At 54.4% G+C, this 134,467-nt stretch overlaps 13 protein-coding genes across 19 annotated transcripts in view; 4 read left to right on the plus strand and 9 right to left on the minus strand.

Annotated features, from left to right (window-relative positions):
- Positions 1-2,906: 2,906 nt before the first annotated feature.
- On the minus strand, positions 2,907-13,260 carry EIF3L (eukaryotic translation initiation factor 3 subunit L). The gene is made up of 13 exons (XM_074579356.1): positions 12,919-13,260; positions 12,777-12,825; positions 12,333-12,543; positions 11,678-11,757; positions 11,335-11,396; positions 9,874-9,943; positions 9,092-9,165; positions 7,908-8,079; positions 7,490-7,644; positions 6,481-6,651; positions 4,972-5,469; positions 3,911-3,991; positions 2,907-3,171 (listed from the first exon to the last, which is right to left on the minus strand). Exons 1-13 carry the CDS (start codon positions 12,949-12,951, stop codon positions 3,133-3,135), a joined length of 1,695 nt encoding a protein of 564 aa, XP_074435457.1. The 5' UTR covers positions 12,952-13,260; the 3' UTR covers positions 2,907-3,132.
- Positions 13,261-13,359: 99 nt separating this feature from the next.
- ANKRD54 (ankyrin repeat domain 54) lies at positions 13,360-21,295 on the plus strand. The gene is made up of 8 exons (XM_074579366.1): positions 13,360-13,622; positions 14,070-14,117; positions 16,542-16,640; positions 17,099-17,170; positions 17,578-17,625; positions 17,750-17,874; positions 18,744-18,851; positions 19,528-21,295. Exons 1-8 carry the CDS (start codon positions 13,394-13,396, stop codon positions 19,600-19,602), a joined length of 804 nt encoding a protein of 267 aa, XP_074435467.1. The 5' UTR covers positions 13,360-13,393; the 3' UTR covers positions 19,603-21,295.
- Positions 21,296-28,016: 6,721 nt separating this feature from the next.
- On the minus strand, positions 28,017-33,128 carry GALR3 (galanin receptor 3). Of its 2 annotated transcripts, XM_074572710.1 has the most exons (3): positions 32,933-33,128; positions 31,240-31,611; positions 28,017-30,636 (listed from the first exon to the last, which is right to left on the minus strand). In XM_074572710.1, exons 2-3 carry the CDS (start codon positions 31,587-31,589, stop codon positions 29,739-29,741), a joined length of 1,248 nt encoding a protein of 415 aa, XP_074428811.1. In that variant the 5' UTR covers positions 31,590-31,611; positions 32,933-33,128; the 3' UTR covers positions 28,017-29,738. The 2 variants fall into 2 exon arrangements, with proteins under 2 accessions (XP_074428811.1, XP_074428812.1); XM_074572711.1 differs by lacking the exon at positions 32,933-33,128 and having other exon boundaries at positions 29,716-30,636; positions 31,240-31,645.
- A 1,026-nt stretch (positions 33,129-34,154) lies between these two features.
- LOC141737753 (noggin-like) lies at positions 34,155-35,149 on the plus strand. Its single transcript, XM_074572713.1, has one exon. The coding sequence runs from the start codon at positions 34,155-34,157 to the stop codon at positions 34,971-34,973; it is 819 nt and encodes a 272-aa protein (XP_074428814.1). The 3' UTR covers positions 34,974-35,149.
- Positions 35,150-37,758: 2,609 nt separating this feature from the next.
- Positions 37,759-43,775, minus strand: GCAT (glycine C-acetyltransferase). Its single transcript, XM_074579375.1, has 9 exons — positions 43,536-43,775; positions 43,309-43,439; positions 42,603-42,704; positions 41,924-42,070; positions 41,468-41,622; positions 39,635-39,717; positions 39,072-39,243; positions 38,540-38,661; positions 37,759-38,113 (listed from the first exon to the last, which is right to left on the minus strand). The coding sequence occupies exons 1-9, from the start codon at positions 43,744-43,746 to the stop codon at positions 37,962-37,964; spliced, it is 1,275 nt and encodes a 424-aa protein (XP_074435476.1). The 5' UTR covers positions 43,747-43,775; the 3' UTR covers positions 37,759-37,961.
- Positions 43,776-46,274: 2,499 nt separating this feature from the next.
- On the minus strand, positions 46,275-47,239 carry H1-0 (H1.0 linker histone). The gene has a single exon (XM_074572714.1). The coding sequence runs from the start codon at positions 47,039-47,041 to the stop codon at positions 46,460-46,462; it is 582 nt and encodes a 193-aa protein (XP_074428815.1). The 5' UTR covers positions 47,042-47,239; the 3' UTR covers positions 46,275-46,459.
- Positions 47,240-52,412: 5,173 nt separating this feature from the next.
- On the minus strand, positions 52,413-68,883 carry TRIOBP (TRIO and F-actin binding protein). 4 transcript variants are annotated; one of them, XM_074579400.1, is made up of 15 exons: positions 68,665-68,883; positions 68,297-68,392; positions 62,783-62,839; positions 62,372-62,440; positions 61,702-61,791; positions 60,738-60,847; positions 59,883-60,441; positions 59,125-59,235; positions 56,979-57,126; positions 56,450-56,561; positions 55,823-55,982; positions 55,376-55,489; positions 54,981-55,067; positions 53,950-54,113; positions 52,413-52,794 (listed from the first exon to the last, which is right to left on the minus strand). In XM_074579400.1, the coding sequence occupies exons 1-14, from the start codon at positions 68,866-68,868 to the stop codon at positions 53,952-53,954; spliced, it is 2,079 nt and encodes a 692-aa protein (XP_074435501.1). In that variant the 5' UTR covers positions 68,869-68,883; the 3' UTR covers positions 52,413-52,794; positions 53,950-53,951. The 4 variants fall into 4 exon arrangements, with proteins under 4 accessions (XP_074435501.1, XP_074435490.1, XP_074435512.1 ...); XM_074579389.1 differs by having other exon boundaries at positions 52,413-53,219; XM_074579411.1 differs by lacking the exons at positions 68,297-68,392; positions 68,665-68,883 and adding an exon at positions 66,615-66,768 and having other exon boundaries at positions 52,413-53,219.
- An 11,046-nt stretch (positions 68,884-79,929) lies between these two features.
- On the minus strand, positions 79,930-83,685 carry NOL12 (nucleolar protein 12). The gene is made up of 6 exons (XM_074579438.1): positions 83,422-83,685; positions 83,212-83,317; positions 82,960-83,008; positions 82,308-82,450; positions 81,217-81,317; positions 79,930-80,557 (listed from the first exon to the last, which is right to left on the minus strand). Exons 1-6 carry the CDS (start codon positions 83,499-83,501, stop codon positions 80,389-80,391), a joined length of 648 nt encoding a protein of 215 aa, XP_074435539.1. The 5' UTR covers positions 83,502-83,685; the 3' UTR covers positions 79,930-80,388.
- Positions 83,686-84,708: 1,023 nt separating this feature from the next.
- On the plus strand, positions 84,709-93,208 carry LOC141737755 (arf-GAP with dual PH domain-containing protein 1-like). Of its 2 annotated transcripts, XM_074572715.1 has the most exons (12): positions 84,709-84,755; positions 84,894-85,050; positions 86,043-86,173; positions 87,069-87,160; positions 87,250-87,332; positions 88,068-88,180; positions 88,935-89,081; positions 89,512-89,595; positions 89,938-90,000; positions 90,517-90,588; positions 91,088-91,319; positions 91,407-93,208. In XM_074572715.1, the coding sequence occupies exons 2-12, from the start codon at positions 84,957-84,959 to the stop codon at positions 91,433-91,435; spliced, it is 1,140 nt and encodes a 379-aa protein (XP_074428816.1). In that variant the 5' UTR covers positions 84,709-84,755; positions 84,894-84,956; the 3' UTR covers positions 91,436-93,208. The 2 variants fall into 2 exon arrangements, with proteins under 2 accessions (XP_074428816.1, XP_074428817.1); XM_074572716.1 differs by lacking the exon at positions 84,709-84,755 and having other exon boundaries at positions 84,849-85,050.
- A 1,604-nt stretch (positions 93,209-94,812) lies between these two features.
- Positions 94,813-96,052, plus strand: LOC141737756 (urotensin-2 receptor-like). Its single transcript, XM_074572717.1, is given in 2 exon segments — positions 94,813-94,878; positions 94,880-96,052. Coding segments are annotated over 2 exon segments (1,239 nt in total).
- A 2,494-nt stretch (positions 96,053-98,546) lies between these two features.
- LGALS1 (galectin 1) lies at positions 98,547-102,147 on the minus strand. Its single transcript, XM_074572718.1, has 4 exons — positions 102,017-102,147; positions 100,669-100,748; positions 99,150-99,321; positions 98,547-98,755 (listed from the first exon to the last, which is right to left on the minus strand). Exons 1-4 carry the CDS (start codon positions 102,023-102,025, stop codon positions 98,612-98,614), a joined length of 405 nt encoding a protein of 134 aa, XP_074428819.1. The 5' UTR covers positions 102,026-102,147; the 3' UTR covers positions 98,547-98,611.
- Positions 102,148-126,010: 23,863 nt separating this feature from the next.
- PDXP (pyridoxal phosphatase) lies at positions 126,011-128,474 on the minus strand. The gene is made up of 2 exons (XM_074579469.1): positions 127,857-128,474; positions 126,011-127,563 (listed from the first exon to the last, which is right to left on the minus strand). Exons 1-2 carry the CDS (start codon positions 128,446-128,448, stop codon positions 127,238-127,240), a joined length of 918 nt encoding a protein of 305 aa, XP_074435570.1. The 5' UTR covers positions 128,449-128,474; the 3' UTR covers positions 126,011-127,237.
- A 547-nt stretch (positions 128,475-129,021) lies between these two features.
- SH3BP1 (SH3 domain binding protein 1) overlaps positions 129,022-134,467 on the minus strand; it is a 9,878-nt gene continuing 4,432 nt past the window's right edge. The window contains exons 7-18 of one of the 2 annotated variants that reach the window (XM_074579449.1): positions 134,451-134,467; positions 133,745-133,813; positions 133,255-133,345; positions 132,816-132,958; positions 132,616-132,727; positions 132,439-132,520; positions 131,664-131,744; positions 131,440-131,556; positions 130,941-131,038; positions 130,622-130,751; positions 130,339-130,454; positions 129,022-129,853 (exon numbers count right to left, since the gene is read on the minus strand). The exon at positions 134,451-134,467 is cut by the window's right edge and continues 119 nt beyond it. In XM_074579449.1, the coding sequence (XP_074435550.1) occupies positions 129,495-129,853; positions 130,339-130,454; positions 130,622-130,751; positions 130,941-131,038; positions 131,440-131,556; positions 131,664-131,744; positions 132,439-132,520; positions 132,616-132,727; positions 132,816-132,958; positions 133,255-133,345; positions 133,745-133,813; positions 134,451-134,467 (1,415 nt within the window). In that variant the 3' untranslated portion in view covers positions 129,022-129,494. The remainder of the gene's footprint in view (positions 129,854-130,338; positions 130,455-130,621; positions 130,752-130,940; positions 131,039-131,439; positions 131,557-131,663; positions 131,745-132,438; positions 132,521-132,615; positions 132,728-132,815; positions 132,959-133,254; positions 133,346-133,744; positions 133,814-134,450) is intronic. The other variant, XM_074579457.1, reaches the window with a different exon arrangement.

Here is a 134,467-nt window from a genome sequence, read left to right on the forward strand (position 1 = left end):
GGATGAAGGTGGCTCCCAGGGTAGGCATGGGGCCAGGGAGGGCTTTGAAGATAAGGACACTTGGGAGTCATAGACACACAGCGCAGGAAGCCCTGGAAGAAGCGGAGGAAGGCTGCGATACAATCTCAGGAACCCACGACATGGAGGAGATGGGTTGTCACGAGAGCTGGTGTGCATGCCTAGTGCGATGGTCTGACAGGGAGGGGGTGAAAGCACACTATTAAACGTTAGTTTATTTTGCTTAATATTTCTTTTTAATTGCCAGTTAGGCAAGGGAGAGGCAATAGCTACTTCTGTGGAAGACCGACTCATCACAGAGATGTTGAGCTTATTGCTGCCAGTCCCAAATCACCAGGAGTCCCCTCTATCCATTTTTCATTAATGGGCTCTATCTTCCTTTCTCCGCTCAGATCTCATGCCTAGCACCCTCCTTCCTCTATTCCACTCCTTCATTCTATCGCCCCACGGCCCCAGAGCTGTAACAAGTGAAAAAAAATTCTCCTCAAATGGTTTGCGTAGCCTCCCCCTGCCGTGCCTGAGACAAGCTGCAGTGTAAATCACTGGAAAAGCTGCTATGTAGAAAAAAAGGAAATGAAGTACTGTCTCAGTTTTGTAACGACCAAGCTGGCTGCTCAGCATCCCCCCAAAGTGCCTGACAGCGTCTTCCTGATGTATCTCCTAAGGGAGAGCAGGATCCAGGATGTTTTCTTGACTGCCTTTTCCAGGGTCCACAATGACACTCCTCCCCTTCTCAACTGCAGGTCAGAGAGAGAGACAGAGTCGATAACCCTGAGCTGTGGTTCCCTCTGATAAAAATCATTTTGACCAGAACTGCCCAAGAACACTTACACTAACCCAACCCTGCTGCGGCAGGCAAGGCTCGAGCTGTAACACACCCCTGCCGCCTCCCTGCAGAAGGCCTTTTCCAGCAGCAGCAGGGCTGTTGATGCTGCTGAAGGCCCTGCATTCCTCGAGCTTCAGGCAGTGCCAGGCACCGCGGCTTGCTGAGCCCATCTTTCCGCCCCCTGAGAGAGCTGCAAGCTCTTCCTGGCTGGGTTCCACCAAGTGCCAGTCCCGCTCAGTTAACCTCCAGCGGTCCCTGGGAGAAGACGCGGAGCCAGGCAGACCGGCGGATGGTCTCTGCATCCTCTGGAAGCTGCTCTGACAGACACAAACACAAGCAGCAGCACATTCACATACCTGAGAACAGCCTGTAACCCTTGGAGGGTTTAACACATGTATCTATATCACCTTAAATCTGTAATTCCAAGATGCCGATCACAGATTAAAAATGGACCAAATCCCAGTACCACATTGGATTCCTTTGCTATGCTATCACCTAAAACTGATCACGGAAATACTGCCTTGCCAGAGGTTCTCCTGTTGTATATCACATCTATCTTCACATATGTTCTGTGAAAGATTTAGGCGTTGGATAACAAGAAAGCAGGGAGAGTTGCTGCTGACAGCTATGCTCACTGCGCTGCTGTTGGTAAATACACACAGGCAAAAGTGCCAGCCCTAAAAATAAAAAGGAGCAGATTCTCTTGGTATGAGCCCAGGCCCTGCAGGCTGCTGCAATGCAGTGGCATCTTAGTCCTTTGATTTCTTTAATGATATGGCTGCCTCAAACCCCTTCAGAACTGGAGGTAGTAAACCCTTAGCACACGTAACACTAACAGCAGCAGCTTGAAGGCCGGCAGGAGTTGCCCAGTTAATCTCACTTGGTGCTGCCTGTTCCCTGCCTGCCCGAGTTACACGACTCTGATGGGAAACGCAGTTTACCTTTGAGCAGTACGGAGGACACTAGAAACTTGACCCTCCTTCAAACGGAGCGTCTAATCCAACAAAGGCTAATTATTCCTGAATTCTAAACAGATTCACATACGAAGCCAAGCTGTACCGCCAGGCCCCCTCTCTCAGTGGAAAGGAATGAGAGGGAGGGGTATGAAGAGGCAGATGGTATATATATATATATATATATATATATATATATATATATATATATATATATATATATATATATATATATAAGGCGTGCTTTGTGTAGCTTTCCTATTACACACACAGGTTTTTCAGTTGCACCTGTTTCTACCACTCAAACACCCAACTATTTAAAGACAGTCTGCAAAAGGAGACAGGAGTGAGGGTGTGGAGGGTAGATGAGATGGGATTCATTCTTTGCATTCTCTTCCCCAATATTTACAGGTCCCTCGATTCCCCTTTATAGGGCTAGTTTTCAACTGCTTTTTCCCTTTCAAAGCACTGCAAGTTTGCCTTTAAGAATCCAAAGCGGCTGGACAGCTGAGAAAATTAGCATTTAAAGGGGTTTTTACATATTAAATGCCCTCAGGGAGTTTTCTGGAGAAACTGCACTCCATTAAATTAAGGGCCAGGACTTGGGCATCAGTTGTCCTGAAATAAAACAGAACCTCCAGCAAGGACATCTCATCAGATGACCGAAGTTAATATTGGTGGAATGTTTACAAAAATCCTTCCCCTTCCTTTAAAAACTTGTCAATCCACTTTTGAGCATTTCTGCTTCATAGCAACTTAAAAAAAAAAAAGAGGGGTGGGAAGGCAAAAACGCAACCTTCTAGGAAAGCAGCTACAGCTCAGGTTTATTTAATGTGTGGGGCAAGAGCTAAAAGGAGTAATGTTACTTTGCATCGCTTTCCATATCCTTTGGAAACACTGTGGAACAGCTAGTTTTCCCCCTGTTCACCAGTTCTGCAGCGTTCCCTGTTCACTGTGCACAGTGCCTTTACAGAGCACGGAAAGAGATCTGCTCCCCACTGTTACCTGCAACAGCATGGACCAAAGACAGCACAAACAAAGAGCAGCTGCCCATGTCTCCAGATGCAGCTATATTCTTCCACAGAGGAAAAATAAATGAGTACATCAAATGCTGAATGCTCACCAGGAAAACTCCACTTATTTATTAGTTGTCCTTTGTAGGATAGTTTGAGCCAAACGACTCTGCTTATTTAAGTACAAAAAAAAACCTTCAGAGTCACATGAGATTCCAGAAATGTCAGAATCCTGAGCATTCTGGCACCTCCCTTGCCACAAAGAGAATAATCTCTCCCACCCACTTCTCTGCTCAGGCCGATCACCGCATCCATAGAAATTTTAGGGTCTCTGGCCCATCTTCTTCAGGGTTCGATTCAGCTGTAATTAGAGAAAGCAAAGGTCAGAAAAATACATAGTGATTGATATACACTACTGTTCCCCTCAGCAGCCTTTATCCAATGTCTCTACTCCTTCCTCTCCGACTCTCAGACAAAAAGAGCTCTCATGCCAAGTGCAGGCAGTGTGCAAAGTAGAAGGGGAACTAGTAAAACTGCCTCCTCCTCTCCAAGACAGCAGAGGAAGATGTGGGGAGAAGAAAGGGTGCAAACTTTTAGCAGTGCTATCGCAACCCTGTATTGCTTAAGTCCCCACGTCTCAGGATTTTGCTGCCTAAGCTTCCTGTGTGCAGCAGCCTCTGGAGCAGTGGTAGAATGTCACCTCCTGGCTAACGACAACGCTGAAGTCATCTGTGCTCCAGGAATCTTTGGGGACAGTTTCTAGAGCCATAGTTATGAGGGCAGAGATATAACTTTGGTTGTGTTACTGACAGGATCACCACAATTGCCTAGGGACAAGGGAGTCATTGCCCTTGGACAGTAAAACCTCCCTCTTTTCCCACTGTGGCTCAAATGAGCACTTCTCACACAAAACCATACCATTCTTCAAAGGCCAGCAGCTGCTGCTTAAACCACCTGCTTTTGCCCAGTGCCTCGCAGAGCTGGGACTCACCAGCAAGGCATCACACAACTGTCTCACCAAGAATGCCTCCTCCAGGGCCTGCACAGCCCAATGTTTGCCCCACTTCTCCTACAGAGCTACATAGATCTCCCACCCTCACCTCCTCAAACTTGTGGATCTGGCGGATGAAGAAGTCCCCATAGCGTCGAGCAACCTTTGTGTCTGCGATGTGGATCATGTCCTGCAGAGGGAAGAGCATGAGGTCAGGAAAAGGACTGTGCTAGCAGGGAGACAGCAAGTGCTGACTACTAGGAGGAGCAACCAAAGGGGCTTCACTCCAGCCCCAGTTCAACATCACACATACCTGACCTGTGCGAGTCCCACAGCAACCATTCAGTTCCCTGTGGGTTGCCTTCCCTACACCTTTGCCTGGGATGGGTCCCAAATTTCCAATGCATTCACTTCCCCCATTCTTGCACACCCTGACTGGCTTTGTCTCTCTGTTTTTGTCAGCTTGACAGTCCCAACCCCAATTCATACTCTGCTTCCCTCTACCAGCAGCTAAGAGTCGTGCTATCTACCAGGAGAGCTAGGCTGAGACATAGTATGAGACCTTACAGGAACAGGTCTGCTCTAAAGACCAAGAACAAGGGGCAACCTGTTCTTCCTAGCAAGAAATGTAACGGTTACTGATGTCGTCTTTGAAAATTAAGTCCTAAAAGACTCTTTGCTATGCTTCCTGCTGCCTGGAACTACAGGGGTAGGATGGTGACAGGATCATACCTTGCATTTAGATTCCTCCTAGAGCAGAGCTAAATGCTGCTCCAGTTAAAAATGGACCTGTAACATGACCAAGCAAGATCCCTGCTTTGTCAAGCAAAGGAAAGATGTTGGGGAGACCTACAAAGCTGACAACCCCACCTGACACACTGACAGCACTACCTACCATCACCTCTCAAGAACACTGACAAACAGGGAAGATATTTAGAACCTTTGTTTTCTGGGTACAATGACTGCCCAAGCTGCCTGTGATATCCCATCACCGTTTATCCACTGACACTTCTATTAAGTAGGGCTACAGTTTCACCGTGGACAGCCAAGCCCTTCACATGGCAAAGGAGGAAGGGACGTTTCCCACAGACTGGAGCAAAACCATGTGTTGGCACTTCCAGAATTTCCTGGGTGAAGGAATTTCCTAACCAGCAAGGGGCAGATACCAACCTTGTCAATATAAAAGTCAACCTCAGAGGCAGACTGGAACTCCCCATCCAGGGCAGATATGCCACTGGTCCACACCAGGTTCTTCATCTTGTGCTTGAAGACGAGCAGTTGGATACGAAACTCCTGCTCCGTGAGGTCTAAGAAGCCAGCCAGCTTGGCCACGGGCATGGTGGTGTAGAGCTTGAGGAAGCTACGGATGGTGGAGAGCTGAGCCTGCTGCTGAACCTCATCAGCAAAGACCTTGAGCTGCTGCAGGAAGGGCTCCTTGTGGTAGTTGGGGTGCACGTTGTCATAATTGGGCACCACAGGTGACAGGAACTTGGGGCAGGCGTAACTGAAGAGCTCCTCATAGACTTGTGCGTCACCCTTCTGCATGCGCAGCATCTTATCCCCATATTTCTCTCGCAGCTGCAAGTGGATACTCTCATCTATGCGCATGGGGTACATGGTGAGGGCGATGGCCAGGAGTGCATGCATCTGCTCGTTCTGTTTGTTAATCTGAGACAGAGAGGAGAACCTGTTAGCTTGTCGATATGCTCAGGCCTTATGGTGCAGGAGGGAGCTTGGAGCTGTGTTTTTCAGAAGTAAAGACCCTTTACCCAGAGCACTGATAGTCCTAATGCTCAAGGGGGGCAGCACAAAGCAGCAGTGCCTCTGGGCACAGCAGAGGAACGCCACATCAGGGCTTTCATCAATGAAAAAGAGGTCTGGACAGGAGTAAAGAGTAAAGTAAAGAGTGAATGTATCCAGAGCCATAGAGAACCTGGATGGCCAGAGCAGGTTTGACTGTTTGGTGCAAAAAAGTGTAGAGCAGAAGGGAAGGCAGACAGTTTAATAGCCATCTCCTGACAAGGGACAGTTATCAGGGAGGCCACTGAAGGAAAGACTGAGAAGATTTATCCGAGCGTGGGATGACACAGCCAGCTGTATGGTTGAAACAGGCATACCAAATTTTCGAAGGGTCAAGGAATTAAGAACGTCAGAATCTGGCTACACAAAGAGTTAGAAATTAATCATAAGGATGAAGAGGAGACAGCAGCAGCAGGGGGTAAAACTGGGATGAGAGACAGCTTAGGTGGAAAGAAACATAAGCTTTTTTTTCAGCCGTGCTCAGTTAAATAGCCTATGAACGATTATCTGACAATGGAAATACATCCGATAATGGCACTAGCCTGAAATGCAGGACTGGACTAGGAACAAGACTGAGTGTGAAGAAGTACCAACAAGAATATCATTTGCAGCTGATATTCATTAACAACACTGTCTAGAGAGAGACAGCAGATGGAGCCAGGGCACCTACACAGTGAACAACCAAAGGAACTAGTAACATAGAGAAGAGGAAATATTGGGCAACGGAGATCAAAGGATCGATCCCCAGTCACCACCAGCAGCATAGTCCAGGAAAATAAGGCTGAACTATTAGTGTAGGTTATCAGTTGACAGAGGAGGGGTAGGAAAGAAGACAGCAGCCTTTTCTTTTGGGAAGCCTAGACCTATTCTATCTCTTACCATCTCGTACTTGTAGGTTGTCCTCTGAAACATACTCTTGGTCCTCTGGATGTAGAGGAGGATGTTAGCAAAGACACGGATGGCATCCTGGTAACGCCGCATCATAAGGTATGCGAAGCCCACGTAGTAATAAGTGGTCACCTGGCACTCAGGAACACGGGAGTACATGCTCTTTGAAGGAATGATCAACACACTATGTTAGTAGGGAGACAACCACCTTTGATCCAAACACCTTGTTACTCAGAATCCAGCCACCTCTGCCTTCGCTCCCGTTCCAAATATAAAAAGGAGAGGGCTAATTCAGGATACCCTACCTCCCACCCCTCCCTGCAGCAGCTTCCTCACTGTTTACTAGATCATCCCATTTCCTATGTTTTCCAGTTTCAGCTTCCTGCAAGCAGAGGACTCTTGCATTATGCCTCATATTGCTTTGCTCCGTTCCCTTTCCCCCTATTTCACTCCACACCCTATGCCAGACAGCACACACGTAAATCTGGGCCAAGTCTTGGGCCAAGCCCCTGTTGCAGAGGGACTTCCGTTAGCCACTGTTACCACAAGTAGCACCCAAGTCCAGGGCAAACACATACAAGGTGGGAATGGGCACAGTGAGAACAAGAGTTAAAAATAAAAGAATGAGTCACTGACCAAGGTGGGAACGGTGTGTTCAGCTATCTACCACTGCGCTACCACTTACAGTTCAAGTAATATTCCCTGTAACAACACTGCCTTGCGCAACACGGCAAAATTCCTGAAAAACTAGGCATTTGTGCTGCAACAGCATCAGGCATGGCCATATGGCTTGCTTTAATGCCAAAGCTCCAGATGTGTAACGCACACAAGTGTGGAACTAGACATTTCTGCCAGCTAACCTATAAACAAACTCCTGATGACTACAACAGCTACAAATAGCTCCTCAGATGGAATATTCACTATGGCAATCTTTCACCAGCATGTCTGAACAGAGGCATTTGGAAAACTGCAATGGGGGGTTTAAAACATGTTGTATTACCTTCTTGTTGAGCTCAATGTTCTCCAGAACCTTGATTGCTTGGTAGTAATCCCCCAGCAGAGAGTGCAGACGCAGCAGCCCAACCAGGCTGAAATAGCCCAGCATCTTGTAGAGGGAGTGGCGACCATATTCACCAGCCACGCTTTCGGGATCACCTAGAAAAAAAAGGAACTGACATGCTTTCCTCCAAGGAAACAGGCTCTGCTTTCAACTTCTCCATGTTTAGAGGCAAAAGGAGCAAAACCTCAACTGCAATCACTAGCATTTCTCACATAAGGCCAACAGCACCTTTCCCCAAACAATCTGTCCAATGACTAAAGGTTTGATCCAGCTCCCAAACAAAGCTAAGTGAGATCGGTCAAATCAAAGCAAGGCAGCACAGACATCAGTATTGCCTGGCATCACCCAGCTAGCTCACCTCCACTTGTGTAGACCTCCAGCTGTCGATTGATGTTGGATTTGTCCACCAGAGAGTGCAGCACATTAAGGACACTGTGGACGTTCCAGATCTTGGGGTTGGAACGAAGGAAATCAATTTCCTCTTCAGACTTCTTGGCTGTCTTGCAGCGGTACTGGCTGAAAGACTGGAACTACAGGAAAAAGTAGAGATTCAATGATGAAAAGCTAGTTTGGAGATGTTAGCTGAGTGCATTGAGCTCACAAGTTGATCACAAATGCATTACAATAAGCTACAAGTCGCATGAAAAAAAGTCTCATCTGAGATCACCTGGCAATCAAAACAACAAATTAAACCACCAGTAAAGCACCTAAGGAAAATCTGATACAATGCTGAGACAATCTGAAGGCAAAGGCTAGAAAACAGAACAAAGAACAGAAGTATCTCTTAAGACAATTAGGACAGGCAACTGAACAGAAATTTGCTGTCTGAACAGGTAGCAAAGAGAACGACCGAGTCATAACATGTATCTGCATGCACACACATCTTCTTCTACAAATGCACACATCCTTTTTCACTGAAGCCTGACAAGACTGTGCTTGAGGAATTCCAGGCAGCTCTATAATGAAAAGTTACAGAAAAAAGAATCTATACAGAAAAACCGGTAGCATTTGAGATCTGTATTACTGCACTCAGAACAATAAGGGGAAAAATATTTTCTAACATCAAGATCCTAGACCATAGATTTCAAATCAGGTCAGCAATCTGTCAGTGGAAGCATAAAGGCCCTACTGACTAAGAAACACAAAACTAAAGTAAGACCATAGAACACAATCAACCTAGTTTGAACAAGTATCTTAATAAGGTCTTAGTGCTTACAGCAGATTTCAGTCAGGCTGCTTTGCACAAACCAGGCAGAAATGAAGGTGAGTTTTTAAAAAAAAAAAAATCCCCTAAGCAGCAGCTGAAACAGAAATATCAACAGAAGTCCAGGACTGTCCAAAAAGCTCCCTGTAAGTTAAAAATCTGTATATTTACAACGAGTTCATCTACCTGGTGACCCAGGAATAACAGTGCTCACCCAAGCTTTTTGACCTACAATGGTATCCTATCTATGAAAATTGCAGAGAGGGAGGAGATGGAAAATTTATAGCGCTAATAGAGGCAAGGTCACCTCAAAATGGCCCAGTCTTATAGTCATATACCTGGTATATGAATTCGTCAATGATATCCCAGAGCCACTGGTTGGGCAGCTCCAGAGGAGCAGGGCCATCAGCATCTGCAGAAGAACAGAAGTAATAGATTAAAGGCTTAATACCTTGAGCAAGAAGAGTGGCAGAACTGGAGGAGCAAACGAATTAAAGAACACAGTAACTTCCCTGAAGTGGGAGAGGCAGCAGCAGATGAATAAAGCTTCCAGTAGGGCCGTGATATGTAGCTTTGGCTACCTCAACTGCCTTCGCTTTTAAAGAATATGAGTGCGTATGGGGTAATCTCCAGAGCATGACTGTCCGGCAGCAGGGATTCTCAAAAGCTGCGCAGATTGTAGGTATTTATCCAAAATGATCTATTCTCCACAAGAAATCTGGCAGGGAGTCACAAACACTAAGATTTGTTCCAAGGGGAGTCAAGAACAGTAAACAGCTGCGAAACACTGCAAGTTCTCTCTAGCTTACAGCTTCGTTTTGCTTTTTAATAAGGATAGGTAAAGCAGTTCTCAGCAAGGCAGAAAGATAAATAAGTTTTGCTCTTTACAGTATTTCAGAAAGCACTGGAAGCTGTTTGCGCTTTTTGTGGGTTTATACACATGGATGTAAAGTGCTCTTCATTCAACAAACTCAAATATATGGAAAACTCATAGACTACTTCTCCCTATGAGCTATAAGCAAACATGTTCCAGTTCTCCTGACCCTTTTTCAGCTCTGTCCTCTACATCCACTCTTCCTCGCCAAAATTTACAAATCAGAAACGAATGGCAGCAACTCACTGAGGATGTAGTTGAAGAGATTGCAGTAGTTGTAATAGGATTCAAATCTCTGCTCCAGCGTGGGCCCCCCCTGCAATGAGAAGTCAGTACAGTCTGTTTAGTTTCAAACACAGCAGGAGCGAGTTTATGGGCAGCAGCGTATGAAGGACAGTCAATAGTCACAGCGGTAGAGGGTCTATTTCCGAAATGTTAGAGCCAATATTCAACCACAACGCCCACCAGCACCATCCAGAAAACCTGAAATTGTATCGCTATTGCCCCACAGAATAGGGATGACTTTTCCTGTACGGGTAGCTTCTCCCAGGACGACTGAGCGTTCAAACCTTCTGTGATCAGGATGCATTAACCTTCCTTGTCCTCCTCTCTGCTGTCCAGACTTATGTGCTTCCCATTACCTTCAACAGCTTTCCTTCCTTCTCCCCTCATGAGAGGCCCTAATAGACTGACAATTCTGCTCCCAGACAATATTTCTAAATGCTTTGAAAGACCAGCAAACACAGTAGGGCATCAATTCTTCCTACAATCATCTTCCTTGTTTCACCTGGAGACACCCAAGGGCAGACTGAGAACCACAAACAGCACAACTCAAGAAACCGGTCTCTCCTGTTAAAGCCTGATTCAGATTAATACAGCAGCCTTTTTAAAGTCTCCATTTCTCCACCCTCTGGTCCACACCAAAACTGCAGTTATTACTCATTTACCCCATACATCACATGCTTGTTCAGCTTCTTTCGTGAAATAACCAAGTACTACTGTGATTTTCTCATTGCCTTCAAATTAGCTTAAGAAAAAAAGTGATGTTTGTTTTGGTTTACAGACCATTAATCATTTTGTTTCCTTCTCCTGTATCCTTTATAGTGCCCATGTTTCCCTCTCTGCAAGGCATTCTGACCCCATGTGTTTCTTTAATCACAAATAATGCACCCTCATCTTTTAACACTTCCTCTTACCCACCTGCTAATCTGAAGAACAAAGAGCCACAAACACACTAAACCAACTGATCTGTAAGTCTTGCAACTACAGCTCTATTAAGACGAAAATTCAGTCCCCTCCCAATACCTCCTTCTTCCCCTAACGCACTCACCACAACATTTGGTGTCAGTAACAAACTTTTACAAAATAGCCACCTGAAAACTCAGACCAGGTTTTCTTATTCATAAATGTGCCAGGGAAGCCTGCACACTCATTACAACCCAGCTTGAGGAGACAGCTAATGAGCCTCAGAAATGTAATCAAGTCTTTCTCGCTTTTCAGCAATTCACGAATACTTACTAAACTATCAAAAGGCAAGAATAAAGCTTCCCTAAAAGCAACTTGACTTACAGCTCATAAACCTATCCAATCCCGTCTTGCAAAAGTTATGGAACCACTGATGCTGGGAGAAGCAGCAAAATTTGGTAAGTTTTATGATACGGAGAAGCCAGCATGCAATCAACAGGAAGGCACAGGACAAACACTCACGCTGACTTTGGCGTAGATGTGCCTATAATACAGCTCCTTGTAAAGGATGAGGAAAACGGCATCTGGAAAAGATGGCATAACTCGACATTAGCAAGCCACAGGGGCTAGGCAACTGAAACTCTCAGATATGCCGGTGGTGCTCCTCCTGTCACAGTAATAAAGGGAGACACAAAGAGATACTTCCTTCAGTCTGGACTTCTTGCCAGGCATCTACTGAAGACATTGCCAGAGTGAACAACGATGACTGACTCAGGCGGCAGCAACACTGTGCACCTGCTCATTCATGCATCAAAAGTAATTTAGTTCCTTCTTTCTCTGACAAGCAAAGAAGTAAAAGACTTACCATTTCCAACCTGAGGGGCGATGGCCTCAGCCTCTGGCCATGGGGTATTCTTAAAAAACCTTTCAGTCAGCTTTGTCCAGCTGAAAGAGATGCACACATGTGGTATTATAAAACATTTCTCAGCATGACAGTGTTGGAGTTAGAGATCACAATATAGAGGACTTGGCCTTCACCACCATCCCCTTTTAGTAAGTCCAGTGTTGAAGCAAAGAATGAGAATGGCAACCTAATCAGTAAAAGTCTTTAATTTATCCCTGAAACATGGAACAGTTTTGTACGTTACTTTCACATTCCCCTTATGGTAAACTAGCACAGCTACAAGCGGGAGTGGGACTATCTGTAGGGAACAGACACAACAATAACACCTCACAGCCTTCTGCAAACTGCCTAACTAGCACTACTAAGGTCACTTTTTGCTGCCTCCATACCTGTTAGGCACGAGCTTGGTACCTTCTTTCCGACAGGTGACAACTCACTTAGACTTCTGTTAAATTAATAGCCCAAAAATATCTGTTTTTTCCCCCCAGTGATCAAATCAAACCTCATGCTGTATTTTGGAAAAAGGTCAGGTTGGGAACAAAACAGCTAGTCAGCCTTTCCTTTTAAGAGCAGGGTGCATTTTCATCGCAGTTTAAACAGTGAACCCCCTTGGCACCTGTTTTCATAGATGTCCTGGATCTCATACACCTTCTGGTCAATAACATCGCTGGAAACACGGCTGGCCTGGAGCTCGTACACCTTCTGGTCAATGAGATCCGACACAGTCTTGTGAAAATACTGAATGAAGTTTTTGATCACTTCGGGGATCACCTGGTAGGTCTGCTGCTCGTACTGCCGCTCATAGGCCAGGTCTTGCTTCGGGTCTCCTGAGGCGGAAAACAGGAGCGGTGAGGTGGTAAGCAGACCCCGGCCCGGGTCTACAAGACCCAGCCGGCCGCAAGGAGGCCCCAGTCCCGGGCCGACAGACCCAGCAGGCCGCGGCCCGGGCCGACAAGACCCAGCCGGGCACCAGCAGGCCCCGGGCTGGGCCGACAAGACCCAGCCGGGCACCAGCAGGCCTTTCCGCACCCGGGGGCCCACCGCCGAGGCCCGCACTCACCCGTGTGCATATCGTAGTCGTTGGAGTAGGCGTAGGGGTCGTAGGCGGCCTGTGGAAAGAGGGCGGCAGCCAGTCACCCCCGAACAGCCCGGCCCCGGCCCCCCCGACTCCCCCCCGCCACCCCGAGACCCCCACCTCGCACCTCATTGTCGTAGTCCTCCCCCGGGTAGGCCATGGCGGCGGGGCCGGGAAAGGGCTCCAGAAGGCAACGCGGGCCCAGCGAGGTGCGGACCGGAAGAGGCAGGGTGGGACCAAGGGCGGAAAGGGCTGCGGCGACAGAGCCGGGTGGGGAGGAGAGACTGCGCCCTTTCACTGGTTGAAATAACTGTCTGTCTTCAGCGGGCAGAGCTGTGATGGGCCTGGTGCGGCCCTCCCTTCATTCTGATTGGGGAGCATGCTTGCCTGTCAGCCCTGCCTGGGCACCGCCTCCGCCGCCCGCCTCGCCTCTCTCCTCGCCTTTCTTCTCCCCGCTCCCTCGAACTCCCCATTGGCTGTGCCCACGGGGGCGCGGCGCCTACGATTGGTCGAGAAGATACGGCCCGCCCCGTTGCTATAGCGACGACCCTCCCCTCCCTCTCTCCCCCCGCCCCGCCCGGCCCGGCCCGGACCGTGAGGGGATGGAGGGCAGTGGCGGGGCCGCCGCAGCGCCCGGTGCGGAGCTGGGACCGGAGCTGGAGCCAGAGCCGGAGGCCGGGCTGGCGCTGGGGCCGGCGGCGGACGCCCCGCTCGGCTACCTGCACGTCGTGTGGCAGCGGGAGGAGCCCGCGGGCAAGATCCCGGCCCGCCGCCTGCGCAGGGCCGCCCGCCTACATCGCCGGCTGGGGCCTACGGGGAAGGAGAGCCACGGTGAGCGGAGAGGGGGACCGCGGGGAGCGTCCCTCCCCGGGACGGCCCATCCCTCGCACGGGGAGCAGCAGTACTGCCGGCCAGGCCTCGGTGGGGTGGAGAGGCTGCGATCTGGGGAGCCGGTACAGCTTCGGCTTTCCCTGTGCGAGGCCTCTGCTTGGATCCGAGTCGGATCTGCTCGGTGGACGGCTTGGGGAGGCACCTTTGCCCCTGCCAGGGAAGGGTGTCCGTCAGGAGTGGGAGAGCCCGTGGCCGGCCTCAGGAGGAGGCAAAGAGAGCACTTCTTACCCGGTATCTTGATGTCCTGCTTCCCCTTCTCTGGGCTGAGCCAGCACCAGCATGGTTTGGGCCCTGCACCCGAACTTGAGCGCCGAGGTGGGATGTTTCGGTAGGGAAACACTCCTTTTTCCTCTGTGCTTTCCAGTGATTGCTTTCTTTTCTCCATAGCTCTGAAAAGGCTGCGTGAAGCTGCCAATAGCAACGACTTGGACACAGGTAAGACTTCTGCCAATCCTACTCAAGACCTCTTTCTGGAAGGGCAGTTTTGTCGAGGACATTTATTTTAGGAGAGGAGGAAGAGGAAGGTGCAGATAGTTTGCAGGCATAGTGCTTTAAATGTTGCAAATCTAGAAACTGCTTTTCTGGAGCCTTGTTTCATGCTCTGAGCAGAGTGAGGCTGTTATAATATTTGCTTTTTCACTTCATCTGGTTCATAGTGTTAGTTTTCCAGATGCCTCAAGCTAAATCAGCACTGTACTATTGCAGCTTTTTTTGGTATGTAACTTTGTCCCAATTGTAAGCAGCAAGAGAGTAGTGTTGCGGTAAGGTGGAAAAGTTATGATTATCTAAGTCATGCCCTGTGTGATGAGACAATGTGACCCAGTAGATCAAACCAGGACCAGTGCTGGACTCTGCCTCTCACAGCGACTTCAGAGAAGGCTTATGGCCTATTTGTGACTCCCTTTACCTCTCTGTACTGTAGATTAGGTGGCGTTTGATATGAAGTGTTCAGCAGCAATATTGGCATATATTATCTGCCCCTTATCATTGTCCCTCCTTAGACTATATCGTCCCCTCAGCTGTGCTGGCTTAACTGTTCATTGGGCCATTCTTTGAACAGAGTTGAAAAATTCTGTTGTAGAATTGTACAAACTCCCAGTATATCAGGATGGAAGGTTGTCTGGCGTGCTTCACCCTTCAGCTCCACAACACAGCTGTTTTTGTGGACTGATGGATAAAGTTAATCTTTGAGCTCTATCAGTACAGAAAGGCCCGGCTTCAGTTCATCAAGTCAAGAGTAAGAATGAAAGAATCAGGGTTTATGAAAGTCTTGATTTCAGTCTATCTTAGAGTTTTACACCTGTATTTGATACAGAGGTTCCCCTGTTTAGTGTCCTGCTGTGTTTTGTGTACTCTGCAACTTGAGGAAGTGTTTGATGATGAATTTATTCTTCATCAAAAGTAAAAACGTTTGCTGCTTCCTGTGGTGGCACTGGGTGGGAGAGGTTATGTTATTTCCTACTTACTTCAGGAAAGGACTAGGTAAAACCTTCCCCATTAATGGTTCTCACTATCAGTCTCCCTGTCTTTCTTGTGGAGTATCAAACGTCCCCCATTAATGCCACTTCCATCTTTTCAGGTGTTCCTTTCACTTCTGTACCACACTTAAAGCAGCAGGTATACAGGAAGAAATTCAAATGTGCCTATAATTTGATCTCTGGAAGCTGAGACGAATGGTGACTTTCAGTGGTCCAAGCTATCTAGTTTCTTATCTCCAATATTGGTCAGTCTTGACTGTTGCAGGATGTGCTATTAAAGATCTCAAAATATAGCAAATCTGTCAGTATTTTTAACAGCTACGGAACGAGCTTTATTTTACACACCAATTACTATATCAGGATAATCTCTAAACAACAGGAGTAATAGCCCGTACAGGTGCCCTTATATGTGTTGCTGTAGGTGCTACTTTTATGCCCCTAATCTTTTCAGCCTTTACTGGTCTCTTTGCCTTTGTTATACCCAGTATTGGAGAGTCATACTAGTTTCTCTGTCTTTCTGTGTGAGCAGGTTTTTCCTTCTTATCTGACAAAAGGAGGTAGTTCAGGTTACAAGAAGTGCTAGTGGTGACATTGAAGAAGTAGCCGGGTGGAAAAGCAGGGGGAACAAGTGCAAGTAGATGATGGTATGGCTACTTGGGCTGTTCACTACTTCGCTTCAGTACATCATCTCCTCAGGGTACGTTTGCACTGCTGTTGGCAGCAGTTGTTGGTGCACTCGCCTCCCTGCTTCCCAATCAATAGCCACCATTAGTATGGTGAAAACTAGGTGTTTGAGATGAATCTAGGAAGTGGCGTATTCAAAACAGGTGTGAAGAGGAGGCTTTTCTCACTGCATGTGGTTACACTGTGAAACTTCTCACCATGGATCCATGTTGATGAGAAAAGTTTACACAGATGCAGAAAATGACCGTGCAAATCTACAGAGAAAGCCCATGGAGGGCTAGTAAGCACAGGATGCTAATTCTAGCTTGGGAAGTGCCTGAGATGCAGCTGACTAAAGGCTGTGAGAATTAGCCCCACATCCTTGCCGTCTTTTTATACTCTTCTGTAGGCGTTTGCTGCTGATTGTCCTAGGAGCTTGAATATTTGGCTAGATAGATCCTTAGCCTTAGCCATTACAGCTGTTGGCTTATCTTTTATGCAGTACATGGAAGCTGCTGCAGGCTGTAACAGAAGGTGGAGGGAATGTTGCCTAGGCTGGTTCTGCTGAGCCAGGATACTCACTGGAGCTGGTTCAAGTCCAGTTGATTTGACAGCTGACAGAGTGTGTATCTAACCGCAGAAGAGCAGGTAACATTACCCCTTTCTGATCAGGTGCCTCTTCAGCTTACCTGCTTTCTTCTTTCCTTGGCACTGTCAGTGCAGCAACTCTTGGAGGATGGAGCTGACCCCTGTGCTGCAGACGACAAAGGCCGGACAGCCCTGCACTTTGCCTCCTGCAATGGCAACGATCACATCGGTGAGTAGGGAGGGGGAGTTTTGTCATCCGAATTCTCTGTGGCAGAGATTTCAAAGGATACTCTTTCTTTTGGTTCAGCGTGTGACAGAGGTTGCTGTTTTCCATGTGTTTTGTGGCAACCTTGCCAGCTGAGCTCTGTCTCCAGGGCTTGCCATGTCCCCCTGCTGAAGGGAGAGCAGCAGCTCCCAGCTCTCGGGCTGTACTGGTGCAGAAGGATGTTCTTAATCCCAGTTCTTCCCCTCAGGGAGCACAGGGTAGTGACGCTGCCTGGGTTTGTGCTGGGTCCTTCTGCATTGCTGCACAAATCTCTGTCCCCTGTTTCTGGGAGGAAGTTGATGAGCTGAACAGAGGCATCCCTAAGGCAGCCTGATGGCTGCCGCGTGGACCTGTGGCCTGTGTGGGCCTGACCTGTGGGACAAAGGGATGGGACTGACGTGGCTGTGTTTCCTTGTTTCCAGTGCAACTACTTCTGGACCACGGGGCTGACCCGAACCAGAGAGATGGGCTGGGAAACACCCCCTTACACTTGGGTAAGTGCCACACAGATGAGCTTTGCATACAGAGAGGTGAGGTGAACGCTGCCTTGCTGCTTCTTTCCTCTTCACCTTTCTCTTTCCTGTGCATCACAGTATGCATTCTCAGCTTTAAGAACCTAGGAGGGACTCTTTGCATTTCATTAGCTTCACTCCTTGTGGAGGTTTAAGGGTCAGAGGTAGAGAAAATCCACTTCCCTCCTTCTGCCAGCCCCAAGAAGCATGCCATCTGTTCCAGAGAGAGTACCTAGGCGTGAGCGTGAGGTTACCCTTAACAGTTGGGCTGTTCCACTTTCTCATGGCAGAGAGCCATTTGGGAAGCGGCAAGCTCCATGCTTGAGCAGAAACTCCTTTGTTGTTTGCTAGTACCTCTGAGTTGTGTGTCCTGTGTTTTCCCTCCCCAGCTGCCTGCACGAACCACGTTCCTGTCATCACCACACTGCTGCGCGGAGGTAACATTTCCTCTATAACAATTACAGCCTGTCCCTTTCCTGCCCTGCCCCTGTTGATACTCCCCAGGGACACCAAGTCTTGAAGACAGACCTCACTTTCTGTCCTTGCTCATCCGTCTTGCAGGGGCCAGAGTTGATGCCTTGGATCGAGCTGGCAGAACCCCGCTGCATCTCGCTAAATCAAAGCTAAACATCCTTCAGGAAGGACTGTCCCACAGCCTGGAGGCCGTACGCCTTGAAGTGAAACAGGTAAAAGAAACAGTCCCATGATCTGGTAAGGCGGTGCAGCCCCTGGCAGTCTCCTGCACCCTTTATTTAAACACCTCTCTGTAGGCTCTTAGCTCTTCTGGGGAGAGTTTGACTTTTCCCTTCTATTTTCAGAGACCTTCCTTTTTCCCATCCACTACTCTGAATTTTTGCAGGACCTCTCTTGGCTCTGGTAGGCCAAGGATGCATTGAATGTCTTAATTCTCAGGCTGTATGGAGCACTCTCTTTTCTTCAACCACCGTGTAAGACAGATGCCTTCTGGCAGGAGAGGGACCGCAGCCTGGGGCTGTAGCCATGGCGTATGCATTCCAGCAGGGACTCTGCATTCCTAGCGCAGTCTGCCCTGCTCCAGTACGTGGAGGCATGGGGTAGGAAAGCAGTCACAGGGCTGCATCACAAATGCACGAGGCGTGGGCCTCGCTTCAGGAGCCGTATAGGAGCCACAAGAATTTTCATCCTTGGTGCACAAGCACATCCTGCTGGAGCGGGAAGTCCCTACTCCTCACAGTGAGGGAAGCTAGCTAGCCATAAAGAAAAGCTTGGTGCTTTCAGGGCTAGACCTTGTGCTGCTTCAGCTGGACCTACCTCTCTTCCCTATTCTTCAACAAGGCACAGGGATCACAAATGGTCTGTGGCTGATCAACACCTCTGGTGACGCGCTGGGCTATGATGCTGCCATTAGTGCTCTCTGGTTGTTTTGCATGTGTTCTTTGTGTGTCACGTACTCTGCCACGTACCACAGTGTCAAGGCTGTGCTTGGCAACTTAACTGCAATTTAATTTTTCCTGTAAAAAAAGTCCCAGCCTGGTGCAGCTGTCTGATGTTTGTTTCTTATGCCTGTTGGTTTCAGATTATCCAGATGTTGCGGGAATACCTGGAGCGTCTGGGGAGGCACGAGCAAAAGGAACAGCTGGATGACCTCTGCTCCAGGTTACAGATGACTAGCACAAAGGAGGAGGTAGGCAGCATTGAGCTACTGTGACTCACCTTCTTGTGTCGTGACTTCTGCGTTTAGGAGAACGCAACTGCATGAGCAAAGTGACATTGAAGGCATGGTTATGGAAGTGTTCTTGCTCACATTGGGTAAAGTGGGCAAGTTACGTGATGACTCGTGGTACTCCTTTGGGTGGGAATTCAAAATGCAGAAAACATCACTTTGCTTGGCAGCTCAGCAGAAAAGCCAAAGATCAGATGGGCTGAGAGCACAGGCATTTTAAAACCAGCATCAGCACAACTACACAGGGTTGCAGGGCCTATTTGGTTTTTTTCTACAAAAGATTGGCCCTTAGAAACAGGCTTAGAGGAAACAGCCCTGATACCATTGTTGAATTCTTGGTAATGCAGCAACATGCTTCTGTTTTAAGGACTGGTTAAATCGCATGAGGTGGAGGTCAAGCATCGACCTCCTGAGGAATGGGCAGAAGCTTTAGATTAGGACTTGTTTGATCGTGAGAACAGGAGCCCTTCTCCACAGTTGTGGGACCAAAGGGATCATGTCCTAGTATAAGCTCAGGGCAGGTGTTACTGGCAGTCCTGGTGCAGGGGTGGTCCTTGCTGTGTGGGGTTTTCTTCTGTGGTGGTGGGCGACTGCACAACTGCATTCTTCTGCCTAATGGCCAACTGTATTCTGTCAGGTGGACGAGGTTACAGACCTCCTGGCCAGCTTCACGTCACTCAGCCTGCAGATGCAGAAGATGGAGAAGAGGTAAAGGGCTTTCAAATCATCTTCCTGATGCAGCAGAAGAAGCCTAAGAGAGAAAAAGAGGAAGCTGAAGCTTGCTTCCCAAATCGCTGAATAAACATTGCTGCCAGCGGCTGTTCCTGACAGATCCACTCTCCGGTGGTGCTCAGACTGTCCCCATGGGTGCTGCCACACCTGCCTCATGGGGAGGCAGCAGGCTTTGGACAACAGAATGCTGCAGCTGAGACTTTTGGAAAAAAAAGAGCTGCTCTTCTTTTTATCAGATGAGCTGGCACTGAATAGGATACCCCTTCTGGAGATATTCTGCCTTCTCCTGAGCACTTCAGCTCGATGTAGGTGGTGGCTGATGCCATGTGCAATCACCAGCCCTGACTAGTGCACTCAGCAGCTGGCCAACGTCACCGAAACGCTTGGAACAGGCACCTTTAGCCACCTCTGCAGTACTTAATTGCAAGGGGAAGAAAGCGGATGCCTTGGACAACAGAAGGCTTTGTGCTGTGAGAAGAACACACGCTTAATTCTGCATGTTAGCAGCTGCGCAAACACTGCCTTGAGACACACGCACCGAGGCTTAATCCTAACCTTCCCCAGAGCTTGTGGTCAGAGGGCAGAGAATCTGTCTGATTACAAATTGGATACAAAGCTTTTAATCACTAGACTAACAGCTTTCACTGGCCCCAGTTTTTAAATCTGCTGCAAGTTAGTGCTTAAATATTACAGTGAAACACTTGCAAAAAATACCCAGTTAGACAGCTAGTGGGTCAGGGCTACCTGATGCAAGAATAAGGTTTGGGGGGTGATTTAATCCTAGCACAGTTTTAAGCAGACATCTACATCTTGCAGAAATACCCACCGTAACTGACTCTTGTGTTTCCTGTTACTGGCGCTCTCGGGCAAGACGTCCAGTTGCAAAAGGAGGTGGTGTGTACTCAGCCGTATTACTGGGCTGGGATGGAGGTGGATTTACGGCTGCCTCAGCAGCACCAAACCCAGAGCTGACCCATACTGTGTTTCTTGCTTGTCGTGGAGAGATGCTGCTCCAGGACCTTAAGTGCGGCCTGAGGAACGAGTTATGACCTCTGCTGGGAGCCTGAAGTGATGCAGGATGAAGGATGCAGGGAATTGCCCTTGCTAATCTCTTGCTTCTGCACCGCTGTGGTTAGTAATGAAGATGTAGATAGCTTTGGGAGCAAGGATCCATAAAATCTTGTTGGTAGGGTGCAAATAGCAGCAGGGTGACAATAATATGCCCAGTAGCAATCCGAGTTCCCACCTGTGTACCACACAGTATGCTGATAGCGATACCCATCCCACAGCTTGGGAATCGCCCGTTTGGAAGTGCCCATTCTTAGGATTCAGCTTAACCATGAAACGAACACAGTTTGGAGCATTCTTCAGAGACCTTCAGGTCAGCATGTTCTCTAATATCTGGCCTCTTGTACAGGAAAAGGCTAAGCGGACCTCCGTGTTCAAAGCTGAGATACCAGAAATACACATGGCTTCTAGAAGGGTTCCTCGGTGGGGTTCTGGTGGCCGTGGCTGGCACTAATGGCCTTGTGGTTTGGCTGGAGCTGTCACTGAATACCAATACGATATGGTTGGGTGGGAAGGATACTGAGGGGGTGGGAGACAATCTGACCTTTTTGTATTTCGAACTTCAATAAAATCCTGTCAGCCTTTTCAGACTCCTCAGCCAAGTTCTCTCTTTGTTTCAGAGTGGCTCATTCTTCTTTACGTATGTTCTAGGCCTCAGGCACAGCACCGGACTCGGTAACTGCTGCTCTCATACCCGGTACTGAAATTAGAAGTGACAACACAACGTCGCTTAAATTCAAACACCGGTCTGTTTGCAGATCGAAGTACGCGGTTGCTGACTCACCTTCTGATCTTGGATCCCGCAGCCAAGAAATCCAAACTTTAAATATAGTTAGTTGCTGTGAAACCATAGAAATAGAGGAAAGAGAATCTCAGGGGGATTGATTCAAGCTGGAAGATGGGCTGTTTTGCAAAGAGGAAAAGCAGCCTTGCCCAGCCTGCTCTCCTGCGTTAAGTATGGAGCTGGTGGGGAGAAGGCGGCTGAACTCGTGCCTTGCCCCATGCCAGATAAAATGGCTGTGCTGTGACGAGACAGCCAGGGGATGAGGGGCTGGGGAGAGACATCTGGGCAGGGCGGGGAATTTCCAGGGTGGTCCCTGTGTGAGGAGTGGGTGATCTTCTTGTGCAGTCTTTACTTACCTTGTTTCTTCACAGCCAAGTCTTGGTGTCCACATACACCCAGCTCTCAACGCTTCTGCACTCAACAGCCTTGTTGCTGAGGAGACCATTAAGATGCTCAAAGAGCAGGCGGCTGAAATGCTCTCTATCGCTGCAGTTACCTTAGTTGCTGATGTTGTCCACAAACCGTGCGCAGCTTGGAAGCTTCCCTCAAAACCAGGAATACGTCTAGCTGGGACTCAGAGCGAAGCTTTTAGCCTGAGCGCATGTGATGAAGTTGTCCACAGCTCTCCAGGTCTTTGGCTTGCCTGGTGCTGGAGTTTTTCGTAACTGCTCCTGAGTGTACGTTTGGAGGGGAAAGGCGGGGGGGTGCTGCAGCAACAGCTTGCTTCTTTTGGAGCACTGCTCCATCCATGGGAGATGAGACATCCCTGGCAGTCCCAGGGAGACTGGCACGGTGAGCTGAGGCAAATAAAACGAGCAGGCTTATAGAAAATTTTGCCGCCGCTTTAGCGATAACACCGGATAAGAAAGAGAAAAGGGGGATCTGGTTTTCAGGGGGAGAAAAAAGCAGCATGGAGGAATCACTGCAGTCAGTTCTGCTTTCCCGCCTTGGGGCTGGAGCGCTGGGCTGCTGAAAGCCATGTCACATGTTTGGCGCTGGACTGAGAAAAATTTTAGGTTTCTTTGTGCCGGCTGGTCATGCCAAAGCCTTGGCTGCCCTGCCACGCTCAGCAGCTTTATCTCAAAAGAGAGTTAGGTGCTGGGGAGGGAAAGAAGGAAAGAAAAGGTTCCAGGGGAGGAGGAGAGTGTGGGTGGCTTCACGCTGTGCCAAGAACAGTTCACTGGCGCTGTTTGCTTTTTCTGCTGCTCCTCACCTAGAGACTTTGGCCTCTCCCAGAAGCTTTTCCCACTGCCTTTGCATCCCAGGCCACAGATTTCCCTGTACAACCCATAGGTGGGAGGCTGGTGGCAGCTTTCTGCCTATCCCAGAGGTGTCTGCTGCAGTAACGGAGAATGGAAACAACAGCACGGGTTTCCCTCTGCTATTTATTTTGCCATTAAACTCAGTCCAACCTCCTCAATTCCCATGTGCTACATGATCAAACACACCTCCCAGGTCCCTTTCCTGAGCGGAGGTACATCCCTCTCCTCAGGGCCGTGATGTCAACCAGGACTTGATCCAGGGCCCTGCTTCCCCCTCGTCACTGCCTGGCCTCCAAACACACTCCATTTCCCCTCCTCATTCAGAGCACGGCTCTGCAGTGATGTGCTGAATCCCCAGCCGCTGAACCCAGCAGCAACCTCCCTGGCTCTGCAGCCGCCGCTGTGCTGTAAGACGCAACCAAAACCAGCCAGGTTGAGGATCTGGCTCACCCAAGCAAGCCAAGACGGCAGAAGCAACAGCCCTGAACAAAGCCTCCCCACCAAGGCTGCATGGGTGTTAAGCAAAAAGCCTTTCTCTGAAGTGGCCACTCACCCATGCACGCGAGCGCAGAGTGCACGCTGCAGTATGTGCAAACACCAAGAATCTCTTCCACTCTTCAGCAGCTGAAATAATTAAACTCCAGGGTATTGAGCCAGCATCTGAACTCCATTACTTCTTCCACCTTTGCCTTTCTAGCAGACTCCAAATCCATCACCGTAATTATCTGCGCTGCTAAAGAAGCCCCACAAAGCATCTCTGGCAAACCTCCCACACTTTCATCTGCTTCCTCCGCTCATTCCGTGAGCAAGGCAGATCTCCTCTGTCATGGAAAGGTACTTGAGGAAAAAATGCCTTCTTCGTGCACTGTGCCTGGCCAGTGTGGGAAGGCAGCTCAGGGCCCACAGGGCGACTAGGTGGAAGAGCCAGCAGTTTTGATTAGGAAGCTGATAAAGGTGATATGGCAAATAGCGTTCCTCTGGGATTTTCTGAAAGCTCTGAGAGGGGAAGAGAGCACGTGGTTGTCAGAAGAATTAAAATAATCAGCTAGCACCCTGCTAAGGCTGGCCATGAATTAGGAACCAGCAGCTAAACCCAAAAGCAAATAAGCAGAATTCCCTATAGCTAATAGTGCTATGTGCCCTGACCCACCCCTGTCACACCGTTCCCTCTCTGCTCTTGCCATGAGGTGCATTTGCAGTGCCGTCCTGGCTGTTTGCAGAGTGTCTGTACAAGGTCCTGTTCCCGAGAGCGCAGGGGCAACGCTTGAGCTGCCTCCTTGCTCTGCCGGGGAATTAGGAGCTGTCCCTGTAACAGCTTACCCTACCCACACCCCACGTGTCTGCAGAGAGGGAAACCCCCACCAGCGCTGCCAGATTTATCATAGAATCACAGAATGGTTCGGGTTGGAAGGGACCTTAAAGATCACCTAGTTCCAACCCCCCTGCCATGGGCAGGGACACCTCCCACTGGACCAGGCTGCTCAAAGCCCCATCCAGCCTGGCCTTGAACACCTCCAGGGGTGGGGCATCCGCAGCCTCTCTGGGCAACTTGTTCCAGTGTCTCACCACCCTCACAGTAAAGAATTTCTTCCTAATTTGCATGTGAGTTTCTTGGTACCTGGGTCTGATACCTCCCAGCAGCATCAGGCTCATGGCAGGCACTCTGGGGAGGTGCCCGGCCACCAGAGCTGGCACACAACTGGCAGGACTAAGCTGGTCTGCATATGCCTGGCTTGCAGGGGAGCTGGTGCTGGCCACTAGCTGCAAAGCCCCAACCTGCCCTCGCCTCTCCTGTCCCCTCTGCCCCGTGCCAGCTCCCAGTGTGGCCAACTGGCCTCTGCAGGGTTAAAGCCAAGCTCATCAGCCCAAGTGATGACAACTGAAAAAGAAAATACAAGCAAGGAGTCATTAATTAAGGCAAGAAGCTGGGAGCGGAGACCACAGAATGCTAATCAGTCTGGAGAGGAGGCTGTTTGGAAAGCAGCAATCAAGCTCCTTCAGCTTTAATAATTAAACTCTGCTCTATATCAAGGACATGACACCTTTTCTTCACCTCTGCCTTCAAGCTGTGAAACTGGTTGGAGTCTGTACGCTGTTACTGAGCAGACAGGAATTCCCTTCTGGCTCCGGAGCCTCTCCAAGCCAGGCTCAAGACCTGCCTTTTCCACTCACATGTTCTCCAAAACTGGGACTTAGCACCAGACAGAGCTTAGGGATGGGAGCCGGGGCTTGCAGATGCTTGCCGTGCTAAATACATCTTCTCCCACAGGTTTTCTCCCTGTCTTCTCTGTCTTCACCCCAATGTGCAGCAGTCAGTCCTGGCGTGATCCACTCCTTTTGCAAGCCAGGACGAGGAGGAGCAGGATCAAGAGGGAGCAACAGCCTGGCCACAATCGGGCAAGAACAGGCAGCGTCCGGCTGTGCCACATCACTGCTCCCGACCGCCATTCCCTTCTCCCTCTGATGTTTTGGGCTGTGAAGTGGGGCCTCACTGCCAGAAATGATGCAGATACTCATATTACCTGGAGGCTGCTGGTGGCCACGCGAGCTGGCCACCAGCCACAGCATTGCGTGCAAAGGGCGGCTGCAGGACTCGCCATCCCTGGGAAGGTAGGCAAAGCACGCTGGGCACGTTGCCAAAAGTCATCGGCTGCAGAGGAGCAGCAGCCACTACAGAGGAAGGGAGACGGAGAAATCAGAAACAGGGATAGGAGACGGGGGAGGCTCAAGGTGCAGAGAGCAACATCAAACACTTGGATGGAAAAACAAAAATAATTCCCAGTGCAGCTCTTTGTCTGGCCTCAGCATGGGGAAAGCGATGTCCTCGGAGCCGAGCTCTGGCGAGGTGCGCAGCAGCTTCAGCGAGGGTTAGAAATACCACATCGCCTGGGAATTTTAAGAGCGGGCAGGTCAAAGCAATAAGGGAAGATTTACCCAAGCAGAAGCAAGGGATGGAAAGAGAAGAGAAATAAGCGGGGGGGCGCTCGTGGCTCTGCTCACACACACCACAGCTCTGCAAGCCCCTTGCTGCCTGATGTCCCCCATCCCCGCTGTACAACGCCTACAGCGCTGAGAGCGTCAAAGGGCAAGGACGGGGCCAAAACCCCTTTGCTTTGGATGCAGCCTCCAGCTGCCTTGCTGAGGTCCCACCGTGCATGGGGATGGCAACACCGGCGGCTTCCACAGCCCCTGTGGGGCTCAGGACATCACCAACGGGGCTGTGCAGCCTCCAACAACTCCACGTTTGCTGCAGGCTCATGTTGGCAATCGGCTCCCGACAATGAGAGGGCTGGCAGTAAATAGCTCCTCTCTGCTGGCTGGGGCTCCCCCACGTTGGGTCCCTGGCTGTTTTAATTAGCTAGAAAGCCAGCAGTGTGGTCCCTGCAGATTTCCAGCTTACAGAGTCTGCCGTGGCACCCAGTCCTCATGCCTCTGCCTGGAAAATCAGCCTGTAGGGCTTTGCCGGGAGGGAAATCTTCATGCACACACTGGCTGTGGGCAGTGAAGCCAGGGAAAGAGAACTGCCATGGAAGGAGAACCATCTGCCTTGTTGAGGGCAAGCACGTTCACTCTGAAACCTACTGCCACCATGATGATCTGTAACTGTTTCCCAGCTTCATCACGAGAGTCTGGAGTGTCCCATAATGTCACCGCTTTCACTGAACACTTTCTGCCAAGCTTTCCCTTTCTTCTGCTCTTAAGACACTATGGGTGAAGATCTGCTTCACTTTAAGAGTTACACACTCAGGAGCCACACAGCACTAATTAAATGCCATATGTAATTAAGAGAAAAGGAAGGTTGTTGCATTCATGTAAAGTTTACTGTAAATATTGAGCCGGGACAGTGGCAGGTCTAATGATTTTGTGGCCGAGGCATCCCAGGCCTGGCTGCAGGATTACAGAGGAGGTTGCTGAGGAACTCTGTGGGGCTTGAGCTCAGTTTAACGGGTCTGAATGAGCGAGCTCATCTCTTTTGCTGCCAACAGAAAACCATCTTGGTGGGGATAAGGTATGGGCCTGATGATCCTGGCCTCTCCTGGAGGAAAGCAAAGCCCCTGGGATGTGGCCAGCATGTGTGATGCTAATGGAGATTTCTCCCTTGCCTCTCACCATGGAGGTCCTTCCACGGGCCGGTGTCTTTCCCTTCCTCAGGGTTTGCCTGGCCAGTAAAAGCCCTTTCCCCGCTCCCGGTCTCTCAGATGACTTGTCTTTGTCCCCTTCCTAGGGCTTCTTCCTGGGCTTGTCCTACAGCATCACCAAAAGCTCCCAAGCCACGGGACTGATGCTCAGGGTCTGCGCAGGTGCTAGCAAACAAAGCAGGATCTGTCCTGCTTTCACGCACAAGCCAAGTGGCATCACAGAGTTTAATGTCTCCAGGGCAAAGCTGTCTCATCCCCGCAGAGGATGGCCTCAAGTGGCTGTGATTACCTGTGGCACGGGGACTTGGCACACTGGGGAAGCCGAGTACCCTGCGCAGTCCCTCTCCCCTCATGTCACAACTACGTGAGAAAATCGGAGCTGTGTGAAGTCAGCCACCTTCCCCGGGCTGAGCTCTGCCAGGCACTGTGGCAAATCACGGCATTGCAGCAATGCAAATCCCACCGGCTCCCTCCCTCCCATGCGTGCTGGGCTGATTAAAGACCTTACTTGGATGATGTTTTTCTGGGCTTCTCCGGCAGCCTGATGTTGCAGAAAAATGCTGTAGAAAGCTGCCATGGGGCTGGGGTCTCCAACGCGGCCAAGTGATGCTCATCCCAGCTCTGAAGCAGCGTGACGCTGCTGGGCAGGGGAGAAGGTGAGAAGGCTCCAGCCAAAACATGGGTGCTCTCCCAGCACATTTCTTCCCACCTCCCTCATGCCTCCTCATCCTCCCTTTACCCCTCTGCTTCTAACCCCTCACTTCGCCCTGATTTCTCACCGCCACTTTCTGCCCCTGTGGGTGGCTCCCACCCAGCCCCACACATTTATCATTTATATTGCCCCTTCCACCTGTCCTCTCACCGTCCCTCCTTTTCCCTCTCTCGGCTTCTGTCTCCCTCTCCCACGACTTTCTCTTGAACACCAGCAGTGCGGGATCCATCTTAAAACCCTCAGCTTTGCTTCTTCCGTACACTTCTGCAGTGTCTGCAAAGTCAAATAAAACAAATGACGCCCTCTTAGTGACTTGGGAGCACCAGGCTGTGGTCAGGCGGCTGATACAGCCTCCACTGCCTCCCGCCCGAGCTGCCGAGCCCCATGCTGGGCAGAGGTTGTATCCAGCACACAACAAACATGGCAGGTGAAGGTAATTACTGGGGTTTATTCAGGTCAAGTGGGGAGAAATTCCAGCACCTTCTGGTGAATGGGATTTTTGTCCCACCACGCCACCCCCATGGCACTTCCCATCCTTCCCACGGTCATGCCAAGCAGACGGTTGGTCCTGCTGCGAGGTGTCGTTGAGCTGCCACCACAGCCAAAGTCTCCTCCGTGGCTGCTCGGTGCAGCAGGGGACAAAACAGGGGGAAGTTTTGCTCCGAGGCAGACATGGATCCCACAGCAATCCCACAGCAGCAGCTGTCTTAGAAGATGTTCCAACCCACTGAGCGGTGTTAGCCTCACACTCTCCTAGAAACCCTCTCCTTCAGGTAGAAAGGGGCACCGAGGAGATAGGACTGAACTAAGTGCACGTGGGTCTGTTTCTTTCGCCGCCTCGCCACAACTGTCACCTGGCTCCGCCGCTCGTTGTGCGGCTTAGCTACTTTCTTCTGCTTTGGTGACAGCCATCAATTCACTCACAATCATCACCATCACATGGAAAACATTGCCTGGCCAAGTCAGTAAACCACACACACGGGGCTAATATCAATGAACAACGTCACTGCCCAGAGAGCAACAGGTCCTTCAGCCCCAGAAGGAAGGGACGAAACTCCACATAGCAAGGAAAAATCAAAGAGGAGGCAGCAATCCCTCCAGAATCCTCAAAAGGCAAAGAGAAAGTAAGCAGAGGGGCAAATCAGGTGGAACAACGATGTGGTGGAAGGAGGAGTTGTCAGGTTTGTTTAGGAAGAATTTGGGATGGCTATCAGAAAGTATTTCTGAACTGCAAGCGGCATTAGGAAGTAGGACAGTGTCCTGCGGGATCTGCTTGCAAGAGCTCAAGCCAGGTGAGACAGAGCTCTAGGAAACATCTTCCAGAGAGTAATTCCGGTGGGGCAGGGTTGAGGGAAGAAACTGGATAGACGGTCCTTTCCTCCTTGACCTTCAGAGATGCCACAGCTGCGGAGGGGAGGCACGCAGAGGTGTCGGCACACAAGCCTTTCCTTTCTCCACTTGCTGTGGCATAAATCACTTGAGTATGACTAGTGACTGCCACAGAGGTTGCGTCACTGAGCTGTTGGCACAGAGGGCTGTCTTCCTTGCACACGAGCCAGTGTGGCAAAGGCCCTCTGATCTGGATGAGGGGGCTAGGGAAAGGGACGGAGGTGGACTAGGGCTGCCCCTGGACCATGGGCAAAGGACCTGTGGGCAGGGGACAGTGCTCGGGGGTGGGCACAGCACCCCAGCCCTGCCAGGGAGAGAGGCTGCCAGCTACCCTGTTGACACTCAGGTCCCCAATACACTCTCTCCACCCTTCCCACCCATGCTCTGATACGCTCTTAACAGCCTGCATTTCCTACCAGGATATTTTCATTTTGCTTGCCTCCCTCTTAGGCTTTCAAGGTGCCGCACAAAATTAGCAATTTAGGAAGTTGGGAAATAGAGGAATTAAAACCTGTTGCAGGACTGCCACCCAGATCACTTGGCATCACATTAACACACCCCTCCACTCTGTGTTTCTATGGGTGGATTGTGCCATTCCCATATGAATACTGTGGGCCAGGGAGTGAAGGTGCGTGGGGACAACGGGTTAACCTTTGCCACAGGAGGTTTTGGTGGCTCTATTGTGTCCATTCCCCTCTGTTCCACATTATCCTGCCCGTTTGGGAATGGAGTGGTTACTCGCAGGCTGGAACACAGGCTTCTTCACTTTGCACATCTGTAATGAACAGTCAGAAACTCCTCAGTTCCTCTTGTAGGGGTCATGCCTAGGGGATGGCCAGCTGTTGCCAAACTTTCCTCCTCCAGCAGCTCCTTCTGCACAGAGACCATGGCATCTTGCAGCTGGTGAGTCCATGCTCTGGCATCATGACTGGCACCTTCAGGGTCCCTCTTCCTGGTGTTATCCTCTGGGACCTGGGTCACCTCAGTGTTGCCTCCATAGAAACCTCTGGTGCTATTGGTGAAACCTTTGCCCACATGGACCATGTGGACTTTCTTTCCAACTCTCTTCTTTTTCTTCCTGGTCGTGTTCTGGAAGAAGAGGCAGGTGAAGACCTGCTTGAAACGCTTGCGAAAATGCTTGGAGATGAGGGCGTAGACGATGGGGTTGAGGCAGGAGTTGGCATACGAAAGGCAGTGGGAAGCCAGGCGGCAAGCATAAGTGGCTCGGTTGAAGGGGAAGTGGCCAAACCAGAAGCACAGGATGACCAGGTGGTGGGGCAGCCAGCAGAGGCAGAACAGGATGGCCACAGCCACAATCATCTTGGTGACCTTACACTTGGCCTTCCGGGACTCTGCGATCCTTTCTATGGGGTCTATGGAGGTCCACAGGAACTTGATGGTCCTGGCGTACGCCAGGCTCACCACGATCACAGGCAGGAGATATCCAAAGACAAATGTGAGGATGTCCAGAATCTTTCGGCGCTGGTCCTCCCAGATGGGGACACAGATGGGCACCTTGTGGTAATGGACAATCTGGTAGTAACTGAGGTAAGGCCCTGCGAAGAGCAGCGACAGCAACCAGATTGCTGCAATGGCCACTCCTGCATTTCGTGAGGTGCGGAGATCCCGGGACTTCAGAGGATAGCGAATGGCCAGGTACCTGGTGGGAAGGGGAAGGAGAGATGAAACACAACATAGGTTGTGTGAGATATCTCTCCTGCCCTATGGAACTGCCATCTGTGCAACCCTGCCCATGCAGCCACCCATCTCTCCCTCTCCTCACCTCATGGGATGGAAGGTTACAGTTAATTCACACGGGGTCATCCCAACAGTGGGTCTGGGATCTCCACTCACTACCCATGCTGCTGTGCTAGCTCAGGAAGGGCAAGCAGCGTGCCACTTGATCCAGGGAAGAGAAGGACAGGAGCAGGACCCAGAGGGCTCCCTCTTCTCTGGTGCATTGCTGCCCTGAGGCTTTGCTATTCTTGGTTTCACATGGTGGACACCAAGCCTCAGTGTATGCCTGCACTCCTCCTTCCCAAGCGAGGGCTGAGTAACCAGGCCGAGAGCTTGGCTCGGTTCTGGGAGAGGGCACAGCAAGACGGGGAGACTGGCTTTGTTGGCTGTGCCTCTGGGAAGACTCTACATGCTTCTTACAGGACTTTCAACAGGGTAAGGACTGGCCTTTCTCCCACCACTTAGCTCAAGGGTAGAAAACACATTGTCCCTGAGCTGAGGGACTCAGAGGGGAGGGGACGCTTACCTGTCAATGGAGACGGTGGCCAGGGTGAAGCTGCTGGCGTACATGGTGAGGTAGATCAGGAAATGCACAGCCTTGCAGGCAAAGGCCCCAAACAGCCACCCATCCAGGGTGTAAATGGTGGCCTGGAAGGGGACGCAGCAGACGATGAAGCACAAATCAGCCATGGCCAGATTAAGGATGAAGAGGTTGGTGGTATTGTACTTGATTTGTCTGTTCCGCAGCAGCACGGCCAGCACCAGTCCATTCCCCACAGTGCCCAGGAGGAAGATGAGGGAGAAGATGACGGGCACGATAATCCCCACGGCTCGCAGTTCCAGGCTGTCAGAGGAGGCGTTCCAGTCTCCCGGCATCTCCTCGTCTGACTGTGGGAACCTGTGTGGGGACAAACGGAGACACAGCACCTGTGCATGGCCATAGGCAAGTGGGTGCTGCTCAGTGTTGGCCACAGTGGTCACCAGAGATCTGGCCCTAAAGTGCCTGATCCCAGCCTTTGTCTGATGCCCACATTTCTCCCAGAGATGCCAATCCCAACCAGCTGGTTAAATGATGACATCAAGATCCTCATGACGGCGCTGGCAAGAATGCTGTTGGGATCAGTCAGCCCACATCTGCCTGGCTCGAGTGGAGAAGAAGCCCCTTTCTCCTGCCTGTATTCACAGCCCCACCATGGCACCGCCTGTGCTCCCAGCCCCCTGAAGGAACCCCCCTGCCCTGCCACCTGCTCTCCCCTACATTCCTCCTACAATCCCAAAGCCGCTAAACCTCTTGGGATTGCTTGCTTTGGCATGTCTAGATCCTGGCCAGTGTTCAAAAGGGGGAGGCCATGGGGAGGGGGGCTCCCGTGGGCTGCGAGTGGTCCTGGCACCCTCATCCCAGGCCTGAGCTTCCTCCAGGAGCAGGGACCCTGACGCCTGGATGACACCCCACAGCAGCAGCCCCCACCAAACTCCCGCCCCAAGGGAGCTCCTTAAACTGGGACCACCTCCACCCCGGAGCTGGCTGCCCCTTGCTCCCTTTGCTGTAGTTATTACTCCACAGAGGAGAGGTGACTCAGGGCAGGTCTTCCTGATGCTGAGAGGTGGTCATGGGCTGGACGGTGGTGGCTAGGAGAGGATGGGGGGAGACCTTGGGGCTGCCTGAAACACAACACGATTATCACTGTGAAGGAGTGTAATTATTACTGCAGCTCAAGGTATTATAATTTGCAGCAAAAGTTCCTCCAGCCTGGAGTAACGCCGTGCTCAGGCGGGGAGCACCAACAGCCTATCTCCTAATGAGCCTTTTCTGTGTTGTGCTATCATTAGAACAAATTGTCCTTCGCTGAGCAGCAACCAAGACGGAAAGACACTGTTATCTAGCAACTGTTGACATGCAATTAACTCTTTTTTGGGTCATGCAAGCTCCTTCGCCCCACGCTCCCCCATCCCTCAGCTCACGCCACTTCTTCCCAGCAGCCTCTCTGTATTGCACTGAAAGGTTGTCCCTTCCTCCCTGGCTCTGTGGTCCCCTCTGTCCTACTGGAAACTATCTGATTCCTCCATCCTGACCCCATGGGATCTCCTCACTTGAGCAGAGGACCCTGGTTGTCCTGTGGGCACACACTCACAGAGAGGCAGTGTGGCATCTCTGGGCACTGTTGTGTCCCTGCTCAGGTAGCCCAAGGCCACCTCTTCCTTGGGAAGCCGACACTCACCTCTGCGAGGAAGGGCCTGCAGCTTCACCGCTTGCTCAGTGGAGGCCTCCAATGCAGCCTGGGAAAGCAGCGTTGAGGAAGATGTGGGCCACCGAAGAGTTTGTCCAAGCAGTCACCCCTGCCCGGTGCTCCACTGCCAACCCCTGCCCGCTTCCAGCTCTGCTCTCTCTTCTTCTGTCTCCCACACTCGTCTCTCCCCTCCTGGAGCTCCTCTCTCGCTGTCTCCCCCTTTTCCCTCCCTCTGCTCTAGCTGCTGATCCATTGATCTCTGTTGTGTTTTTTTTTTTTCCCCTCTCTCTGCGGTTGGGTTTGGAGTTAACTCCTCTCTGCCCAGCCTTCCCAAAGGCTCAGAGGCTCCCTGCTCCAGCGAGGAGAGGGCAGCCAAGAAAAAGTCTGCTGCTATGTAGTGGGAGGATGGAGGGGGACAGGGTCCCACGGACCCCGGCAGGCCCCCCTTAAGGCTGGGTGTTCAGGATGCGTTGCCCAGCACCTCCGGGGAACATGAATATCCCACCATGGTGAGTCTGGACGCGGCCTCATCCTTGGGATATGGGTCTAAACCCTCTGGAGCACGAGCAATTAATTGCTATTACTAGCTGTTATTAATTAATTGTTAGTAGCATGGCACAGAGCAGATTGAGTCTCTCCCACAATGTCTGACACAGAGAAGAAGGGGAAAAACAGGTTTTGGTTTCCATCCAGCCCGGGTCTGCTTTCCACCAGCATTGCCAGGGCACTGCAGTGTGGGGAGGGAGGACAAGCCACGAAGGGAGGCCATCGCCAGAGGTTCAGCTCCCTCACTGCTGCCTGGGACAGCATGTGTGATGGCTGATGTGCTGAGAGGCGACAGTGACCCACGCAGCCCTCCTGCCCCCACCGCCCTGCCACCATGTCCATCCCCGTGAGTGATGGGACCGGTCCCCTGCAGACTTCCAGGTGCGCTGAGGCCAAGCGCAGCTAGACCTGAAGGCCACCAGCTTCCCTTGGCTGGGAAGGTCCTGGGCGCCTCTTCCAACGACGGGGCAAGATGCGGAGGAGGAGGAGGAGGCGCCGGCCCCTTCCCCTCCATGGAAACCCCGACGTCCCCGTCGGCGGCCTGGCGGGAGGGACGCTGCGTCCTCCCCTCCGGCGGGAGGGAGCGGGGTGTCCCCGCCGGCTATCAGCCGCGGTATCCAGGGAAAAGGGGAAGGCCGCGCCTCGGGACGCGGCGATAACCCGGGGGATGCGGCGGAGCCAGAGCCCGCAGTGCCGCTTCGCCATGGAGGGACCCCGCCGTGCCTGCCTCCTCCTCCTCTTCCTCCTCCTCCTCTGCCTGCTGCCGCCACCGGGCACCCCGGGCCCGCCGCCCCCGGAGAAGCCCCGGGAGCCGCCGCCGCCGCCCTCCGGCACCGCTGACCCCGCCGCCCACCTGCTCCGCGGCCGCCCCTCGGCCCCGGTGCGGCCCTACAGCCTCTCCCTCTCCCCCGAGGACTACCGCTACTCCCCCAAGCCCCGCCACCTCCGGCCCGGCCGGCTGCGGCGGCTGCTGGGCTCGGCTTTCGACCCTTTCTGGATGGCGACCGAAGAGCCCCGCGGCCGCAACGGCAGCGTCCCCGAGGCGGAGGAGGAGAACCTGGAGGCGCTGAGCCGGGACCTGGCGGAGGGGGCCGGGCGGTACCGCCGCAAGTTGTGGCGGGAGGCGGAAGGGCTGGAACTGCCCCCGCTGCTGCCCCCCGGCCCGGGGCTTTCCCCCGAGCTGCCGGGGGTGCTGGCCCGCCGCCTGCGGCAGTGGCTGGTGGAGCGGGCCGCCTGCCGCCTCACCTCCGCCTGGGTCGACCTGGGACCCGTCTTCTGGCCCCGCTGGGTGCGCCACACAGCCTGCGACACCGCACCCCCCGGCTGCTCCTGGCCCCCCGGCATGACCTGCCGCCCTGCGCAGCTCACCCACATCAAGCTGCTGGCCTGGCACTGCTGGGCGCCCCGGAGCCCCGGACCCCAGCACTGCGCCTGGCGGCAGATCCCCTACCCCGTCGTGGCCGCCTGCAAGTGCTCCTGCCGTTGAGGGGCCCGTGGAAGGACCCCCGACCTGGCGCCTTTTCCTGCAGCCAAATGGACCGAAGAAGCGAGGGGCTGCCTGGATGCACCCACGAGGCTGGGAAGACGAGGTGGAGGCGGGGGGGGGGGGTCCCAACTGGAGAAATAAACCACCAGAAGGAAGCGGGGACTGGCTGCTGCCATTGCTGTTTCTCGTCATAGTCCGTGGATGGGTGGAGGGGAACACGGCTGCTTCGCCCCTCACCCCTCACCTGCCAGCGCAGGGAGGTTGCACCGGTGAGGGCCCTTGTATGGCATTTATCTCTGGCGAAGGACGCGGGATGGGAAAATCACGGCACCCGATGGCAGGTTCAGACCCCATTTGCATCGGCCCCAGTGGGCTCAGTTTGAGCCAGGGCATCCCTGCGGGCAGAGAGAAAGGACAGAGGGACACCGGCTGGGAAGGGTCAGGGGGAGGTGGGTCACACACAGCCTGGAGAGGGGATGAAGGGTGTCAGTGGGAAGTGGGGGCGGGTTTGGGGCTGTGAAGGGACAGCCCGGTGAGGGTTATTTGGCCAGGCAGGTGGAAGAACTTGTGGGGGGCAGCAGGGATTCAGGGCTGGAAGAATCCGTGGGGGTGGGTGTCTGTGGAAACAGGATGGGACAGCACATTTCCCTACTTGGAGGTATAACGGGAGAGATATGGGGCTCCCATACACACCCCACTTGGTGGTGAAGGTAGCGTCTGGGCACCAGGGGGTTCTGGCAGATCAGCATAGGGATCTGGGGTGGGTGGTCAAGCCCAGGGTGGGAAATGGGTCCACAAAAAGTGGTGTTTGCCTCTACATTTCACCCAGCAAAAGGTCCTCTGCTTTTTGGGCTAAAAGCTGCAAACAGCTGCAGATCAGACCTAGGTCGGGAAGCCTTGAAGAAATAAAAGAGCTGGAGGCTTTGCCTGGGAATGCAATGTTAACACAGCGCCTGCATTATTCATTTCCAGCCTGCCATCGTCTGACCCTCCTGCCTTCCCCTGCGCCCCGGCACTCGCTCTGCCGCCCTGCAAACCGCAGTCTGCTGCAGAGCTCGGCCTTGAAGCAGGCAGAGAGGCAACCGGAGCCAGGGGTCGGCTGCCGAGGGGCCTGGGAGAGACGGAGGGGAAAGGGAGGTCAGGGCGCCTGGGGAGGAGAGGAGAAGGAGGAGGAGCTGGGGGGAAGCACACATGTGCACGCAAGAGCAAGCGTGTGGATTGCAGGGGAGGGAGGCTGCTGCTGCCCTTGCTTGCGGCTGAGCAGCGAGAGCTCTATATGACTGAAGAAAGACTTCAAAGACGGAGCAGGGTTAAACTGCTTGTGGTGGCTGCCCTGAGCGCAGCAGAGACACGGGCAGGATGGTAGGGGTGGGCAATGGAGGTGGGCAAGTAGTGGGGAGCAAGGGGTGAAGGAACATCGGGCTCCAACAGCAGTGATTTGGTAGAGGGACCCAAACCCCCCCCCCCCGCAGAAGCGCCCATCAGGCTGAAGCTTCATCCCCTCCAGGTTGCAAGAGGGGCCTGAGCGCGACCCCTTGCCATTTCCCCATTACATTCCCCATTCCCAAAATACTGCCCGTTGACAAGGGGGGAGGGTTTGCAGCACCCTGAGGGCCTGGCACCACACAGAGGGAACTCCACATCATACTTTATCAGCAGGCTGAGCTCAGGACCCTGTGGAAATGGAAAATTAAATAAAATTGGCACACAGTTACACTACCAGGTGCTCTGACAAGGTCTGGTGGCAGACCCATGGAAAACGCATTTGTCCCCTGCCCTCTGTAGCACGGAAAGCGCTGCAACCCCGCATTAACTTCTCTATGCCCCAGCAGTTGCTCTCGTTCGGGTCAGACGCATTATTGCCCTCATAGCTTGCTCCCTAATGGCAGGTAGCATTTTTCAGAGCAGGTCTTTGCTGGTGCGACCCAGTGCTCCGGCACCCAAGCTCAGCACAGCCGCATTTCGGCTGGAGTGTGTCTGTCCCCGGCTGCAGGCAGCTGGGACTCAGTTCAGCACGTGGGCAGGTGGCAGGAGACACATGATTTCTCATCTAGAGCAGAAGCGATGCAAACAAAGCAATCCTGAGAGATGCCCACGACCCACTTGTTCCCGCTTAAGTGCTAAATTGCTACCCCAGCACGGCTCGGGGGAACAAATCCAGAGATCCCAGCCTGCTGTGTGTTCTCCGCTGTGCGAAAATTGCAGCTGACAGAGGAAAATTACAGGTTTCTGTCACCTGCTCTGCCCCCAGCCTCAGCCCCAGGCAGACACAGGCCCTCTTGCCACACTACTGGCCTCTGCCACCTCGTCTTTCCCGATGCCCGATGGCCTCTCTGGAGTGAGATGCAGCTCCCAAGGCAGGTTTGGGAATGCCGCAGCGATGGACAAAGCCTTGGAGCCAGCCCTGGGGACCGAGCGAGCCTCACGCCCAACACCCCAGAGTGGGAAGGGGAGAAAGGAGGACCAGAGCTTTGCCCAGCCCATGCCCTCTTTCCCAAACCAGCTGCTGGTGGCACAGGTTGCCAAGGGACTGGGAAACCCTCCCTGCCTTGGTGGGGAATTTCAGCAGGCAGATCTGCCACTGTGATGCTGCTGGACCCACAGGAGATGTGGAGGAAGCAGGAGACCTCACGCATACCGGCAAGGAGACAGCAGGAGCTGCGGCACTTCAGTGCCTGGACTGAAGCTTCGAGGAAGACACAGCAGAGTGTCCGGTCACAGCAAGAGAGGATGGGGATGAGCTGCAGCTCCCGGATGAGAAAACAAGAGCCGGACGAATACCCACTGCACTGCAGGACACCTTTAATGACACAAAAGCTGGTTGCCAGCACCGCTGCCAGGATGCTGCAAGAGCCACAGCCTCCCACAGGCTGCGACGTCTCGAGGACCGGTCCTGATTTCGGCAGCGTGCTGCTCAAGCCCTTTCCCCCGGCACAGGCACTTGGATCACGGGCAAGGAAGGTGCCGGAGGAGGCGTTTGCTGACCCCTCAAGGCAGCGCTCCGTGTTTCCGTCCCACCTCAGTGAAAGCTTCCACACAGCGATCAATGTCTTCATCGCTGTGCACGGCTGATATCTGGACCCGGATGCGGGCCTTTCCCTTGGGGACCACGGGGTAGCTAAAGCCAATGACATAAATGCCTGGGGAGGAAACGTATCGGGAGTCAGAGCTGGCTGGAGGGAAGGAGGCTGAGGTGGCACTGGGTGACAGAAAGGCTTCTGGATCCTCCCTCCCCTCTCAGTAACCGTTTCCAAGCTTCAGGGTTTTCAAGTGGCATCTGCTCCCAAGCATGGAAATGAGAGTTAGGGACAGTGATGGGGATGGAGTCCAGCATGGCAGGGCAAGAGGGCTAATGTAAACCCCCCCACACCCCACCCCTCAAAGAGAAAGGAGGTGAAGCCTGCAACGTCTGCAGGAGACCACAAGGAAATTTGCAGCTGGAGAGTACAGGAAAAACAGATTTCATGCAGGAACATCCTCTGGAGGAGGGATGGTGGTGGCACCGCCACCGGCTGTTCCTTCCCTCAAGGCATGTGTCTGCATCCAGAGCTCCCTCCCCAGTTCACCTCTGTTCAGCATGTCCTCAGCCATCACTGCAGCCAGCCGAGCGTCCCCAAGCATGACAGGACAGATGGGGTGGTCTTTCCCTGAGATGGTGAAGCCAGCTGCCGTCATCTTGCTTCTGAACCTGGTGGAGAGAACAAGAGGATGAGTGAAGCCTCATCACCCCTGTCCTTGGGGACTGCTGCCCCGCTTTCCCCTGGGAGTCCCTGCATCTCCTGTGCAGGGGAAAAGATCTCTCTTTTTGGAGTGACCTTTTGCCGTTTCCTGCTCAATGGCAGGGAGGCAGCAGCTGCTTGAGAGGCAGATGTGTCCCAGCTCATAGAGCATCCAGCCGTGATGCATCTGCCCCCACATCTGTCTGACACAGAGGCATATCCTGCAATTTCCCCTGAGACCTCCTTGGCCATGACTTGCAAATTGCCTTCACGGCTGTCACTGGGGGGGGCGGGTGGGGATGGTGAACAAACACACGTGGACAATTCATTCCAAATGAACCTCTCCCCCTGTTCCCACACCCCAGTACGACCCCCTCACCGTTGGGTCTTGGCAGCCATGGACTGTGCAATAGCATTGCTCTCCATGAGGAGGTCCAGGGCCTTGGACGCACAGCCCACCACGGCAGGGGGCAGGCTGTTGGAGAAGAGGTACGGGCGGGAACGCTGGCGGAGCAAATCGATGAGGGGTTTGGGGCCAGTTGTGTACCCGCCTGCAGATGGAGGACAGAGAAATGGACAAGGCACCACAGGGTGACCTGTTCAGAGTGGAGCCCCTCAAAGCCAACCTGTCACCTACAACAAGAATTTCAGTACAAACCAAGCCTAAAAAAAAAAAAAAAAAAAAATCACAGCTGATGCCTTTTACCCAGAGTTTCCACCTTGACCCCGAAGGCAAATGAATAGGGAAGATGAAAGCAGAAGGAGCACACAGCAGGACCTCCCTTGGCCCTGCAGCAGGGTCTCAAACTGAGCCTCATGCAACCAGCAGAAGAGGACAACATGCATTTGTTGCTCTGTCATTAGACAGAGGAAGGAAACATCAAAGCGATGCTGTGGAGCTCTTTAGCATGTGGAGGTCCTTCAACAGGGAAATGCCTTCACCTGCAGCTCCTCCAAGAGCTTTCCCCAGGGTGGAGTTGATGATGGTGACTTTGTCCATCACTCCCAGGAGCTCATCGGTACCCCTGCAGAAAAAGGAATACCACATTACCAGCTGTGCCAGCACGCACCAGGGAAGCTGCTCTACACCTGATGTCTCAAGGGAAACAAAGCGCCACCAGACAGGTCTCTGGTGTACCCCCTTCTGGTAAAGGAAGAACACTCCCTGTGCTAGTTCAGCCCAAGTGTTGACCTTCCCTTCTCCTGCAGAAGGGCTAAGCTGGGATCTCCCGAGATAAGGGATGAAGAAACCCATGCTCTTACGAATGGGAGAGCACTCAAACTTCCCACACAAAAGTTTAATAGTCCAGAGAATTGGACATCGACGTAGGTCTTGTACATGCCTCAGACATGCCACACCATTAGCATACTCCAGGGAAAAACAGTTGCCTGGCTAGAGTAGACAATATCCTCCGAGGTGGGCTGTGCACATCACTGATGTGCTGCCCTAGATGTACACAGGCCTAAAGCACCCGTGTCCAGGTCTACACTAGTGGAACCAACCAGACATAGCCAACGTGCTCTGCAACTTCATGTCCTCCAGCCCAAAAAAGCAGGACTGGGCATGGCCACCCACCTGTTGGATCTCTTGAAACAGTGTTGTAGACAGTGTTCACACTGAAACACAGTGTTGCACCAGGTTCACACTGAAACTGGCACAAGTCACCAAGCGCTCAGTGACCATTCCCTCTTCCTCAAGCCACTATGCGCTTAGATACCTCAGTGCAGTCAAACAGTTGGTTTTGCAGCTGGTGGGACCACAGAGCCCACTGGGACAGAGCAACATGGTCTACCTCAACTCATGGGATGGCTAGCATGCCCCAAGGAAGGAAGATTACAAGACTAAAAGACCATCCTAATATTTCTTCCTTATGAAGACTTAAACTTGAGAAAGCTCAGTACTACAAGGTCTGGAATATACTAAAGCTCAGCACGACCATCTCTCTTGTTAGTGATGAAGTGCCACCAGGAGTGGCATCCCTTCTCTTAAAAGGTCCCTCTTGCACCATCATTTTGATCCACAATGAAAGATTTGCCACAGCCTCAGTGAGAAAACGAGGCAAGTTTTCTTGCTTAGTTCCCACTTCTCACCCATTTCACACCTTAATGTGGACTTGCCAGCTTCCCACACGAGATCTGCCTAGAGAGGGGAGAGCTAGAAGGGAGCTCTTCATAGAGCAACTTTTGGCTTTTTCAGAGATGCCTTTTTCCTCTTGTCATCTCCTGCACTATCCTTCCATCTGAGGAGGGTCCCATTGTTCATTCCTACAGGTGTTGTCTCACACAGGTCTCTACCTTCCAATAGAGAGACAGCAGGAAGGACCACCCAAACAAAACAAGCATGGGAAGCGTCCATTCTCAGCAAACACCTGCACAAGTGCATTACTTGGCACCTGGAGGATCTCCAGGGATGGAGGAAAAAGCTGCCCCGAGGGAACTAATCAAAGCTAACTCCACAAAACCCCCAAGAACCAAGCATTTGAAAGTGATGACTGAGAGAAGAAGGATTTGGAAGTCAGGAAGTCCAACTGCTTGCCAAGAGAGGCAGATGAGATGATCGCACCATCCCTTACGCACACAGAAGTGGCTGTCACGTTGGGATGGGTCATTGCTAAAGTACCTCCCTTCAATCCCCTCAGGTGCCCCAAAGATAGGGTGTGAAGCCTTCAAGAAATGGTGGCATCAGAAATCCCTACACAAAAATACGTTGGTTATCAGCGCCTTTGGCCTTGCTTCAGAGGTAGTCAGGGTCACAGGGGAGAAACAGCCACTTACCGGCCATTGGGTCCCAGGAAGCCTGTGGCATGGCATTCGTCAATGAAGACCAGGGCATCATACTTCTGGGCCAGCTGGCAGATCTCCCTCAAGGGTGCAATGTCACCATCCATGGAGAAGGCACCGTCAGTGGCCACCAGCCGCAGACGATGTTTCTGTGGGAGGGAGAGCGGCATCCCCAGGGGTGAAGATGTCACCCTGAGGAGAGAGGCTGGCGGAGGAGACCAGAACATGGTCCAACTCTGGTAGGTAATGGATATACCTAACCAAGATGGGGGGTTTGCACTGCAATCAGCTGCTTCCCCACCTTGCCTATCCATGCCTACCCGTGCCTATTGGCAAAACCGATGCCTATTGCACGGGAAAAGGCAGAGCTCACCCTTCGGGGCTGGTTACTGCACAGGTAGCACAGCCAAGCGAGCACCCTCACGTTGGGGTGGGAGCAGACCTCCGTACCTGCGCCTCCTGCAGCTTCGCCTCCAGGTCCTGCATGTCCATGTGCTTGTAGCGGTACTTGTTAGCCTTGCACAGGCGGATCCCGTCGATGATGGAGGCATGGTTCAGCTCATCCGACAGCACTGCATCCTCCGGGGTCAGCAGGGCCTGGCCGTGCCAAACAAAATGATCATCCTTTGCTCCGGGGCAACACATCACTGAGATCTTCCAGCGTCTCTCAGAGCAGAGGACAGGGCTGTGTTTCATTGCAGCTGCCACGTCTCTCCTGGCACCGCTAAACTTTCCATTTTCCTTACCAGCCACCTTATAGCTTGATCTCCTTAGGCCAGGCTCTTGTCTGTGGCTTCTGAGCTCAAAACCTCCCTCCCCTTCCCCTCCCTAGGAGTCCTGGGGGATCACCCCTTCCCCTCACCTACACTTCAAGGGGGAGTACACACGACCCAGGAAATGGGAGCCCTCCCAAAAAGCTGGAGCCGTCTGGGAAAGGAGGAGGCGAGGGCTGTTTAAACAGCTCTATGTGGCAACCCCAGTCCAAGGACACCAAGTCAGGGTTCTCCACCACCGGTCACTGCCATCTTCTCTGTAGCACAGAGCTCACATCAGAGCCTCTGGAAGGCACGGCAGGCACATCATCATCGCCTCCCTCCTCCACGTGCAGCACAAGGAAAGCCCTACAAACCTCAAAGATACCAGCGTTGGCATCAAAGCAGCTGGCGTAGAGAATGGCATCTTCCCGCTGGTGGAAACGCGCGATCTTCTCCTCCAGGTCCTTGTGTATGCTCTAAAGAGAAGAGAGAAGCGAGCGTCACCGGTGGGGCAGCGCAAGTTCTCGCTTGCCCGCTGCTGTTAGACGCTGTCTGCAAGGGAGGGAACAGCCAAGTTTTATCCTTAGAAAAGGTGTGTGTGTGTGCGTGGGAGAAGTTAACTGTGCTCAGAAAGCACTTGCAAACGCCGCCCTAAAATGCGGTTATGGGTTTAGGGGCCAAAAGCGCAGCAGGGAGACACCAAGCTCCCCACCCACAGGGGAGCATCTCTGAGTTTTCTCTGCGCTTCACCAGCCAGGGCTCTGAGAGGCCTCTGGCAGGGATAAACCGGGGTGGGTTAGACAGAGACGTTTCAAGTCAGGCTTGCTATAATTACGACCCTTAAGGGGAGGGGGAAAAGACATTCATTTTCTGAATCTGGAGGGGTGTTACGTTTCTTTGCTCTCTGAGGGGTTGTGAATGGTTTAAGTAGGGGTATTTCCAGATCTTTGGCGAGCGGGGAATTCATTATTTTTTTTTCCCCGCCTGGCCACGTGTACCTTAGCCCTGTGCCCGGCGGGGAGGCTGAGCGGAGAGGGAAATCTCAGAGGGGAGGCCGAGCAGGGGATGCTGCCCCGGTACCTGGGTACCGCAGATGAAGCGGACAGAGCTGAGCCCGGCACCGAACTTCTCCAGGGCCTCCACGGCCGCCCGGATCACCTCGGGGTGGCTGGAGAGCCCCAGATAGTTGTTGGCGCAGAAGTTGAGGATCCCTGGAAGAGAGAAAGAGAGAGAGAGAGAGAAACGCGGGCGTCGCAAAGGAGGATGAAGCCCGGAGCCCTCCCCGCCCCCCCCTCCCCGGTACGCACCGGCTCCGCCGCCGGCCAAACGGAGGTGGGGACCCTGTCGGGAAGCGATGACCCGCTCGTTTTTCCAAGTGCCGGCCCCTCGGATGTCTTCCAGCTCCTTTTCCAACCGCTGGCGGAGATGAACCGCCGCCGCCGTTCCCGAAGCGGCCCGGGGGCTGCCGGCCCCGCCGCCCCGCAGCAGCCCCCACGCCGCAGTCCCACCGCGCCACATCCCCGCTTGGCCACGCCCACGCCGGCGAGGGGGGCGGAGCCCCGGCGGCCAATGGCCATTGGCCGCCGGGGCTCCGCCCCCCTCGCCGGCCAATGACCATGGACTCCCGCGGCTCCGCCCCCTCGCTGGCGTCGGGGGCGTGGTTTCGATATGGCTCCGCCCCCTCGCCGGAGCTGCTCGTGGCTTGAATGGAGTCGGGCACCTTCCAGGTGTTGTTCAAGCCTTGGGTTGTTTTTGTTTTTGGGAAACCTCTTTTATTCCAAGGGGTTTAGGCACACGCGCACACACACACACACACACACACCCCAGGTGATCCCTGGGAGGGATTTGCGGCAAGCGCATCCACGGGGATTTAGGAACCGTTCGGGGAGACAGGGGAGGGGGAGGTGTCGTGTAGAATCATGGAATCGTAGAATAATTTAGGTTGATAGGGAACTTGAAAGGTCATCCCACCTCGCCCTGCAATGAACAGGGACACCTTCAACTACATCAGGTTGCTCAGAGCCCCGTCCAACCTGACCTCGAATGTTTCCAGGGATGGAGCATCTACCACCTCCCCGGGCAATCTGTGTCAGTGTTTTGCCACCCTCATTGTAAAAAATTTCTTCCTTATATTTAGTCTAAATCTACCCTCTTTAGCTCAAAACCATTAGCTCTCCTATTGCTACACTCCCTGATAAAGAGTCCCTCCCCGTCTTTCCTGTAGGCCCCCTCTAAGTACTAAAAAGGCCACAATAAGGTTTCCTCGGAGCCTTCTCTTCTCCAGGCTGAACAGCCCCAACCCAGCCTTTCTTCATAGGAGAGGTGTTCCATCCCTCTGATCATTTCTGTGGCCCTCCTCTGGACCTGCTACAACAGGTCCATGTTTTTCCTGTGCTGAGGACTCCAGAGCTTAACACAATAGTGCAGGTGGGGTCTCACGAGAGCACAGTAGAGGGCCCGAGGGATTTGGGAGCAACAGGCCGTCATGGACCTTGATGATCGAGAATCCCTGGAGCATTAGGTATCCCGACCTAAAGGATTTCAAGTCCTCAGCACAGGTGACTTGGACCCTCGTGTCTAGCTGGTTTATGGGTGCCCACTACAGAGTGTATTATAGGATTTGGGTACATCAAGCTGAATTGACCAAGAATCCTTTGGTTTGAGAGGTTTAGGACTTACCAGCTGAAGGAGACTAGGTACCTGAGCCTCAGGAATTTAAGCACCTTTGGCTGAAGGGGTTTATGACCCACAGGCCCACCAGGTTTGGACACAAAGAGCCCAGCTGGATCAGGCATCTCCATCCTCCCCTATAGCTGATTAGGGATACTGTGGCCAGGGTGGTTTAGACCCCTCCTGTCCAGCGTGTCCAGGAGGATTAGGCACCAGACTCTTGAAAGGGGTTTAGGGTTTTCAGCCTGGGTGGTCTGGGAGCCTTCCATCCAAGGGTCTCAGGAACAAGAGCCCAAAGGGATTAGGTGCCTCCAGGCCAAGGATTTGAGTACCCTGAACTACACAATTTGGGATCCTTGACGCTAAAAGGCTCAGGCATCATCTGCCCAAGTGATTTAGGATCATCAGTCCAGTGGATCTGGGAGATACCATGCAGGAGGGTGAGGACCCTGGGCCCATGAGATTTAGGCACAGCAAGCCTGAGGGGATTGGGAACCCACAGCCCCTGGGATTTCAGAGCTGCTGGACCAGGTGGTTGGGGATCTTGACATCCAAGGACCTTAGATGTCTCTAGCCAAGGGGGATTAGGCACCTCCTGCCTGAGGCTCAGACCCTGCTGAGCAGTAGGGCAGGCCAGGCCATCAGGACCGCCCAGCCCTGCCTGGGGAGGGGCGCTGGCAGGGGACAGGCAGGCCCTGGAGCTGTGCCAGCCCCCACTGGGCACAAAGCCAGAGCACTGAGATGACAGTGGGGCCGCCCTGGCTGCCCACCCCAGCCTTGCCCACGGAGCTGCCCACTGCCGTGCTCCGGCTGTTCCTCCCCGGGGAGCAAAGCTGCTCACGGCCGTGTTTGTCTCTCCTCCCCAGGGATCAGCTCCTTGAAAGCAAACGTGGACAGACCCTGGCCCCACTCCACCTCCTCCTCCATCCTGTTCCTGCCCCAAGAGTCCCCTCGGCAGCTCCACAGGCAGGTGGGCAGCCCCATCGCCCAGCCGGATGGGTGGTTATCTCCAGCACCAGGCAGACCTCACACCCAGCAGCCCAGTACCTCGCCTCGTCCCCATGGTGGGGACCCGGGGTGGCGGAGGAGGGAGTGGGGAGCCCCTCTTCCTCCTCCTGGGAAGGCTGTGGCTCTCACAGCTGTATGTCCCCGCTTCCCCTCCAAGACACGCAGAGCCTTTCCCTGGCCCCAGCGAATACACAACCCCCCCGGGAGCTGGGGCAGGATCAGGAATTGAAATCCTGTACGGCCTCAACAGACACGCAGGGTCACCATCACCCCCAACACAGAACAAGCAGCCCAGTATTAAAAAAAGAAAACAACAGACACACACAAGGAATTTCTGAGACATCGAAATAAAAACCCAGACCAGTAACTCTTAAAAATTGGAACTCTCCGTACCAAAGATGTTCCTTTTTTCTTTCATTAACTGCCTTGTTTTAGCTATTTCCAGACAGGAATAGATTGATTCTTTATAAAACACAATAGAAAGGGGTAAAAATAAAGGCAAAAGCTATTTACAGAAACCAAAGGGGAGAGTACCGAAACGCCCCTAGACTTCTCACTTCTTCTTGGGTGATTTCCGGGCGCTGGATTTGGCTTTGGGTTTCGACCGCTTTGCCTTCTTGGGCTTGGACGCCTTCAGCGACTTGACCTTAAAAGTCTTTGTCGTCTTGGCTTTCTTTGGGCTGGCCCTCGACTTCTTCCTGGCTTTCCTGGCGGCAGATTTGGGCTTCTTCGCTGGCGACTTGGCTTTCCTGGCCCTCACTGCTTTCCGGGGCGATGTGGATTTCCTGGCCACCTTCTTCCTCCTCTTCTTGGCCGGGGACTTCTTCGCCTTGCTGGCCTTGGCCAAGCGGAAAGAGCCGGAGGCGCCGATGCCTTTGGTCTGCTTGAGGATGCCGGCGGCGAGGAGGCGCCGTATGGCGAGCCTGATCTGGACGTCGGCGTTCTGGCCCACCTTGTAGTGGCTCTTCACGTACTTCTGGATGGACTGGCGGGAGGAGCCGCCGCGGCTCTTCTCGGCCCGGATGGCCGCCGCGATCATGTCCGAGTAGGTGGGGTGGGCCGCCGGCCGCCGTGCCGACCTGGCCCGCTTGGGTTTGGCGGCCGGAGCCGGGGCTGGGATCGGGCTGTCCGTCATGGTCGGTGCTTCGTTCCCGGGATGTTCCGCTATCCCCTTACGGTGGGAAGCCTGGCCCGGTCCGGTCCGGCCCGGGACCCCCGCCCCTGGGCGGGGAGAGGCTGAGGAGAGGAGCGGTGGGGAACGACCGCCGCGGACCCGGTGCCGGTGCCGGTGCCGGTGCCGCTCCCGACGCCGCCGCTGCGGCCGCGCCCGCCGCCGCCGGCATTTAAAGGCGCGGCGCGGACCGCGGGGAGGACTGCCCCGAGCGCGCCACCCCGCCCGCCCGCCGCCGGCGGTGTCCCCGTGTGTCCCCCGCCACGCCCCGACCCGCCCCGGCGGCCCGGCCGGCTGGGACAGTGAGGGACATCAGGGGACGAGGGGGGACACCTCGGGGGCGATAACGGTGGGACAAGGAGGGACAATGGGTGGGGACAAGGAGGGGCACTTGGGGGACACTGGGTAGGGACAAGGAAGGACACTGGAGGGGACAACAGCAGGACAAGGAGAAGCACTTGGGGGACACTGGGTGTGGACAACAAGTGACACTGGGGGGGTCACTGGGGAACAAGGAGGAGCACTTGGGGGACACTGGGTGTGGACAAGGAAGGACACTGGAGGGGTCAACAGCAGGACAAGGAGGAGCATTTGGGTGGAACATTGGGTGGGAACAAAGAGCCACACTGGGGGTGGCATGGAGGAGACAAGGAGAAGCACTTGGGGACATTGGGGAGACAGGGAGGGACAGCACAGGGACACTTGGAGCGACATCAGGACACACGGAGGGACACTTGGGGACGGTGCTGGGGGTCAGGGAGGGATGTTCAGGGGGACATAAGGAGGGACATAGGGAGAAACGTCAGGGGATAAGGAAGGACATGGGGGAGGACACTGGGGACACTGGGAGGGACACCAAGGGAAAAGGGGGAGCACTGGAGTCGAAACAGGCTCACAGCAGTACCCCACAGCCCAACGCCTCTGCCCCGCTTCTCTGCCCTCTTTGCTCCCCAGCAGGTGCTTTGGGGACATCAGCTCAGCCCTGGCGCGTGTGTGGCAGGGGTCACAAATAACAGGCTGTCCCCTTTTTGAGGGGGGGGACACGTAAGTCTTTGTGAAGGGACAGAGTGGGGATGTGTAACAGTGACAATCGGTCGTCCTTCCCCAGCTGTGTAAGTGGTCGGCTGTTCCTGGGAGATTAAACGTAGCCACTATCATCACCTTGCCCGTAGGATTTTGATGATGTTTTCCCCCTTATTTCTTAAAAACACGCGGGCGCAGCTGCCTGGTGCCCACTGAGACGCTGTGGGGTGCTCGGAGGTGAACCCCGGCACCTCCAAACCCCTCGGCTCTTCAGCAGGGAGGTAAAATACGCAGTGAGCACCTTCCTGTAACCTCCAGGCACCCTGGATGCCCGGGGGCGTGAAAACCCCCAGGCAGGGGCACCCAGAAGCATATATAAAAATAGATACAGCTGTAGAAATAAATCTAAATATATAAATATAAATATAAATATAGAAATAATAGAAGAAATAGAGTAATAGAAGAAACGGAAAAAATAGAAATAATAGGAATAAATAGAAATAGAAGTGAAATAGAAATAGAAATGAAATAGGAATAGAAATAGAAATAGGAATAGAAATAATTTGATGCCCCCTCCCCGACACACACACATATTATGTGAGGGTCCAGCGCGCCCTGCCCTGGGAGGAGGCACTCGTCCCCCTGATGCTTTTCCAGGGGTGGCAGGAATGCATCCCATTGAGGGTATCCCTTTCGGTCCCCCTCCCCACGGCCACTATTTCACTTGCCCTGCTCCACGTGGGGAGCGGGACACGTTTGCCCCACCTGCAAACCACTCGGTTTTATTAAAAGCAAAGAGCCAACTGCGGAGGGGAATAACCACCCTTTCACCTCCCCTGGGGTTGTGTTTTTGTTTTTTTTTTTTCCCTGAAGACCTGATGAATGCATGGCTTTCCATCCCATACGGAGCGGGGGGGCAGCGAGATCTGGTGGCCTCTGCACAGCGCTTATCCCGGCCGAAGGGATCGCTCGTTTTTTCTAGCCGGGAATAAACGGCCGTGGCTGGCTGCCTGCACGTAGGCAAGTTGGGTGCGGGCAGATAAGGCACCATCTGCTTTTATTTGCATCCAAGTTTTTAACGGTCAGACGCGGCTGGCCCGCAGGCCGGGCTCCGAGGGTAGAGGAGGCGCGGGGGTGTCAGCATCGTCCCCGAGCCCCCGGGGTTGGCATGGTGCCGGGGGCTGACCGCGGAGCCTCCAGCCTTAAAAACCATTATCGGGGCAGCGCAGCGATGGAGAGGCAAGGGATGGCGGGGTGGGGGGAGGCAGGGAGGGAGGAGGGCAGATGCTTCAGCTAACTTTAGCCAGATGAAAATTCGGGGTCTAATCTCAGCCGGTCACCTGGGCAGCTCCTGCAGCCGACCAGGGCTATTCAGCCTCCTCCGGAGGGTGCCGCTGCCGGCGGGCAAACACCCTCGTCCCCTATACGTAGGGGTCCCGACCCTTTCATCCAGACCAGCTCCCTAATTTTTAGCCAGTCAAAATAAGGGGAACACCCCATGGCGCCAAGGGGCTTGGCGGAGGGAAGGTGTACGGGTGGTCACAGCTCATCAGGATGCTGCTGACCTTGCACATGGTGGGGGGGATCCCGGTCAAGGTAACCCCTTAAGTGCCCCACTTGATACTGGAAACCCCCCCCTTGAACCCTGCACTGTTGTACTGATGCATCCTTCATATTAGTCGTGCAGGATCGAGAGGGGTTTTCCGGCTCCTGGTGGGATGCCGGGGCTGGAGGTGGGATGCAGATGCTGCAGGGCAATGAGGGCCCCACTGCCTCTGGGAAGCGGGGTCTGGTGCTGCCAGCACCCCACTGCAGGAAGCATGGCCGGGGGGGGCTCATCCAGAAGGAAAAATTGTTCCCATGGGCCACCCGCTCCCCCATGCCTGGCTTAGGCTCATGTTTCTATTTTTGGCCTCTGGAACCTGCCACCGTGCCCAGAGTAGGGTGGATTACTCCCTGCACACCGTTTTCTCCTTGAGGAGAGCTACCCAACTGCTCCAAGTCTCCTGTGCTTCCCGTTTCTGGCATTAGTCGGCAGAGATTGGGAAATCCCGCTTCTCCGATGTACCCCAGAGGACAGAGCCTGGCAGAGGAATCCTCTCCGTAATCCCATTTACCTTCTCCTCCCTCCCCACACTGCGTTCAACCAGACCCCGTGGGGATTTACGCACTTCCAGCTGCGGATTTCATCTTAAATGGTCAAACTGCATCCATCGTGGATGTGCTACGGATCCGCTGGGTAACAGCTCCTGCCTTGTAGGGGTAGGACGGCTCTTCATTGGTATCCAAGTGCACGGGGGCCCTTCTAGTGACTAATGCCAGTGACAACATTTTATTTTACCTGGTTTCCATTTCCAAAGAGGCTCAAAACACCCAGCAGTGGAATTTGGCTTGGCTGGCGCTCAGTTCCAAGTGCTTCAGTGCTTTCTTAGTGGCAAACCAGGGAAATTGGCTGATTTTCCTCCCGTGCTCATCAGAGCTTCAGCCCTGAGCCCCCAGTTGTGCAACGCACTGTGGCCAGCCCAGCACGAAGCTGCTCAGCCAGGCAGAGCGGGATTTAATGATGCCAATAAAAGGCAAAAGAGTATTGCCTCTGCCTGCCGGACCAATTGCCACTGTTTTAAAAGATTTACAAGCTTTTTTTTTTAAGGGCAAGCTCCTTATGCGAGCTGGGATGCTGGCTCTCATGCAACCAGTGTGCCGCACGGGCTGCGGGTTTTCCCCGTGTGTGAGGTTGGGACATTTCTCGCAGCCACAACTTGTCCGAAAGCAAGTGGACGGGGTACACGCACCTGCTTTGGGATGCTTTTTGGGCTCTGCTGGCCATCACGCCTGTCACCCAGGCACGATGTCAGTCGCCTCCCACCCCCGCTGCCCTCCCCCCACCCAGCTTCCCTGCACCCGGGAGATAGGGATTGCAGAGACGATGGGGCGACCGTATCGCCCCACCGCAGGCGAGACGGGGGCTGCCCGATTAACGCCGTGCCGGTTTGAGAGACGGCGGTCCCCCGTCATCCCAGGGATGACGGGATGCTCCTGCCCAGCCGGCGGCTGATCTGCAGCCGCAGAGCCTCGAGGAGGGGCGGCTCGGCGGCATGTCAGGCACCCACACATTTCGCCCGCGCTCATGCGACGCGTTTATCGGGGTCAGCAGCCCCCAGTCAGGAAGGGAAAAAAAAAAAACAACAAACCAACCCCATGCCAACAAACCAACCCAAACAAACAGGAGATACCGAGGCCCTCAGGGAAGGGGCTGGCAAGCCGCACGCACCGGGAGTCTGCGGTTCACCCCTTGCTCACCCTCTGCTTGCCCCCAGTGCCCCACTTTTGGGGGTTTCCTCCCCAGGGGTAGGTACGACCATACAGACTGTTGTTTCAGTGGCTGTTTTTTCTAAAAATCATTCATGCACCCCCCAGCCTTTGACATCGTGCCCTGAACCTGGCTTTTTTCCCTCCTCTCTTGGTCCCCAAGGCGACACCATCCACTGCAGCCTGGAAGACCTGAACTGCTCTATCCCCTCTTCCCTTCCCGTCTCCAGCCCCCAGCATGACAAATGCTTGCCCCATCCTAAACTCAATGGCAACAGCCATGTCCTGCTGGGAAGTGGAGGGAAAAGCCTGGACCTTGGTCAGTGAGGGGATGGGAGGGTTTGTAGCCCGGAGGCAGGAGGCCAAGCACCAGCATGCGCAAACCCTGGCTCCGCACGGGCGCAGTGGGGAGGCGGCGGCTGCTGAGCTCAGTGCCTGGCCTCTTGCACCATCCACCGGGTTGCCCAAGGGCCTCACGCGCGTGACAAAAGCCTGCACAAGGGCTGAACAAGGAGCAATCACCCCAAAGTACTTTATCCTGCCAAAAAACCAATGTGCTTCACCCAAAAACAGGAGAATGAAGGCATTTGAGATCCCTCTGGTCTCCCCCAGAATCTATATATACTGTTTACTCTGCCAGTAATTTGCAGAGCCATCTTCCCCCCGACCTCCCCGCCAGCAAATACTGGATTTACTAACACAGCCCAGGCTCAGCTCTTCCTCCGGAGGGGCTGAGGGTCCACGTGTGATTTTTGGAGCAGTGTGATGAAGCAGATTATTTCATCCTCAAACCCAAAAGCAGAGCTGGATAATGGCAGTGCAGGGCTCCCCTTGCTCTCTGGCCAGGGAGGGGGTGCTCCCGCTGCTTCCCCTCCCCAAATCCAGAGGGAGAAAAGGGACAGCTCGGGATACCCCAAAATCACACAGGATCCTGGGAAAATGACACTTCCCCCCCACCACACTGGGCTAGGGACGTGTTCACATGTTCCCCTTGACAACCACGTTTTTTCTCAGCGAAAGGGGAAGATTTTATTAAGTTAAAAGTTGAAGGGCGCAGCAGAGCAGCAGCAGCTGCCACCTTGAGGGAGGTTGGCTCCGGCGGGTGCAGTAGCAGCCTCACAGCTCCTCTTCCCCGGAAAGGAGAGACCCTGTGGCTCTGGGCTCCTGCCAATTTGGGTTCTTGAAGGAGCCAAAGGACAGTCACGGAGAGAGCTCGATCATGCAGACTCTTGCCAAGGTCTCCTCTTTCAAAAGTCCCAGGCAAGCACATCCATGGCAGACTGCCCCGGCGGCTCCCTCCTATGGCTTGCATGTCTTCTCCACAGGTTCCCTGGGGGTGGCACAGGGAGGGGGGAGCGTGCTCCTCACCGTACATCCCAGGAGGGCTGTGGAGACATTCGGAAGAGAGGGAACATGTGCCGAAGGTGGCGGTGTGGCCGGGAGCAACAGGGCTGGGGAAGGGGTGAAAAACAGCTTCTCTTTTTCAGGTTAGAAAACGCTGGTGACGTAGTAAAAGTTTTCCCCCTCCTCTCCCCCTTCTTCCCAGGGGGGAAAAATTCCTCTATAAAATATAATTTTCACATATAAAATCCTGAAGAAGGTGCATGTAAGGAGCCAGTCCAAACAATGTGCTCAGGTACGCAGGCAAAAGGGGTTCATCAAAAAAGCTTTGGGTGGGGAGTGAGGAGGCTGGGGGGTGGGTGGGATTCCTCGCCGAGGTGATAACGGATGGGATTCCGTCTCCCCCTCCCCGCAAGTGAGGAATGGAGCAAATACAAAACAAGAACAGATAAACAAGTGAAGAGCAGACCTAGAGAGAGACAAAACCAGAAATGGTTTAGGAAAGACTCCACTGAGCGCAGAAATGCCGTCGCTTCTGCTCCCCCAGGAGATGGCTCTCTGCCTCCTTGCTATAGACCCGCTCATCTTGGAACCCATCAGCGAGTGCTGGCAGAGCGAGGTGACCCCAATCCTGATGGCCACGGCATCCAAGCAAGGAGCAGAAACGGTCCGGACAATGGGATGCCCTTGTTCCTTTTAGCCTGCTTCCCTCCCCAGCCGCAGCAGGGATGCCTGCAGGCGAGCGTGGGAGGAGGGCTAGGACTAGTCAGGGCTGCTTTGATGCAGACCTAAGACTTCTGTGCTGCAACAGAGGAACCACTTCAAAGGTGAACGCAGCAGAAACATCACCTATGTGGGTAGTGCATAACTGTCCCCACACTGTCACCCAAGCCACAGGGCGAAGGCCAGCGTGCGGCCAGCCTGGTTGAGCAGCGCTTGGTGGTGCTGTCTGCAGAAGCATCAAGGGCAGCACGGCGAGAAGGGGGCTGGGGACCTTGTGAGAACATCAGGGACAACAGGAGGGCCCGGGGTGCAGGGCAAGAGGATGCAAGAAGCAGAGAAGGAAGACTGTAAGCCTAAATTTTCGGCACTGAGTGGAGCAGGAGGAACTGGCAGCTTACAACCCCCTGTTCAAAGCAGGGCAGCCGGTCTTAGCCACCTGCCCCTGCAGGGGACATCACGGCATCCCCAGTGCTCACCGTTACTCGCCAACGCTGTTGCACAGCGACTCCTTCTCCTGCAGAGCCGCCATGGCCAGGCGCAGGTGCTCCTTCAGCTGCTCGATCTCTCGCTCGGAGCGCACCTTAATGTGATTCAGCTCTGCATAGACGTCTTGGTATTTCCCTGAGGCAAATCTCTTATCCTGCCAGGGAAGGGAGAGGGGTCAGCAGTTTTTAGGGATGATATTAGGGAGGGGGGCAGCAAGGTGAGTCCAGCAGGAGAAGGGCAAGCAGGTGAGGAAGGGAGAGGCAGCCCTGGGTTTGAAGTCCATCCCAATCTGGGCCACACAGAAACCATTCAGAAGAGCCTGGAGGTAGCGCTTCCCAAACCCTGGGCCAGGGAGGAAGGCAGAGTCGCTGGTCCCGCAGTAGCGAGGATCTGCAGCATCAGATTGAGGGGGCGATGTGGGCTTTACCATGACTCGTGTGAGTTGGGACAGGTGTATAGGAAAAATAAACCCCACCAGAGATGCACGCTGCTGAAAGGGCTGGTCCCAGTCACTTATATGGCAAAAAGCTTAAGTGAGAAAGATATGAACTCCTGGAGCATCACTGAATCTCAAAGCCTCTTTCAGGTTCCCCTTTGGCAGGGGTCTTTGACAGGAGTTTCAAAGGAGCTGCCGCCAGCGGAGGGAGCAGCACACCCAGCAATGGTGCCCAAGGAAACATCCTCCCAGCGAGGGGACAGAGGTGGCTGGGGAAGTGGAGTGCCAGGCAGGCTTCATCTGGGCTTCCCACCTGGGAAAGAAGGGTTCCTGGCTTGTCCATGCTTATATGTAAATACATGTTCCTGTAACATTTCTCTTGTCCAGGGTGAGTCCATGCCAGCCTGCACTGTTCGCAGCACGTGGCTGCTATGTGCTCGGGAGCGAGCAGGGACGAAGAGCACAGGTGACAAGAGGGTTTGGCCTGAGCATCCCATCAAACCCAGCCGAACCCTGCTGACATACAGCCCTGGTGCTCCCCTCCCTCCCCTGCTGCTTTCCCAACGGCTCCCAGAAAACACTGACCTTTTGCATCATCTGCAGCTCCTCCCGGAGGCACTGCACCTCTTTCTTTACGTAGTGAAGTTCGTTCTCTTTCACCCGCAGCATCACCTGGGTCGGGGAGAGGAACCAGAGGTGACTCAAGAGCCACCGCCTAGAAAAGGCCGGCGGGCTCCAGCGCAAGCGCGGTGGTAGAAAAGGAAGGAAGGGCCAGGAGGGCCGGGGCAGGAAGCGGCGTGAGCGCCCCGGGAGAGTGGCAGAGGGGAAGCTTGCGTACCTCCTTCCTGCACCGGCCTCCCTGTTCCATCCGGCACCCCCCTCCCACCCGCTCCAAGCCAAAACCGCTGTGAGGAGAAGACCCCCGGCATGGGGGCGGGGAATGGAGGCAGTGGGGCAGCCCCGGGGGGGGACTCTCATACCTCTAGCTCACAGGAGCTCCGCTCGTTGTTGTGCGGAGAGCGGTCCCCAGAGCCCCGCGATGAAATAAAGCTTCGCAGCTTCCCAATCTCATCTGACAGGCGGGTCTGCAGCTCCTGCAGGAAAAGATGAAAGAAGTCAGGGTGTAGCCATGGCACGGGCCCTTCTTCTGTCCTGACCTCTCCATCTTCATGCCAGCCCTGCCCCAGCTTAGAAACCTCCTTGTAACCCCCTGCCCATAGGCAACGGTGGCACCTACAACCAGCCGCAAAGAACACACTCACCGTATTTAACTCCATAGTTAAGACAGGGCCTTAATTTTTTTTCATTCTGATAAAATCTCAGGGAAGAAATACGAACGATTAGGGGAATTTTAACAGAGGGGGTGTGTCACGCGATGGAGGAACACGCTCCATGGTCTCTGCTGGCAGGGAAAGCCATTCTCTTGCCTGGTTTTTCCGGAGGAGATCCTTCCCCTCCTGCTGACAGCGCAGCAGTGTCTGCTCCCGCTCCTCTGCCTTCTGGGTGAGCTCCCCGATTTCCAGGCACTTTTGGGAGTACTGCTCAGAAAGCACCTGCAGCTCCCGCTTCAGGGAATCCACATCCAACCTGTCAAAGAGGCACCAGCTCATTGCTGCCCTGCAATCCTCACTGGCCCTTGACCACGGCATTTCCTTCACTCCTGCCACGGGCAGCCTCTGCCCACATCAGTCATTGGCACAAAATAATGTCCCCTGTGGACCAAGGCTTCAGTTCCTACCCTCCTGCACACAAGTGTAGTGCTTCTAGGGGCTTCAAGCCATGCAGGAAGAACTTTCCGTAAAGAAAATAGAGGGAGGAAGCTATAGAGAAAACAGAAATGCTATAGAGAAAATAATAGCCAAGCAGGGGATAAACCTCCTTCTCCTACAGCTTCAGCAGCCCTGGCAGTCACCACTGGGCACCTACTGCCCCCAGGGAGGGAGCTAAGGAGATGGCAGGGGGGACAGCTGGGGGCTACGGCCACAGATGGGGCACAGTGACGCCAGCATAAGGCAGAAGCATTGGGCAAGGGGAGCGGGAGAGGCGGATCTTACTGGTGCTGCTTCTGGAGGGCATCTGAGATTGAGCCACACTGCTGGAAGCTTCGTGTCCTACCCAGCTCCTTGTTCATCTCCTCCCGGTGGGCTTTCTTCAGTGCCTCAATGGCTGCAGAGGGGGACAATGTGAGATGGGGGATCAGACTGTGCCAGCTCTGGCATGTCTTGGGGAAACCAAGCCAGGGAACCACCCAAGCTCTTGCTGCTACAGGCTCCTAGACCTGTCTTTGCAGGTTCCCCCTCCATCCCTTCTGCTCTTGGGGCATCCCCCACCTTCTCCACGCCCCAGGATCATCCTGATGCAGCACCAAGCGCTGCCAAGGAGACTAACACAGGGCAGTGTGGGAGCTCCCTGCCACCTCTGCCAGTCCTGTCTGCCTACAAGAAAGTGCTGAGCATCAGCATCACACCAGTAGGGTAAGCAGTGTGGCTCTAGGCTAGGATGACTGGTTTTTTTATAAGAGACATTTGAGAGAGGTGGGAGGGACCCAACCGAGCAGGGGCATGGCTTGCTGTCCACTCCTACCTGCTGCCGTCGCTGCAGCCTCCTCTGCCAGGAGCCGCTCCTTCTCCTGCCGCAGCCGCTCCAGCTCCCGCTGGTGGTGCCGCTGGAGCTCCTCCATCACTTGCTGGTGGGATGACTCCATCTCAGCCAGGCTGCGCTCGCAGGCCTCCTGCCGAGCCAGGGAAAGGAGGGATGAGGGACTCAAAGGTCTAGGCACGCAGGGGCTCGGGCCACGACAGGCACCCAGCCAAGCTAACATTTGCCTTTGCGAACCTCACCCAAGTCCAGGGCCATTTTGAGAGAAGCAAGACCACTTCAGAAGGAAAAGACCATCCCGGGAAAGTGACGTGGCACTTTTGTCACTGAGCACAACCATTTGACAGGGCCATACATCTTGCAACATACCTGTGCTTTGCAGAGGACGAAATACTCCTCCTGCTCTTCTTAAAACTGAAGCAGCAAGACAGGAATGTCCCTTTTCAGCCAAGAGCTGTGAATAACATGCCCAACACCCCAGCCCAAACCCTTCCACCTGGCTGCAGGAGATCAACAGCGGGAACTGCATCCCGGTATCTGCCTTTTAAATGAAGCGGCATCCCCTGGAATCAATGAAAACTGAGCCTCTTCTCCTGAGAAGTGACACCCTGTACTGCCCTGCAGCCTGACGGAGGCTGCCAAAGTACCCTCCAGAAAGCCTAATGATTAGGGATCCTCCTCACACAGCTTGCCCTCCTTTCTGACAGCTGAGACCAGGGGGATGGTTCTTTCAACGACAAACGCTGTGGTTAACCGGTGTTACAGCAAAGCAAAGCGGTTCCCACCTGAGAGCTACGCCTCCGCTCTCCCTCTATGTGCTGGCAGCACCGCCACAAGACCCTCAGGAAGGATTTTTTCCACCACCAAATCATGCCAGAGTATTATTTTAAAAGGCCAGGGCATCTAAGCCATCAGCAGAGAGCCATGAAGCCATCGTACCCCCTGACAGCCCCTTGCTGTCCCTTTCCTTCCCCCAGTACTAACGCGAAGGCCGATATAAAGTGCGCTGCAACATGTTGGAATGCAAGTGCTTGCTGGCTGCTCCTCCCCACTGAGATGAGAGAAGTTGGGAAGCTTCACAGATCAACCAAAGGAGAGGAAAAGGCGAGAGATAAATTTGGTGATCTGCCCACAGGCTGGCTGCAAACCTCAGCAGACTGAGAGAGAACAAGCCCTTTTGGGAAAGGCCAAATTTGGCCTCAGATGTGAAACGCTGACCTTTTGAGCTGAGTTATTAGGCAGATAAGGTACCATTCCTCCCTAGTCCTTTTGCTTTTTTTGACCATAAAGAGGACTGTGAGCTGTAAATACTAAATCAAGATGACAGAGTGACTGCTAACTGGCCGGGTGCCACAGGACTCGTGGGTTTCTTTGTCTGGGCTAGGTATGGCCAACCCGCTGCAACAGGTTTCGCCAGCCCCAGTTTCCTTCCCCCCGGTATCTTTCAACACGTACAGCACATCCTGAAATCCCCACAGCATGGTGGATTGGCAGCTTCCCCCCAGGAAATCCCTGGGGGATGTGACCTCGCTTGCTTTGGATGAGTCCACAGCGGGGGAAATAAATAAACAAAGAGAAGAGAGAGGCTGAAGCGTGAGCAAACTCTGCTTCGCAGGCTTTCCCACGTGCTGTCCCAGGAAACGAACGCGCTGTGCTGTCAAAGTGACCTTCGGTGCTCAGGCAGCTCTGGCAGGGACGCAAGCTCCCCAGGGCCTGACGGACTGTTTTTAACGAGGGATGTGGGAGTCCCTGTTAGCAAGAACCACGTGTGGCGAGCTGCAAATTGCCAGAGAACACGTGGGTGGCTTGTCAGAAAGCTGCTGACCCACTCCCATGCCGAGGTACGGCTCATCCCCCCTGCCCAGGCCAGCACCATGCCCACACATAAAGCAGGGCACAAATCCTGCAACTCTCCCCTAACACTCCTCCCCATTTATAGTGTGGCCCCTTTAAGGCCAGGCAATACACACCAGCCTTTATGTAATTAACATTGATTACAAGTGAGCCCAGTTAGGGTCACCATGGGAACCCAATGATTAGCAATATGTGCTCAGCAATGAGCTGAGTCCCAGCATTTCCCAGTTTGGGACTGGGAGTGACCCCAGGGTCCCGTGTCCAGCGCCTTGCTCACCTGTGAGATGTACCCCCGGGGCACATGGCTGTCTCCCTGGGATTTTGATGCCTCCCGAAGGCTCTCATTTCGGGCCCGGCAGGACTCCAGCTGCGCCCGCAGCGACTGGACCTGTGCCACAGAGGAGAGAGAGATGCTCAGCCAGGGGTGGAAAAGTGCCGCAACCTGACTGACGTGCCACATCTGAACCTCGGGCTTAGGGATGGGGAGGACCATGCATGGCCAACGGGGATGTCTGCTTCCCACAGGAATGGCAGCCTGCCAAGGGACCAAACCAGCAGAGCCAGCACCAGCCTGGTAAGCGCTAGCAAGGAAGGGACAAGATATCCCAACTTCCAGAGGTGGATCCGTGCTGGAGGAAACCACTGCTGCACATGTAGCTGGTATTGACAGACAAATGCATGGGTCCTTTCGAAGTCTGGTAGGTGAAATGCTTGCAGGCTTGGGAACAGCCAGAGAAGACAGATGACAGATGTACTCCTGGGAAACACGGACTCCACGCAAGCAGTGCCACCAACTAACTTATCCTGGACCAAAATGTGGCCTGGGGAACTTCCCCAGGCATGCAAGAGCAGGCCTCCAGCCTCGCATTACCTGGTTGCAAAAACTCCCATGCATTGGAGGAGTGGCAAATGGAACCAGAAATAATGAACATCTCCCTGCACCTCCGTCTTGCTCTTCTGCAGAGCCTCCTGCTGCCAGGGACCACATTAAGAAGCCACTAGAATCCCAGTTTCAGGCAGGAGGGATGCTCTTACCTCCTTTTTCAGCGCTTCATTGGTTTCTCCATGGCCTGCCTTGCTCTGGTTCAGCAGTGCTGTCAAGGGCACCCTCCGCGAGTCCTTCAAGGGCAGGCGTTCCAGCTCCAGCCACTTCTTCTCTATCTCCTCATTCAGCCGCATCCGCTGGTCCTCTGAAAGTGGGGGAGCAGGGGGGTCCAGCTCCCCCGTCTTGCGGGAAGAGTCCCCCACCAGGCCATCACTATTTGGGACCCTGCCATCAGGGGTCTCAAACCATTTCCGCCTCTCCTCCGAACGGACAGCCAGATCCCGCTCCAGCTCCTCATGCTTGGGAGGACGGTCAGAGATCCTCGAGCTCCCTCTTGTCCTCTGTGGGGACCCCTGGTTCCCAGGGTCCTGCGGCAAGGGAGACAGCTCCACGTAGTCAAAGGCATGGCGCTGCCCGTCCGCCTTCCAGTGACTGCCCTTCGAGTTCCCCTCGGAGCCTGAGCCCGGCCGCTGCTGCTCCTCTGTCCGGAGCGAGCCCTTCTGTGGGACGCAGTTACGGAAGGAGTTCTCCTTATCGCAGTCGGAGAGCCTGAAAGCAGAGCAGCAGTGGTGACCGGTGAAGGAGAGGAACTGCACAAGAAACTGGGATAAACTGATGTGGCAAGGCAAAATGCAGGCGCAAGGGTGGGAGCCATCAGGCTCTCCACCCCTGCCACTGGCTGGTGTCTCCAGGCCATGTTCAGGAAGAGCGGAGGGCAGGGGGAGTGGTGGGTGGGCAGGATTGATCTGTGAGTGGCCAGATTTCCAGAGGGACCTTCCTGGTCCCTGCCTGCTAGCGTAGAAGGGCAGTGAGACTGGGAGGAGGAGAAGCGGGGCAGCTCTTACTTGGTGACGTCCGGAGCACTGACCGGGCGCACATTCTTCCTCAGGGCCTCGATCCAGTTGCGTCGGATGCCTGAGGTCATTGCTGACAGGGTGAAGACAGCATCCTTTGTCTGCAATGGAGAAGTGATGTGGCTCTGTCAGCGCCTGGTGGAGGTGCAGGCAGCTCCCACTCACTCCCTGAGACCCCCAGGCACCCACTTGCATGAGTGGCAGACAGTGCTAGAGAGGCAACCCACTGTCAAAGGCTCTTGGGGCCAGGTGGAGGGGTGGGAGTGGAGACACGCTCTTTGCGGGGAAGCCCATAACATGTCCTTCGTAAGACTCTCTCCAAGCAAAGCCAAAAGAAACTTTGCTGGCACATTGGCCAAATGTGAGCTGGTGCAATACAGCCGTTCACGTGCTGGGAGCTGGGCACCAGCGGTGGGGTACAGCAGCAGGCCACTGGGACACCCAGACCATGAAGTTCCCAACCTTGCACGCCCACAGAAATATAATTTCTTTGTGCTGCTTTTGTGCTGCGGTCTCCTGCTGCTACACCAAGTAGACAAGGACAGGATTGTTCTGGGGCTGGATCCAGGGTACAGGTTGTTACTCTGAGCACGGTCAGCCAGGCTACATCGAGATCTGCAGCGCTCACCACTCCCTCCCCGCAGCTCTAGAGAAGCTGCCTTGGCCAACGGGTCAAGTAACTCCTGGCATTTAGCTTGGCTCCTGCGTAGCCTCCAGCACAGCCTTCGGCCAGCCCTGCAAAGCCTCCTCCTCCTCCTTCCTTTGCAGGTGGGCAGCACTTGTGTCCCTAAGCACTGCCACCCACGTGTCACCAACGAGCCTTGCTGGGCCACCGTCCTGGCACAAGGTTTGCATGGCTTGCGTCTCAGCATCTTGGCACTGGGAGGGAGCACGCATTTCCAGACAGTGTCCCTTGGTGCCACGTCTTCATGTCCACACGGTGCTGGACACTCACGTGTATCTGGAAGCCATAGTTGCGCTGCACTGCAAACTCTGTCACGTCCGTACAGGAGCGGAGGTCGATTTCTCCATCGAGGTCATCAGCCTGCAAGTACAGCCACCCACTAGGATGTCAGTGCAAGCCCAGCTTTGAAAAAGCCCGTCATCTGCTGGCACTTTAACCAAAGCACAGGCCACCTCTGCCTTCACCCCACAGCTCTCTGGGAGGAGGAGGAGTCCCAGCACAGCTCATGTCTTTGCAGGCTCAAAGCACTCACACAGCCTGCATGGACTGGGGACAGAAGAGGCCAAACATGCCACAGCTGAGACCACCGGCACATGCTCCAGCCTCAGCTCTCTGGCACAGCGTGGCCTCTGTTAAGCCAAGGGGCAGCCAGCAGTGTGGACAGAGAGCATCAGAGATGCCCAGGCATGGGGCCACCCTTTCTCCTCACCTCCCACCACTGACAGCCCTCCCAGGGTTTGCCACCTTCAGACACCCATCCTCTTTGTCACCCCTCGGCAAAGAGGAGCTTGCCACCTCCACTGCTCTTCAGGAGGAGAGGACGCTACCGCTTCTCCCGGGAGCCCACTGGTCATGCCAGGGCTGCGTTCCCCTCCCCCCTGGCCACGTGCGCAGGGTGGGGAAGGACACCTGGGGAAGGAGAAAGGCTGGCTGTGCTTACCTCCTCCGCGTTCGAGTCCCGGTAATACCTCAGGCTCGAGTCGGTCAGCACGAACCAATGTTTCTTCCACTGCAGCCGGATAAGGCAGGGGGAGGGAAGGGAAAAGACAGGAGGGAAATGGATAGGAAGTTACCGGGGGAAGTGTAGGAACAGGGAGGGACGCTCTGCACCGCGACCTCTTCCCCCTTCTCTTCCCCCTCCTTCATGTCCCTTCCAGCTCCCCCTCGTGTCCCTCGGCTGGGAGAACCTCTGTGCTCGCACACAGAGTGAGGCACCTCCACCAAAGGCTTTCTGCTGCCTTTCCCAGTGGAGGCGACCTCAGCGAGGGAGGGGGAAGGAAATCGGCTGCTCGCCGGGGGATCTCTAGCAGCAGGGGCTGGGGGAAGAGGCAGACCCCCGCCTAGGGCTTACCTCTCCTGGCTCGTCCAGGATGGACATCCATCCCTTCTTGAAATTGAGGAGATCCGGCTGGAGAGGAAAGGACAAAACAGAAGGTTACTGTGTGGGAGCAACCCACAAAAGGGCTTTTCGTGCCAGGGGGTGGAAGGCGAGTCCCCAGTAGCAGAACAAGTGGGAATAGCCTGGCATCGCTTTTAGGAAACTCATGGGGGTGTAGGACCCGGTGGTGAAGGAGGATTGGCTTTAGCTCTGAGCAGCAGGCAGTCATTCCTGTAAGAGGAAGCAGGAGATAAGGAAAGAGGTTTAAAAAAAATTAAAGGAAAACATGCAACAGGGAGGTTTCCACAAGGTGCCTCGGAGGTATTTATTCAGAGAGGGGGAAGGCAAGGGCAAGGAGAGCAGGCAGAAGGGAGTGCTGCACTGCTTGGCTTGGACATGGAGGCAAAGTCACAAAGAACCAGACACGCCTTGTCCAAACCCTGGCCATCTGTGCCTCAGAGCTTCACCACCGATCATTTATTAAAGACTCGAGCAGCTCTGTACGAAACGGCCCTCACCGCAAACATACAGGAGGCAATTTAACAGCTGTGAAAACACATTGCCTTTAAATGATGTGCCCCAGGGTAGAGATGAAATCAAGAGTCACAACCAGTGCTTGATCCTCTCTGAGACTCGACCCTCTCCGAGATGCTGAGGGCTCCTCTCTTACCACTCAGCTCTTTCTGCTCCCTCCTGCTGCAGAGCCTGCCCCCTGCCCAGCCACCAAAGGTGAGGATGAGCACAGTTTCACCCAGATCACCCCGTGCTAGAAAGAAGCTTCCCCCCGCTCCCCGCCTCCTCCTAACCTCACGCCACTGGTGCGGCATCCCAACCAGTTTATCTCCTTCCCAAGGTGGAGCGCTGGAGAGCTGACTCAGGGGAACTGCTTTCCCTGGCTTTGCCCTCAGCCAAACAGGCTTGAGCCGGTCCCTCCTCCCACCCCTGCTGGCTCCGGAGAAGTTGCACCACCAAATAATTCAGCCCAACGCCTCTTCTCCCCTGGAAGCCCCTTATTCCACAGCTGAACCAGGTGGGGCAGTGCCGGAGAGGTGACAGTGCCAGAGCTGGACCTCCCAGCAGTCTGCACCAGACCTGTCAGCCCCAGGGAAGCCACCAGCAGTCCCCACGTACCACAATCACCACTCAAGACTGAGCTGGCAAGAAGGGGTGGCTCAGCAAGCTGACAGCCACTCTGCACCCCGCGAACGAGTCCGCTGGCTGGCTGCAGCTGCCCTGCAAGCCCAGCTCCCTGGACGCCCAGCTGAGTCGAGCCTTCCCCTGCTTTCATCTCACCGTGCTGCCGCTCTTGGGTTACACCCAAGGTTACAGGGCGGCGAGAGCCCAGTACGTGCCGGCCCATCCTGGCGCTCCGGCTATTGGTTCAAGCAGGCACGGGGAAGCCCGCCAAGGGGAGGGTCACCGGCTGCTACAGCTTCAGGCCCAGCCAGAAGTGTCCGACAGTGGCCCTGAGCTGCCTGGGAAGGGAGGGAACCCACGCCTCACCTCCCGCCAAGGTGACAGGCACTGCCGGCAGTTGAGAGATGAGGGGGACATGCGCATCCCCATCCCTACGGACCCGGATGTCCCGTCGGCCCCGCTGCCGCCCTGAAAAAGCACCCTGAAAATTAATTCCTTCCCCGTGGCAGCAGCTCCACCCTTTTTCCCGTTATCCCTTCCAATCCGGTGACTTCAGCTCCGGCTCCAAACTGGGAGCGGCGGGAGGGAAGGAAAGGAGGCAAAACGTCAAAGCACAACCTTCCCCCTCTCCTGGGACACACGTGCGCTCGGCAGAAGAGAGCTGGGCAGGGTCTGTGGCGGTGGAAAAACAACATAGGGACAGAGGGAGTGAAGGGACTGTGGCGGTTGTATGGATCAGATGGGTCTTGTCTTATTGAGGATTTACAATCCCAAAGCATTAGGTGCGAAAACGATTAACACTAATTACGCTGCTGGGACAACTGGCACAAAGTCCTGCCAGAACTGTTGCCCCCGATGCAGTACTGGGGCCAGAAAATCCCCCTGGAGGGCTCCTCCCAAGCGGGCGAATTGCACAGGGCTCCTGTTTTCCCTGCCACCCCCAGACACAGAGCCACAGCTCTGGAATTGGCTTGGAACTGTTCTTGTCATCGTGTGGCCGGTACCACAGGATGAGGCATGAGTTGATGCACAAAATGCTTAATGCCACTTTTCTCCCCCTCCCCACAACCAAATCCAGCTTCCTCATCCGACATAAAGAGTTCAGGATACCAGCAGAAGACAGCGGGGTTCAAATCGAACCGCCCATCCAAAGGAAACGGCCCGGCAGTGGGAGGAGGAAACATGCAGGAAAGCTGAACCGCTGCGAGAGATCCGGGTGACGAAGATGCAAGGATGCGGCAGGATGCGCCCCCGGCAAAACACAAGGCCCCGCAGCACAGCTCGGGGCTGCGGATGGCGAGGCTTCGGCTCAGGATGGGGCAGCAGCAATTTTGCCTGACTGCATCCATACCCACCAGAGTCATACGTAGAGCCCTGCAGCTGGCCAGGTAGAGACACCAGAGGGGGTCCCAAGCAGCTGGGGACATAGGTGATGTCTGGAAGGGCTGGCTTACAAGAACAGGTTAAGGAGAGGCAGCTGCCTGCTCTGGCTGAAGAAGGGCTACAGGGAAGGTGATAACAGCCTGCAAGTATCTGAAGAATGTAAACACCAAAGAAGGAAAGGGGACGGGGTGGGAGCGAAAGAATGGCTCCTGGGTGGTACAGAGGCGCCGGGACGGAGAAGTGGCTGCGGCAGGCTGAGAAAGCTCAGTGTCTGAGGGGAGGGGTGTGCTCCTTCCATTGCCAGCCTCTGCCATCACTGTGCCTCCCGCTCTTCCCGCTCCCAAAAGCTCCTCAGGGCCGGAGGTCCTGGAGTGCTGCTTCCTCTCACCTCCGAGAGATGATGCAAGGGGCTCTCAGCCTCCCGGAAAGCGCAATATCTCCTCTCCTCCAAAAAGGGAACCCGCTCCACAAGGCGCGGGCCTCAGGCCAAAACACAAAGCAAAACCACTCCATTTCAGCTTGGTGGAAGCAAAACCGCTGCCAGGCTGGAGCACAAATGCAGCTCCCGAATCCATACATGCATGCGAAAGCAAGCGACTGACAGGCTCTCCCTTTCCCTGTGCCCCCATGTGAAATGCCGGCGGGCACAGCCCGGCCTGTCACCTCCATTACCCTACTCTGCTCAACAGCCTTCCCCTCCGGGCCGGCAGACATCCCTAGCCAGGAAGGTTTGCCCCAGGGGTGGGATGCTCCCTACCCCGAAACCGCATCTGGTTCCCACGGGGAGAAAGAGCTCCCCACGCCCGGGGGGGGGAGGGGGATGTGGATTTCGCATCCGATTGCGGTCATCCATGCAGCGAGCTCAGCAGGCCTCAGCCCGGTGCCCGCTGACACACAGCATTAGCGCTGACTGTGCGGGTGGGGTGGTGCCCACCGCTAACGAAGCGACGCTAACGAAGGGACTCCGCCGAGTGGCCGGGGAGAGCCCAGGAGGGGAGCCCGGCGGCGGTGGGGAAGGGAGGCAAAGAGGCACCGAGCCTCAGCCGCAGCCCTGAGTGCCCGGCGGGGCCAGAGTCCCCCGGGGACCAGCCGTGCCAGGGAGCGGGGGGGACCCCGGGCAGGCGGCGGCTGACAGCCCCGCCGACCCCTCGCCCCTTCCCAGCCCCGCGGGGTCCCGCCGGGCACCTCCGAGGCCCGGCAGAGGGGGATGAGAGCGGCCGGGTGGAGGACCCCCCCACGTCCCTTCCCCAAACCCTGCACCCCCCGCGGGCCGGTCCCGACTCACCGTCATGGCGGGGGCGCCGCGGCCGGCGGCGGGGCCGGGGCCGGGGCCGGGGTCGCGGCGGGGCCGGGCGCTGGCAGCCAGGGCGGCGGGGCGGCTTCAGCGGCCGGGCGGCTTCCGCGGCCCCACCATGCCCGCTCCGCCGCCCGCCCCACGCTCCCCGGGGCTCGCCTTTTCCCTTTTTTTTTTTTTTTTTTTAAATTAAAAAAAAGGAAAGAAGAGGAGGAGGAGGGAAAAAAAAAAAAAAACCAACAAAACCCAACCCAAAAAAACTTTTCTTTCCTCCCCCCAAACTTCCTGGGAGGGCCCGGGCAGGCCAATGGCAACCGGCCGCCGCCGCCCCGGCCGCCCGCAGCCAATGGAGCCACCGGGGCGGGCGAGGCCGCCGGGCCGGACGGAAAGCGGGGGCCGGCCCCGGGGTGAGGGGCGGCTGGCGGGACGGGACGGGACGGGACGGGACGGGACGGGACGGGACGGGACGGGACGGGACGGGGGCGATGCTGGGGCTCAGCCGCGCCCCCTTCCCTCCCCGCCGGCCCGGGCAAAGTTGAAGCCCAGGGAGGGACGGGCTGAGCCGCTGCTGCCCCAGGAAGGGACCGCCGGGAGCCCAGCCCTTCCCCGGGAAGGGTTTTCTTTCAGGCAGGGATTTTTTTTTTTTTTTTTTTTTTTTTTTTTTTTTTTTTACGAACAGGGATTTTTCAGCAGTCCCGTCCTGTGTGTGCACACGGCGGGGTTCTCACCTTCGCTCCTGAAGCTCTTTGGTTTTAGCTCCTTCCCACCCACCCCAGATGAACCCCTAAAGCAGCGATTTGCAGTTTTGGCAGAGGTGTCTCCGGTGCCCCCAGAAAACCAGCTGGCACCGTGAGGGGAATTGCTAGAGGGGGTCCCAAAGGAAAGGGGGCAGGGGACTGCACACCACAAAATGCTAGGCTCCACAAGGCAAAGTGAAGGCCCCTGGCCCAGAGCTCAGCGCTGAAGAAACACGGAATAGGTGGGGTGAACCAGCCCCAGTTGTGCAGGGGGATCTCAGGGCGTTGGGCTCCTCTGTGGCCCAGGGCAGGGAAACTGAGGCAAGGGATGTCACCCATTTTGAGTTTTGGAGGCCTTTGGGAACCTGCTGTCTGGCTGCAGTTTGTCCTTGTATGAAGCAGAAAGCCAGGCCCCAGCAGGAGACAACCTGGCCAAGACAACTGACACATACGGATGGGGACAGAGGCAGGGACTCGGGCACAGCTGCCAGCGACATGGGCTCCCAGGACACTTTCTGCAGCCCTCCAAAGCTGCTCTCGCACCATTTTTGGTATCCCAGGAACGCCAACACAATTGACGGTATCTTCTTTCATGCCACTAAAGCCCACTTCATCCCCATGAAATCCTCGGTGCCATCATAGCACCGGGCAGTAATAAAGGGAAAGAAAGCAGCTACGCTGAGATTTTAGTCCCAGGTCTACTGCTCGCCCCTCTCTGACTTTAAAAAGACTCTGTGCCTCAGTTTCCCCACTGAGAAATGGGCAAAAGATGAAGGGAAGGGGTGTGTTAGTGAGCGTGGTGCGCAGGAGGTCACAGGAAGGCAGCACCACGCTGAGCCTGCTCAGATCAAGTGCTGGAGACCCAGGTGCTGCCCGCAGTGACCTCCAGGGAAGAGCAGCTGCCCTTCCTCACCATTCCCAGGGCCTGGCCCCTACCTTGTTGTGCTTCTCACTGGCATTCGAATGTGGCTGTGAGCTTCCTGAGGAGCCAGCGCTGCTTTGCAGTGGGAAGGCACCTCCACCCAGCTGGGGCTGCAGGGGGAGAAAGCAGAAACTGAAGCTATGGGGGTTTAGTTCTTGCCTTGGTATCCCAGATCTGAGCATCTGTCTGCTGGTGTGGGCCAGGGGGGGAAGCATCTTCCCTCCTCCCAGTGCCAGACAGGCAGTGCTGCTTCCCTGGAGAAGCAGAGGATCCAGGGAGCGTGGGTGTGCCAGAATTGCAACCCAGGGGACCCACCCACTCTGTCCTTGCCAGTTTTACACCTGGCAGGGTCCCCATCACCTCTGGTTCCTGCCATACTCACGTGGTAAATGAGAAGCCTCTTGTTCCCCCAGTCACTTTCTAATGGCCTCTCTGGGTTGTTTGTGTCTCGGGTGTGCTCAGGAGCCTTCCACTTGTCCTCCAGCCGCTGTGCTGGACTCTCAGGCCTTTTCCAGCTGTCATCTGGCCGTAGTACTATGTCCAGACATCTAGCAGGGCTTTTCCAGTCCCTTTCCAGCTGGCGCATCAAGTCTGCATGGCACACGGGCTTCTCTTGGTGCTTCCAGCCCTTCTCCCACGCCTGCACTTGGTGGGCATCCCCCTGGCCCCTCCAGTCCTGCTCCAGTGGTCGTGTTGAGCTTGTGGGGCGCAGGGGCTTGCCTCTGCCTTTCCAGTCACTGCTGGCACCTTTCCCAGGGTGGGAGGGTGGCAGTTTTTCCCGGAGGCTCTGCCAGCCGCATTCAGATGGCTTCCTGGCCCCCCCGAGGTGTGGTGGCTCCCCCGGCTTCACCCGTTGCCTCTCTGCCCCCCGCGCCGGGCCGGAAGGGGAGATCTCCTTTTGGTTTCTCCATGTGCTCTCTGTACGCCTCCCGGGACTGAGGGACCGTGGTGGCGGCCCTGCCCGGCTCAGCCCGCTGTTATCTGAGCCCTTCCTGAGGCCTGCAGGGTGCAGGGAGTCCCCTCGGGTCTTCCTCTCTGAGGCTTGCCCCATACCCCCTGCCTGCCAAGAGGCTCGGACCCTCTCCGAGCTTGAGGGACGGACGGGATCCCCTTGGCTCCTCCAGCTTTTCTCTGAGCACCAGGGAGGGCTCACGGGCTCCCCTGCCCTCCTCTCTGACCGGCGGGCTGGGCTTGCAGAGCGCGGGCTCTGGTTGCCTCTCTCCAGCAGCCAGCCAGGGCTGGCAGGGCGCGAGGGATCCCCCTGGCTCCTGCTGGCCTTCTCAGGCTGCCGAGCCGGGCTGGGGGAACGCAGGGTCTCCTTGGGGTCTCTGTTGCGCTGCTTGAGGTGCCAGGAGAGCCGCTGACCCTAGGGACATGGGGGAGAGAGAGCAGAGAGTCCTCTTAAAAAAAATAAATGCCAGTGTGTGAGAACAAGATGGGATTAGGGCCAGGAGACAGTTTAGTTAAATAATTCCACAGACAGCAATGGGATCCCTGTGCATGGAGCCAGCCTGTACTGAAGAGAAGCCCTTGCACCCAAAGGGTGAAAGGGCTGCTGCCATTTAAGAGCCAAGAGTCCCAGTCCACTGCCAGAGGAGGGCCGGGAATACAGGGAAGAGGGAGCAAGGCAACAGAAGAGAGAAGCACGTGGCAGAAACAGAGGAAAATGCGGCAGGGAAAAGCAACCCAGCTTGGGGAGTTGGGATGGGGTCCTGCTGCACAGCCAAGCCTCACCTCCTTGGGCAGGCTGGGGCTGGACTGCCTGCGAACTACACGGCCTTTGCTGGGTGGCACTGGGGTCTTGCCATCGAGCCGGTCCACGCGGCCCTCCTCCAGTGCCTGGAAAGCCTCCAGGGTCTCTGATTTCCTGCAGAAACACTCAGTTTGTCCAGCTGCCACCAGGCTCAGCTCAGCGGCAGAGTCCCTGCAGATCCTGCTCCACCTAAGCCTGATCCTGCAGACCTCTGCCTGCCCCAGACACTGTGTGTACTGTAGCCTCTCCCTTTCCCCATCGCTTCAACCACATCAGCTTTTGTGTCCTGCTACCTCACCCATCACGCTATTCCTTAAGCTTCCCTCTGTCTGGTCCTTCGCATCCCATCCACCTGCCCAGGACACTTCCCTGGTCCCCATTTACATCCCCTCCTTCCCTGTGCCACTGACACTGGTGCCTCTCTTGCTTCTCCAGCCAAAACCCAACCAGCACTGGATACTTCTTTGTATCCCCTGTCCCGTCCTGTCCTTCTACAGTGGATCCTGGATCTCTGCGGAGACACTGAGGCTGGGAGTGGGGACCACCTCTTTCCTTCCCCCTTTCTGTGTCTTGCCCTGCTCCAGAGCACATCCTGCAGCTTCCAGGAGGTGGCCATGAGGATGAGGAGGCTGGACTGCTCCCTCCACTTCCAGCAGCGCAGCTTTGCTCCACCTTTCCAATGGCCTCAGGTGCCTGCATGGCACAATGGGGGAGCTCCCCCAGCCAGCAGCCACCGAGCCTAAACCCAACCTTTGCTTTAAGGGAAATTTAAACACAGCTGAAAGCTGAGCTTTGCCATCAGGGCTAGATGGCATGGTGATTCTGGAGATGGGGAGCCCCCCAACAGCACAGGGGGTCTATCCCCCACCTCTGGCCACTGTGGAGACCTGTCATTTCTCACCTGCGCTCGCAGCCAAATATCCTCTCCACCTCCACCCGGCCGGGGCTGAGTGTGCGGGAGCCGCAGCGGTCAACAGCATCCCGCTGGCCGAGGCGCTTGGGCTTGGGCAGGTCTGCCAGCACCGTGTACTCCTGCCTCTCCAGCCCGTGCCGCCCCTCCGTGCCCACACTGCTGGGGTGCCCACGGGGCTCCCGAACCTGGGAGCCAGCAAGGCGCCCGCCGCTGCCCACCGGGTCACTGCGGGCCAGCGAGGAGCCAGCAGGGGCACGTGGTGGGGCGGATGCCCAGGGAGGGTCGGTTTTCCGATGCTCCAGGGAGAAATAGCCACTCTCTATGCGGTGCTTCGGCCAGCTCTCCTCGGGCTTCTGGCTGGCAGGACGGCGCTCTGGGACGGGGAGAAGGCCGTTACTGGGGGAGGCATGAGCAGCGCGGGATGCCACCACGTCCACGGCAAAGCAGGTCTTCAGAGGAGAGCTAGAAACGGTCCAGGAGGGCAGAGATAAAACCCAGACTCCCTCTAGGAAGGGTGGGAGTGCTGGGACACAGCACTGTGAGCCAAGGCCATGCCAAACCATGCAGACAGAGAATACCCGTGAGACCCACGATTCATGATCAGCACACACAGAGATGCCATCTCATGGACTCTGGGATTCATCCCTTTGCCTGGTGCCCGCAGGGGTGTTGAATGCCTCCTGGGACCAGAACTGGGTAAAGAGATGCTAAATCTAGACAGAGATCTGCTGTGAACTTCAGAGACCCCCAAATGAAAAGCAAACCAGAGGCAGGATCTCACACAGGAGCAAACCAAGTGTACCTGCTTTCAGCGGGCAGATTTCTTTCCTAAAGCCCTGGGCCTCAGTTCTCACCCAGGATGCAGAGGGAACGGGCTGAGCCCACCTGGGTCTGTCTGCCTGCGGGGCTCGCAGCCACACCTCCTCTTTGTGGCCCGTGTAGCTCATCACATCCCGTTTGCCTGATCCCAAAGTGTTGTCCCACAACCGGGTCATTTCCCTGTCCTGGGAGACAAGATAGGGCAGATCTCTGCAATGGGGACCAGTAGCTTTTGTGGGCTGGAAGGAGGTAAGAGCATATATGAGAAGTTACAGCCTGTTCAGCCCAAAGCTCCTGGTAAAAAGGAACGAGGAGAAGAGCTGGGTGAGCATAAGATGACCCCAGCCCAACACCAATGGGCATGGCAAGAAACAACATAGGAAAGTCTGCATGGGGGATCCAAGAGCGAATCTCACATGCTCTTTAGGGAGAGAGCCTCCTTTGTGGAGACTAAGGGTCTCAGCTGATCCCCCCTTACATCTCAAGACTTTCTGAATGTGCCCAGCAGAAGTGGCAGTGAAGGGCTGAGGGGACGGGGAGACCAAAATAACCCAAACCACAAGAGATCCCCATCTCACCCTGGCAAGCGAGGAGTTGGCTTCGGCACAGGCGCTGGGGTCGGTGCCGGTTTCTCTGTGCTCACCCTCAGCTCCGGGGCTAAGCGGGGGATATCCCCTGCTCTCGTGCCAGCTGTGGGGCAGGGAGAGAGGACAGCTGGTAGTCAGCACAGCCTGCAGAGCTCAGGGACGGGTGGCAGCGCCAGCAGTCCAAGCCACACTGGTTCTCTCTCCACTGGATGGACAGAGGCTGACAGAGCCCATCCTGGGACCACCAGCCTTGCTGTAGAGGCAGTGAGGAGGAAAGAGACTCTTTTGGTGGCCCCCGACCTCTCCTACGACAGCCAAGAGGAACCTAGTTAGAGGGCGCGGTGTGGGGGTTGTTCAGCCCTTTTTCCCCAGACACCGGTCTGCAGAGCATCAGGGACAAGGCATCTGATTTCTCCTTGCTTGGCTTCCCGCTCCCCCTCCTCCACTCTTCCCATCGAGGGGGCCCGTTGGAGCAGAGTGGCTCCCGGTTGGTACTCACCGCTCCGTCCCCTCCGCTGGGCCCACGCACACGTATACCTCACACTGAGGGGCTAAAATGTGGAGGGCATCCCAGGGCCCACCTGGGTCTGCGTTGCTGCCGGCATTGCGCCCTGAGACCTCCACAGCATGCTCCTGCGAGGAAGAAGGGGATGCAATGGTCCTGTCAGTGTGTCGAGGATGAGGAGGAAGGCTGCCTTTCGGAAATGCCTGCTGCTTCTACCTTCTCTGAGAGCAGACTGACCTCTGGGGCTCTTGATACCTCTCCCAGCCCACCACTGAGATTTTTCTTCTACTTCAGGAGGCCAGATAGGCCCAGCATGCTTCTATTTGATGCTGAATGCTGCAGGCATCCCAGAGACAGCGCGTGTGGATGAGGGCTCAGGGAAACTGTCCCCCCCTGCTCATGTCGGCATTGATGCTGCTGGCAGCCACTCTCCTTCACCAGCCTGGGGAGAGGCAATGGAGCCAAGAGGGAGGGCGATTTTTGCAGAGAAGGCTGTAGCCCCAGCCCCTGCCTCTCTCTGTCAGGGCTTGTAGATGTCTCAGCATCCTCCCCAGCCTCGTTACCTGCAGGGCTTATGAGCAGCAGGGGGGTAGGCTCCGGGGAGCTGGCTGTCCGCACCGCCTTCCCTCCAGCTCTCGCCCATGCCGGGATTCGCTCAGAGGCAATGGCTCTGAGTGAGGCAATGGCTCTGAGCAGATCGCGGGTGAAGGGCTGAGGTAACCTTAGAGGGCTTGGGGCCAGGGGGAGAGAGGGAGAGGGCGAGAAAGAGAGAGGGAGGCTCATTACTATTTCATCATCCCAGGCCAGTCGCTCCTGGAGGACGGCGAACAACACGAAACCCTCTGGGAACATGAAACCGGCTGTTGCCCGGTCAAAGGCAACCAAGCAGCTTGTGCGTCCAGCCCTGTGCCAAAGGACCATGTTGGATCGAGGCATCCAGAGCCCAACATCCCATGAGATTTATCCCCCTTCTTCCTTCCTCAGCGAGAACAGGTCACTGCAGCAGCCCAGGGACAGGACTCAGCCCCAGCCCTAAGATGACAGCCAGGGGCCACAGGGACATCCACTGGGACCACATATTAGGTGAGGCAGGCTGTAAATGCCAGGAGGCATGAAGCAGAAATTAATCCAGGGTGCGTTCCTGCCCTGCCAGTGCCCCCGTTCCTTCCTCGTAGCTTTGCATCTGCGACACCCCTGCTTTCCCTTCCAGGATCTATTGAGCCCCTTGTACCTGGTGTCCAGCCCTTTCTGGCTAAGGTGGCTCCCAGTTCAGGTCTGGGCACAGCTAAATGGTAGATTCCCATGCCTGGGAAGATTCAGCCCCCATGCAGCCTTCCCCCAGCGACATCTAGAAAACCCGGCTGAGCCTTTGTGTTAGGGATTTCCATCTCTACAAAGGCACACGGAGTCCCAACGTGGAACAAAGGAACCCTTAATGAAGTATTCATAGCCTCCAGGTGGGATGGAGGAGCTCACCTGGATAGCGTGCTGGTGAGCCCCTGCGGCTCGGAAACAGTGCTGGCACAGGCTCTTTGCAAATATGTTGGCTTCAAAGTTCATGCAGGGAACATCATCTACCGAACCAGACATTGTCCACAGCAGGGACAAAGCTCTTTGGCTGACAGGCTGCTGGCAGCGGGCAGTCAGAACGAAAAGGAGGAAGGAACAGCAGCAGCCCAGAGCTTTTAGTTCCCCAGCCTCAGGCTCCTGTGGAAGCAGGAATGTTATTCCCAGACTGAAGTTTGCTGCTCTCAGCTGGCAATACTGGAATCAAAGGGCATCCAGGTGCAAAGCCATCAGTATGATCCATGTAATTATAGATAATAAAAGGGTATGCTCTGGCAGAGACCTCTTTTAGAAGGGGGCACTGCACTGCACCCTCGAATGACTGCTGACACTGCCCCAGTTTGTGAGTCCCTGTGAACAGAGGGATAGCATCCTGCTATTTTGTTTGATGGAAGTTTTCTTCCTTCAAACTCTCTTAAAAGGCATAAAAAGGAAACCTTTCTTCTTGACCATGTTGCTTATAAAGCTTAGGAAATTTGGAAACCCACTGAGAGTTTTCCTAAACTTGTTGATCCCACCAAAATTTCTGAGACCTGTAGGACAGTTGATTGCAAAACTGAAAGGCAACAGGCATTGCTAGCACAACAGCTGGGCTCCACACTTCTGTCCTGGCTTTCTGCAAGCATCCTGCCCACCATCAGCTCCTCTGTTCCTTGGGGTTTGAAAGCAAGTCCTTGGATCTGAGGATGTGATCTGTGCTGGGAGGACTCCACTTAATTCATCTGGAGGAGGCACCAACAGAAGGACAGGAAATCAGTGTGGGATGAGCCCAGTATCCCTGATGTGAATATGCCACTGCTCCCCAGGGAATATGCCACTGCTCCCCTAAACATGGACACTTGAGCCACAGCAGCTGATCAAGGCTATGGCTGCTCCTCAAAACAACCAGGGCCAACTGTCAATGCCAAAACCAAGCTATAATTTTTGTTTGTCAGTGCACTCATTTGCAATATGCTGTATTGCTAAGTTGCACTAGTGCCAACCATGCATCCTCCATCCTCACATTGGGGCACATTTTCTTGACTCTTTCATGCCAAAAGCCAGACAAGAGCCTAAGCACTCACCTGCCAGGGACACAGTAAAAAACACCCCAACATCGCTGCCCACCCCTACCCACAGAGTGCCACCTGTGGCTGCAGCCCATGGCACCCCACTGCCTGATGGACAAATCATTGCTCCCCACATCCCTGGGGGCCTACTGCCAGGATAACGCTGTGATCCCCAGGGCCTCTGGCATGCATGCACGCACGCATGCACGCATACATACGTACATACATACATGCATTCATACATACATACATACATACAGCCAGCCAGCCAGCCAGCCAGCCATGCCCAGTGCTCCCAGTGCCTCCCAGTACACCCAGTACCTCAGCTTCCCTATGGCTCCCAGCACCTCGCCGCCCGCCGAGCTCCCCACTCAATGAAGCTGGCCGTGGGAACTGCGGGCAGCCAGCCCCCGCCCCTTCCTCTCCCATTGGCTGCCACCCAGCAGTAATTTGAATACCGCCCTCTGAGTGGCTGGCGGAGGCGCGAGGCTATGGCACCCACGTGCCGGTATCAGCCGGCGGGCGATCGATCCGGCCGGGCCAGGCCGGTGTTGGTGGCCCCGGGGCTGGGGAGGGGACAGCGGGCAGCGGCTCATCCCCCCCGCCTTGCCCCCCGCATACCTGGGCCTCTTCCCTGTCCTTCCCCCCCGGGATCCCCTCACCGCCTGCCGAGGGTCTGCCCCAGCGCTCCCGCCGCGCGCGTCACCCCAGGAATTAATTAACTTGAACCCTCAGCAGCGGACTCATCTGCAAGCGCTGAGACAGCCCAATGTCACCGTGTCCCCAGCAGGGCTCCAACCGGAGGCCATCCCTACCCGCAGCATGCCCCAGAGAGGTTTGTCTCGCCTGGGCTTTTACCTGCCCAGCACGAGCCCTGCCTGAGCATCGCTGTTCCTGGTGAAACGTGCTTAACATCTGTCCTCCATTGCTCCTGCTACAACTCATCCTCCTCCTCTTCCCACTCCTGGGGAGCGTTAAAATAAGTTTAAATTCACTTTTTGTTTACCCACTGAAGTCAGTTTGCAATCCTCTCTTCAAACCTGTCTTTCCCAGCAAACCTCAGTTATTCAGCTCTCTTAGTTCCCAACAGTTCTTGTCGCTCTACCAGTAACATTTTTCCCCCTGGTTCATTTCTGGAATACACTGCTGGAACAAGCAGTGGGACCGTACTGGGAACAGCCTTGAGCTTGATACACTGCTGCAGTGCGATAAATACGGTTTACGGATTACCACACCACTCATGGACCCGCTGCAGCTATGTCTCCTTTGCACCACGCTCCTATTTCCGCCCCCCCACCAAAATGTCTGACCTTTCGGGCTCCCGGTCTGGTTTTGATCCTCTGTAATCCCAATTACATTTCTGGGCGCGCACATGTGCGGAATTGCAGTCTAGCCAGCGAAAGCCATCATGCATGGAAAACCCCAGCGTGGCAGCCCACGTCAAGAAGCCTCGCATCTCTCTCCCTTGCGAGCCCTCGGGCAGGCGAGGCGAGCAGGAGGAAGGCGCAGGTGGCCGAGGTGGCCTCGCTGTGGAGCCAAGCGTGGGAAGCCCCCCCACAGGCCGCGGAAAGGGGGAGCAGAGGGGGAGCGGCTGGTCTCCGCTTTTCCTTCTCAGAGCAGCAGCCGCGCCAGCACCTTGATTTTTGCAGGTACTTTCTACTCCGAAGCGGCTTCCTCCTGAACAGCTGGAACTTGTTTGTGAGCAGCCAGGGGGAGAGAAAAAAACCCAAACACCAAAAATGCTCAAATCCATCTTGAAAACGAGGGGAAGCAGCGAACCAGAAAAATTTTAAGCCACGGCCTGGTATGAACTGTGATGTGTCTGGCAAGTGCTTAACGCACTAACTTGTGTCTGGGAGCTCATATCCTTGATTCAATATATCCTGGGGTAGCCCGACTGCACACCCCGTGAGTAACAAAGACAGCAGGCTAGGGCTGAGTCAGTAATTTATATTACAACATAAAGCTTTAATCGATCAGACAGAGAAATCAATAGTGCAGCCAACAATCCTGATGGTTAACACCCTATAGGGTTTAACAGTTCTGTTCTCAGTTTTTCCATATGCTTTTTTATTTTTTTGTTTTTAATGTGAAAACACAACTTCCAGCAGGAACTGGAAGTCTTTGGAGCACAGCAGAGGCCGTTGCAGATTTCAGCTGACACTTGAGAAAGGCTCAGAAGTTATTAGGGCCAGGGAAACAAACTAAAAAAAGAGATTATTCTAAATCACTTGGCAGCAAAATAACAAACAGGGCCTACAGGAGAGATGGGGAGGGACTCTTTATGAGGGAGTCTAGTGACAGGACGAGGGGCAACGGTTTTAAGCTGAAAGAGGAGAGATTTAGATTAGATATTAGGAAGAAATTCTTTACTGTGAGAGTGGTGAGACACTGGAACAGGTTGCCCAGAGAAGTTGTGGATGCCCCATCCCTGGAAGTGTTCAAGGCCAGGCTGGATGGGGCTTTGAGCAGCCTGGTCTGATGGGAGGTGTCCCTGCCCATGGCAGGGGGGTTGGAACTAGATGATCTTTAAGGTCCCTTCCAACCCAAACCATTCCATGATTCTATGAAACACTAAAGAGCTAATGAGGTCACTCTTAACATCCCAGCAGGATTATAAAAAGGTAATCCAGCACTGTCCCAGCCACCATGCCAGGCTGTCTATAGGCTGGAGAAGGCAACCCAACCCACAGCTCACACTCCACACTTGAGCAATTTCACAAACACATGAACTGTACATTTCCTTAACAGCAGCCGTTCCAGCTCCAGAGCAAACTCCTGGGGCTGGGGCAAGCACAAGTCACCTGCCACCCAGACCAAAGGTGTCACACACTGTCCTCCAGCTTTGAGCCACAATCCCCTTGGTGTGGTGCACCACTCTAAACAGAACTTCCCTCTCCTTCCCTCCTACATCCCCTTCAAACCCAACCACCGCAGAACAGCTCTAGAGCATGGAACTCCCAAACCAGAAGAAAAAACAATTTGTGCTCTGCACATGGCACCACTTGGATGCTTTGGATGTGACTTTTGGCCTTGCCACCAAGTTGTGCTTCTGCAGCTCTGAAACACCCACCACCCCAAGTTGAGACAGGAAGACGGGCAAGGTCATGCATTAAACCCTGTGAGCTTTCTGGAGTGGCCTTTAAGGCAGCGCAACAGAAGATCACCAAGGCTTTTTTGGAGTGAGGAAACCAGACACACTTTCATGATGTGGACAGTGTTACTAAGATTTTATGCTTGAGAGTGCCAGGTCTCAGCTCAGGGTGGGACTCAGAGTCCAAGCACACAAGGCACTGGTAGTACGGGGGTAACAGTATCCACTTCCCTGCCATTTACCTTCTCTGGAGGAGAAAGGGAGGTGCAAAAGGACCCCCGCTCCTCACCACTAGCATGTGTCACACAGCTCCCTCCAAAGGAACACGCTCTAGCAGAAATTGTGTAGCTGCTCTCAGTGTTGAGATCAAACATCCCTCCCCAACACGCTCTGAAGAATTTCTGTGTGTTTGCATGCGCACGCTCCAAGAAACAGTGAGATATGCATCAGGCTGGTGCCCTTAGCTTTAGCAGCTGGTGGCCATCAGCTTTGCTCTGATGTTCCTCCACAAAGCCTCAGGCACTGGTTTACTCTTCCCCCTCCCATTTTTGGCATGAGGAATCTACACACTTGCCCATTGCGGGGTTGCCAATTTTCTGGTGTGGGTTTTGGCCACACAGGCCTGTTCTCCCTTTGTCATTTCTTCACCAGTAGACATGTGGCAAGGGAGGGGGCCTGGCTGCCAGAGGCTGAACAGCCACCATCTCCTACAGATACTGGAGGACAGAGCCCAGCACGCCGCCTTAGGCTCTCTCTCCTCCTCAGAGGATTCACTGCCAGTTTAGCCACCAGCACTCCTCAACCATGCAAACCTTCCCACTCCACTGAAGGCATCCATGCTAAAGAAACATATACAGAGGTCCCAAGAAGAAAGGCAATTAACTGCTGATGACTGCAGCAGCCCTGAGGTAAAGGGCAGCCTCTGCCGCTCCCATCCCAGAAAGGGCCACACACATGCAAGCAAGGGCATTAGGGCATTTTGTACTCCTCTGAGCTATCACAATTAACATCGGCACATTCAGCAGACAATGGAATGAGCCATTCCTGCTCTGGCTGGTTCTGTGTTACCACAGAAATAGCTCCTAGCTATTCCCTTTTCTAAGCACCAGCAGATTTCAATATCCTTTAAGCAACAGGAATCATCTCCCCTCTTCCCAGCTGGTACTGGCATTAGCACAGTTGCTGTTATGCTTCAAATAAGTCACAAATGTGTTGGTTTTTTTTTTTCTTAGCAAAATGACTTCATAAAGATTTATTCACAAAGTTACCAAATTTCACCCGCAACAGGTACCAGACAAAAAGTACCCCGGCATTCAGGTGTGGCACTGGAGAAGAAACACATGAAACAAGATGACGCCATGTCTCCACAGAAAAGGGATTTACTGCACAGCAGAGATACGCGGGCACTGATGGACGAGTGGAAGCAGAGCTCTTCCTAGTCACACAAATTGCCCTGATGACATGCCTGTCGCACTCAGCCCCAGATCCTCTCCTTTGATAAAGCCAAGTATCAGCTCTGGAAGGGGAGGCCCAAGAACAGAAGGATTACATTGAATAGAGAATCCCATCCCCAGCAGAAGTTTTTAAGAGAGTCCGTGGCACACAGACACTTAGTTGGAGATCACCGCAGAAATAAACGGATAGAGCGTCTAGTGATCCTGGCCAGTGCTCAGGAGGTGAGAGAATGGCTGAACCACGCTCACTGCTGGTCAGAGAGCCAAGTGAACAAGGCCCTTGCCCACAGTGAAGAGGTCCCAAAGAGCTGCAGTCCAGATATGGAGTGCTGTCCCAGCTGCTGGTCCAAGCACTAGTTTTCTCCATTAATCTTGGTCACGGCCCATCTTTCCTGTCAGCCTCCGTCGCTGAGTCTTAGTGGTTCGCCCCGTGCTGGATTTCTGTGTTTTCTTGCGTGGGCCTTGCCCACGTTGGGGTCGCTTTCCTTTCTTTTTCTGGCTATGCATGTGCAGCGTGGCAGTAAGAGAAGAGATCCTGTGCAGGGCAGGAAGAGAGAAGTGTTTGAGGACCAAAGTCTGCAGGAACAAGGTGACACCACAGCAACAGGAGAAGAGCCCTGTGTGGCCCACCAGGAACGTACGCCCACTGCAGCAAGCCACAGGAACGCCACTGTGCCGGGCATCATCCTGACAGGGGGCAGAAAACTTGCAAATCTACAATGAGCAGTAACAACCAAAATGAATTTTGAGCAGCGGGCTGTCCCATCTCCACGGAGTTAAGCAATTCTCTGTACCCTCAAAGCAGCTGCAAATCCTAGATACTGAAAAATGTAGGGAATGCCAAAGCTTTAAGCTTTAGGGTCTTTTGACCTTCATCCTAGAGACAAACTCTGCACCCTGCAATACATCCTTCCTTGCAATATCTGCCAAGAAGGACTAGGCAAACAGTTCAGTACAAAGCCCGCCCAGCACCAGGTCCTCCTCCTCCAGCTGTCACCAGGGATCAATGCGATGAGAACGGAGCATTTGGGGCAGGCTTGTGCTCTGCCAGTGCCCTCTGCTGGCTCCTGCCCACCGTCACCCAGGCAGCACAGCATCCCCTCCCTGCAACCACATGGTGGATCTGGGAACCCAAGATCCTCCTGATCAGCTTCTAGAGCTTAACAGCAAAGAGGTGAATGAATTTATACATACTTTTCAGACAGAAAGGGGTTTCTGGACTTCTTTGGCATTGTTCTTACAGGCTTGTTCACCACTTCTTCCCCTTTCTCTTCTTCTGATCCATCACTTTTTCCCTTAAAGAGGGAGGCAAAAGATAAAAAAAATCCCTATAGACACATTAAAACAGGTAGTCTTGTGATTCTGGTGTTTCTGCTGCCTTCTTGGTTTCATCCTCTTTTGTGACCCATCTAGTCATGGATGAAGCCTTTTTAATTCTCCACATCCCTAGCTGTCCAAATCTCAAGGTTTCTTATCGCAGCCCCTCAGAAAGGGACAACCAATGAGAAGTCTACAGTAATCCACCCTAAGATCCAAAAACTTCAGCATGATCTTAATGGCCATGCTACTGAAGCCTTAACTATGAATTAAAGGTTTCAGCTTTTTTCTTACATTACTATTAAAACATCTTCTAATCAGAAAGGCCACTTAAAGAGGACCTTAGAATGTAAAAGGCTAACTGCCAAACACAGGCATTTCCCCAAAGAGCTCAAATCCAGCTATAAGTCATGAAGATCAAAAGGATCAAGTCAACCAGTGCCTGAAAATCTCTACGAAACAAAGATGAGATCTCAGTTACAATATGTTTTGAGAATAAAAGCAACCATAACCAGAACTGAGTGGTTTCCTTGTTGTGGTCCAAGCACAGGATCATGGAGACAAAAATCCCTCCTCATGCTAACAGTAATTTTTCCTGGACAGGACACAGGAGGTTGACGACAGTCCATGCAGTAGTCTGAAATCTTCCTGCTTGTGTTGTATCTGCTTTTAAAACACTACATTCTCCCCATCCAGCCCTGTGGTATCTTTCACTTAAACAAGGTCAGCTGAGACTAGCAAAGGATTCCAGGGAGGTTTGGAGCGAGCTGTTCACATAGGACATTTCTTCCTCTTTAGAGGACCAACATAAGTTGTGGAGGAATGTAAAGTTATGAGTTTCCCTTTTCATCCCTGCTCCCAGACAGCTGCACATCTCTTTGGGCATACTGAGGGAGTACCAGGCCTACCTAGTCAGTCCCAAGAATGTTTACAGCTGATACAATCAGAGAAGCAGCAAGAGGCTTTACCACAGGGGTGGTCAGTCCCAGCTGGCGTGCCCCTGAGAGGTCCAGGTCACTGATGGTGGTCACTGTTACAATGTGGTTTGGGTGGTCGATGTTCACAGACTCTGTCCGCGATGTCACCAAGTGCTCCAGTTCATCAGCCTCATCTGGGGAGACAAGAAATCCTGCACTGCAAAGTGCCCAACTTTTTCCAAGATACGCTTGCTTCTTCCTGCAGTGCCATGCTTGGGGGAAAGACCCAGCCTTTGCATGCAGGGTTAACAAGTGGAGGGGCACCACAAGCATGAAGGGCAAGCTCCTTCTGCCAGCAGAAGGGACCAGGTAACACCTTGGATATGTCCTCCTCCTTGTTCCTTTCTGTACGACCTACCTGACCCTCTGTCCCACCAGGGCCAGAGGGCTGCAAGGGTCACTGGTCACTGCTCAGATCCCAGGGGAACATGAGAGGAGCAAGGAACTGACATTGTGGGGCAGTGTGTGAGCACCTGCTCAGATCACTGCCCAGCTTCCCAGGGGGACACGAGAAGAGCCAGAAGCTGACTCTGTGGGACAGTGTGTGAACACCCCCGACCCAGCTCTTAACACCCAGCCGAGGGTGTCAGACCACGGGTGCCCAGCTCCCACTGCCCAGCGCCTGCAACCGGCCAGCACGTACCCAGCGCCTCCTCCCTCTCGCTCAGCATCTTCAGGTACTCCTGGTGCCGCTGAGGGATGGAAACAGGTCACCGCGGCGCCTCTGCCCCTCCAGCCGCCCGTCCCCCTGCAAGCGGGGCAGGGGAAGCCCGAAGACGCCTCCTGCCCCACGGCCTGGTCCCCGCGGCCTACCCCACTCCTCGCCCGCCATGGCGGGAGCGGGGAGGCACCCTTCTCCCACGGAGGTCCGGGGGGGAGATGTGTGCGTGGGTACCTCCTCCTTCATCTTCCTCTGCTCCTCCTTCAGCTTTCGCTTGATCTCCTCCAGCGCCGCCTTCCTCCGCTCCACCTTCCGCTTGTGGAAGCCGGTCAGGTACTCCCTGCCGCCGCCAACATAGACACCGGGGCCCCCCCCGGCTTTTAGCGACCCCCTGACCAGGGGATGCCTCCTTTCCCCTCCTCCCCGGGGCCCGCCCGGCCTCACCTCCGCCTCTCCTCGTCAAAAGTCACCACCAGCCGGCCCTCACGGCCGCCGGGACCCTTCTTCTTCTTCTTGCGACCCATGGCGGTACCACGCTGCCGCCGCTGCCGCCCGCCCCTTCCGCCGCCGCCGGCCCTGAGGGGCGGCCCCTGCCCCGCCCGCCATTTTGTGCGGCCGCGCCTGGCGGGGAGGAGGTGACCGGGGGGATCCGGTTTCCTCACGAAGTCCTAAGCGGGCGGCCCTTATCGGCTGAGCCGCTGTTGGGCTGAGGGCGGAGCGGCCCCGGGGTGCGGGGGGTGGACCCCGAGCATCACCGGCGGTGGGCTGTGAGAGGAAGGGCACACCAGGGCCACTGTCTTGGTTGCGGGGCCGGCGTCGGGTCCTCCTGTCCCAGTGGTGTGTGGGACCTGTGTGTGTGTCCCCTCACCCGCTCCAGCTGCGCTTTTTTCCCCCGCAAGCTGGGACCGGGAGAGAGAAGCTGCTGTTGTCGGCTGTCAACCGTGGCATCCAGCCTGGGGCAGGCAGGGGGTTCCTCCAGGCTTGGGTGCCTCCGGCTCCTCTTCAACTCCTTCCTGGAAAAAGGCTCTTACGGTGCTGCCTGGTGCTGCCAGCCCAGCACCCAGTCTCTCTCCCCAAGACCTACTCTGCCCCTCCTCCGGGTATTTTATTAAGTAAAGGTTGTTACACCAAATATTTAACGTCTGTGTTTCTTCAATAAAGGTCTGAGAGCTTATGGCAAGCTATCATAGCTGCTAGGTGTTAGTAGCACCTGCGCTGCCCTTAGCCCAGGGAGGCAAGTACGGGGGCAGGTCTCGGCTCTGACACTGAGTCTCCAAGATGCAGGACCTCGCAGAACAGCCATGGTTTCTGCAGTTGATGGTAGAGAGAAGTACCAGCATGAGTAGGTGGGGGCATCAGGACTGCTTTGTTCTTGGCTGCTGGCTTGAGTGACTTCGGCTGAATTCTTGAACCTTCCTTGCCCTCCAGTCCTCGCCCTAAAAACGGGTGTAATGTTTGCGTGGCGGCCAGCTGACTTTGGTGGAAGCTCCCGAAGCACTGTGGGGGCAGCCAAAGCCACCCCCACCAGCCCACAAGTACTGACGCTGCCTAGTGGCCGCTGGTCCACAGCTGCCTCGCCTTTATCAGCTCTCTCACTGCTTGTGCTCTTTTCCTGGCCTGTCCTTTCACCAGTAGAAATGCGGAAAAACCAGTTCTGTGGTTAATTACTGCACTTCCCTCCACGCCCATGGGCCAGGCCTCCTCCTCCTCCTCACTCACAGTCTGGGTGCACTTCAGCCTCCAGCCTCTTCGTCCCTGCCTGCGCTCAGCCAGCTCAGGTGCGCAGTCAGGCCTCCACGCTCCTTCCATTAACCTTTCAGCTTCTCCTGCCTTCCCGTTTTTTCTCTTGTCTGCAAGAGTTTCTGGCTCTCTGGTGGTTCCTTCTTCCTTGGCCAACCAAGAGGGTTGTCCCACAGGTGCACAAGGCGCAGGCAGCTGCCCTCCTGGCTCTGCCCTGCCCAGAGGGATAGCATTTGGACATGATGGCTGGAGGCAACGAGAGGAGCATGAAGGCCCTGAAGGAGGTGTGGAGAAGAGCAGAAAACTCTTTGTGCGCAGACTGTGGGAAGCCAGGTGAGTCCCCGAGGGCTGCTGGAGGAAGAGTCAGAAGCAGGGAGCTGGGGCTGGTCTCAAGCAGCAGTTTGGTGGCGGCCATCTGACTGCCCAGGAGCCTGGGGCAGAGAGGGAAGAGAGGCATTACTCTGGATATTCGCTTCCTCTCTCTGGAGGTGAGTTGGCCAGGCAGGAGGAAGGAGATGCTGCCACAGTGCTGGTGGGAAGAAGAACAGGGACATGGTAGTGCCAGATGAGTGGGGGCGGTGTAGCTGCAGCGCTGTGGGTTGCAGTTGTGTCAGATCTCAAATACAAATCAAGGTCATGCCCAGTCAGGACCTGACAGGAAAGCTCCTGGTGAAATCCTAACTGCTTCAGAAAGAAGGCATGATTCAGGAGGGCATTGTCTCCACTGTGACTCAGCTATGAACCGACAACCTGCCAGAGGCACCTCAGAGATTTCTTTTACTGAAAGGCTTGCCCTCTTGAAAGGGTCTCCAGTTTGAGGTCCTATAGGCGCTGCTAAAAGCAGCCATCATACTACTCCCAAAAGGGGCATGTGGAGTGTACCACCCAAGCCAAATTAAGACTGGGCTAATTAGTACCTTTTACCTTCTTAAATTCTGGAGAATTTTGTATTCAAGGCTGCTTTCCACTTCCTGAGCTAAATGCTGCTGGGGGTTTGCTGTGTTGTGCTAAGCAGCTCCTGGAGTCTTTTCCCAGAGGTGGTTTCAGTTTCATCTTGGGTGACCCTTTACGCAGAAGGAGTTCGCAGAGTGCTCCTTAGTTTTTCGACATTCAGGTCAACAGAGACTCAGATGAGGTGGTTGAAGCAGGGGAAATGAGGGACTAATAGCTATGCTTTTTCCCGCCTGTACCTTGGGTGTTAATTAACCAGCTCAGATGAAACTGGGGTCACCCAGCTCTCTGTTTCTCTGGACTATGTTCTCAGTTGAGGCATGTCTTCCAGGGGAATTTACCACCTCTAGTCATGCCCTTTTTTATACCCTCAGATCCTGACTGGGCATCCTCTACTTTGGGTGTCTTTATATGCCTCAGCTGCTCGGGAATTCACCGCAACATCCCTAGCATCAGCAAAGTCAAATCCCTGAAGATGGACCACTGGGATGATGCTCAGGTGCAGGTGAGACCTTTATCCCCGCTTGCATGTCAGGTGGGTTGGGTCTAGGCCATACACTAAGTGTCCTGGGAAAATCAGCCCTTTGCCATCACATAGTTGCAGATTTAATCTGATACATAGTCCCTTTGCTACTCATGCTCTGGATACTTAAGTGATACCCACTGGGAGAGGGATGATGCACTTGCCTTATGTGTCTTCCCATCTCCTGTTACTTTATGGCAAATGCACAGCTCTTGCAATGTATCCTGCCAAGGCTCAGGGGCTTTGTCTCTCCAGATTATTCATTTCCCGCTCACTAGCACCATCCAGCTTCAGTGTCTCGTCTTGGTTTCAGCAGTCCAAGGGGAAAATCTTGGGCAAATCCATGCTCCGACAAGAGTTTCCAGATATAATGTGATCTCTTGAGAAAAATGGCATTTATGGGAACTTGGCTTCTGCCTGTTACACCCCCCTCAACCCGTTAATCTTAAGGGGACTGAAAAATTTTTCCAGAGATCCAAAGAAAATAATCTGGATCTCGCTGCTTTTTGGAGAGGAGTGATGAGGTTTGGAATGTCCTCCCAGACAGCATTGCAGAGCTGTCATTGAACTTGGTCTCTCCGGAGATGCGGGGCATGGCAGCAAATCCACTGAATGTGTGTGCATCCAGCCCCACGGAAGTGACATTTATGGCATTCTCTTGATGTAGGTGCAATCAGTGTAACTTCTGAGAGCAGACAAGACCTTTGAGACCCACCTTTCTGTAGTCATACTTTGCTGGGATGTTGCAATGGGCAGGAAAGAGAATGCTCCATTAGAGCCCAATGTGCATCTAGCCTTGTAGTGGGTCAGGAAAGAAAAAAGCCCAACATGAGTCTGCATGAAAGGGAAGGCGCTAACTCTCTGTCTAACTCTGCAGTTTCTGGCCAAGCATGGAAATGCTGTGACTAAAGCCACATACGAAGCTCACATCCCTATTTACTATTACCAGCCAACCTACAATGACTGCCAGTAAGTTGCTGCATACAGAAGAAAAGGGGGAGGGGCAGTTCTGGGTTCCTTTAGTTTGTTTTTGAGCTACCTGCCACCTCTCTCCCCAGAGTGCTGAGAGAACAGTGGATACGGGCCAAATATGAACGCAAAGAGTTCACCGAGCCGGGAAAACAGCTGCCATATTCTGATGGTAAGAGCAGAGCACGGCATCAAAATATCCTGCCTGTTGCCGTCGCTGGAAGCTTTTGAGCACCATGATGAGAAAGCTCATAGTGTCAGTGTTGCAAATCCCGCATGTACTCCTGAGAACTCAGCTGGTCCTTTGAGGGCATTGTTTTGTGGGAGTTTAAATTGTGGGCAGTGTAGGTTAGCACTGCCATGGGTTGCTTCCAAGCTTGGTATTACCAGCTGGCATTTTTCAAAGACATTTGCTGTCCTGGTGGAGCCAGACCTCTGCAGTAAGGAATTTCTGTCCTGCTGCATGCCACCCCCTCCAACCACAGCAGCTGTCTTTGAAATGTCACTTCCAGTGCTGTGTGACACATGGCGCTGGAGCCCAAGGGCCTGCAGAGTCAAGTGGGAAGAGTTCTGGTCCCATGCCAGGGTCTGTGTGGACCAGGACTCTGATGTTCACCGGAGAGACGGCTCTCAGGCTGTCAGACGCAGTAGTGGGAGCCAGACTAGGAGGTGGGAAGCATCTGGGAATGTTTTTTGGTGACCATTTATCTGGGCTGCAAACCCAGGAACACCACTATCAGTTGTAAGTCAGAGATGAGACCTCCCCTTCTCAGGTGTTTGTTCTCAGCAATAGTCCATCACATGCTTTATCCCAGAGGTGTGGCTGGGACCCCAGGCTGCATGCAGCTCTCTAATGTCTACTGTGCCTGTTGTGGAATGCTCTAAGAAGTGGCCTTTCTGCTCCTAGGGGTGAAGGAAGGCATCCTCTGGAAGCGAGGCCGAGACAACGGACAGTTCTTACCCCGCAAGTTCCTCTTGTCTGAGAGAGAGGGATGTCTGAAGTATTTCACCAAGCAGGATGTGAGTTATGGTGGTCAGCTCCCACCTCAGTGCATACTCCACCCAGGGCAGTAGGGTCATGGAGATGTTTCTATTTCCTACGCATGTTTCTGAGGTTGCCTTACTCACCCCAGGCCAGGGATGATAACAGAAACATGTCACTGAGGAGAAGGGTCCCTCTCCTACTGTCAGGGTGACATTTTCCATGCGTCCTTCCCTTGTCCTTCTCTATGCCTTTCCCTCACTGCTGATAAAAGGGCTGATCTTTCACTTCATCCCTATCCATTTGCCTGTCGTGTAATCCTGCACCATCCCTGGAAACAGCCTCACTCCACTGTGAGCAAAGTCGGCAAAAGCCTGTTGTTTGGTTTGTTTTGAGGAGGGCTACTCTTCTGCTAGTTCATCTCCCTGGAATGAATGGGGCAAGTGCTAGTATACCGTTGCAAGGGAGGGAATGGATTGGAGTAGGGAGGAGCAGGAGTGGGGTCTTTCCTTTTGAGGTCGGTTAGCCTTTAGACTGGCTCAGCTGTAAAGTCAGATGTCCCACTGGCAGTTCCATAGTAGCCACAGCTCAAATCTAAATTGGAGGGGCTGGGCCGCTGTTCAGGCTTGAGCACGCCACCCAGTGAAGGGAGCGTGTGCTGCAACAGTTTTGCTGGGAAGGAGCAGTTATTACCTTTTAACAGCCTCTCACCCTGCCTTACCTCACTAAGTCAGCTCAGGTCTCTTTCCCACTAGGATTGCTCATGCATGACCAATACCATTCTGTTCTCAGGCCAAAGAACCCAAAATCAACGTTAAAATAGATGTCATCAATGCTACATTCCAGCCAGTGAAGATTGGGAACCCCAATGGCCTGCAGATCACCTATCTCAAAGACAACAAGACCCGGAATATATTTGTCTACCATGAAAGTGGAAAGGTATCTTGCTTTAGTATCAAATACTGCAAAGAAATTTAGGCGATTTGAGAAGCTGCTGCTATTAAATAATCTGAAGCATGGCTAGGATGGGGTGTGCGTGTGTGAGTTGCTGTAGGTAACAGGGTGGAGGTTCTGTCTCTGTGTTTGTGTGTCTGTGAGAGAGAGTTTTGCTGCAGGGAGCAGGGCAGGAGCACTGGCTGAGTTGGTTTGTGTGGGAGGAGCTGCCGTAGATGTGCAGATGTGCTGCCTGTGCATGTGGGGCATGGGGCAGCCGTGCTGGCTGTGTGCGTGTGTGGAGATGCTGTAGGTGCTGGGGCAGGGAGAGCTGGCTGTGTTTGTGGTTAACACAGGGTTGGGTGCAATTGGGTGAATTCAGAGGGCCCGCTGTTGCTCTGGCTAAGCTTTCTGTCCTGTCCTTTTCCGTTCTCAGGAGGTAGTGGACTGGTTCAATGCCATTCGCTCTGTGCAGTTCCATTATCTGAAGGTAGCATTTCCCATTGCCAGCGATAATGAGGTAAGGCAGCACTAGAGCGCAGTGCTGAGTCTCCTGCTGGTACTCGGTTATGTGATAAAAGAGCCCATTAGATACTATTAGATCCCCGGGTACAGAAGTAGAAATTGCAGTGTTTAGATAGAGGGATGAAAAAGTGTGTAAAAGGGCCTGTGATGGCCAGAGAACAACCACTGTCTGCTGTTTCTGGGCACTTTGAAGACAGAAGTGACTCCTGGCTAGGCAGTTCCAGAAACGTTAATTGAAAAGGTGGCTGAATTTGAGGGAATAGAAAGAAGGGTCAGGGGTGAAAGGGAATAGCAAAGAAACATGGCTAAGTGAATGTTACTCTTGCCTTTTTGTCAGATTAAAAATCGTCTGACAAGAAACTTCCTGAAGGAAGGATACATGGAGAAGACTGGTCCCAAGGTGAGCTGCCGTGGGAGAAAAAAAAATCTAACAGGGACCTCACAGAGAGCCGCTGAACTTCCCTACTTCAACGTTTTTCTCCTGCTGTTTCCCCATTCCCCCCTGAATCTTTAGACACCCGTGGGAACAGTGTGTGTGCACCAAGGGAGGGGAGAATAAAAGGAAGGGGAAGGACACATGTGAAAGTAGATGAAGCCAGAGTCCCTGCTTTCTCCCAGAACAACAGATCTCTCTGCATGTGTCTGTGTGTGCGTGACCTTACAGGTATTTAGCGTCTAGATTTCTCCTGTCTCAAGTCTGGGGTCCTTCACAGAAGCCCAAGAGCTGGGGACAGCAGTTGGGACTGAAAAACCCGATACTGATCCCCGCTCTCATCAGTTCAGAAAGGGTGAGGAGGAGGTTGCTGTTCAGGCAGGGGCTTGGTTCAAGTGGTGGGGATGAATTTTGGGTATCCATTCGCACGTCTCGCGGCAGAGGGCACTGTCCCCTTACATATGTCACCTCTTCCCTCCACAGCAGAGAGAGGCTTTTAAGAAGCGCTGGTTCACGCTGGATCACCGCAGGCTCATGTACTTCAAGGACCCTTTGGTGAGGGGGAGATCTGACCTCTGGCAGCTGCGGGCAACAGTGCTGAGGGCAGGGTCAAAGAGCCTTTGCTCTGCAGTAAGGGAGGCTTGCAGGTTCCCCAGCTGCTCTGAACGGACTCTAGGTCTTCCCCTTTATATCCCTCTTAGATCATCCTGTGCTTTATATGTTTGTTTCACTGCCTGCAGATAATCTGAACAGGGAGGGCAGCGGTGTAAAGGTGGTGATGGGGAGAAGAGTGACATGGGGCGTGACATGGAGAGACAGGAGCAGCAGTTCCTCTCTCAGACCTCTCGAGATCTACGCTCTTAAATTTTCCTGTCCACCAATGCCTTTGAGCATAGCCTCCCTGCTCTTCTGAATCTCGTGACCACCTTCAAATCTTTTTTGCTGCTTCATCCTTGGTCCTCACTCACTCTCCTTCTGCCCTTAGGTGCACTGTTATTATTTCGTGGTTCTTCTGGCATTCCGTAAACCCCTCTCTTTCCCTCCTGATGTGCAGGATGCATTTGCTAAGGGTGAGGTGTTTGTGGGCAGCAGAGAGAATGGCTATAGCGTCCAGAAGGGATTGCCTTCAGGGACACAGGGCAACTTCTCTTGGCACTATGGACTCACCATTGTCACCCCCGACCGGGAATACCTCTTCACCTGTGAGACAGAGACTGACCAGCTGGACTGGATCACCGCCTTCACTAGTGTCATCAACCAGGCCATGACACCACAGGAATATGCAAGTAAGTGCCTGGATCCTATTTCTTTCCTCTCCTGCCACTCTGTTTCAGGGTATTGCCCTAATGGACCACCTTTTTCCTTCACTACAGTTGAAGCCTACTTCAAGTTTAAATCCTAGGAAGCCATGCAGGAACCTCGCTATGAATCGACTCTACCTGGTCCTGTTGGGTGGGCTGTCAGGAGAGGAGAGGAGATCGACATCAGAGAAACACAGTGCTCTTGAAGCACTCTTTGAAGCACTTTTTTTCCCCATAGATGGTCCACTTTATTCTGGGGGCCAAATTAAGCTGCTTCCTTTCAAGTCCAAGATTTTGTGAGTCTGAATCCTCAGTGCAAACTGTCACTGTTGAATTGTTGTGATCTGACTGGATGCTGGCAGGCCTTGCCTGTCAACTGGGCCTTGAAAACTTAGCACTTGCTACGTTGGACATGGGACCTAGTGTCACTCCTGCGTGGAGCTGCAGACAGCCACCAACCTTATGCAAGAAAACAGCTGCCTGCCTGGAGCTACGCCCCAGTGGGTTGCAGGGGCTGCTGGACTAGCAGAGACAAGAAATGGCTTCTCTGCTGGTGACAGAGATGTGAAACACCTAGATATTTGATCAGTTAGAGCTGTAGTTGAGAAAGGTCACTTAAAAGATGTAATCTAACAACTAAATATGAGGCCTGTTTCCTCCTGCTGTGTGTGGGCTTGAAAGCTTCTTTGGACCACATTTGTGTATAGACCTTCCTCCATTTGCTACAGAGAATGTTAAGAGTTTTGCTCAAAACCAATGTGTGTGTACGTTTGTGTGTATGTGGATAATGTGTGTATGCACGTAACAAAAAGTGGTGGGAGGTGGAATACTACCCTAGGGAAGATACTGTGCGGGATATTCATGCCATTGAAGTTAAGCTGTCAAATCTGAGTCTCTAATCAAACCAATGGAGAGAGGCTGGGTCCAGCAGAGAGCAGTCTATGGCGTGTCTGATGCAGACTTTGGACCCTCTATTGACTTTACTAGAGTGTAGGGGTTGATGTCTGAAGTTAGTAGCACATGGATCTCTGCTCCCTCACTCTCTGTATGTCGAAGGCCTGGCACTTTCATTCTGCCCTATACATTACATGTGTATATATTGTGTATTACATACACATACAATTTTATGCAGTAGTAGGAAGCCCGTATGTTCGTGTCCTTCTAGTAACAGTTAGCTCTAACCACTAAATCAACACATGATTCATATCTAAAAGATCAAAGCTCTCTTGGAAGAGCTGTGTTTCACATGCTGGAAGGACCAGCTGAGTTCTGCTGATGACTGTATAATCTGATGTGTCTGCAGTTTTACACAGGCAGTGTGAGAGTAGGCATCTAGTGCGTTAAGAGGAGATAACTGGAATTAATGAGGCAACCAGTATTTTAATTAGCTCCTAAAGAAATGAGTAAAAAAATCTCATTGTAATTTATTTTAACTTCCTAAAAGAGCTGAGCTGCTAACTGCTAAGGCACGAGGTTGTTTCTTGAAAAAAAGCACAGACAATCAGAGTAAGGATACACAGCTATTCATGGCATTTCCTGGGATACGTGGACTATGAATCTTCCCATCAGAGCCAAAAAAGCAAAGTCATCGTCCTCCACTGGGGACCCCTCTCCATGCTGAGACCACCACAACCTTTTGGGAGCATCAGCTTCTGGGACGAGAAGCAGCATCACTCATCCTGCTGCCATGGCACAATGGAGCTTTCCACCCAAAAGTACATTTTCACTGCAGTTTGCTGATCTCTCCCAGTTTGGAGCGTGACTGTCCTAAAAACTGAAGGCCATTGCAAAGCTTGTGTTCCAAAATGAAGTGCCTTTCGGTTCTGACAATGTGAAAATGGGCAGTCAATTAAAAAATAGCTCAAGCCCCACCCAAACAACCTGCACATTCAGTTCTCTGGGAAGAAGAGTAGAGAGCGTGATCCAGCCGTGCTAAGATTTCATACCGATAACCCAGAGGTTATCTCTGAACTCTGAAGTTCCCTCCATCAATGCTGTATGTGCCATACGCCCACTCCTGTGGCACTGCCATGCTGAAGCTGTTGCTGTTGCATGCAGCACATTGCTCGGGAAGGTGCTTGGGTCCTCCTGCAGTGAGGGCAGTACGGGTGGGATGCTCCCTTCTCCTGTTTGCTGCCGAGTTATTGCTGCTGGAGATGAGTGGAGGCATTTAACTCGGCCACAATGAAGCCAAATACACTGAGAATGCAAAAGAGCGTGGCTGGAGCTGCCCAAAAACCCCTGAGAACTAACAGCAGGGTGTGTTTGGTAATGGCTCTGCTCTGAGAATTCTGCGCCACTGTGTCTCTTCCCTGTGACGAATGAAGCTCAGATGTGGGCGAAGAGCAGGGTAGCGTTGGGCGCAGAAGTCTGGGGGCATGGGTGTCATGCAGTGATGTCCCACTAGAAGGCAACGATGCCTACCTAACACACTTCTGCTCCCTGCTCTGAGGTGAGGCAGCAGACCTTGGGGGTTTGAGTGAAGGAGGAGGAAGACTTAGAGGAGGAGGATGCTCTGTGGGGAGAGGGGGGAAAGAGTGGGTCTAAAATATCCAGCCCTTTGGGGCTCTAGAAGCTTGCCGCTGACTGAGGGACAAGGGTGGAATAGAGCCAGGTCATAGTAAATGTGAGACGTCCTAGTATCTTGTGGGCTTGCTTGCAAAACTGGGGTCTACATCCGTTGCCTACACCTCAAAGGTTACTGATATCCTTGGAAAGGAATGGGGGACAGGCCCTCTCAGCCTCGCTTGGCTAAGGGCCAAGGACAGCACTGCGGCAGCTCCCTGCCTATTGCATTTTCAGGGCTGGCCCTTGTCTCCCTTCTAAAGCCATGGTGCGATGCTTCCCCCTCCACCATATTAGGGAGTTTTGTCTTTTTTTTTTTTATCTCCTCTTTCAAATGATGAATACTGTGCAAGGGGAAATGGGAAAAAGAAAAAAGAACAAGAAGGAAGAGGGAGCTGGAGGAAGGCACTGGGGAAGAAGGAGCATGTCTGCAAGAAAGAGGAGGGAGCCAGCATGGCTCCTCAGCTAGTGGCTAAGAGCCTAGTATAAATTGGGACTGTGTTCACACTGGTGTGTGAAGCTGTGAGTCAGACACATTCCTCAGTGCAGTGGGCAAAGCAAGTCTCCAGGGGCTGGTTCAGGGGGGCAGAGCCCACGTCTCCAGAGTCTATCTGAGCAGAGAGGACACAGACCTGGGAGAAGGAGAAATCCACTTGTCCGCTGAGTCTGCTGGTTTCCGTGGTCCCAGTGAATACTGGAAAAGCAACAAGTGAGGAGCTGGTGAAGACCAGAGACATTTCCTCCTGGCTGGCAGGGGTTATTTTTCACCTATCTGTCTTGAAGGGGAGGGAGGTGTCGCCTTCACAGCCCTTTGGTGGTTAAGGGAAACTGCCGGACGGAGATTGCAATGGACAACATCAGCAAAATGGACTGGGCAGCTGGAGGTGAGGAATAGACATCTCTGGAGTACCCTATGTCTGCTGAACTCTTGCCATTCTTCCCTCTCGTGTTAAGGCTAGACGTGTCCCATACCGCGAGGTGGGGAAGGCAGAGGGAAGGAGCAGGTCTCTGAGAGCCTGACTTGCTTTTGCTTGCCGTACCCAAAGATGTCTTGTGATCCTTCCCCCATCAGCACAAAGCCTGGAGAGGATCCCGAGGGTGGCGGCTTCTTGGAGGAAAGCAGTGGTGGGGGTGACAGCAGTAGTGTCCTGGGAGGGGACAGCCCAGTCACAGGGCCACTGGGTGCAGTGCTGCTGGTCATGTGCATCACTGGGGTGGTGGGGAACATCTACACGGTGGTGGTGGCCTCTGGCAGGGTAGCGGGTCGCTCAGCGGGCTCCTTGGGTGTCTACGTGATCAACCTTGCCCTGGCTGACCTCCTGTACCTCTCCACCATCCCCTTCGTGGTCTGCACCTATTTCGCCCATGACTGGTTCTTTGGGGACGTGGGCTGCAAGCTTTTGCTCAGCCTGGACCTCCTCACCATGCACGCTAGCATCTTCCTGCTGACCGCCATGAGCCTGGAGAGGTACTGGGCAGTGGCTCGGCCGCTGCGGGCTAGGCGGGCCGGCAACGCTTACCGCAAGCTGGCCAGCGCCGTCCTCTGGCTCCTCTCGCTCCTGCTTACGGCTCCCATGATGGCGATGACCCAGCTGCGGGAGGGGAGTGGCCCCCACAAGCGCATCTGCATCCCCACCTGGACGCTGGCGGCCTTCCGGCTCTACCTGACGGTGCTCTTCGCCACCAGCGTCCTGGCACCCGGCGTGGTGCTGGGTGTCGTCTACGCCCGCCTGGCCCGGGCATACCGCTCCTCCTCCTGGGGCCTGGGCCTGCCGGTGGCTGGTCGGACCCCCTCCCGGCGGCTCTTCTCCAGGATCTCTGCCATCGTGGTGGCCTACTGGGCCTGCTTCCTCCCCTTCTGGGCCTGGCAGCTGGCCGGGCTGTACCAGGGTGAGGGGCTGGGCATCGGCCCCACCGCCCAGGCCTACCTCAACTTTGGTGTCACCTGCCTGGCATACAGCAACAGCTGCATCAACCCCTTCCTCTACACCCTGCTCGCCGGCAGCTACCGCCAGCGGCCCGGCCGCGGCCGCATGGGCACGGCACAGCCTCCGGCTCCCTGCCAGGAGGCCACAGCGGGCCCAGTGGGAGGCCACAGCATCCCCTCAGCTTTCAGAGAGTCATCGGGGTGTATGGGGGAAGGCGAGGGGTGAGCAACGCCCCAGGTTGGGAACATCTCCCAGCCTTTGGCTGGGGTCAAGTCGAGAAATAAAAGTGTGTCGCCTTCCATGACAGCCTGCGGTATCTTCTGTCGCCGTTGCGGTGCGTTCCCCTTCATGCCTTCCCCTTTGCAAGGCTGCTTACCCTCCTTATCTGTGGGGAGGATGCTTGTCTCGAGGATCCTGACTCCATCCTCGGGTCCTGCAGACCTCACATGCCAGCCTCCGCCTTGCGCAAGGTGGGGAGTGGGTGGAAGGGAGCAGTCAGCCTCGATATATCTAAATTATACATCTGGGGAACCCTCGCCACCCCTCACCTCCTCACTAGCAACGGGCTGAGCCATAACAAAGTCAGGACAACAGTGAGTCACAGATTTCACAGGACCAGTGAGTCACTTCAAGAAGCAGCCACGTTAGCTGAATAAGACGTTAGACCTGAATAAGGTTCAGCCTCTTGTGGTAAAGCTCACACTCAGCTTTCTTCCCTCACCCTCCACCAAAAAATCTTTGAAGGGTCTTTCTGAAAGAATACTTCCATGTGCACTTAAGAAACATTGTGAGATTTCTCCAAAATACAGCCCAGGGAGGTGAGCGCATTTGCTCAGCTTTCAAGATCAGCCCAGCAGAGGAAGCTGCAAGGAAAAAGCTCCTCTACAGGTCCATCATCACCGTTCACGGAGGGGGCCCTCACCAGCACCATGTCCCTCCTGTGGTTGAGGAAATCCACAACTTTCTGGCCTACCAAACGTACCCCAGTCCGCCAGACTGTGTTAACACCACTGCCTAAACTGGGCCAGGTCTCTCACCTTGAAGCCATCTAGCCTAGCTTGGCTCACTTCCACACAGCTAAACTCTCCTCTCGTCCCCAGAAAGGATGGCCTCATCCATATCACTCTGTGGGAAGAGTTCCCAAGCTATGTTGTCCCCCAGCCATGCCTGTGCGCAGGCTGGCAATGTTAGATGTTGTGTTCACAATTATAGATGTAGACCTAAAGAGCAGGATGTGATCATCCAGAGCAGACTGGCTTTGGGCAACATGGGGCTTGAATAGAGATCCAGCTGCAGAGCCTCATGTTGCTCGTACACCCTAAATGTTCCTGCCTCCCACCTCAAAATCCCATCTTGACCGCTTGTCTCCAACTCATATCCCTCTTCCTCCTTAGCCCCCCAGTCCCTAGCAGCCAAGCCTCCCTCTGCTTGGGTACCTGAGACACAGGACCTGGCAGAGCCTCATTAATTATGGAGCAAAACCAGGAGGTCCTGCTGGCATAGGAGCAAGTTCCTGTGCTCCAGCTGCTCTGCAACTGCTTAATGGGAGGAATCGGCCCAGCCAGGCCTGCAGAGAGTCCTTGTAGGACTCCAAATGTTTTGTGCTTTGTGTTGCTCATGGCCAAGCCTGGAAGTGAGGACACAAAGATCGGATCCTTCCATCCCAGGCCTACCTGGTAACTGCCATGTACTGTGGAAAGGGCAGCTCCCACCTTTCCTAGGCCCACCAGGCACATCCTGTTCAACAGCAGCAGTCACTGCTGCCAAAGTTGCATCAGGCTGGGAGAGCCTCCAAGGCAGCTGCTGGCTGACACCTTGGGTAAAATCCTACAGCCCAGTGAGAACTATGCTGTAACATCAAACATGCCTCATCATCTTCAGTCTCCTCAGAGGCTAGCCTCAGATTAGACTGAAAAGTGCTCAGGCTTATTTGGACTAACATAAGTGAAGTGGTAAAAAAAAAAAAAAAAGGCATCATGGGCAAATCCTCAGCATCCCACACCCCAGATGGGCATTGCTACTTCTCCCAGCTTTGTGTGGAGCAGGCAAGACACATGGGCCAGAATAAAACTAGACCCCTCCAGGTTACTGCTTTCGTGTGCCACACAAGCTATGGCCCAACAGTACTTGGGCTTCTGCAGTTATTGGAAGAAAGGATTTGTATGAAGAGCCCACTGCACCCTCCACCACACCCAGCATGCCATCCTTTTCTACTGCTCTCCCCACGCAGCAGCAAGAGGTCCTAAGACAACATAGGAGATCTAGGCCAGCCTCTACATCAAGGGTGCAGGTCAAAGCTAGCACAACTGATAACTTGCTCCTCACCTCACACACCACTAGGCTTACCTAGCACAGCAACTCAAGGCTGTCCAAGGCCAGCCAGGGATGCTTAGGTTTTTTTTTGTTTACTCAGGCAGGCTAAGGTGTCAGTCTAGACTTCAAAAGCAAGTGACTTTGCCTAAGGGACTCTTCTACTCTCCCCACTAGTCACATCTAGCCCCAGCGTTTCCTCTGAGACTCTCCTTGAGCTTTTTACTTTCTGCCTTCTCAGGCTTTTGACCCTCCTCTCCATCCATGACTTTAAGGGCCAAGGCTGGCACAATCCCATCCACATACAGTAATCGAGCACCATTGGCTACCCTCCTCCCCCCACCCCTCCAGCAAGGTGACCAACCCATGTGGACTTGCAGTATAGTATGAAACAGATTTTGAGACTAGGTAGACCAAAACTCTTGTTTATTGATTGCTTTTTCTGTATCTTTGAGATGGAGGTGTCAGGGGAAGTTATTCCCAGCTGAGGGACTGGAGTGTGAAGTCCCCTTGTGTATCAAAGTAGTCAAAGACAGCAAGACCAAGCCGGTTCGGGAACGTGAACTGGTGGCCTGGCAGGTGAACTGTCACATCATTTTGGTTGACGCCAAATGTGACCTGCAAGACAAATGGAAGAGTCAGAGAAAGTTTCTGACAAGATACCCTCAAGCCTTTCCCTTCTGCAGCATTGCTGTGCCACCCTCCACTTTGCAGGGTGAACGTGCTCAGCAGCATAACCTGCTTTTCAACAGCAGGAGTGGTATTCTGGTCTCTCAAGAGATGCCTGTTCCCTGCTCGGTTCAATAGCAACATTCCTTTGAGCCAGATGGAGTTTGCACATTTGACCCCAACCCTCCATCACTGCTCTGATCCCTGGATGGTGGCACCGGCCAAGCAGAAGCCAGCCACCTCCTGTACTGACAGTCCCAGGACAGCCCCTGCTGCTGGGTGCCCTGGGCCAAACACCTTCCCTTCACCAGGGCATGTACAGAGAGTGTGTCCCGGGCCTCACCTCCACTGGGCTTCCCTTCTGGAAAGGGAAGACAGACTCTCTGTGCTCTGCACCCCACTCTTCCACCTTCTTTGAGTTGCAAACGATGGTGTTCACATCACCATGAGCATCAAAACGGGGGTTGAAGTGAAGCCCGAGGTGGGAAGCATCCTTCCCCAGATTCATCACGAAGCTGCAGAGAAAGATGACATCAGTAGTGTTTTAATCAATACTATGGTAGCACGTAGCTCCTTACTGCTGACATCTCTGGTTCTGTTGCTTCAAGCCCAGCTGAGAGTAACCCTTTCCTAAACTGCACAGCTTCCCCAGAAAGATGGTGCTGTGTCAGTAAGGGGTACTGTCCTCTGCTGGGGGGATAGGGCCACACAGTGCCATCCCTGGGAGAGACCCCACTTAGCTTCCACAAAGCTTTTAACAAGAGGAAGGTTCAGCGCTTACAGCCCTGAACAGGGACTTATCCTGCACCCAAACCAGCTCCCAAGGAGTCAGTTGCTTTTCAGAGTTCCTTTCAGCCCTGAACAGTTAGCTGGTGCTGCACCCTGCCTGACAGCCACTGCCTTCTCCCCACCCTGTAGGCAGCTGAAATAATTACCATGTCATTAGCTATCCCAAAGCATCTGCAATGGCAGTGGGAGGAAGCAGCTTCCTAGCCCAGTGTCCACCTTGCCTCCAGGCCTCTTACTCAGATGAGAAGAGAAGAGAGGAGGTATATTATTTGGCAAGAGAAAGCCCAGGAGGCTTCACTGACACTATCAAACTTCAAAGGCACTGGGAAGAGGTGGGACATTTTCTGGAACACTGTTAATGCTGGTACAGCAGCTACAGGCTCCACCTTGCCCACCAAGAGGCTCCACCAGCCATAGACCTGCAAAAGGGCTGGGGGCTGCTGCAGAGGCTTCCCTGGGTGCCCCAGCCACCCTGATGCACATTTAGGAGCATATTTCCACTTAAGCCCACCTGCCCTCTCACTACCTTTCTTCTTTCCTTCCCCACCAGCAGATGAGGGGCATCTCCACTGTGTGAAAGCAAACTTCCACACCATGAGACCTCCCGCTGCAACATGGAGCTTTTCCATTTGCACCATCAGCTGGAGCTGTGGCACAGAGCATCCATGACCTCCCAGCTGCTTGAGCCTTAATCTCCTCTTGCCCAGTGGAGCAAGGGACTGTAACAGTGTCCCTACTCCTGGGCTATCTTCATGCAGGGGAGAGGATGTGGCCATGAGGATGGTCTCAAACCAAATCTCAGTGTAGGCACAGCTTCCGTTTCCTTCATGCTGCACTAGAGAGGATGTGGTCACTGCCAGTGCACGCAGCTGGAGCTTCACATCTGCTTTGGCTTAGCCCCTTGGCAGTAGAGTTTGTCTGCAATATGCATTAAGCAGTGACTCACTGGGAAGCGCTGCTGGTGTTAACCCCTTCCAAAGCTCCTCCTCTCCTACCCAAGGGAAGAACTCCTGTTGTCCCCCACCAGCAGAAGACAACTCAGTGTGGTGCCTTGGCAGCACAGCACAACTTACCTCTTGGCGTTCGGTGCAACTGTCCCCTTGACAGTGAGGCGCTGGCCAGGCTTGAGACCCAAGTTGGTGCATACTGGTCCCTGTGGAAATGTGGAGGTGGAGACATTAGCACAGTACCTGCTGGCTCGCTTGCTCTGACTTGGCAGCTCTCCCTGCTGCCTTGCAAGCCAGTGCATTGCTTTGGACCACTGGAGAAACAGGGAAGCTCCCTTCCCCCAGGGCATTGCACCAGGGACATCCCAGAGAAGCTACCCCAGTCACATGGGACATGTGCCCGATTTCCCAACCTTTCTCCTGCTGCTCTCATCAACATATCTGTATTTCATAGTAGTGAAGCGTAAGCACCTGCAAGCTCCCATCACACCCACCCTGTCCCAAACACACCCATGTGCCTTGTGGGTCCCATGTCATCCCACACAAGCCTGGCTGCGCAGGGATGGAACCTCCACTCCCTTCCCCTAGCTTGGTTTTGAACTTCAAGCCTTGCCTAGGTCCAGGAACTCAGACACTTCGCTCCCCAGCTCCCAGGTGCTTGGTTTTTGTTGTAGGCTCAGCATTTGCAAGAACATTTTCCTGTTCTACATACACACCTTCCCCCACCTTCTCTCTAGGAGGACTAAAATAGCCTGGGAAACCTGTATGTACTCATTTTCTATCACAGCAAAAGCAAGAGCCAAAGAATATGCAGAATCTTTTCCCCATTCTACTTTAATACATAAGTTTGCACTTGGGATACTCTCTGACTAAGCATCCTCAGCCTAATGAAAGATAAATTAATCAAAGTGCAACCACTCTTCTGACACAAGCATCTCCCCAGCAGTCCTTGATGCTCACAGAAGGACACTTCTGTATAGCGCATTTCCTTACAAGAAAGGGAGAGAACTATTCAGTGACTCATGAAAACTTCAGCCAGGAAGCAAGCAGCAAGGCTGCCCAGAAAAGATGCTCAAAGAGCAATACAAATTACCACAGTTGCTTCCCCAGAGCAGAGCTACTGTAAAACAGGTTACCCCAGATTGGGAGCCAAGCCAACAAGGACCACCCCTGTACCTCCCCACAGGGATCCTGCAGGAGGAGAAAAAAAAACCCAAACAAAAACCAACAAGCCCACTCCTACCAGAACAAGAAATAGCAGCCACCCCTCTGTAATGGATGCAGCAGGGATCCTTCCTCCCCAGCAGCAGACACCCAGCTCTAGCAGACCCTCTGACACAGAGGCTGACAAACAAGCGGAGGAGGACAGTGCAAGTACCCTCACACCAAGCCAACGCGCTCCCCACAGTCCCACACCACCAAGCACCACCTCCAGCAAAGCTGCCCCTGCAGCCACATCCCTTTCTCTACTCACGCAAGACATGCTGCTGCTCTGCAGGATAACGCTCCTCTCCACCAAGGTACAACAGTCCCAGGCAAGTAGCTGAAAAGGGGCCCCACCCTTGCCTTTAAATAGATGGAGAGCTGTTGTTGTCCCAGCCCTTCTCCACCTCACCCACCAATCAGACCGAGGAAAGGGTGGGAGGGGTTGGATCTGGGGGGGAGGGAGGTCCTATCGAGCAGAGCTGCCTCCTCCCACCCTCACCCAGGCGTCTCTCCAGGATGCTAACCTAACCCTTCCAAGCAGGCTGACGGCCGCTCCAGGAGGAGATCCAGCTGTGTGTGGCCATGAAGCCAATGGAAAATAGTTTTACAATGAGTGTTCTACTATCCAAGGCTTTTATCCCATGTGGAAAATGGTCAGATGGATTGAGACTTGGCGGGAAGGGTCTGGGAGGGGGGCTGGGCTCTTCAGCTCTGGCTAAATCAGGAGCAGAAGAAATATCAGAGTGCACACAGTACCTCAGAAACTCTTTGTGGTCCAGGCGAAACCCCAGGAGCGGATGACTTAAGCTGAGTCCAGGGTCACCCAGCTGCACTATCAAGCCTTGCTGTCCCCAGAGGCTGCCCAGTTGCTGATCCAGCCCTTACTATCCTCTCTTGTAGGTACAGGAACCAAAGGAGGGGAAATAGTTCTTATTCTGCAGACCCCCTGGACGCCCTCAAAACCATGGAGCTCATCTTGGCTGTTAGGGCACAGCAAGCCAGGAGGAAGCTGTTTTGGAGGGGTGGGGAGGGATTAACCAGGAAAGCTTAGTGCCTAGTTCTCGCACCTACCCTGGACGCACCTGGGGGATTGAGGAACAAGGGGATGGGGGCAAAACGCTCTATTACAATAAGCCATAGGATCTATATGCCTTTTATCTGCCTCCATGTTCTCTCTGTGGCAAGTATGATTCACTCTGGGTGAAAGGATTCCTTTGGAAAAAGTTACCCAATTACTACATGGCTCAACTGTAATTACAGTGAAAGAGAAGGGAAAAATTCAGGCAGTGGGCCAAGCTTGTGGCTTAAAGCTCTCCTTGTCTTGCATATTTGTCTCTAAATCACAAGACGCTCTGTGATTTCCTCAAGAGGCCCAGAACTGAAACACACTGAAATACTTGCTTCTTCCCTTTCTATGAGGCCCAACAGTTCCGCCTCTGCTGAGGACGTGATAGTCCTCATCCCTCTTACCTCTGTCAAGCACAACCCCAGAGGCTGTCACTCCTAGATGTTCCCAGTTGGTGCCATCAATGCCAGCAGAGGTAGCAGGGAGACCCTCCTGCCTGCTGGAGCTGGGGAGGGCATGGACGGTGTCCTGGTTTCAGATGGGATGGAGTTAATTTTCTTTCTAGTGGCTGCTGTGTTTTGAATTTGGTATGAAAGGAATGTTGAAAACACATATTGATTTAGTCGTTGCCAAGTGATATTTACATTGATCAAGGACTTCTTCAGCTTTCCGTAGAAGCTGAGAGGGAGCATAGACAGAACAAGCTAGCCAAAGGAATATTCGATACCATAGACATCATGCTCAGTATATAAACAGGGGTTGGCCAGGGGGCAGGGATCTGCTATCACCGCTCTGGACGGGCTGGGCAACAGATCCTTGGGTGGTGAGAGCGACTTGTGTTGTATTACTTCATTTTGTATATTCTTTTACCATTATTATTATTATTATTATCCATTATTGTTCTATTAAACTGTCTTTATCTCAACCCATAAGGTCTTTTTCCCTTTCCCCCTCGCTTTCTCCCTCTTCTCCCTACTCTTTTGAAGGGAGAGGGGGAGTGACTGAGTGTCTGTGTGGTCCTAGTTGCCAGCTGGGGTTAAACCATGACACACAGGCTCCAGCCTTTGGCCAGGTCACTGATCACCCCATGACAAAAGGGGGCTGGTGTAAAAGCCAAAGTGGGCTTCTCTGCTCTGACATACCTGCTCTTCCTTTCCCGCCTCTGGAAACCTGCATCACGGTTCAGCCCTTGAGCCTGATCCCTTCCATGTGGTGCAGGATGAGAAGTTCTTCATACCAGAAAAAGTAACTAGGGCCAGCTTCCCTCTGCCTGGGATGTGTGTGTAATTAAATCAGTTCCTTTCAAATCCAAGATTTTGTGAGACTGAACCCCTGCAAAAGACCCCAGACACCTCTACAAGGAGATGAGCTGCTGCTTGAGCCAGTCTAGCCGGTTGCAGGGACTGGACTAGGAGGACCTGTTCCCTTGCAAGAAATGTTGGATGGGGAAGGGAAATGTGTAGATATTTGCTCACTTAGAGCTGGAGATGGGCAAGGTCAGAGGTAGGTTCTGTGTTTCCTGCAGTGTTTCTGGCAGCTGGGCACTATAACTGAGCCTTAGCAGCCACCAGCTCCTTGAGTCATACCTGTCCAGGGACCTTCCTCCAGATGCTGCTGTGAAGATTAGAGACGAGCTCATAGATAACAGGTGATAACGAGGGAGGGGATACCATCCCAGAGGAGACATCGGAAGGGCTATTCACATCAAGGAAATTCAGCCTTCAGACTTCGGTCTACCTTGGGCAGCCTGTGTTTGTCTGGTGAAACTCCATGTGTCTCCGCTGGCTTTCAAGGAGCCTTGAATTAAATGGCATTAGCATGACAGGCTAATACCACAGGCAAGGGAGCCATTGAGTGCCCCATTGCCTGTAGGCCACGGGCTACCTCCACCAGTACAATGCCATGTCTCCCTTCCTACCTCTGGGTTGGAGCCACCATGATGAGGTGACAAAACTCAAAGCTCCATGATCAGCGTCCTCACAATGTATGGCTGAATTCAGGGCAGGGAAGGGCCTTGCTCACCCTGATGGCACACTAGACAGGGATGGTGTCCCCAGATCCACTGCCACCTGCTCCACCACACTGAAGACGCAGAGGTGTTTGCCCATTATTTTCAGGAGCAATGTGGTGTAGGAAGAGCCACTGTGGGTTGAGAAGGGCAGAGCCAGGCTGGCTGGAGCTGGCAACTCTCACCTCCCATCACATCATTCCTTATCAGTGTGTGGTGGGTCAGACAGCTATGGGATGTGCCCGCAGGTTATCGGCCCATCTGATCTGCAAAGGATGGAGACGAGGAAGGTGAGGATGGATCACAGTAGACCTCGGTGGCATGGGCTTATCCCACTGTGAAGGAACTCAGACGTGGAATAGGTCCTTTTTCCTCCACCCTTCCAGCCAGGCTCTTGCTCACTAGGAGACCTCTGCTGCAAATCCTTGCTTTGTATTACAGGGAGAGACACTGATCTGCATTGTACCTTGGGAAGCAAAAGATCTTCTTCGCCCAAGTCAAAGGGAGTGAGTCGACCTGATGCTTTTTGCTGCAAACAGTGCCTATGGCCATGCCAAACTCTTGGCCAGAGGGAGCCGCAAGTGTGGAAAAGGGAATCATGTCTGCAGGATATTACTTCAGCAGTGCCTCATCTCTGGTTGTGAGGGTGAGGCAGGTGGTGTTTGCATCTGCGTCTGCAATCTCCAAACTGGACAAGATGGAGCCAGGAGAAGGGGGTGTAGAAGAGCCAGATGCCGTGGCAGGGGCAGACCAAATTCGCAGCCAGCACACATATGCAAGGCCAGAAATCACAGCAAAGACCCCACCAAGCATGTCCTATGCTAGAGGTTAGGTATCCCACTCAGGTCCTGACCCTGGGCACCTTCCCCATGGCCAGTGCTTCAGAGACAGCCTGGCTCCTGGTAGCAACTCATTGCTCTCTCTCTAACCTTTCCCTGCACAGTGTTCGTGTCTGCTCACTCCTCCTTGGAAAGTGCAAATTGCCCTTGTACAGTGAGCAATCCCAGGAAGTCCACAAAGAACTGCTGCTGCCTTTGGGGCTTGAGCTCGTCCCCTGATGCTGGCTGTGACCCATGATTCCCACAGAAGGGACCAGACACCCCCATCTTTTGCCAGTGCTACCCATGGTTTTCATTGTAGCTCTTCTACCAGTGCTTCAGCTGTCTTCCTGCACTCTCCTTGACACGCAAAGAGCCTGTGCTGATCTCTCCATGCTGAGATGGCACGGTTTCTTGAGCTCCCAGCTTTCCTTGTAGACATCCCCACCCCTCCCAACCTCCAAGCTGTAATTCAGCTGAGGTTGAAGAGGGAAACATGATTGCTAAGGGTGAGTTTCATCATTGTGAGTAGCTTTGATTTAGGGCCTGCCTTCTGGTGTAGCTGATAGGCACTGGTATGCCTCAGCATACCCAGACTGGTCCTGCGTGCTGAGCACTGGAGTCCATCTACTGCACACTATGGGGTTCAGTTGAACTGCTGGGCTGAGCTGTTGGGTGGCTCTAACCAAGGTGGTTTGGCAGCCGCCAAAGAAATAGCCCAGTCAGGCAAGTGTCTGAAACAAAAGAGGGAAGATCTGCCCCCAAATCTGCTTGTGACGGATGTAGTGATAGATGGGGCATCCCGAGTCATGACCTTGGAGGACTGGGAAAGGGCCTGGCTGGAAAGCCTGTGGACTACGTGACCAAAGTCCACCTGTACACATTGCTCTCCAGCTGGCAAAAGCCTGTTTCAGCTGCAATTACTCCTTCAGTGATTTGCAACATCTTTCCACTGGGAGAGCATCTTTGTACCTGTTCAGCCACTTCGTGTTATGTGGGCTGTGGTATTTTAAATTCAGGATTAAGTGCACCAAACTCAGATTTATTATCTTGCGGACACAGAGCCTCACGTCAGGAATGAGCCACAGCAGGATCTCCCAAGCTTTGACTGCTGAAACATTTCCAACTACGTCCAATTTCCTGGATTAGGAGCTGTCTGTGAGGTTCCGACTCCTGCTGACTCCAGAATCTCTGCTTTCATTAAATCAGTATGGAAATATGTTCCCCAGTGGTGAAGATAATCCTGCAAATGTTATCAAAGGGTACCTGGCCAAGGTGATTTATCCGGGTGAGCCTGAAATTACAGTTTGGGGAAGCGGGAATGACTCCTGCTCACGCTAATGACACTGGGATGTGTTAAGCACACCTGAAAGCACACCCTGCATCCCAGGAGCTCCCCAAATCTCTGCTCGCCACCTCCTTCCCTGCACCTCTGTCTGCTCGTTGGGCTTCATCTTGTCTCGGGGGTGTTAACCCTCCCTGGTCACAGCGAGGAAGGGAGTATGCCTGGTCTGCCAGCCAGGGTGGTGTCCCTGTGGCTGAGGGATGGGCACAAAAGCCTGGCCGGGAGGGCAGAGAGGGACTGAGGTACTGGGTCGTGGCTACGGGCAGCACAGATCAGCCTGTGTCAGCCCATGGAGATGGTTGGTCCAAGCCATTCATGTGCCCTTCTAGCATGCAAGAACAGCAAGAAGTCACCAACTGATCTGGGTTAGCTCCTCTGCCTGGGTGATAGGCAGGATGATTCCTCACCTGACGGTGATAGAAATACTGCCAGCGCAGCAAAAAAGTGCCAAGCCTTCAATTAGCTTGGACGAGAACTATCCTGGCTGTGAGGCTTGGAGTGGTGGAGTTAGCAGATCTTTAATCCCAGCCAGGTGGTGACTGGTCAGGAAGGCTTCAGGCCACTTGCATTGCAGTTTAAGAGCACTTGGCCCAGGGCGGCACAGCAAAGGCAAATCAAGGAGGGGCGGCCTGATGCTTTAGGAAAGCACTTTCTTGGTGTTGACACAGAAAGGTTGCTCGCAATGACGCAGCCCAGACCAGGTGGTTGCTGCACGTAGAGGATTTCCAAGAGCTGCAAATGCAGGTTAAGAAAAGCCTTGCAGCAGGTCAGGCAATCGCTGCTGAGCCAGAGGGGGACTGCAGGCCAGGGAAAGCTGGAAGGTGAACGGAGTAAGGTTCAAGTTCTCCTGTAGGCAAAGTACCATTAGGCACCTCGTGCAACTCTGACACGCAGTTTGAAACTGATAATATATTTCTCATTTAAAGAAAATGGGAAACCAAACTCTGACCAGTGGCGTGAATTCCCGATTTTCTTTAAATAAATCAAGTTGAAGAAATAGACAGAAAGGAAAAGGTAGAAGTGAAAATGAGTAGGGGTGCAGCATGCATTGTCCAGGTTGTGCAGGCACTGTGATTCAAACCTAAACTTTAGGAAATGACATGTTTCGAAAGCAGAGCTACAAGCTCAGCAAATGCTGACTATAGAGGGGAAAATATTGCCCCCGCTTGTCTGGACATTGGGTAATGACTTCCAGAGGGCCTGCAACATAAGCCCAGTGCCACCACTGCAGAAGAGAAAGGGAATAATGTGCTAAGGCTAAGGAATATTCCTGGGCTGCTGGCTGGCGCTGGGAGTTCAAGGGCAATGAATTGCAGCTCCACACAGGAGGGTCAGATGTTTTGGCACTGATGTGCTGGAGCAGGAGAGCTGCAGGCTATCAACTGATTGTGTCCACCGGCTCTGCACTGCTGTAATACCCAAATTGGTGTCCTTGCAGTGCCTTAGAAACCTGCCATTTATTGAGCCTATTTCAAGCCTAGAAATGACCTGCTGAGGCATATTCCCTGTCTCAGGTTATTGTCTGTTAAAGCAACTTTTGAGACTCGCTAGGCAGAGGTTTGTTTCTGTACTTAATATGCAAACTGTAAGTGGATACCGTGTTTGAACATGTTACAGCAACCCAGATGCTGGTTTCAGCTCTTCCAAGAAACAGTGCTCAGGAGAAGTATGTTTGTGGAATACAGGCACGTTCTCCTGCAACACCCTTGAGACCGAAACTCAGCTGCATGCCATTTTTTAGAGAGTGATGTGTGTAAAAAACAGTCTGGAATGATAATCCTGAAGAAAAGGGTTGCCTTGAATAGGCCTTGCTGGCAGGAATGACAAAGAAGCCTGAAAACATCCTTTCTTTTTTGTCCATGCAAAGTGGTACCTAGGGTGCAGGATATAATACTAGTCTCCACACATAGCAGAAATGGCATCAGAGCTGCTTGGGAGGTGAGGCTGGCAGGGAGCCTGGAGCACGTCAGGTTTTTCTCACTGAGATGTACCCTGCATGGACCATTGCATCTGCTTTGGCAAACGTATTCATCTGCAGCCAGCCCAAGAGCCAGCGTTAGGGGCACATCTCGTGCTTGGAGAGCCTCCAAACCACATGGGACCACAAGGAATCAGCACAGCCAAGCTGAAACCAAGGCAGGCAAAAGGCCAACTTGGACTTTCCAAGGGGCAGTGGGGCCCTGCCAGGCAGCAGGAGCTGAAGGAAAGAAGATTGCCTTTGGCAGACAAGCTCTTGCCCTCCCTTGGGGTCCTGCAGGTGGTAGAGCTCATCATTCCCCAATGGGGACACATCCTCCTGGCCCCAAAACCAGCGCAGCCTGGGACTCCCTCCACTTCTTGTCTGGGGACCCCCCAAAAAAACCCTCGGGCCTTTCAGCTGCATGTGCCATCCCTTACTTGGTGCCCCAAACAGTTAGGTGGTACTGAGCCCTGTTAGGCAGCTGCTGCCTGCCACTCTACAGCCAGCTGGAACAATTACCCTCTCACTAGCAAGCTGTTTGTTATCTGCCAGGATCGGCTGCTGAAATGGGAGGGTGTTTTGGCAGGGCTTGGCACGCTCGCTTCCCAAAGGCTCGTACTATTTGGGGAGAGAAAGCGCAGGGCACTCCCCTCCGATGCTATCGCGGTTTGGAGGCAGTGGGAAGCACTGGGATGCGTCATCCCCTGCAACACTGTTGGTTCCCACCCCCTTGCGAGGGGGACAAGGCATCCTCTGGGGCTGATGGGTACGTGGACATCACCGCTGTGGTGAGGCTGTGTCGCTCTTTCAGGAGATTTTGCAAGCGGATCTCTGCAAAGGAAGCAGAGCCTTTGCAGAGCCACCTCTACCCATGCCAGCAAGCACACCCATCCATCATCGGGTTCTGCACAAGAGTTTGCTCTTTCCCACCTCTGTCCTCTCTGGCTTGCTCTGCTCCTCAGGCTAAGAGCACCCCACCGATGCCAAAGCTGGGTTTTGACTGCCTGCAGCGCTCGGGAAGAGCCAACCTCGGGCGCCCAGCACAGTCCAGGTGTCAACTGTCCGCACTTTATGGCAAAAGATAGGGTCCATACTTGGGATCTTCTTGGCTCCTTCCTCCAGATGCGCAGCTGGGGCAGGTTCACACCAGCAGCTGGTGGGGTGGTAATATGGGCGGTTTTGTCAGAAGCAGAAGCTCGCTCCCCCAGCAGTGGCAGCACAGACGTACTCTCCCTCTCTTCCACCTTATGGTTGGGATCCTCAGCCCTTCCCAAACAAAGGCCCGTCTTTTTCCCCTTTGGGAAAAGGAAAAGGGAGGGGAGTGTGCTGATGCGCTTAAGCACCCAAGTAAACAGCATGGCATTGCTCTTTAGGATCATAGTCTTGCTCTTATTATGAAGGACATTGTGGCTGAACACTGACAAACTTTGTCTGGGGGCACAGTTGACATGCCAGCTGACTGCCTGGCCATATGCGTGGGCTGGGGGCTTTTCTGTGGGGCAGCTTTGAGGATTTTACAAAGCATTGTTGGCCCGTACGCTGATGGTTGAGATACATTTCAGGAGGGAGTAGAGTCACAGATGGGGCAAGGGGCTGGTTAGACGTAGTGTCAGCTTCTGCTTAGCCTCTTCGCAGCAGGAGCCTGGGAGAAGAGGGATGGACATTCACTTGCAGCATCCATGTGCTAGTGATTTGGTGGCAAGTGCTGCTCACATGAGCCTGAAGCCTGCTCTTTTCTCCCAGCATAGAAGGTAAGGGAGAGTCCATCAGCCAGCCAGGTGTTTTAGGGTGTACCCTATATACCCCATAGGTAGCCAGTCTGTGGGGCGTTCATCATGGGGCCAGTCAGTGCTGTCTGTTCAGCCCACAGCAGGTTCAGCAGGTACAACGTGGGGCCGAGGGCCCTTGCACCAGTGGGAGGCTCAGCCTTTACACCCCAGGCTGCTGATCCCTGAGACCTCCCCAGAGCTGGGAAAGGCATTAATGGTTTTAGCTTCTCTTTTGGCAAAAGCAAAGTAAATTGCTGCAAGGGAGCGCATACCAGAAGCGGAGGGCAGAAGGCACTGCCTGAGGATGAAGGAAGGTGCTGTGCACGTTCCTGTGGGCAAGTTGAGACAGAAGCATCAAGAAGCAGAAGTGGGATCCCTGCAAAGCTCCCTCCTGGACAGAGGGGCATTTATCACTTCCCCTTGGCTGCTGCTACTAATGATGGTTACCCAACAGGGTTACTAAACCTGCCTGACTTACCCTCCTGCCCCAGACCCTGGACTGGTGACATGTCGGATCACACTGACATGGTTCATGTGGTGTCCCCTGTGCCCCTGGCTCCAGAGGGCTTGCTCACGCCAGTTCACCCTTGCCTCGGCCTTAAGTCCTACAGTCTAAGAGTTTTCTTGTGCAGGGTGGATTAGCTTCAAAAACCCCAGACATCTGAGAGGTGTCGGCCTCCATGCCCTTGGGCGTTTGCTCAAGAAGCAGGCAACAGCCAGGATGTCTCATTTCCATTCCCACCAAACCAAACAGGGAAAACCAGGGAGATTGTCCTGGCTTCTGCACTGGCTATATTTAGTCACGTTCAGGCTGTAATATAATGCGCCTCCTCCCATTCAAAGGGAAGATGGGGAGATGAGAGAAGTCTGCAGGTGAAGCCCATGATAAGGACGTAACCTTAGAGGGAAAGCAATGTCCCTACAGGGTCTGCTGGTGTGTAAGCTCGCCCCAAGGGGGACAGGCCCTTTGCAGGATCCAGCCCTAAGCTTCTGGGCGAGGCATCCCCCCACCGGAGCTTCCTGGGCTTGTTTCACCGGCTCTGTCACCCGCGAGCTCCTGGAAGGAGCAACCCAAGGGGCCCTGCTGGGTGCAGATGTTGAGTTGGAGCAGTGTGCACTTCATGCTGGGCAGTCCCAAGAGAAGGCCACTTCTTTTGAGCTCAGTTTTGGCACCCTGTGGGGTGCCTGCCCGCCCAGGGGCACATGGAGAGGTCCAGAAATGGGGGCCTCCCCGCACACCCTTTGGTGAGTGCCAAGCTGGTGCGTGTTCAGGATACGAGCTGTCGGGGAGGGAAGTCTCCCTGGGCAAGGAGGCATCAGCCGTGACTTTCTTGGAGAGAAACAAGCAGGGGGCAAAAACCCTCGCTCCCCGAAATGCACCCCTTCTTAACAATAGCACTGTCAGCAAGGACGTGTGCTGCGTGGCAGGGCTCCCCATGGCCCTCAGGGATCCATCTAACCCCTGATGAGATGCAGGGAGACATGCCATTCTGACAGTCCTTCCCGCTTTGGAAACAAAGATGTTTGTCTCTCGTTTTGGTGGCCTGTCTATTTGGGTGAAAGGGAAGGAAAAAAAGCAGAGAGCAGAACAGGGCCGTGCCCCACATGGTGCTTTACTCGATTGCCCTAGGGGTGCAAGCTCAGCTTTATGGGCAGGGAAGGTTTTACCTGCTGAGCAAGTTGAGGAGGACCTGTGCCCATGAGCCGGGATGAAAGGCGCAGAAGGCCAAGCAGTGGCTGGGAGAAGGACCCGTCGGGGCTGGTGGGGCAGGGCGGCTGGTGGCCAGCCCTGCAAGTGGACAGGACCGCTTCTCCAGCCACAAAGGTTTGAGTCCAAGGAGAGCGGCCAAAACCAGAAGCAGCCTGCCAAAAACTGTGAAGGCACTCAGCCTTCCCTAGCTGTCTCCCCACTGATGATAGGAGTTTATCCCACTTGGCCCAGGCACCCACCCACCTTCCCTAGGGGTTGGTCCTCTCTCCAAATGGCCCAGCAACTCTCTTGGCTTGGGTACCACAGAGAAAACAGGGCTGTTGATCCCCCTCTCCTCTTCCTCCTTCTGCTGTGCTGAAGGCTGTGATGGGAGAACAGCCCACCTCACCTCCCCACCATTCTCAACACTGACAGCTGGTGGGCGAAGGTACTCCTGAACTTGCCTGACAGGTAAAACCTTCCTTCCCTGTGAAATCTCTCCCTGCATTTATGACTGCCTGCCTCTGAGCCAAGGATGCCTTTTTGGCAGCTCCAGGAATGGGCCCGGCTGGGCACAGAGCGCTGTTTTTCTCTGGGATTTTATTACTTGCTTCATTTCTCAGGGTGTCTCAGTTGGACTACCTTCAAACTCTCCATCGCTTCATCACTATCCACTCTCTTCCTACTCCCAGCCCTGCACGGACCCCACGCATGGCAGGGAAACCACAGACGGCACTTGGCACCTCCTAGAAACCTCTCTGGCCAAAACTTCCACTACTGAGCCATGCTACAACCTCCACGTAGACTGAGCCGTGCAGCATCCCACCCTGCCATCAGGCTGCCTAGCCACATGTCCTGGGCTACCTCTTCCCCGTGCCTCTGCCGCAGGATTACTGCTTGCCTACTGGGACCCCGCAGGGTAAGGGAGCGCATTAACCTCCCTGGGCCCAGGCAGGACACTCCAAGGAGCACCACTGAGGCCAGTGTGTCCGTCCTTGCTGCTCAGACCCTCCAAGCGCAGCGCTGGGGATGAATCGGAGAGAAAGGAGCTGAGAGCCCAGGACTGATGTTCATCCCCATAGGTCCAGGGCAGCCCTCTGGCAGGACAGGGTGCTGTGCTGCTGGGATCTGGTCTCACCAAACACCAACTTTCATCTCTTCTTGCACTGTGCAATATCCAACAGGTTGAGGCTTCCTGAAAAACACCTCTTCAAGTTCCCAAGACAGGCCAGGGAAGCCCTGTGAGCTGAGCCTAGACGGAGAGGATCTTTAGGTACTGCAAGCTGTTAAAGAATTTGCAAAGACACAAGGGGGGATGAGCCGACAGCAGCCTTTCTTGCTTTGGAGCAACTCTGTTTTTTGGGAACAGCCAACCTGTTCCTCCTGGGCCCTGCATGTATTGGGGCCTGAATAAGGTCAGGATCTTTGCTGGGATCGGTTCACTCAATGCAATGGGACTGGACCGGTGGCTTCAGGGTTGTCAAACCCTTGGCCAGAGGAAGAGGCAGGCCAGGTTACTGCAATCACTTGATTAGGCTGGATCCAGCTGCATGGGGTGGTGGGATGCTGGCAGGGCAGCCATCAGGTGTCTCCAACCAACTCCTCCCACAGCTCCCCAGGCCTGTTGGGCACATAAAGGGATTTGGGATGAAGACTACTCCACCTGTAAAGCCGCTAGCTGTCACGTGAAGGAGATGGCTTGCAGAAAGACTGTATCTCCCCAAAGAGTGATGTCTAATGCTGAGAAACCATTGCACCCCATACTTTGGGAGGCAGGATAGGGAGACGAAGGGAAGTGCCATTCAGCCCTGAAGAAAAAGGACCATGGACATGGGGGTAAAATCTTGTCCCCAGAACCAAGGCCTCCTCCTTCCAATGTAATATGCTCCTTGCTGAGGAAGGGTAGTCCCAAAGTGTGTCTGTACAGCTCTGCAGTGAAGCCGAGGGGACTGGGCCAGCTGAAGCAGCCCTGTTGGAGGAAACCTAACCCCTCTGTACACATACCCACCCTTGGAGATCACAAACTTGCTGAGGTTTGGGTCAGGACAGCCTCAAAAACGCTGGGCTCAGCCTTCTTGAAAGCAGGCAACCTAAGTGAAGAGCACGACTGACCAAAGCTGGTGGGCTGCAGCTGCCCAGGGGATGTTCTCCAGGACTGGCCCTGGATGCTGACCCACTCCCTGCCGAGTCACCGTTTCCCCTTTTGAAAACCAGCGCTCTCCTACTGCAGAAAGGTCAGGCTGTGCCCGGCATGTGGTTGTGTCTCAGCTTGGTTGAGGGACGGACAGACAATTTTACCCCTCAGAGTGAAACTGAGACGCTGGGCTCTGCGCTGTCATTCCCAGAAGCAGAAGTGGGTGAGGACACCTGGCCTTGCCATGAGCTGGCCATCCCTCTTGCAGGCAGGAGGGTGGCCGCTGGCTCAGAGCGATACTCCCCGTGGAGAACCGGGACACTTTCCGAGAAAGGCAGGCTCTCAGCAAAAAACGCGCCAGCAGCACTCTCTGGGCATGGGTGAGAGCTGCCAGAGATGGGGTGGCCTGGTTTGCTGGGCGTGTGCTCACCCTTTTCAGGGGAAACTCGCAAATGGCTCAGAATTATTTGTTTTTTCATTTTTTTTGGCCCAGCACTGGTCTGCTCAAGGCAGAATAACACCCCTGTGTTTTTGCAGGGCCTCCATCTGTTCTGAGTGCCCAGGGAAGAGAGTCTCAGCCCAGCCCCAGCACCCTGTCAGGGTACAGGTACCTGCATTGGGCAGGGAAGGATGAATCCCACGGGAAGGCAGAAAGCAGGACAAGCGCTATGGTTCACAGCCAAGCTTATCTTTTTTTTTTTTTTAACTTTCTGGCAGCGTTTCTGAAGACAAGATACTCTTTGGTCCCTCCAAGAGGCTGAAATGTGAAATACACTGCTTTTCTTTCTTGCTTTCTTTTATAATGCAATATCTTTCATCCTTCTGGGTTGTGCGCGCGTGCTTCTGGGAATACCATGACTTCCACTAAGGACAGTCACCCAGTGCTGTAATACCATGGACCAAGCCTCAGCAGCACCAGCAGAGCTGATGGGAACGCGGGCTTGGGCATGTGGCACAAGAGGCTGGGTCAGAGCTGGCCTGGACAGAGAGAGAGAGAGGATGGTGGGTGAGCAAGCAGTGCCTTGAGGACGAGAATGGGGATCCTGAGACCTCTGAAGGCATCCCCTCCCCGGGGAATGTACCATACTGCACTGCTCCTGCCTCCACCAAGGTGAGGGAGGAGGATGCTCAGGGTACGCCAACACTCACTACTCCTTTTTGGTAGCCACAGCACCCTGCCCAGCTCTGGGTTCCCCCATCAGCCCCAGAGCAGTTCTGAGTGGATGTTTTGCAGATTTCTGGCACACCTGCCGTTATCACAGCAAAACTGGGTGCCTGGAGGAAGCTCTGCCTCTCCCCAGTACCTCACGAAGGTGGCTCCCCAGTCTCCCAACGCTGGTCGCATCTCAACGCCACACCAGCTGCAGGTGGACTGAGTCTCTGGCCTCCATCTGCAACCAGGACAAGCGCTGACAGGCCCCAGCTCCCCAGCACGATTTCTCCCAGCCGGGGTGTTTCAGCTCTGCCTGCAGAGGAGCAGAGAGCTCGCTTTCCACATTGCACTGGGATGCCAAGCCTGACTTTGCTGCTGGCGGTGCTTGCGGGCCACCTGGCCGCAACCCTGTCTCCCCAGGCTGGGCACGCCATGGTGGCAGCCTTGCTGGTGTGGCGGCTGCCCTGCTCCGGCTTAGCGTCTGTGGCCTCCTCCTGTTGAAACATCATCCCTCAGGGGCAAACCAGCCAGGCACCAGCGAATGAGCTGGGGTGAAGGTGAGGGCTGCCATTACAACAGCAAGGCTGCGTACGTGCAGCTTCCCAGCATCCTGCAACCACAGTCCCAGGTGCTCTCCTTCCCCCTGCCTGGCCAAGCCTGCGTACCTGCAGAGGAGAAGGGGCACTGTTCTGCATATGGGTCTGGAAATGGGCTTCACACATGGATTTGGGAATGCTGCACCCCTCGGAAGGGGTTGCAGATGGCTCGCAAGTGCCAGTCTGTCCCTTTTCTGCATCCCACAGCTCCAGACTTCAAGTTTGATTCATAGAGATTTAGGCACCTGAAACTGCTGCTAGGGGTTTTACAGCAGTGCCTGAAGGGATTGGGTCCTCCTTCACTTTGACTTGGATAGGCAAAAAAGTATGCTACAGGCCTGGAAAATAGAAAATATGATTCCTGTGGTGGTGCAGCCAATGGAGCAGGGAGTAAAGCAGCAAGCAGGGAGCCTGGCGTTCATCAAGGGAGGAATGAAGAACTGCGTAAGACAGCTATGGAAGGGAGGATAATGTGCTGGAAAACATACATCTATAGCATTGAAACTATAGAGCACAGATGTAGGGCATGGTCCCGCTAAGAGCAACTGGAAGGATGACAGAAGATGCCAAGCAACAGCCCAGCGCAGCCCGGCACAGAAGGAGCTGATTAAGTGTGCACAAAAGGGAGCCGTGACTTGGATGCAGACTGTAGGGCTGTCAGCCACATTGTGCGCCATTTGCTCTCCAGGACACAGCCTTTGCTCGCCAGCGACCAGGCTCTCCTGAGCAGAGATGCTTGCATGACCGAGCGGCTGCCGACCGGAGCTGTGGGGGGAAGTGGGGATGAGCTGTGATGAGAAACAGCTCCAGAGCGGAGAGCTGCAGCTGCGGGGTGCCTGGCTGCACCCAGGGTGCCAGCAGTAGTTAGGGGCCCTGCAGCCTCGACAACAGCCAGCGAAAGAAGCTGACGCCCAAAGAACGACCAAAATTGTCTGTGGTTATAAATCTGGCTTTTCAGCTCTTGGGAAGGGGCCTTGTTCAACAATTTGGAGGAATGCAAGTTTTGAATGTGTGAACGGACAGGACTTCACACTCTTTTCCCAACCAGCTGCCACTTATCAACCCATATTTCCATGAATGAGCTCACATTGGCCAGGAAGATACCCCAGACCACCCCATCCCACTCTCCGACCTTCAGCTGTTTGCCCCCTGCCTGGCACAGCCTCCTCTCTCGTGGTGAAAGCATTCCTGTTGCTGAGCATCAGACCGATGTGAAAATAACTGAATTTTTCGCAGCACCAGCTTATTTTTGTTTGCAGATCTTTGGAGGAACTCTGACGTGGAACCTCCCACTCCTTCCCTTCTACTGAGACAGACAGACAGACAGGAGGCTCAGGCAACAGTGAAAGTGAGGTCTGCTGGAAAGCAATTTCAGCTGCACTTCTTTCTACCCGGTTGCATTTTTTCCTCTTACCATGCCCAGCACTAAGGCCTCTAAGTGTCACCCAGATGTGTGTTAAAGGACAGGGTAACAACTGGTCTCGGTGGGATGGACGGTGGCGGGGATGCACAGCTCATACTCCGTTTGTACAAGGCACTGACAGGCAGTGGAGCCCCTGGTAGTTACAATACAAAGGAAAAAAAGAAAGAGAACATTTGACACGAATATTATGAAATGAAAGAAAAATCTGTTGTCAATTCACTCCAGCCAGCGTAATGGGAACACAAGGCAGAAGCCTCCTACTTCTAGGTTTATTTTCAGCCTAGAGAACAACAGTCCAGGAGATGGGAGAATGAAAGCTCTAGACAGATGACTTATTAGAGATGCCTAATATTGCACCTGGCACAGCATTCAAGTTCAAGAGACAGGGAGCAGATAAGGATGACCCTTTGCAGGTGCCTTACTCCTTTTCATTGCAGAACATTGCCAGGGTAGGAGGAGGAAATAGAGGTAGTGAACAGGATGCCTCCACGCTGCTGAGCTTGGAGGTTTGCTGCCAGAAGAAGTCCCAGGTTAAGAACTCACAGACTCTGTTTCCAGGGAGTTGTATCTCTTCCTAAGTCACTACAGAGATCAGACAGATTTTCCTGCTGCTGTTTGTGTCCCGTTGCTGGAGAAGCTGCTCTGGAAAGCTTACAACACACCTAAAGTAGGAATGGCAGAGTTCTGTATTGTGTCAGCAAGCAGCACCAGGGGTTCTGCCTCAGATCCTGCCACTTAAAAGGTGTGCCAGCCAGGACCATGTACTGCTTACAAGGACCAGCCACCTCCATCCCTGGACTGACCTGAGGAACAAGCGTACTCCAGTAGGAAGGACTGTGCCACTGCCACCGAGCCATCAGTAAGTGACAAGTGACCTTTGGGATGAGGATGACCACTTCTGTAGAGAGTTCTGCTGAGCATCCTTAACATCTGGCTGCCCGAACAGACAACTGAGAAGAAAGCAGCTCAAAAACCTGCACCAACAGGTAGATTTCCAGCAACGTTGGCTCAAGGGCATTCAGAGTTGCTTGTGGCCAAACAGGAGGCAAACACAGTGTGGGATTGCTCAATGACAGGTCCTTTCACCCCTGAAATTGTTGAGGGAAAGCAACTAATGAGACTAAGGTGGATTACAAGGCAGTGAGCATCAGGAGGCTCAGCCTAAACACAGCCTACGCCCTCCACTGGAGGAGTACAGCCACCCCATCTCATGAGACGTGTCAATCTCCAGGTTACCAAGGCTGTGGCAGGCACGTGGTCCCCTAGTTGTACCAGAGCGCTGAATGGGAGCATACTGCCATTCTTCACACCTCCACCCCCAAACTTCATGAGTGCGCAAATAGGGACTGGCGCCGCTCCTGAGCTCTGCTCAAAGTTAGCTGAATCAGCAACCTCCACGTATTAGGCCAGAGAAGGACACCGAGTCAGGAACACCTCTGTTTTGCGAGGAAAGGACACCTTGCCAGGGCCACAACCAACGTTGTCCTAGCAGGTGGGAAATCTCTCACCTCTAATCTAGAGACCATGGTGTTAATGAGCCTGTTGAGCACAGGAGCTGCTCAAGCAGCTTCAATTTCCTCTGGCCTCCATGCTGCAGCGACAAACTACTTAAATCACACACAGGCAGCTGTAGTACAACGGCAGAGTGAAGAAACAGAAAACAGTATGATCTGAGTTGTTCCAGGTTAATTGAAACAGGTCAAGTAGGGAAGCAATTCCTGCCCCTGGATTTTAACCAGGCACCACTTTCTGCGCAGCTTCTGCGGGACCCAGGCTAGAGGTTCAGAAAGGGCGGTGAGCAGAAAGGCCGGCACAGGGCTTCGGACAACCTGTTTTACAGCCTGGTGGATAACGGTGGACAGGTTTCTCTCACCCATAAAAAATGCAGAGAGCATCTCAGTGCTCAGCAATATCTTATTTACAGAATGGGAACTGCTATTTGCTGGAGCTGCACATCTAGCAGGCTAAATCATGGGGCAGAATAACCTGGATGGTCACGGGCAGCTGTCCTGTGATCTGGGAATGTTTCTGGCATCACATCTCCCTTGTCTCTGTGCTGAAGGCTTACAGAGCTGACAGTGCTTTGCTGCGGTGGTACACTGAAGCTACAAAAACCAGTACAACTCTCTAAGTTGGTGGAGTTAATAATGGCTTTTAATTGCTCTCAGCAGGTTCAGCTGTTCAGTATCTCCCAGGGATTATACGGAGCACCAGAATAGCTTGTCTGACAGGAGCACCTCCAACACATTATCCACACACAATTCCCAGACAGGCAGAGTCCAACAACACAGCAGCGGTTCCTGGACGTGCACAGCCACGCAAGTCTCCTGGGCTGCTTGGTCAGAGTCCGTAGAGCGAACGAAGCAGCAATAAGGAAGGAAAAGAACGGATAATGACATGGGAATGGCAGAGGGGTACCTGAAAGCCCATGTTATGGCATGGAGAGGGCAATGCCTTGTGTAAGGAGTGAGGAGAGGGAAGCTGTGCTGCAGGGGAGGGACTTCTGCCCACACCGCTGCTGGAGGAAGAGCAAACACCGGCTGCCTCCCTAGGGCAGGCAGTAACAGGCTGCTGCTCCTCGCCTTCTCCTCCTCCTCCCTGCTCTAGCTGCTGCAGGACAGGGTGGTGCCAGGGGTGCCTGCCTTGGCAAGGGGGGACTCTCACATCAGGTTGGGCGAGTATCGAGCGAGTTCTTAGGATCATGATCCTCTCTTGGCTCTGGAGGCACTTTCCCATGCAAAAAAACCTCCTCTGTCCTGCCAGTCCCAACACCTTCCAGATCCTCCCAGGTCTCTTACCATGTCATGTGGCTGAACGCTAACAACTTCCCAGCCAGGAAGATCATTAGTTCCCCATATTAAAGGCATCTACTCACCGATTAATATCTTTGGGCCCATTTGTCATTTTCCTGAAGTGTCAGTCACTGGACCAACTTGATAAACTTCTATGATGAAATGGATGGCTTGGTAGATGAGGGGAGAGCAGTGGACATTGTCTACCCCGACTTCAGTAAGGCCTTTGACACTGTCTTCTATAAGATCTTTAAGATCCTCACAGAGAAGTTAATGGAAGTATGAGCTGGGTGAGGAAACAGCAAGGTGGACTGAAAACTGGCTGAATGGCCAGGCCCAGAGGGAGGTGATCAGTGGCATAAAGTGTAGCTGGAGGCCAGTAACTAGTGGTGTACCCCAGGGGCAAATGCTGGGTCTGATCCTATTTAGCATCTTCATTAACAATCTGGATGATGAGGCAGAGTATATCCTCAGAAAGTTGCTGATGACACAAAACTGGCAGGAATGACTGATACACCAGAGGGTTGTGCTGCCATCCAGAGGGACCTTGACAAGCTGGAGAAATGGGATGGCAGGAACCTTGTGAAGTTCAACGAGAAGTGCAAAATCCTGTACCTGGGAAGGAATAACCCCAGGCACCAGCAAATACTGGGGACCAGGACCACCCAGCTGGAAAGCAGCTTGGCAGAAAAGGACCTGGGTTCCTGTTGGACACCAAGTTGAACACGAACCAGTAATGTGCCCTTGCAGCAAAGGATGCTAACAGTATTCTGGGCTGCCTTAGGACGGGTGTTGCCAGCAGGTTGAAGGAGGTCATCCTTCCCCTCTACTCAGCACTGGTGAGGCCATGCCTGGAGTGCCCTGTCCAGTTCTGGGCTCCCCAGTACAAGAGAGACAGGGACATATTGGAGAGGGTCCCGGGAAGGGTCACAAAGATGATTAAGGGGCTGAAGCATCTCTCCTATGAGGAAAGGCTGAGAGTGCTGTGACTTTTCAGCCTGGAGAAGAGAAGGCTCAGGGGAAACCTTGTTAATGTGTATAAATACCTGAAGGGAGGGTGCAAAGAACATAGAGCAAGGATCTTCTCATTAGTGCTCAGCAACAGGATCAGAGGCAATGGGCACAAAATGATCATAGGAGGTTCCCTCTGAACACCAGGAAACACTTTTTTTTTTTACTGTGAGGGTGACTGAGCACTGGCGCAGCTGCCCAGAGAGGCTGTGGAGTCTCCATCCTTGGAGACAGTCAAAAGCCATCTGGACATGGTGCGGGTCTGTTGGCGCAGGGAGCACTGCTTGAGCAGGTGGGTTGGACCAGATGGCCTCCAGAGGTCCATTCCAACCTCAACCATTCTGTGATTCTCTCAAAGGGAAGAGAGCAGTATGCTTGAGAAGGAACATAGGAAGCACCCGTGTCCTGGTTTCAGCTAGCATAGAGTTAATTTTCTTTCTAGTAGCTGCTGTGTTTTGGATTAGTATGAGAAAAATGTTGAGGAATGCTGATAACACATACTGTTTTAGTTGTTGCTAGGTGATATTTACAATAGTCAGGGACTGTTTCAGCTTCCCATAGAACCTGAGAGGGACCATAGACAGGACAAGCTGGCTAAAAGGAATATTCCATACCATAGACATCATACTCAGTATATAAATGGGGGTGGGGCAGGGATCTGCAATCACTGCTTGGGACAGGCTGGGCAACCAGTCTTGGGTGGTGAGAGCGACTTGTGTTGTATTACTTCATTTTGTATATTCTTTTACCATTATTACTTTTTATTATTGTTATTTTCCTTTTCTGTTATTGTTCTATTAAAGTGGCTTTATCTCAACCCATGAGCTTTATTTTTCCTTTTTCCCCTCGCTTTCTCCCTCCCGTTCTGGGGGGAGTGAGCAAGCAGCTGCATGGGCCTAATTGCTGGCTGGGGTTAAACCACAACAACCCGTTGATATGCTGATCCCAGGAAAATAGGAGTGCGATAAAGAACATTTCAAAGTAGGGGACACCATGTTGCCAAAGCCTCGGTGCCGTAGAATTCAGGCCAGTGAGAGCAGCCTAACCAGAGGTCACAAAGTGGTAGAGGAAAGCAGCAGATGGCCGTGGAGAAGCACACACAGATTGCTTCCAGGTTACCCGCCATCACATCACGAATGCTGCACACACAAGAGAGCAGTGTAACTTGGTCCACCCTGGCTCGAGGGACAGTTTCTTATGGAAGCAGGCTCACCTACTCATATATCCAACCCTTTTCCACATTGCCCCAGGCTCCCAAGAGCCCAGAAAGACTTCTCGCAGATCTCTGCATCCTCCACCCACCCATGCCAAAGGACAGCTGGAGTCCAGGAGGCAAGATGAAGTCGCCTCTCCCCCCAGCCAGGGGAACACAGGCATTCCTAGCCTCTCCCTAGGCCTTGCCCAGAGCAGGCGATGCTCGGCAGGTTGCCACTGACACCATCCAGCCAGCGGTTGCCACAGTAACCGCACTTACGGATGAAGGATACCAGGTTCCTGGGGTAACGGAACGACTGCCACCCGCCTGGGTGTTGTCTCTATTGCACGGCAGTAAAGGACGATGCAGTTTTCTGAAGGTGAGAAAATAAATACCCTTCCCTACACTACACCAAGCTGGGCTTCCCATCCCCTCCACCCTCCTGTGCGCTGCCGCAGCTCCACTCTCCACAGCCCTGTGCTCCTTGGCAACTGCACTGCTTCCTTGAACACTCAGCCCAGGAAGAAAAACTGCTTTAGACAAGAAGAAATCACAGAATGGTAGGGTTGGAAGGGACCTCTGGAGATCGTATAGTCCAACCTCCCCTGCCAGAGCAGGGTCACCTAAAGCAGGTTGCACAGGAACGTGTCCAGGCAGATTTTGAATGTCTCCAGAGACGGAGACTCCACCACCTCTCTGGGCAGCCTGTTCCAGTGCTCTGCCACCCTCAAAGTAAAGAAGTTCCTTCTCATGTTTAGGTGGAACTTCCTATGCTCAAGTTTGTGCCCATTACCTCTTGTCCTGTTGCTGGGCACCACTGAAAAGAGCCTGGCCCCATCCTCCTGACACCCATCCTTTAAGTATTTATAAGCGTTGATAAGATCCCCCCTCAGTTGTCTTTTTTCCAGACTGAAGAGACCCAAATCCTTCAGCCTTTTTTCATGAGAGGTGTCCCAATCCCTTAATCATCTTTGTAGCCCTTTGCTGCACCCTCCCCAGCAGTTCCCTGTCCTTCTTGAACCGGGGAGCCCAGAACTGGACACAGTACTCCAGGTGCGGCCTCACCAGGGCAGAGTAGAGGGGGAGGATGACCTCCCTCGACCTGCTTGCCACACTCAAGCCACACACGCAGCTTACCCAGTTTCAACAGCAGATGTGCTCTGCAGCTCCACCAGACCCACCACAGAGGGAACCAAGGCCTGACCCCCATGAGCATCAGAGACCCCTTAGTGGTTGAACAGATGTCTGAAGGGCTTGGATGGAGAACTCGCAGTCCCTCAGGGAGCCTTCCAGTCTAGTTTTCCAATAAGATCACACTCACCTTCATTACATGCAGGAGCAATAGTAGAAGAAGGAAGCCACACAAACTCAAAGCCTGGCAGATCTGATGGACCCCTATAGTGCTGTTGTCACCCCATTCAAAGCAAGAGCAGCCCCAAGGCTAGAGGCAGCACTTATCCCTCTGCTTCTATTGCTGGGGAGAGGAAGCGTTTACAGGACACAGGTCACCCCTGCCTGGTGCCCTCAGCTACAAGAAGAGCCAAGGAAAGGCCAGGTAAAGCCTATTTCCCTTCTGCTCCAAGCAAAGCCCCCAGGGAGAGGTGCACCAGATCAAAAGAAGTTACACAGTCATAAGAGACAGGGATCAGCCGTCACCTCTGCTGAGCTCTGTTTTCAGCAGCAGCCATGTGAAAAAGAAAACCTACTCTGCAGGCCCACCATTGGGGATCCAAAGGACAAACTCCAAAGTCTCTTTGGAGAGGGCCCAAACACAAGCTGTAACACTCCAATCAGCTACTGGATTCCCTTCTGTTTCCTCGTGTGCCAGTCTGGGAGATCACCGCCTCCAACCTCCTGTCTGCCATCTGGGAGAGCTGGAAAGGACAGAGCAAACAAGGCAGAGAGCACCAGCAGCATTCACCCTCAAAGCACCCTAGAAAAAAGGGGCATCTCCCGGTGATGTTCTCGATGTGCAGTCTCCTCTGTACACGCACACGTAACCAACTCAGCCCATGCAATTTGCAGCCATACTGAGCTTTCCCAGCAGGGGCCCCAAGTCACAGCAACGGCGCTCTGAGTTTCAGCCTCGTACAAGAACCGAGAGCTTTGAAAAATAAATCAGGGTCTGTGTGTCTCTAGTTAGGCAGCCAGAGTTGGCAGACGCATTAGGTCTTGATCTTGCCTCTGCTCGATGATGCAAGTGTTGGTCAGGCTCTCATTAAGGGAGCGCCAGTCCTTTGGTTGTCTAATTGGAGATGGGACAGACAAAAGGGAGAGACAGAGGCATACAAAGGGGACCGGTTAAGATGCCAGGCCCTCTTAAGAGAGCTCGTTGGATGTTCTTTTGTTTTGGAGGGCTGTTTCCTAAGTTACCTTGTGGGAGGGGGGGGGATGGGGGAGGCAGTACCTGGAATCACCCTAGGGCCAGTAAGTTGCATCTAGTTCTGCCACATGAGCTGACACAGCACTAACTTACACTGAGGCTAATTATTCAGCTGAACAGCTGACCTCTCAAGCAAGAGATGAGATGTGTGGTTACCACCAAGAGCTCTTACAGGGGTCTGACAGACAAAGGGAAGGATTTGACTCTGAGGAAGGGAGGCAAAATACATTCAAGCTATTTCAAACACTCTTCTTACCCAATCTGTTTTCTCCCTCCTGCCTGGGACCACAGCCAAACTCAGGGAGAGGACACAGGCCATGGCGAGCTACAGTCTAGTGAAAGTCACCTCCAGCAGTACAACGACACCCACCTTCCCTTCATTCAAAGTTTAACAAAGCTAAGAAGGGTCAAAGCAAAACCTGACCCGGGCAGTTCTCAGCCCTCTGCAAGCTACATGTGGGTGACAGAGATGGCACCTCACTGCTAACCTAGCAGAGCTGGACACTGCGGCGCAGGGCCACACGGATCATCGGGGTCCACCTGACTAGCAGCGGAAAGACCTCAGGTGCAGCTCAAGAAGCCACCGTTCCCCAGCAAGGAATCACCCACGCTGTGAAATGCAAAGGCAGCTGGCAAAGATCGCATCGCTCACTGCTCCAGTTCAGCTGGCTGGACCCTGCACCCTACGCCATAAACCCACCGGCCACCTCCACCCTCAACTCCAGTTCTGAGACCCCAGTAAGAGAGAGCAGCAACCAGGAGCACGCACTGTCCACAAGACATCATCCACCCCTTTCTTGTCTACCCAGCAGCACCCCCTTGAGTGAGGAAGGGTCTTGCCATGTCCTCATCTTCCAGGGCTCAAAGATCCTCGGGCCATTCTCATCTTGATGGGACCACAGGGAAAAAAAGGAGGCCGTTTCCAGCCTACGCTCGCACTTTATTATATACGGACACATGGTGAGTGTAAGAACATCAACATGGGACACGGACAGTAAGGGAGGCCCAAAGGCACTACCCCCCTGTCCCCTTGGTGCAACCAGTCAGCATAGTTTATACAAATAATACAGTATCTGAACAATAAATAAGTTTGATAAATAAGATCATTAAATTAAAAAAAAAAACAACCGTAAAAAGACAAAGCAGCAAGGAATGATTTTGAGGGCTGCGACACATTCACAGCAGTGACAATACCACCACCATCTCACCTGCACACCAGCAGCTGGAGCACAGACCCCCATCAGCCCTTTTCTCTCACCGTACTATGGCAAAATCCACTGAGGAGGAGGAACTGGGGAAGAGTTGTACAGTTCACTACTGCTGTGCTGTTGTGGTCTAGGAGCCCTCTCTCCTTCACAAGCCCCTTTGGAAAGAGCGCTTGAAAACAAGTGCAGGCCCACTGTGTGCACTCAGAGCTTCTCTGTTTGGCACAAAAAAACCCCTCAAACCAGTCTCTTCTCTTTCTGTAGTCCTTCAGATGGACACTGGCACACTTATTAACTGAGCTGGGACAGAGGGTAGTGGGGGAAACATCTCTAAGGAACAGGGGAGAGAAGAGATCAGGCGATGCTCCCTTTCACTCGTGGGAGGCAGCGATGCTCTCATTCATCGCTCCAGAGCTCTGGCACGCTCCTTCCACATGCCCTGGCATGAATGGAGACCCGGTGGGTGGCAATGCCAGCCCGTCCCCTGGCAAGGAGGGGGTTACCACAAGGACTGCAGGGATGCAGCTCAGAAGTCGAGAGTTAGGAGTGAAGGGACAGCAGTAAAAGGCCGCCACTGGTTATATAAGAGAAAAATAATAAGACAGCCGGTCCCTAACCCCTGCAGGGGGAGAGGCCACATGGACACACTGATTTGACCCCCCCTGTCAGCCTGAAGGCCTCCAGCTCTCTCCCAGTGATGCTGGCAGCTGGCATAGGAGGGAGAGAAGGACTCTGTCCATCATGGGTACCTCTCAGCAGAAAGGAGACAACCTGAATCCTGCCTCCTCCTGCCAACCCCCCACCCCATTTTGGCCCTAAAGAAGGGCGTTGGAATGTGAAGAAACCAGGAATTGAGGGAATAGGGCAGTGAGAGAGAAATGGGAACAGATGGAGATCTGGGATGGGGAACCCAACCCCTCTGCCTTCACATGTACAGACTGCTACTCATCCAGGCCCGGTATCAAGTCTGCAATGCTGTCCACATAGTAATTGGGCACCAGATCCTTGGCAGCGGCGCTGTCGCTGGCCATGTAGGCCTGCGCCTCTTCCAGGCGGGAGACACCCGTCAGGGTGAGGATGGTGGAGAGGCCGCAGTTCTTGCCGAAGAGGATATCTGTCTCCAGGCGGTCTCCCACCATGAGGGTGCGGGACGGGTCCACACCGAAACGCTCCACGATGCAATCAAACATGTAGGTGTTCGGCTTCCCCACCACCAGCGCCTTGCGTCCCGAAGCTGTTTCCACCGCGGCTGTGAGGCTGCCAGTCCCTGGAGGGGCGGGAAGGAGGAAAAAAAATGAAGTAGCTGCGGGCTAACGGGGTGACGGCTGCAGGCGGCTCAGCGCCCTGGGTCCCACCAGAGGATGGGCAAGCTGTGTGATGGCAATATGGCTTGGGGAGCCAGCAGGGACGCATGAGGGGAGCCCTAATGCTCCGGGGAACACCTCGCCAGAGCCTGGGATGGCGAATCCCAATGAGGCCACCCCGCGACCAGCACCCCGCCGGCCTCGGCCCCCCGTGTCCCCCCTCCCCGGGGCATCAGGGCAGGGGCCGCGGGCTCACCGGGGGTGCGCTGGCCGTCGCTGAGCGGGTGCCAGGGGTCGGGGTCGGTAGCCACCAGGAGGCACTGCGGGTCGCGCAGGTAGCCGCAGGCCTGCGCCAGCTTGGCGAAGGTGAACTGGTCGTCGTAGCCCACCAGGACGGCCCGCACCGGCTCGGCGGCGCCGGCCGCCGGCTCGCCCTCGCCGGCCAGACGCAAGCCGGCGTCGCGCACCTCGCCGCGCAGCCCCTCGCCGCCCAGCACGAAGACGCGGCCGCCCCCGGTCCCGTTCCCACCGTCCCCCCCGCCGCCGAGGAGGCGCTGGCGGAGGAAGAGCGCGGAGCAGAGCGCGGAGCTGAAGACGTGCTCGGCGCGGACCCCGCGGAAGCCCAGGCGGCTGAAGCGCCGCTCCAGCTCGGCCACCGAGCGGCGGCTGTTGTTGCTGACGAAGAGGGCGGCCTTGCCGCTGCGCCTCAGCCGCTCCAGCAGCTCCGGGGCGCCGGGGACGGCGCGCTCGCCCGCCCACAGCACGCCGTCGCAGTCGAAGAGCAGCCCCTGCGCCGGGCCCAGCACCTCCCGCAGCCCCGCGCCGCTCAGCCGCCGGCAGCTCGCCATGCCGCCGCCGCCGCAGCCCTCCCGGCCGCCGGCCTCCCGCCCCGCCCCGGCCTCTCTGACAATCACCGCCCCCCGCCCGCCGCCACCAATGGGAGGCAAGGAGGGCGCCGAGCGGCAGCCGCGCGGCCCTGTTGCCCTCGAGGGGAAGAGGGGCGGGAGCCCGGCTCCCAAAGTGACAGCCGCGCCGCCCTGTTGCCGGCGCAGGGAGGCGGTGAGGGGGCGGGGCGGAGCGTGAGCGCGCTTGCCGATTGGCTGAAGCCACCCACACCTCCTCCCCCGGCTGCAGGCGCGGCGGCAGGGCGCCCCCTGCTGGTCGGTGGAGCCTGTGGGCAGCGGAGCCGCCATTACCCCTCCGCCCCGTCCCTCCGCGGGCCGGGGCAGCCGGCGGCCCTCCCGCCCTGGGGCTGAGCCGTGCCTCTCCTTCTTGGCGTCCCCGGGGAGCTCCCCTTCTCTCCTCCCGGCTGCGGCCTGCCCAGGCAGGCGGCCTCCAGCACCTCGGGCTGCCGAGTGGGCCCTGCTCGCACCTGCCTGCGGCTGTCACACCAGCTCTTTAAATAATTTAGTTGCAAAATATATATATATGTGTATTCATATGTCTTTGTCTGTCTGTGCCCGTCTGTTCCAGGCGCAACATGTTTTAAGGCAAAATGGGGCAGAAAGGACTGGGGGGGTGGCTGCGTGCCTGCAAATGGCGCCACAGGGCCTGCCTGCCCACACCGGCCCAAAAACTGCAGGCAGAGCCGGGGAGCGTCCCCGCCTCTCCCCCTCCGGCTCCCCAGGCATGGGAGGACCCCACGGGGACCTGCAGGGGTGGCTCATCCCCGATCGGGGGAACCTGGGCCGGGAGCTGGGTCCCTTAGGGGTGGCAGGGCCTGGAACCTGGGTTGCTGGCAAGGACATGGCGGCGTGGGGAGGAAGGCTCTGTGGAGATGGGTGAGCAAGATGGAGGAGCTGCAGGGGGCACGCCATCCCTCAGGGCACCCTGGCATTTCCACAGTGCCTGCTGGGCCCCAGAGGGGCACTGGACCCCATCTCCCCGTCCCTGCTCAGTTCTCCTCTGTGGGCTGTCCTGCTGGCGGCGACGTGGCCGTGGGGCTTCTTCCTCCTGCAGGCAACGGCTGCCCCTCGTCTGTGGCTCCCAGGGCACAGTCCATGGTAGCCACCACCGTGGCCTCGCCGGCAGGAGGCCTGGGCGACGGCGGGGCGTCTCGGCTGTGGCGACGTGCTGGCTGGGGGGGCAGCGGCGGTGGGACAGAGGGGGCTCGGCTGGGCGCCCCGGCCATCCGTCGTGGCCGGGCTTTGGGGCTGGCTGCCTGCTCCGGGGCTGCCGGGGTGGGAGCCAAGGTCCGGGGCTGGGCCACGGGTGGCGGTGGCATGGTGGGTCGGGCTGGAGCTGGGTGCTTGCCTGGAAAGAAAGCTGGGGTGGGCTGGGGTCCGCTTCACCGGGGTCTCCCCCCGGGGCAGAGGGGGCTGCAATGCCAGCCATGGGTCAGGCAGGGGGCTGCAGGCAGATTGATGGACAAGCTGCTCCTTGCCCGGCTCCCATGCTGGAGAGCTAAGCGCACACTGGATTTTGGAGGCTTTTCCCACCCTCTTCCCTTCACAGGGGGCTATGAGCTTTGACATCTCTTTACAGGGGGTGTTCCCCCCAACACTGGAGGACCGGCCACATCCACCCCTGCAATCCCCACCTTGGCTGGGGAAGGAGCACACAATGAGGGGCCAGATCCTGGCCATGCTGCCCTGGCCGGAGGCCCTTTTTCTCATTTGGTGGCAGGCATGTCCCCAGCACCCATTAGTGCGGGGAATGGCGAGATGAAGGCAAAGCAGAGGAGGTGGCACTGGGGAGGTATCATCTCCCAAGCACTGTGCCGTCCAGGGCACCCTAACCTTTGCGGATGGTGTCGTCAGTCATCTGCGGAGCTGGTGGCCCTGCAGCTTCAGAAGATGGTCTGGTCACCGGTAGGGATGCTTGCTGGGACCTGGCCTCGGGGTCCCTCGAGGTGCTGCGCAAAGAATGGGGCAAGTGAGGCTTCAGTCGGGCATGGTGTTCCTGGCCATGAGGCACTTCGCGTCCATCTGGCAAGGATATGGCCCATGGCGAGGGGTGGGATGAGGGAGAGACATGGGGAGAGCTGGGACAGCCAGAGCTCCCAGCTCCTGCTGGACTTACGCCTCTCCATCCGAGAGTGTGGGGGTGCTGGCTGGAGGGGGCTCAGGGGATGGCTCTTCCACTGGGGTGGCCTCGCCAAGTTCGCTGTTTGCAGGTGGCGTGAACATGCCTGAGACGTTGAAATCTACCTCTGGGTGGAGAGTAAGGAGGAGACCCTGTGAGGAAGCCCTTGCTGTGCAGAGCTTCCACCAGTGACCCCCGTGTCAGGGAACCAGAGCAGACCCTCTCTTCCCTCCTCCTGGGGATGGAGAAATTTCTCTTTCCCTTCCTCCCCGCCTTCGCTCTCTGCTGCAGCCCCCGAGCGAGGTCCTGGCCCTACCTCCGGGGAAGAGGGTGTCCGCATTCTGGATGAGGGCTTCCACCACGCCCACCACCTGGATGGAGGAGACGGAGGCCAAGTCCAGTTGCACAGGGTCTCTGAGAGACAGGGGTGAAGGAGGCATCAGAAAAGGGTTTTGGGGACATTAACCCTTTTGGTGTTCATTCCTGAGCGGGCAGAGCCCAAAGGGGGAGACAGCCCAGCCAAGTTGGGTGGAAGGGTAGGAGGTGGCCTTGTTCCCTGTCCTGGAAACCCTAGTTTGGTGTTGGAGGCCAACGGTGTTGAATGCCATCCATGTCACAAGTGCTCTAGGTCTCAGCCTCTTCCTCTGCTACTTTGCAGAGTAGCTAAATGGACACGTGCCACTCGGGGGCTGCGGGGACAAGGGATGGGACTTGAGGACTGAAGAGGTGCAGGTACTTTAGACCAGCCTGAAGGCTGCAGGGTCAGCCTTTCCCGTGACATGAGCTGCTTCCCACCCCTCCGAGCCAGGCCTTACGCTGTGCTCTGCTGCGTCCACAGCAGGTTGGGGCCCAGCACGATGGCGATGTTGCTGGGGGTCATTTTATTCACCTCCTGGTGCTCAGCTAGCTTGGCTAAAAACTTGATGAGATACCTGTGGGGTAAAAGGAGAGCGAGGGAGCGGTTAGCATGGGCCTGGGGAGAGAACAGATGCCCCGTGTGATTGCTTGGGGCCGAAGAAGCCCTGTCCCTGCAAAACACCTCAGATTGTTGTAGTTGTCCCGGGGCAGGTGGCTGCAGGTCTCTTGTAGGCTCTGTACACGGTCCTCAACGTCCTTTAAGCTGCGAGAGAGAAAAAGGAGGAGGAGAGAGCTCAGCCTGCACGCTGTGGCAGAGAGGGACACAGAGAGAGCTGGTGTCGTCTGCCCGGTGTGGGGATGGAGATGCCCTGCTGCTGCCTTTACCGGGCAGCTGAGCCAGGCACCGACAAAATTGCCCCCCAGAGGCTCAAAGGGATTTAATATGATATGAATACAGCTTGTAGCTGGGCCTGGGGGTGAGCGCTGCCTTGCCACAAGCAACAACCCTATTTCACCGTGACTACAGGGGTCAACGGCACTGAGCTGATCCCTTTAGAGAGGTGCTCTCCCTCTCCTCCCCCAGGGTTTTTTGCTGTGCCTCCTCAGCCACCCGGTCCATCCTGAAAGCAGGAGGCCAAACTGGGATGGTGGGCCAGTGAGATGGGGCTCACGCCATTGCGGCCAAGTGGGTTTTCATAGGCTAAGCTCTTCCTGCAATCAAAAAGGCTACAGCCTTCCCCCCTCACCCTGCCATGTTTTTTATTGCTATTCTCCAAGGTTTTGGGCCATCTGGATTTCTGCTGAGCATGGGACAGACCAGGTGGTGCGTTCTTATCTCCCCACATGGCAAACGAAGCTGGCAGCCCTGCTCCGAGTGCTGGGAGGGACGGAGGGAGGGTGGCGGGGGACCTTTTTGAGCCCCAACCAGGCTTTTCCACCCCAACACCTGGACCCACCTGGCCACTTTGACCCATTCGTTGTAGAGCTCGAAGGTCATCAGAGGCTGGGGCAGCTCCCGCAGGTAGGATTTCAGCGCACCTGGGAGGGGAGGGGGAGCAGCGGGGGTGATGGCGGCTGGGGGACAGCAGGGACTGTCCGATTGTGTCCCCCCGTCCCGTCTCGCTGGCACCCACCGGCCACAGCGTGAGGGTCCGAGTAAAACTCCTCCAGGGCATTGGAGCCGCTGGCCAAGCTGCTCTTCAGCTTCCTGAGCACCGAGGCGCCTGCCGCCAGCCGGAAGAGTCCCTGGGGATGGGGGGAAGAGGGAAGGGATGCGGGGCAGCTGCATTTTGGGGGGCAGGATGGTGATGGGGGGGTCAGGAGTGCTACCTACCTCCTCCCTCATGCCAGAGGCCAGCAGCATCATGACACAGGCTTCAATGGGCAGCGCGATCTCCCGGCCCAAGCTCTTGAGGTGCGTCTCTAGGGGCACGCCGTAGTACCCTGCCACCGGAGTGTCTGCAGTGAAGGAGGGCTCTGAAAGAGGGAGGCGGATGTTGGGAGGGATGGTGGCCACCAGGGCCATCTGGCATCTAGCTGCTGTAGCATCTCACTCCTAGCCAGGGCTGGCTGGGTGGAGGCAGAGGCGGAGGCAGGGCAGGCAGCATCCCCAGTCCACTTCAGGCTGCGATTCCCATTCTACCAGCTCAAAGTGGGAGGCACCAGCAGGTGCAGAGAGGGAAAACTCGCCTTTCCCGGCCTCACCAGCCACTCTCACATCCCCCAGGCTCGGCCACGGCCCTCCCCAGGCTGTGTGGAGAGCTAGTGGGTACCTGTCTGGCTGTGGCTTTCCTTCAGCTCTGCCAGAGCCGAGTCCAGTGATCCCAGGGACTGCCGGTGGTACTGAGCTTGGATTTCCAGGAGCTGCCACACAGGGGACAGGCAAACAGCACTCAGTTCGGCACCGGCCTCACTGAGAGACTCCCTCCTGTCCCCAGGACATTGCACCCACATGGAGACAGGGCAAAGGGGAAACTGCAAGTAAACTCCCCGCTGGGGTCCATGGGACCTTGACTATAGCGAGGGGTAGAGGGCAAACTGGAGAGGGAGGGTCCTTGAGACAAGCCCCTCTGTGTGCAGTTGGTTCTGGCGGTGGCATTAACCCACAGTGCATGGAGCAAGGCCAGTTTTGGGCATCTGCTGGTGCCTGGGGCTGTCTCCTGCCATGGCCAAAGGGCTTGGTGTGGATAGGGACAAAGCTGGGCTCAGGCATACCCCAGGAGATGTTCACATGCTGAAGAGAGAGTGTGAAAGAGGACTTACTCTGATGAAGTAGCTGGCGTAGCTGTCCTCTTTGGTGGAGAAGTGGTAGAGGTCAGCCATGTACTCGTCCTGCGAAGGGAGACACAGAGAAGAGCAACCTTCTGTCTCCTCCCTGGCACCCAAGGAAGAGGGGACACCTTCATGGAGCCCTCCATCCGGGCCGTGAGTTGCCCAGACAGGGTCTCTGGGGTGCGGTGGTGAGGCAGACTGGGACCATATGGGGATTCCTCCTTGCCTTGCTACCCCGTTCGGGTAGCAGCAGTGACCTGCCCAATGGTCAGGGTCCTGGTACAAGTCACACACCTCCAGCTGCCGCGAGCCCATGGGCTTGGCCAGACAAGGCACAGGGCTTTTCAGAGAAACAGGGCAGAGATGGAGAAAACTGATGTGAAAGTCCCCCGCCACCCAGCACAGACCCCAGCCAGCTCGGCTGGCTCCCAGCCCGGGGAGACCCCATGAGCTCCCTGCTCCAGCCCCTGGAGCCTCCTCTCTGCAGCAGCTTGTGCTTCGAATCCTTTACTCTTCTTTTCCCCTGGGCTTGGGGCATCTCCCCAGTTCTGCTCCTCGAGGGACTGGTTTGCTTGCGGGATGTGCCGGCTGGCTGCATCTGTCTTGGCACGGTGGTCACCTCGGATGGAGCCGCTGGAGAGGAACAGGTCTCCAGCCCCGGAGCGGCCCCATCGGGGAGAGTGAGTGATGTTCTCACCTTGCACTGCTCCACCT

Source organism: Larus michahellis, chromosome 1 (genome assembly GCF_964199755.1).
Source record: "Larus michahellis chromosome 1, bLarMic1.1, whole genome shotgun sequence".
Classification (NCBI taxonomy): domain Eukaryota; kingdom Metazoa; phylum Chordata; class Aves; order Charadriiformes; family Laridae; genus Larus; species Larus michahellis.

Bases quoted from the DNA above. Each gene is read 5' to 3' on its own strand.
- H1-0 (XM_074572714.1), bottom strand. From the start codon at position 47,041: ATGACGGACAGCCCGATCCCAGCCCCGGCTCCGGCCGCCAAACCCAAG.
- NOL12 (XM_074579438.1), bottom strand. From the start codon at position 83,501: ATGGGTCGCAAGAAGAAGAAGAAGGGTCCCGGCGGCCGTGAGGGCCGG. The intron at 83,009-83,211 runs GTACCCACGCAC...TCCATCCCTCAG, and splicing joins AGAGGAAGATGAAGGAGGAG to CGGCACCAGGAGTACCTGAA. The intron at 82,451-82,959 runs GTACGTGCTGGC...TTGTCTCCCCAG, and splicing joins CGAGAGGGAGGAGGCGCTGG to ATGAGGCTGATGAACTGGAG.
- LGALS1 (XM_074572718.1), bottom strand. The intron at 99,322-100,668 runs GTAAGTTGTGCT...CTTTCTCTGCAG, and splicing joins GTTGCACCGAACGCCAAGAG to CTTCGTGATGAATCTGGGGA. The intron at 98,756-99,149 runs GTGAGGCCCGGG...TTTGTCTTGCAG, and splicing joins AGAAGGGAAGCCCAGTGGAG to GTCACATTTGGCGTCAACCA.
- LOC141737753 (XM_074572713.1), top strand. From the start codon at position 34,155: ATGCGGCGGAGCCAGAGCCCGCAGTGCCGCTTCGCCATGGAGGGACCC.
- GCAT (XM_074579375.1), bottom strand. From the start codon at position 43,746: ATGTGGCGCGGTGGGACTGCGGCGTGGGGGCTGCTGCGGGGCGGCGGG. The intron at 42,705-43,308 runs GTACCGGGGCAG...TCTTCTCTTTAG, and splicing joins GCTTCATCTGCGGTACCCAG to AGCATACACAAGGACCTGGA. The intron at 38,114-38,539 runs GTGAACTGGGGA...TTTCCTCCCCAG, and splicing joins TGAGGACATGCTGAACAGAG to GCATTTATGTCATTGGCTTT.
- EIF3L (XM_074579356.1), bottom strand. From the start codon at position 12,951: ATGGCCTACCCGGGGGAGGACTACGACAATGAG. The intron at 12,826-12,918 runs GTGCGAGGTGGG...CTCTTTCCACAG, and splicing joins GGGAGGACTACGACAATGAG to GCCGCCTACGACCCCTACGC. The intron at 8,080-9,091 runs GTATATGACTAT...TTTTTCCTGTAG, and splicing joins TTGACGAATTCATATACCAG to TTCCAGTCTTTCAGCCAGTA.
- TRIOBP (XM_074579400.1), bottom strand. From the start codon at position 68,868: ATGCGCCAGCTGGAAAGGGACTGGAAAAGCCCTGCTAGATGTCTGGAC. The intron at 62,840-68,296 runs GTAGGGGCCAGG...TTTCCTCTCCAG, and splicing joins CCAGTGAGAAGCACAACAAG to CCGGATCTCCTCAATTTCAA. The intron at 55,490-55,822 runs GCAAGAGAATGG...CTTTTCCTGCAG, and splicing joins ATCTCCTCCGGAAAAACCAG to GAGCTGCAGACCCGCCTGTC.
- LOC141737755 (XM_074572715.1), top strand. From the start codon at position 84,957: ATGATGGCTGGAGGCAACGAGAGGAGCATGAAGGCCCTGAAGGAGGTG. The intron at 89,082-89,511 runs GTATCTTGCTTT...TTCCGTTCTCAG, and splicing joins TCTACCATGAAAGTGGAAAG to GAGGTAGTGGACTGGTTCAA. The intron at 90,001-90,516 runs GTGAGCTGCCGT...TTCCCTCCACAG, and splicing joins TGGAGAAGACTGGTCCCAAG to CAGAGAGAGGCTTTTAAGAA.
- PDXP (XM_074579469.1), bottom strand. From the start codon at position 128,448: ATGGCGAGCTGCCGGCGGCTGAGCGGCGCGGGGCTGCGGGAGGTGCTG. The intron at 127,564-127,856 runs GTGAGCCCGCGG...CCGCCCCTCCAG, and splicing joins CGACGGCCAGCGCACCCCCG to GGACTGGCAGCCTCACAGCC.
- ANKRD54 (XM_074579366.1), top strand. From the start codon at position 13,394: ATGGAGGGCAGTGGCGGGGCCGCCGCAGCGCCCGGTGCGGAGCTGGGA. The intron at 17,875-18,743 runs GTAAAAGAAACA...TGTTGGTTTCAG, and splicing joins TACGCCTTGAAGTGAAACAG to ATTATCCAGATGTTGCGGGA. The intron at 18,852-19,527 runs GTAGGCAGCATT...GTATTCTGTCAG, and splicing joins TGACTAGCACAAAGGAGGAG to GTGGACGAGGTTACAGACCT.
- GALR3 (XM_074572710.1), bottom strand. From the start codon at position 31,589: ATGCCGGGAGACTGGAACGCCTCCTCTGACAGCCTGGAACTGCGAGCC. The intron at 30,637-31,239 runs GTAAGCGTCCCC...CCTTCCCACCAG, and splicing joins GCCACCGTCTCCATTGACAG to GTACCTGGCCATTCGCTATC.